Raw genomic sequence first — 144,179 nt, 5'->3', positions numbered from 1 at the left:
ACCACAGCATTATGAACAGTATTGGACAGCACATTGGAATGATTAATCAAAGCATGATTTACTGCAGAATTAACCATCTCTTGAAGTTTACCAAGATTGGAGTCAAAGGTAACCTGCCGAAGCAACGGCAAATCTTGCTTCTGGATGACTTATCCACTCTTGTTCAGGCTAAATGATTTCAGACAAAGCTGCCTATATTCTTCTACAGCCTTTTCCATAGCCTGCCTCTGCTCTTCCTTAAGATCTTCTTCTGATACCGTGATAATGTTCCCTGAATCGATCTCGGGATTGAACATATTGATCGGATTGATTTGTCCCACCAGGCGTGCCAAAAGATGTGTTGATGCAAAAGTGGATCTACAAACACAAAGGGCTAATATCCGAATCGATATCCAAAGCGTGCCAGTCGATTTGACCTGTTAATCGACAAGGATGAAGATATGAGCACTTTGGTCCTAACAACAGCGATACGCCCAGAAGTCACGGCCAAGAGGTACTCATGCGGAACTCAAGAATCACCGAAGGTCGCACTGAAGCGATGCAACTCGCTGAATCAATGAGAACTCATAAAAAGGAAAAATATGCAAATTGACGAAGTCGCCGAAAAGTAAGTAGATGCAAATAGGAGTAAAAATTGGTTTTGATATTGATTGATTTATTTTTTATTACATTGCCCCTCAATCTATATTTATACCCTGATCTAAAGAGACATAACCAAATACGACTAGGACACCAAGTCCATATCTAAGGAAACACGTGACTCTTACATGAATCATACTCTAACAAATATAGAAAAGGAAATCAACTCCTATCTATTTCCCTGTCCGCCTCAATTACGATGGAATTCTCACCAACCTCCTTTCCATCGGCATACTTCCTGTTTCATCGGTAGTAGTTTTCAAGCCTTCCTTCATCGACATCAACAATAACATCTCCAACCTTATCGGCAATGCCCGAGTCCAAATCAACCTTTCCATCGATCACCACCATTCATCGGCAACCATCTTTACAAGCTGATTTTCATTGACTGTCAGCGTATACAGTAACTTTCCTCCTACCGATTAGCCCACTCTGATCATTTTGACACGTGCAAAAAATGGTGTCAACAGTGAGGGGTTCTTGACCTTTCCCCGGTGGAGAGCCAAAAGGTACTCTAGTGAAATTGCTCATGGCTTGTGTGATCCTCATCCTATGCTAGTTGTGCGGCACCCTATTGAGGGTTTGGCATGTGATGCCAATTAGTGCGTGAACCTCCAAGTGAGTGAATCACCACAACGAGGAGTAGCTTGCCGGCAAGCAAGTGAACCTCGGTAAAAAATCATTGTGTTCATCATTTGATTCCGAGGTGATTGGTCTTCATTGGTATTCATTCTTATGATTGATTGGCTCCTTCCTCGATAAGGCGGTATAAACAAATTGCTCACTCTCTTTACATTACCGCAAACTAGTTGTCAAGCTCTTTAGTGTAGCTAGTTGTGAGAGCTTGTTAGTTTGGTTAGTGTGGCTCTTTGGTTAGCCTTTGAGAGCACACTAACTTAGTGTAGTGACATAGCTACTGTGTGGATAGAAACTATATAAACTAGAATTGTGGTAGGTGGCTTGCAATTTTAGTAGGATAGCGCAATACTTGCTTCGCCTCATAATTGTCTAACCGGTTTGTTAAGTGTTGTTATAGAAATTTTTAATAGGCTATTCACCCCCTTTAGCCATTAGGACCTTACAAGTGGGTTCAGAGCCGAGGTCACCGTGATTTGAGGCTTAACAACCTTCGGTGTAAAAATGGCTCAAATCAACAACACTAAGAAGCCACCCCAATTTGATGGCACAAATTATTTGTATTAGAAATCAAAGATGACCACACATATTAAGTCAATCAATAGAAAAGTGTGGAAGGTGGTAGAAACCAAAATTGAGATTAATGGTCCGAAGAATCCCACCGTGACCGAAGAAGTGCTTCTCCAAAACAATGATATTGCTCTAAGTGCCATTCATGATGCAATTGATGAGAGAACATTTGAGCAAATCAAGAATATTGAAATGGCTCATGAGGCTTGGAAGAAGTTGGAAGAATCATTTGAGGGCACTCAAGCCATGAAGGGTGCAAAGGCATACATTCTCAAAGAGAAGTTTGCAAGCTTCAAGATGAAGGAGGATGAGAGTGTGCCAGAGATGTTCCATAGGCTTAAAGTGCTTATCAATGATCTCAAAGCACTTGGAGAAGAGGTGAAGGACAAGGACTTCTCCCACAAGTTCGTGAGATGTTTGCCTTCAAGATTTGGCACATTGGTCACTATTCTAGAGGGGAGTGGTTTGTACACCATGACACCAAACTAAGTGTTGCGAGATATAATGACCGATGATACATATAGAGATGATAATGATAAGGAAGAAAAGAAGGAGAAGAAAGATGAGAAGAAGGATGAGAAGAAGAAGAGCATGGCATTCAAGGCCACTTCATCCAAGGGAAAGGCAAAGCAAGATACATCAAGTGAAGATGATGGCACATGTGATGATGATGATGATGAGAAGATGGCTCTCTTTGTCAAGAAATTTGGCAAGTTCATGATGAAGAAAGGGTATCATGCTAGAAGAAATAAATCTTCATTTAAGAACAAGGAAGAGTCAAGAAGGTGTTTCAAATGTGGAAGTAAAGATCACCTTGTTGCTCAATGTCCATACAATAGCGACAATGATGATGACAACAAGAAGAACAAGAAAGACAAAAAGGAAAAGAAAGAGAAGAAGGACAAGATGACCTTCAAGAAGAAGAAGGGTTGTTCATATGTGGTCACTTAGGATAGTGATGCTTCCTCAAGTGATGATGATGATAGTGATGATGACAAGACCACCAAGAAGAAGGCATTGCAAGCATTGCAATCAATGAGAAGCCTTCTCTCTTCGACACTCCATCATGCTTCATGGCTAAGGCCACTAAGGTACAAATTTGTGATGATGGAAGTGATGAGGAACATGATAATGAAAATGAAAATGAAAATGAAAGTGATAGTGATGATGATGAACCTACTAAGGATGAACTATTTGACATGCTAGAAGATGCTAAAAAACACTTTGACATCAAGAGAAGGGAATGCAAAAGCTTACATAAGGAACTAAAAGCCCTTAAGCAAGCCTTTGATGACCTCAATGCATCTCATGAGAGGCTAGAGGAAGCCAATGAGAAACTTTGCAAAGCTCAAAAAAAGCTTGAAAAGGTTCATTCCTCTTTGCTTGATGAGCAAAATAAAAAGAAGCATGTTGAAACTTGAAATGTAGGCTTGACTATCATTGTTCCTCCCGCTAACCCTTCTTGTAGTACTTCTACTTTCACCTCATCTAGTAGTGATGGTTTCACTTATGATGCCTCACTAATGGTTGAGAATGAGAACCTCAAGAAGGAGGTCAATAAGCTCACTCACACCTTGGCTAAGGCCTATGGTGGTGAGGACCACTTGCTTATGTGCTTGGGTAGCCAAAGAGCTTCTCTCTATAAAGAGGTATTGGGCTATACCCCCAAGAAAGGTAAGGCAGCCTTTACACCTCACAAGACTAGTTTTGTGAAGAACAACGGTCGGTTTTGCACTAGTTGCAAGCAAGTTGGTCATAAAGAGCATGAGTGCAAGAACAAGAGCAAAAATGCTAATGTATCCTCAATTAAGATTAATTATTTCTATATGCTTACTAAGGGTACAAATGGTGTGAAGGCTAAGTTCATTGGTAAACCATGGATGGGCTCAAAGAAGAAAGCCATTTGGGTACCAAAGAGCTTAGTGACTAACCTTCAAGGACCCAAGCAAGTTTGGGTACCTAAAAAGAATTGATCTTCTTTTGTAGGTCAATTACAAAGCCGGAGGAAAGGCATTGGGTTCTTTATAGTGGGTGCACTCAACACATGACCGGTGATGCAAGAATGTTCAACTCAATCAACACCAATGGCAATGATGGTTATGATAGTATCACATTTGGTGACAATGGCAAATGGAAGGTCAAAGGGCTTGGTAAGATTGCAATATCCAATGACATGAGCATTTCCAATATGTTGCTAGTAGAGAGCTTAAACTTCAATTTGCTAACCATGGCTCAATTATGTGATCTTGGATTCAAATGCATATTTGGGGTAGATAATGTAGAGATCATAAGTGTAGATGGCTCTAATTTGATCTTCAAAGGCTTTAGATATGAGAATCTATACTTGGTTGATTTCAATGCTAGTGAAGCTAAATTATCTACATGCTTGTTCACTAAGTCTAGCATGGGTTGGTGTGGGGGTATGGCCCCCGATATCCACAAGACAAGGCATGGGCCGCACCATCAGAGGTGACCCAGCCCACAAAATCAAGGCGTGCACGGTGCTGCTCGGCGTGCACCGCAAGATATTGTATAGTACCAAATAGGCTACTTTCCTTGTAACCCTATCCCTCTAGAGTATATAAGGAGAGGCAAGGGTCCCCTAGTGGATAGGATCGATACATCTCATACTCAATACAATACACCAAAGACATAGGACATAGGGTATTACGTCAATCAAACGGCCCGAACCTGTCTAAATCGCTGTCTCTGCGCCTTGTGTCACCATCCGGTTCCTGATCACACGCACCTCCATTGATCAATCTACCATCATGGGATACCCCTCGGTGGACTACCGATCATCATTTGTCGATAGTTGGCGCACCAGGTAGGGGCTCATGCGCGTTGATCCCTAGCAAACTAGATGGTGTAACTCAAGATCAATATCCTTCGTGGCAACCCGACTGATCTTGTCGACATCTTTCAATGATCACCGCACAATCTCCCAGCAGCACGCGTCACCAAGTCAAAGTGCTGCTATCCTTGCAGCAACTGATCGACAATCGATGACCCGCTAGATGGCAAGATCGCCTCGGCATCACGCGATGATTTATAGCAGCATGCTATCGCTCGTGGTGATGGTCGCTGCTATGCCCTAGGTCATGAACAGTGTACAAGCAATGAGCAGTGTCAATCACGATGGCTCCTTGACTCCCTCCGCATACTCATATCAGACTCCTCGTGCTTGTATGGATCTACTACTCAGAGTATATACGGATCTGCATGCATGCAAATATGCAACCATGGATCTGCAAGGACACATGCATGTGCACGTGTATACGTACGTGTGCATCATGTAGCCACAACCAAGCCGAGCGATGTCTATTCATCCCATCTAGTGACAAGCTGTCCAACGTCGACATGACCACCGAGATGATCCTTCAAGGCATCGAACAAGCTATCCGACTCCATCATGCAACTATGCCCGTTCAACTATGACTCCATGCACCCGTTCAACTACGTCAAGCTGCCCGAGCCGTCAAGCGAGCCGTAGAAGGACGACGCCGCCCGAACTACTTACTCTGACCACTCGACACGTCGCAATGATAATAGCCGCCACGACGACAGACCAGAAAGCTCGAGGGCTAGGTAATTTTGTCAACGCCGACCATATAATGCCATACGCCGCCAACCAGACTTTCTTTCTAAAGCTAAGTCACGCATTAATATTTTCCTAAATATTCTCCAATCTCCGTATATCATCATGATGTTTCTCCGAACTGTTTTCTCCATGTTTGCTCTCCAAACGATTTTCGAAACCCCCAAACAGTCGCGTTGATGCTTGAATGCCTCTAGAGATGGCCCTATCTCCAGCTCCTCCCTACACGTGCTATGGGCTCCACGCTCTGCGTTATGGGTGGTCGACAGTGGCTCCTTGGTCACGCATGTTCCTCCTACACGTGCACGGACTCCGCACTCGATGCTATAGACTATGGGCTAGCTAGGGCTAGAGACTCAGCTACACACTAACTGGTCGGGAGGTTTATATTAAATATAAATACATCTTCACACAAACTGATCGCCGAGCTGCATACGCAATTTCATCACTATTGCTGATTTTTCTCCGGAGTTCATATATTTTTACATCATGTACTACTCATTCTATATATTTGTATTGCAAGATCATCGTCCAGGTGATTGGACCACCTGGTGCTCGAACTTCTCCACCGATCAACTGGTCGGACCGCTTGGTTCATCGACTTTGTCACCAACCAGTTGATCGGACTGTTCACCAGTCGTTTCTAGTCAATGCTCACTTCACCGCCGACTAGTTGACTAGACTATTCATTGATCGTGCTTCATCGCCAGCTACGCCGAGGACTCCTCGGCGCTTGGTTTCTTTGTGCTCGAGTACTAAGTGGACACACTTCACCGCACGGACATCGCTAGCTTTGTCGGGAACTCCTCGGTGCTCGGACATCACCAGCTACGCCGGGGACTCCTTGGTTCTCGAACATCACCAGCGATGCCGGGGACTCATCGCTCCTCGGTGCTCGGTCATCGCCAGCGACGCCAGAGACTCCTTGCTCCTCGGTGCTTGGTCGTCACTAGTGACGCTGGAGACTCCTCGCTCCTCGGTGCTCAGACATCACCAGCAATGCCGGGGACTCCTCCCTCCTCGGTGCTCAGACATCGCCAGCGATGTCGGGGACTCCTCTCTCCTCGGTGCTCAGACATCGTCAGCGATGCTAGGGACTCCTCGCTCCTTGGTGCTCGGTCATCGCCAGCGACGCTGGAGACTCCTCACTCCTCGATGCTCAGTCATCACCAGCGACATCGAGGATTCCTCGCTCATCGATGCTCAGAAATCACCAGCGATGCCATGGACTCCTCACTCCTTAGTGCTCGAACATCGCCAGCGATGTCGGTGACTCCTCGCTCCTCGGTGCTCGATCATCGCCAGCGATGTCGGGGCTCCTCACTCCTCGGTGCTTGAACATCACCAGCTACGCCGGGGACTCCTCGGTGCTCGGATCTTGCTATGTCTCATCGATGTGCTATTAAGCTGCTCCATGCTGTTCGAATCAAGGTGCTGATCTTGGGCAACACGTCTAGGGTCTTGATACGCACATGTCAGATAATGTCGGCAAGATTTTAGACTTCTTTTTCTTTGACCTTTCTATAAGATTCATTCTTCATCTTCTAGTAGGCTTGAGGACTAAGTGGGCACACTTCACCTTGCGGTGAATGTGCTTGTTCTCATCTCAAGGCTATGCCCGGGGACTGGCTGCCTGCTCGACTAGTCTTCTACTTTCTGACCCTGGCACCATGTGACTACGTCACCTACTGTCAGGCTCGGGGACTAGCTATGGGGGTATGGCCCTCGGTATCCACAAGACAAGGCATGGGCCGCACCATCAGAGGTGGCCCAGCCCACAAGATCAAGGCGTGCACGGCGCTGCTCGGCGTGCACCGCAAGATATTGTATAGTACCAAATAGGCTATTTTCCATGTAACCCTATCCCTATAGAGTATATAAGGAAAGGCAGGAGTCCCCTAGTGGACATGATCGATACATCTCATACTCAATACAATACACCAAAGACACAGGACGTAGGGTATTACATCGATCAGACGGCCCAATCGCCGTCTCTGCGTCTTGTGTCACCATCCGGTTCCTGATCACACGCACCTCCACCAATCAATCTACCATCATGGGATACCCCTTGGTGGACCACCGAGCATCTTTTGTTGATAGTTGGTTATGGCATAGAAGGCTTGGTCATGTTGGAATGAAACAATTGAATAGATTGGTTAAGCACCGTCTCCCTCACCTACTACTATCGCACTCCTGTGTGGCCACGCCCTTGCAGTATCATCGCCAAGCCCTTGCTCTGCTCGTCCTCCTCACTCTCTCGCTGTTTTCCTCCCACCATAGCGCCGCCACGGCCAGTCATCGACGCCGCTACCCAGCACCCCACGTGTAGGTGCGCCTGAGCCGTGCGTGGCTCCTCGCCCTCCCTCTCCTGCCCCTATGCTACTCCCCGCGCCTCTGCCACCGTTGTCGGGCTACTGTGCCGCATCTTGCCACCCATCGCCTTTCCCTTTTCCTTTTTGCGCATGCACCCCGCCTGGGCCCGTGTTGCCCTACGCTGTTTCCCTTTTGGGACGGCCGTAGCACTTTGCTGCCACTACATCACCGCGAGCGAGCGCGCCCGTGCCCCTCGGCCGCACTAGACCTGCAGCTTCCCCGCGCTGCCCTCCCATGCGTCTGTGCATGGCCATGCTTCAGGGATAACGCCACTACTCCCTGCTGTCTCGTGCGAGCACCTGTGCTGGCGTGCTGCCATCGCCTGCTGTCGGAGCACTGTCGCCCGCCGCGGTCACTGCGCGCATGGCTGGGCCATCACTGGCGGCTCTCGGCCAAGCCTCCACCGTCTTCCCCTGCCTGAGCCATCCTCACCTTCACCCTCGACCGCTACCGTGCCGTTGCCGCCGTCTGTCCGACCGGGCCACCGCTGCCAGCTTGCCGCCGCCATGGCTCGTGTGGGCAGGCTGCCGGGGGTCGGCTTGGGTCTTGCTGTGGCTAGGCGTGGTCGCTCGGGCTCCCCGTGCAGCTCGCCAGTGGGTGGTCCACCGCCGCCGTGCCTTCCCTAGCCCCACCACGCCGTTCCCAACACCGTCTGATGTTCTCCGTCTGCCCTCTGCTTTTGAGGATGGAGAGAAGGGTATGAATCCAAGTAGGAATTTTGTACAGGGTTCTAGATGTAAAATATGTGACTCATTTAAATAGAGCCTATGGATTTTGAGTTGAATAGAGGTAAATGTAGGGTCATTTTTGCAAAACCGCCGGCGTACCCTAGGCTTGCCAGTTGGGCTGGCTGGTTGGGCCGCGCTCGCTGTCCATTTGGGCCACCGGCCTCCTGTGTGGGCCGTGCGCCCTGTCTGGGCCGACCATGCGCCGCTAGGCCGCGCCTGGTTGGAGGGCCACGCCATGCTGCGGGGCCACCGCCACGCCGCATCTGCTAGTCCGAAATGGGTTGCCTCCGGCCCTTTACGTTATCTAAACGCTTTTCTAATATAGGTTTCTGGTTTAATTTGTAAAATCAATATAAAATAGTATAGGGGTCCATAAATGATGAAACCAATTTTGTTAGTCTCCTAAAATCATGATCTACCTATTAGTATATTTTGTTTACATAGTGTGATAATATTCCTAGGAGCTATATAATTAATTTAAGAATATTATAAAAATATAAATTTGTAGAAATTATGGTGATAAACTGGTAATAGTGTTGAATCTAAATTTTTTACAGTAGGCTCCTAACAATATTAGGTACTCACTGTAATTTTTATAGATCCAGAATAATTAGTTTACTAGATTAATAATGATGCCCTATTTTAAATAAAGATTAAATTGATAGAACAGAATAAAGAAACAATTTGGGTTTATATAACTAAAATAATTGTTGGAAAATAACGTCTTTTTCGACAACATGGATATGTAGCCTAAGTACAGTCGCCATTAGAACTAGCTCGTTAACTTGCGTGGCGTAAATCATATTTTTCGAGTCACAGTTGCAGTCGATTAATTATATCTTTGCATTGCATTGCATTGCATATCATATAGGTACGATGATGGATCAACGGATTAATTAAAGGATGATTGGAAATTCAAAGATGGTGTGATGGTATTCTCTCTAGGAGATGATGCAATGGGCTTTCTATTCAGTTGATGGTGGATTATCTGAAGATGCAGATACTAACTTTTTAATATATATCTTACCCAGGCAAGCCCCGATGCATGACCCCTACTTTTCTGCAATTTAAATTATATTTGTGCATTAAGTTTTAAGGAGTTGAATGAAACCCACTTGCATATATATATCCTATGAGTCTTACTAGTATGATAGGATCGTGTAGATTGCTATGCTGCAGGACTTTTGTAGAAGTCGAGTGATTGCTGTCACTCGCGAGATATAGGAAATATATTACTGTATTATTATCACTTAGAAAATATAAATGGTGGAAAGGAAAAATAGTGATCGGGTAGGGATATGGTTTGGGTATTGGTGGGTGTAAGAGGTTGTGTCACCACGGATGCGGGGCATAGCTTAGTTACACTGCTTTCCCTGTCTGTGTCGGTTAAGGACCGACCGTTGCATAAGACGCTAGGCAAGTCATAGACTTATTATCCTGAGCACATACTTGGGTATGGGCACTTGGAAGACTTGTTACTCTCTTGTCATGGGTTTTGGCTCTTTCCGGATCGACTGTCTTGGTGGTTTTGGGGTTAGGAGGTCCTTGCATCGCACTAAGTCCGGGACTCAGGGGAGGGGGCTTGGAGTCCCTGTTTGGACGGGGACCTAAACCCTGTGACAGGAGGGTAGTGGGTTAATCCTACTTATGCCCGGGGTATAAGCGGAGCGTGTGTTTTCAGGGTACCCAGCTGGGGGCATTGATTCGTGAATCACCGGCGTTCCGGTACGATTTGTCTTAACTCTAACGCCGTAGTAAGAACTGAAAGATAAAAGATAAAAAAGGAACTCTGATTGCTTACCATCTGCTTGAAAGTAGCACAGGTGCTTACATAGAATGGTTGGTTAATGAACTAATACGGCTGTTAATGAAAATTGAATATAAGGACGCACTTTTAGTAATGCTCCTGCAGATGCAATAAACCCACAAGCCAGATAACCTTGCATATCCTTGGAGTCTTTTCTTTCCTCCTATCGGGTAAGTTTTACTAAGTATAATTGAGTACTCAGGGTTTTATTTCCCCCTGTTGCAGGTGACAGGTGGATGCTAGAGCTGACCTTATGTGTGGATTCCTCCTGGTGGGCTCAGAGAGGATTTTCTTTACGCTGCGATCATAGTCTTTATTTATAACTCTCACTAAAAGTTTTTATAAATATAAGTTTATAATATGTTGTCATAGTTTACATATCAATGATTTATCATGTCATGATTAGATAATTATTTTTGTTGTAACCCTGTTCACATGTTTATATTCCGCTGTTAAACTAAATTGTTCATAACTCTGATAATATGATTACATTCCGTTGTTATAACAAAAAATATTATACTCTGATGTTGTATTAAAAGTGATGTAAGAAATGGTTAAGAATGATATAAGCTTTATTCTCTCATTTGTGATCCTGATGTAAAAATTTGGATTTTTGGGTTCTCCCTTGGGGTGTGCCCGACGGGACCGGGTAATTTAGTGTCCTCCTTCGAGTGCTTAGTGTCTAATGGAAGACGAGCACTCCTGAAAGGCATTAGATTAGGTGGTTCTGCCACAACTTGGTTGTATCTTTAGTCTTCAAGAATATCCTTTGCGCCATACGCTAATCAACGATCCAAGTCTTCGTGGGTAACACACTTATGGTCATTCAGTTTGTGACTCTTAAATGGTATTTTCGTTGTAAAACACATGTTAGTCACATTTTGTGTTGTTCTTCTCCTATTTTGGATTTGAGTCAAACTATGGTTTGTATTCAACCGTTATGTGGAATGATTTGTTCTTGAAGAGTCAACGTCATCAAAAAGCCATGGAAGCTAATGTCACAATGAGAATGTTGGAGATTTTGCTCTGCTTTTTTGGTTTTTTTGTTCTTATAGCATACATCAGCATCATGGGTTAGTTTATTATGTCTCGACTACACACCCTTAGTGTCTCGTTTGTGATAGTGGGTGGGCAATCTATATCTCTTATAAAGCTAATGATCCTCACTACAAGTCTATCTCAACATGCAAATCGTCTACATCATCTCCCACTAACTATCCGCATTATCTCTCAATAATAGCCATGTTATCCCACTAACTTCTACTCCATCCGTCCCAAAATAGATATCATTCTCACTTTCCAAGAAGTCAGCTACTTTTAACTTTGACCAAATATATATAAAAAATATTAATATTTGTAATACATAATTAGTATCATTACATAGATCATTGAATATACTTTCATAATAAACTTATTTAGAGATACAAATGTTGCACATATTTTCTATAAATCTAATTAAAGTTAAAAAAAATTGACTTGTACGCATCCCATAACGACTTTCGGACGGAAGGAGTAACCTCTAATTGCAGGTTATCCACATATATCTATATATCTCTTAACTTTATTTCAAATATTTTTTTCGTAATCTTCGTTGCAATGTGCGGGGTATCTCTAGTTCATATAATAATTGTACTCCGATGTATTCTCGACATAGAATGGCTGAACTTAAAAATATATTTATCCATCTATATTTAGAGAGAACTAGTTAATCGTTCAATGGTTGTTACTCTTTCCATAAAAAGAAAATACATTTTTTATAAATCAAATAATTTTAAATTTAACCAAATCTATTAAAAATCACATTAACATTTATAATACCCAATAAATATAATTAGATTAATTCTAGAATATATTTTTTAGATTTGTTTGGAGTCACAAAAGTTTACAATATATTTTCTATTTTCTATGAACTTAGTCAATTTTTAAATATATTTGACTTCTTGTCACAAAAAAGTATATTTGATTTCGTCCAAACGTATAATTGAATCTTTTTTTTTGAATTGATTGAGGAAGTATATAAAAAAATTGTTAAAAAACGTTCGCAAGCAAAGCCTCTGCGAGCGGCCCTGTATTTTTGTTAGGGGCTTTTATATGTATGCCATTAAAAAAGTTTGTAATTACACATAAGCTATTAAAAAAATTGACCGCACACGAGTGTCATCGTTCTGAACTTCTTAACTCTCCACGCCATTCCGTCAGTGGTCTGTTTGTTTTTCACCGTTACATGTGGACCCGGTCAGTCAAAAGGTCCAAAATACCCTTAGAGTAGAGAAGGGTAATGAATTTTTGTTTCCCCTGTGCCACTCCCTGACTAAGCGTTTTGACGCCAAACTGCGCCGCTGGACGTGGACATCCCCGGCGGAGGCCGCGTGGTGGTGCTCAACACGGCGAACCTCCCGCTGGTGAAGGACGTCGGGCTGGGCGCCGACCTGGTCCGCATCGACGCGCACTCCATGTGCTCCCCGGGCTTCTCGTGCGACTCAGCGTACCAGGTCACGTACATCGTGCGTGGCAGCGGGAGGGTCCAGGTGGTCGGGCCTGACGGGAAGCGAGTCCTGGAGACCCGCGCTGAGGGTGGGGTGCTCTTCATCGTGGCTCGGTTCCACGTCGTCTCCAAGATCGCCGACGCGTCCGGGATGAAGTGGTTCTCCATCATCACCACCCCGAAGTAAGTGCATTGTTCGTCTTCGATCAGCTTGCCTGCGAATTGTACTGGAAATTGACTGGATGTTTGTTTGGAAACGACATTGCAGCCCGATCTTCAGCCACCTGGCGGGGAAGACGTCGGTGTGGAAGGCCATCTCGGCGGAGGTGCTGCAGGCGTCGTTCAACACCACGCCGGAGATGGAGCAGCTGTTCCGCTTCAAGAGGCTCGACTCGGAGATCTTCTTCGCGCCTCCCAGCTCCCACTGAAGCAGCAGCCGGAAGCCGGACGCCCACGCCCACGCCCACGCCCCACGGGGAGGAGAGTTAGGAGAGTCTCGGTGTCATCGTCGTCAGGTCGTGGTTAATAAAGAGAGTGGTCGTCGTCGTCGGCTTGCTGCTTCTTCAGTCGTTCAGTGCGTCGGTCAGTAGTCTTAGCGTCGTCAAGTCAGGGTATTAGAGAAGGGGTCCCGTCATTGAACGGCAAACTGCTTCGGAGACGAATACGATCTCTCATGCACGCTTTTGTTAATCATTATTATTGTGGTGGTTAATTATCGTCTCTCTCTCTGTGTTTGTCCTATGTTTATTGTTATTATTATTACTGTTTTTTTCTTTTCTTTTCTTTTTTGAGAAACTACTACTTTTTTATTATTTTTGACATTATACTGTTTTTTTTATAATTTACTGTTTTTTTGAAAATTTACTGCTTCCTCGCTGGCATGTACGTCGAGAACGCGGACGTGGGCGTGGCCAGGCGGGTGCTCGAGACGGATGGACGCGTTGGCCGTCGCGTGGAACACCGTTGTCGCCTGCTGTGCGCGGCTCGGCCTCGTTGACGGCACGCTGGACCACGCGGAGCGCATGGCGATGTCGGACCGGCTCGAGCCCAGCCTCGCGACATGGAATGTCGTGCTGTCCGGCTGCTCGCGTCATGGGCGCGACCAGGAAGCGTTCGGCTTTGTTCGGAGCATGCTGGAGCAAGGGATGCGACCGTTCGTCATCAGTCAAACAAGCTATAGCTAGCAAAGCAAGATGATTGGTACACGTATATAGCCTGGTAGCAGCTACGGTGTACATTGGTATACGTATACAGCCTGGTAGTAGGCGCTGCAGCTAGCAGCTAGCTACCATACATGAATGATGAATACCTCATCAGGGGCGGATCTGCCAGGGGCTGTCGGGGCTCAAGCCCTCCTACCCTGGCAGCTCCATTGGGGACCCCTTTAGCCCTCATAAATTTTTCAGCCATTAAAGAAGGTGCTGAAGTGCTCTCGACAGAGGTTGAAGATGAGTTTCGAGTTGAAGATAAGTTCCCAGCCCTCCTAAATTTATTTTCTAGATCCGCCACTGCTCATCAGTCAAACAAGCTATAGCAAAGCAAGAAACAGTATATATTTACGGCATGCATGCAACTTAGCTTGATGGATCGATCAATCGATGTGGCGTGGAGAAAAAACAGCACGTACGTACGCGTGCATCCAGCTGAGACGGCGATATGGCGTCATGAATCGATCCGACGATCCGGATCCTAACGCCAGATGATGCCGGCGAGCGGCGGAGGAGGAGGCGGCGGCGCCGCGGCCACGGCCCAGAAGTCGGAGGCGCCGTTGTCGTCGGCGAGGTGCGACGTGCACGACACCGGCACCAGGCACAGACGTGTACGCAAATCAGTTTGGCGCCAAAACGCTTAGCCAAGGAGTGGCATATGGGAAAACAAAACTTCATTACCCTTCTCTACTCTAAGGGTATTTTGGATCTTTTGATTGACGGAGTCCATATGTAATGGTAAAAAACAAACAGACTACCGACGGAATAACGTGAAGAGCAAAGAAGTTGAGAACGATGGTACTTATGTATAATTAATTTTTTTAATAACTTATATATAATTACAAACTTTTTTTAATGATATACGTTAGAAGGGCCTTTTTGTTATCCCGTCCGCCCAGGCTACTCCAGTGACCAGTTCTTCCCCCGCTCTCCCTCGCTCTCGCGTGCTTCTCCCGTCCCCCCGGCGTGCGCGCGCTCTTTCTCTCGCTCGCTCTCTCGCGGGCTCGTCGCGACGACTGGGCGACAGCCGCCGCCGCCCTAAGCCAGTTGCTCAGGTCTTCTTTGGGCCCTTCGCCGGCGACGAGCACGGAGCACCCACCAGGTATGCCTACCCCTTTTCTTCACCTAACTTAAGCTATTTGTATTCGAATCTGATGTAATTACAAGTGTAGTGTACATGTAGTATTATGCCTACTAACTCTATTTTTTGGCAAAAATTATCGGGTGTACATGTGTATACCCATGCCCTTTACTGGGTTCGCCCCTGATTAGGTAGTAGTTATCAGTAGTATAACCTTTGTTCCTGCATGTTCGCAAATGCAGTTTCACTGTTTTGATATATTTTATGATGCAATACCACAATTTATAGGGTGTATATAGAGTAGAAACCAGAGGTTTGAATTGGTCTTGTGAATTCTAGTTAATCAAAGCACATTCAAGATCACATAGCTGCTCTCACGTGGTATGTGCCTTTTTATGCAATTGCAAAGATGTAACAAAATTTCGTTGTTCCTTGGAAACTTTCCATTTTTTATAAGCAAACCTTTGAATCTGAATATTGATAGGCGTTTGCAGAGAGAATCGATAAATTCATCAGTCTGAAAGAATGGGTTATGGCATGAGTAGGCTAGAAGATGAATACTATAAGCCTGAAGGGCAGAATACTGATGGATCTGGCTCAGTTCAAGTGAACGATGAATTTGCAAAATTGCATAACAATGTTTTTCATATGACCCGAATGAGATCAGGACTTAGTGAAAGCTACAAGTCCATGGGTACCAACAGAGGAATAATATCAACGGCCAAGTTATTATCTCGAAGGGAAATTGATTGTTCTGGAAAGGGGACGTTCTCTTCTGGTGACCGTGCATTTGTTCTAGGTCGCTATGTTCCAATGAACGGCCCTGAATTATTGGATAGGATGGATTCTCGTGCTTACGTTTCACAGTTTTCTGCTGATGGTACTCTTTTTGTTGCTGGTTTTCAGGTATGCTATGCTCAACCAACAATAGTCGAGATTTTTAACAAGTTCAAGTCAGAATTTCCCGGTGTTTAGTTTACCTTTTCTGTCACCATGTTATGCATTTTTTAGAATTAAAATGTATAAACATAATATAATAACGTTTCTTTTCGTTTTCAGGGAAGTCACATAAGAATATATGATGCTGATAGAGGCTGGAGCATACACAAAGACATTCATGCTAGGTGTTTGAGATGGACAATCAGTGATGTATCCTTATCACCTGATCAGCGGTATCTTGTTTCTCCTGGCTTTTCACAAGTTTAGCTTGTCACCCTTATTCACTTTTCATTGGTCATCATTGTAGATAAATCTCTTTCATTATTCTTCTTATTGAGAAGAAATATTCAATATGCAACTCTGTTCAACAGATGTGAATAAACCGAAGAGTATCAGATGTGGTTACATGTTTGACAACAAGGTTTTCCTTTTTCATTATTGTATTTTTTAGAGTAGTTTCCAGTTCTTCTAGTGGAAACATGTTGAAGTTGGTAAATGGATGTTTCATGTGGACAATTATCTAAAGAGACTAGTATCTAAAAACGAATTTTGCAATATGGACCTTACCTGTGTCTGGCACTCTGGCTACCAAGATTAAATGTATCGAAGTTGTTCTAACCATTAAATACACTATAATGACTGCAAGTACCTGTAGGACAATGAAGATTACAGGGACATTTTACTATTTTAGATTAGACTTCGTCTAGTCCATTTGGTCCTTCATTTCTAGTCCATTTGGTCCTTCATGACATAAAGGGCGCACCCAGTGCAGAGAGCTCCCGCTCTGTGCGGGGTCTGGGGAAGGGTGTTAGTGGCAAGCCTTACCCTCGCCTGTGCCATGCGAGGAGACCACGACTCGAACCCGGGACTCCACCTCCAACCACCCTCAAGGGTCGGGGCCTAGCGACCTAAGGAGGAGCTCATGGAAGGCTGAGGTGCCAACCAAACAGCACAGGCTGCTTTCATTAGCCACTGTGAGAAGGAGATTCTGAATGTTTGGTCTAGCACCTTCAAAGACCATGGCATTCTTATGTTTCCAAATCTCCTAGGCGACAAGAATGATTTGAGAGCTAAGGCTTTGCACATCCCCCCCCCCCCCCCATGGGTCTGTGGAGGTAATCCATTGACAAATAACATAAGCATGTGGCATCCACCAACTGTTGTCCCACACTCCCACTCCCTTCTTGCCTTCGGATCCTACCAAGGTTCCAGAGCCACTTCTACTTGTTTGTGGATCTATTTCACAACAGGTTAGTGGTATGGGTCATTTAATTTGGTGTGCTTAAAGAAGACACAGGAGCCCCTGGCTTGATTTATTTTCCTTTGCTGGCATGATGTCTGCCATGCCAAATTTGGGAGCTACTAGCATAGGCATAACTGCATAAGTACAGTTTTGACCTTCCTGTATCGAAATTTTAGGTCCTTTGAGGTTACAGAGCTGGTGGTATCCAAATTTGTGGCACTTCAAGATTATGGAGCTGATTGGGACAGCAGCAAACAAGTTGGAGATGTTCTAAGAAGCCAAGTGCAATATTTGGCATACATGGTTCCCGCCTGGTTGATTTTAAGCTAGACATGAACCACAAGAAATTCTCGTGCACTGAAGAATGTCGGCAATGGTGCCTCAGGTGCAGAGGCGCCAATCAAGAACTGATTAACATCCACCCCTATGAACACTTGTATCTTTCATTGCACAATTTTTTTAAGAGATTTAATTATGCTTGCTTTGGGACAAGTTAGTTCTGGGTAGAGGGAAGATGCCACCGGCTGTAGAGAAGCAGCAGAGAAAGCGTAAGTTGATGGAAGAAATATGAGAGGCTCTGACCAAGGATGGAAACAGGACATGATGGAGAAATGCTTATGAGCTATCAAGTAAGGTCACTGAATTATGAGCTGGAGAAAGGTGTGGAAGGGTGGTTCTGGCCTGTATTTTTAAGTCAAATTGAACGGGTTTATAAAGGTGTCCTCTAGCTAGCTTCTATCTTTAAGAAAGAAAAGGCAGATTTCTAGTGTCGAACACCCCTATCTATTCCCATGACTCATTTCGTGCTGCTGTACCACTAATCCTCTTCAATTTAATCACAATTTGACAGGTTACGCTGCTCATGCTACCTTGGTAAATAGCTAGGAGCCAGGAACTTAACTTTGGTGGTGACGAGTTCCTCTTCTTGTTGTCCACTTCCTCTGCATGTTGATTACCAAGTAAATGGTAGAGCATTTTGAAAGTTGTGGGTGTGAAGTGAACTGTTGTGGAAGTCCACTGGGGTGTAGCTGACTTTTGCTTTGATATAGTAGCCAAAATAAGTTAGGCCATATACATAGGAAAAGTTTCCAATCATGGTAGCCTTTTTCCGTTTATGCTATTTGTTGGACATTGTTGGATGACAAATGCAAACGAATGTAAACTTCTATATGAATGTTTTATGATGCACCCGACAGAGGGGAATAATATGTGTCTTTGTCACAGCTACAGAAACCTCTCTTGCTTGCTCTGTGGCTGCGAATTGTTTACCATCTTGATAGTATTTCTATACTTCATATTTATCTGTTTTGGTATATAGAATGATGTTATCATTCGATTTTGATCTTTCCAGTCTGATGTCAATACAGTAGCATTTGCTGATGAAACCGGCCATCTCATATATTCTGGAAGTGACGACACTTTATGCAAGGTAGGTTGCTGTTCTAAATTATGTAAAATTATTTGTTTTCTCCATTGACATATTTTATCGAATTATTCCTCAGATTTGTTCGTCATACCTGAGTAAACGCATGTTATGGTCGGCCGGACCTATGAACGCAAGAGACGTCTCAGCAGTGGCTGAGTCGCCGGCACCAGGTGGTGGAGCCGGCCCGGCTGATGGCTGAGTCACAAGTAGTTATTTGAGTCAGTTAGTTTGTTAGATCACAGGAATAATTTGTGTGGAGTTTGTTAGCTGCATGTTAGTTTGTTATGCATGTTTAGTTGTTATCCCTAAATTAGTGGCATGCTTGTATCAGCCTATATGGCAAACCATTCGATGAATGAAGGAGATAACCTGGGATTGAGACTCACCGTCTCCCTTGGGTGCCCAGCCAAAAATACTGTTTATCGTCACCCTCTTGTCATCCAGGGTTCAGGCGCCGGTCACGGCGCCGCCAGTTCGCCGCCGAGGGTTCACACCATGGCCAGCCACCACTCACTCCTACTCCCTGCGAAGCCGTGACAACCTGGTATCAGAGACCATGTCGTCTTCGGCCCCCGCTACGCCCACCACCGCCGACCCCGTCGCCCCCATAAACCCATCTGCTTCCGCCATCATCGTCAACCCAGTCACACCCGCTGCCACCAATGCCATCATGACCACTTCGGCCACTCAGCAGTTGTACACGCCGCCGACGTCCCCCGCCGAGGCGTTCAATACCCTCACGGTGGCCATCTACCAGATACAGCACCAGCTGGGCGACCTGTCGCTGCGCATGGCGGCACTCGAGCACCGCTTGCCGCCATTGTCATCGCCGGTCCAGTACGGGCTGCCCGGCTACGGCGGCATCCCTTCGCTGCCGGCCTCTGCGCCAATCCCTTTGGAGGTGCCCCCGGTGTCATCCACGGCATTTGCACCACCGGCCCAGCCCGCCCAACTCACAGCGACCGGATCCCTGCCTCCACAGCCATCGGTGGGGGTTCCCATCACCCAGATATCATTTCCCCCTTCGCCATCCCTAGTGCCATCTATGTCCACCATCCTCCACGGTGGCTGTTACACACCACATAACACCTCCTTGCCGGCTGCCACCATGCACTGTGCGCCGCCGCACCTTCATGTTCCACAAGGACCTCAGGGCCATACCGTGCCACGCTACCACAAACTCTCCTTTCCCACCTTTGACGGCAAGGTAGATCCGCTCGGGTGGCTCAACAAGTGCGAGCAATTCTTTCGCGCCCAGCAGACCACGGACGCAGATCGTGTCTGGCTCGCTTCCTACCACTTGAGCGGCACGGCTCAACAGTGGTACATCACCCTGGAGCGCGACGCTGGCGAGCCTGACTGGGACGAGTTCAAGCGTATCTGTCACCAGCGATTTGGACCACCGATCAGCACGAATCACCTGGCGGACTTGGCCCGATTGCCGTTCCCCTCCACCGTCGAGGCTTACCTGGAGTTGTTCCAGGCGCGGCTCGCACACGCCGGTCGCCTCGCTCCACTACAGCAGGCCCAACTCTTTACCGGGGGACTGCCTGAGGCTCTCCGCGTCGACGTCGAGCTCACGAGCCACAGGACCTCCAGCGGGCCGTGCGGCTGGTGCGTGCCTACGAACGCCGAATGCGACCAACCTCCTCGCTCTTCCGACACCGCCACCACGGCCTCCACGGCGCGTCCCAGGGCCCCAGGCTGCCCTGCCAGCGCCAGCATCCCTCCAAGGCGCACCGACCTCGGCTGCGTCATCAACGACGGCGCCCCCGCGCTCCTTCAAGCGGCTGTCCCCGGACGAGATGGCAGCGCGTCGCAAGCAAGGCCTTTGTTACAACTGTGACGAGGCCTATGTCCGCGGCCACAAGTGCACGCGGCTCTTCTACCTCGAGGCGGAGGACTACATCGTTGAGGAACCGGACGACGACGACGTCACACCAGCGGGTGCAGCAGCTGCAGGCGAGGCGCCGCACGCGTTCGACCCTGATGCGCCCCTGATCTCCCTCTCGGCCATCACGGGCATCCGCACGGAGGACACCATGCAGATCCGTGTCCGCATGGGTGACCAGGAGTTCACGGCGTTGATCGACTCTGGCTTGACGCATAATTTCATCAACTTGCCAACTGGCCACCGAGCCGACCTTCGGTTCCACGACAGCAGGGGCGCTCACGTCACGGTGGCCAACGGCGACCGTGTGCCCTGTAGTGGTCTCGTGCGGGATGTCGCAATCCGGATCGGCGACGAGTTCTTCACTATCGACTGCTACTCCATCGGCCTCGACTGCTATGACATGATCCTCGGTACCACATGGCTGTGCACCCTCGGGCCCATCCTGTGGGACTTCGACGACCTTTGTATGGCGTTCAATCACAATGGTCGCCGGGTGCTTTGGAAGGGGATCGGGTCCACGTGCACCGATATTCCTCCCACTGGCCGCCTCCAAGCTCGTCATCTCTTCACAGCCAAGGTCACGGAACCGGCCCTGCTTGAGCGCTTGCTGGACTCCTACGCCGATGTCTTCGCCATGCCGGCGGGGCTGCCACCAGCCCGCCCGTGTGACCACCGGACCCATCTGAAGCCGGCTACAGAACCCATCGCGGTGCGCCCTTACCGGTACCCCCAACTCCAGAAAGATGAGCTGGAGAAGCAATGTGAAGAGATGCTCCAGCAAGGTATCATACGGCCCAGCACATCACCGTTCTCGGCACCGGTGCTGCTTGTCAAGAAACAGGACGGCTCGTGGCGGTTTTGTGTCGACTACCGCGCTCTGAACGCCGCAACAAAGACAAGTTCCCTATTCCGGTTGTTGAGGAGCTGCTAGATGAGCTCCATGGCGCCAAATTTTTCACAAAGCTCGATCTTCGCTCAGGGTATCACCAAGTGCGGGTTCACCCCGTGGACGTCGCCAAGATGGCGTTCCGCACTCACCATGGCCACTTCAAGTTCCTGGTCATGCCCTTCGGCCTGTCCAACGCGCCGTCAACATTCCAAGCTCTCATGAACTTCACCCTCAGGTCGTTCCTTCGCCGCTGCGTTTTGGTGTTCTTCGACGACATCCTCATCTACAGCGCCACGTGGACCGAGCACCTACAGCAGCTGCGCGCCGTCCTCGACATTCTCCGCACGCACCGGCTGCACATCAAACGCTCCAAGTGCTTCTTCGCCTCGTCTTCGGTCCATTACTTGGGCCATGTGATTTCGCAGGAGGGCGTCGCCATGGACGAGACCAAAGTGGGAGCTGTCCAATCCTTGCCGCGGCCATGCTCAGCCAGGGGTCTGCGGGGATTTCTCGGCTTAGCCGGATATTACCGGCGCTTCATCAAGGAGTACGGCACCATCGCAGCGCCACTGACTCAACTCCTGCGGAAGGACGGTTTCCGGTGGACGGAGGCCGCAACAGCGGCGTTTGACGGCCTGAAAAAGGCGCTATCTACGGCTCCTGTGCTGCACCTGCCGGATTTCACCAAGGAGTTCACCGTCGATTGCGACGCGTCGGGCTCGGGCTTCGGTGCAGTCCTACATCAAGGCGCCGGGCCAGTCGCGTTCTTCAGCAGACCGTTCGCTGCGCGCCATCTCAAGGTCGCGGCGTACGAGCGGGAGCTCATCGGCCTAGTGTAGGCGGTCCGGCACTGGAGGCCGTACCTTTGGGGTCGTGCTTTCGTCGTCCGCACGGACCACTACGCGCTGAAGTTCATGCTCGATCAGCGCTTGTCTACAATACCCCAACACCATTGGATTAGCAAACTCTTTGGGTATGATTTCAGGGTGGAGTACAGGTCTGACAGCCTCAACACCGTGGCTGATGCTCTTTCACGCCGGGACGGTGATGACCCTCTGCTGTCCGCACTTCCGGCCGCGGCTTCGGCGTTGGCATCCATCTCGGTGCCCACGTTCCATCTGTTCGAGGACCTGCGCCGGGAGATCAACTCGTCGGACGAGCTACGTTCCCGCCGGGACGCCGTTGCGGCTGGCGCGCACGGCTCCGAGTGGCGGGTGAAGGACGGCCTCATCCTCTTCAAAGGACGTGTGTTCGTGTCCAACTCGTCGGCCGTCCTCGACGACGTCCTCCAGCTGGCTCATACAGCGGCACATGAGGGCATACAGAAGACGCTACAGCGCCTCCGCACCGAGTTCTTCGTCGAACACGACCGCCGTGTGGTCCGGGACTTCGTCCTCGCCTGCACGACATGCCAGCGTAACAAGACGGAGGCGCTGCACCCTGCGGGACTGCTGCAGCCCCTGCCGGTTCCATCCCGGGTATGGGCGGACATTGCCATGGACTTCGTCGAGGCGCTTCCGAGGGTCCATGGCAAGAGCGTCATCCTCACCGTCGTCGACAGGTTCTCGAAGTACGCCCACTTCATCCCGCTGGGCCACCCGTACACGGCATCCTCCGTCGCGCGCGCATTCTTCCACGACATAGTGCGGCTTCACGGTTTCCCCGACTCCATCATCAGCGACCGTGATCCCGTCTTCACCGGCAACGTCTGGCGCGATCTGTTTCGACTGGCTGGGGTACAACTCCGCATGAGCACGGCTTTCCACCCGCAGACGGATGGTCAGTCAGAGGCGGTGAACAAGACCATCGCAATGTACCTCCGCTGCCTCACTAGAGATCGGCCGCGCGACTGGCTCGACTGGCTACCGTGGGCGGAGTTTTGCTACAACACCGCCTACCACACCGCGCTCCGGACGTCGCCGTTCACGGTGGTCTACGGCCGTCCACCATCGGAGCTCCTGCCCTATGCGCCTGGCCAGGCGCAGACTGACGTCGTAGACGCCTTGCTCGCCAACCGGGACGAGTTCTTAGCCGAGGTGCGTGCTCGGCTTCTTCAGGCACAGGAGTACGCGCGCCGCCACTACGACAACAAACACCGCGCGCTGGAGTTCTCGGTTGGGGACTGGGTGTGGCTTCGTCTTCTCCACCGCCCTACCCAGTCCCTAGTTCTGGGTCGCCGTGGCAAGCTTGGCCCCAAGTATGCATGCCCTTTCAAGGTGCTCGAGCGCATTGGAACGGTGGCGTATCGTCTACAGCTGCCGGAAGGTGCTCGAATTCATGATGTGTTTCATGTTGGTGTGCTCAAGCCACTCCGTGGTCCGCCCCCATCAACAGTCCCAGCACTGCCACCGCTTCGCCATGGTCGTCCTCTTCTGCGGCCAGAACGCGTGCTGCGCGCCAGCCTTCGCCGCGGTGCATGGCACGTGCTAGTCCAGTGGGTGGACTTGCCTGTGTCCGACTCTACATGGGAGCTGGTGGATGAGTTTCGGGCGGCCCACCCTTCATTCCAGCTCGAGGACGAGCTGTTTCAGAAGGAGGGGAGAGATGTTATGGTCGGTCGGACCTATGAATGCAAGAGACGTCTCAGCAGTGGCTGAGTCGCCGGCACCAGGTGGTGGAGCCAGCCCGGCTGATGGCTGAGTCACAAGTAGTTATTTGAGTCAGTTAGTTTGTTAGATCACAGGAATAATTTGTGTGGAGTTTGTTAGCTGCATGTTAGTTTGTTATGCATGTTTAGTTGTTATCCCTAAATTAGTGGCATGCTTGTATCAGCCTATATGGCAAACCATTCGATGAATGAAGGAGATAACCTGGGATTGAGACTCACCGTCTCTCTTGGGTGCCCAGCCGAAAATACTGTTCACCGTCACCCTCTTGTCATCCAGGGTTCAGGTGCCGGTCACGGCGCCGCCAGTTCACCGTCGAGGGTTCACACCACGGCCAGCCACCACTCACTCCTACTCCCTGCGAAGCCGTGACAACGCATGTCTAAGGTTTCTTTAGTGGCAGTCCACATTCTTTTTAGGGGGTGGGGAGTCAATTTGTATTTCGTAGGATGTTTTTAGTTGTCTGGATAACCCCTCAAAACTATTTTTCAGTTCAGAGTAACCCATGATCAATTATGTCGTCCCCCCCCCCCCCCCCCCCCCCCCCCCCCCCCCAAGTTGAAATTTTGTGGGATGATAGATGCCTATGTTATGAAATATTTTCATGACTATTAGTATTAGGTTGGAGCACTTGAAACTGCTTTAATCCCAATGATATTAAAATGTTTGATGATAATAAACAGGATGAAACTAGTTCATAACATACTGGGTGATGTTATCTACCATCACCTAAACTTAAAACGCAACTTTTACAACGAGAAAAAAAAAACAAATGTTATTAGGGATTGAAGTGTCCTAATTTTAGTAATTTGCGAGCTAATGTGAGCCAAAAAATAGTTGACGGGTTATATGTGTTAGAATGAGAGAAGATGTGGAATGAACAATAGTCAGTTATGGATTTTTGGCAGTCCTGTTTCAGTTCTTTAGGGCTGGATATTCTGAGATCTCCCTGGGAACATAAAGGAAAATGTTTAATCTTCTAAATTGCTTTCATTTCAGCAGTGCTGCAGTATGTGACCTTTGTAGTCTGCAGGTCTGGGACAGGCGGTGTTTGTCCACAGGACAAGCTGCCGGAGTTTTGACTGGACATTTGCATGGGGTAACACACATTGATAGTCGTGGAGATGGTCGAAGTTTCATATCCAATGGAAAAGACCAAGCAATCAAACTGTGGGATGTCAGGAAAATGACGTCCAATGCTGATAGGTACTTTTTCTGAATCTAAATATACTAGTATATTGCCCATGCTAATGCTACGGCCCACATTAAGTCCAAAGTTAATTCTACCAAATTTGAAGTACTTAGCTAATTGTGCTTTGTCAAAGCTGTTTCCATAGCACTGAACTTAGCACTGAAAGTTCAGTGTTTTGCTAGGTTAGGACTCCATTTTTTTTAAGAAATGACACTGGCACAAGGCATATTAGACAAATAACATATGGCACCATACCCAAGCCACATTGATCTATCTATGCAGTCCCTACAAAACCAGTGCAATCACTCCATGACTGTCCTTGTCTTCCGAATAATTTCTGCAAAATAGGACCCCAGAGAGGACTCTTAATCCACCCACAACAATATGATGTAAATCAGCGGCAATCCAGATTAAGCAAAAGGACAATATGTTTCTTGAAAATGCTGACCCTTTCATATTCAGTAGTTTTGCAAAAGGATGGCCAGTATTAAGCAAAAGGATAATATGATCTAAGAGTAGTTTTGCACAGAACGTTAGATCCAAATATTTACTTAAGATTTTTTTTCCCTACATAAACATGAGAAAACTACATTTAATGTAGCTCATCATCTATCCTACAATCCTACCCATCAGCCAATGACAGATGAGTGGGAGAAAATAATACTGGCCACAACAATTATACCATTTATCATCTTGCATGTGGATAGCTTATACAAACTAAAGAACCTAAAAATTATTACCATAGATGTTACCTCAAGCTTCTCATTTTCTTTTGACATCACCTTGCAGCTCTCTGCAAAGCCCGCATCTCCTGCACAAATAGCCAAACAAGAACAAACTGTAGTGTGTAGTCAATAGAGTATATAATTTGGCTTCAAAACTTGAGTATATATCCAGTTTTATTTAACCAAACTGTGGGATGTCAGGAAAATGACGTCCAATGCTGATAGGTACTTTCTCTGAATCTAAATACAAGTCCACCACTCCACCTAGCCATCCGCATTCTTCTACCAACATAAATTCATATACAATATGTGGCACATTTTGCCTTCTCTTTTCTGTTTTGCTCCTTTTTGTCATTGTAAATGTGCTTACAATGATTTATGGGCATATGATCATAATACCACCCACATTACTCCATGTGTACGAGGTGGAATGACAGTGTGTTAAGGCACCAATGCCAAATGTGTCTGATGTACACGAGGATTATGTGTTGCCACCCTCAACAGCGGCCAGTTTGCCGACTCCATTTTCTTATCTTAAAGGAGCTGCTCAACCTTAAGATTAAGTGGCCATCTTACAGTATAAAATTACTCTATTCTTCTATGCAGTAGTGCAGATGGAGCCCCAACTTGGGACTACAGATATTCAAGGTATCCGCAGCAGCATAAACAGTTAAAGCATCCGCATGATCAGTCATTAGCGACATACCGTGGACATTCAGTCCTCCGGACATTGATCCGTTGCTACTTTTCTCCTGCTTACAGGTGACCCTTTTACCTCCATTCTGGTATGATTTTATTGACAGTTCTACTAGTTACGTCTCCTTATCATACGAGCAGCCAATAGGATTTTGATTTTACAAGTGCTGGGCCTGTTCGGCAGGACGGAAAAATAAGCCAAAATACTGTTCCGGCTGATTGTTGTGAGAGAAAAATATTGTTCTGCCTGATATCACTGTTCACGTGAACAGTAAACATGTGAGTGCGCTGGCCAGCTGGCCAGCCAGCCACCAGCCAGCCGAACGCGGCCGCTGTTTATCCAGTTATACCGTATATATATCTAGGAGCTCACCTCATTGATGTATAATTTTTGTTTCTGCAGCACTGGGAAAAAGTACATATATACAGGGTCGTATGATTCCTGCGTTCACATCTATGATGTGGTATGTTTCGTCCCGACACGCACTTCATTTATACCACGCATTCCATGGTGGTAATCTGTCTGCTCGATGAATGCATGCCTATGCCATTTTTCACAGCAGTGGATAAAGAACTTCGTTTTACCTGCCGAGAAATTGTGCATGATCTGACGAGAACACAGAACACAAGTTTCTTACTGATAAACAATGCCAGTTGATTCTCAGTTTCGTTTCGTGTTGCAGGTAAGTGGATCGCAAGTTGCGAAGCTGAAATGGCATCAAATGGCCATCCGTGACTGCAGCTGGCACCCCCATTTGAGCCCACGCTTGTGAGCTCATCCTGGGCCGGCCGTGTAGCGAAATGGACCAGTGCACGTGATCAAGAGGCTTCTGATGTCGATTGAGTCGACCGGGCAGCGAGTGATCTTTATTTACTGTTCGTGGTCGTGGGCTACAAAAACATACGCAATCTTACACGAAAAAAAGTAAGCACAGCTCATAAAAAAGAAAGAAGATCATGTGTTGTAGTGGTGAACTGTATAATTTGTAAATATACTGAACTGAAACCTTTGTGAATATGAAGTTGTTTCATAAATATATACGTGTGTTTGGTTTGGTTGTCGATGTTCGTTAACTTTTGATTTGATGAGCAATGAGCTCATCCTTTTTTGTAAATAAAATTACCTTCAAACGGGCCTTATTGCGCTACAGTAAATCGCTTGCAAAGCAAAGTGCCAACGCTGTTTATTTTTTCTGGTTATCTTTGCTATACTTGCATAAATTTTACTGTGAAGCAAAGTGCCAGCGCCATTGTGTTTTGCGATTGTTTTCTACTGCAGAACGCTTGCAAAGCAAAGTGACAACACCAATGAAATCGCATTGCATTCCCAGATCGAAGCAATACAGATCTTCCAAGTTCCAACACGAACATAGCTTTCTCCATCACCATCTTCTAAAACTGCCAAGACAACCCAACCAATTTCGCCAGATCAGGAGAAACCTCCCGCAAATCCGAAGATCCCGGCTGCTACTTCTTGCCGTTGGCGTTCTTGCCGCCCTTGGCGTCGGCGCCTCCTCCTCGCGCGGCCTGCGCCGCCTTCCTGGCAGCCTTCTCCTGCAGCGCCTTGCCGTCCCGCTCCCGCCGCTGCTCCGGGGTGAGCCCGTCGTCGCGCCCCTTGGCCACGGGCCGCCGCGCCTGCGCCCTCTGCCGGTCGCGCTCCCTCTGGTCGCCGCGTGCAGCCCACAGCTCAGGTCAAGGACAAAACAGCAACATCATCCGAAACACACCGGTGCTACAACAGAAAACATCAAAAAGGAAAAAAAAAAATCTGGCAGGACCTAAAGAGAGACGAAAAGAAAAGCCCCTGCAATAATCGACAGAGCAACAGGAACAAAAAAAACAGAGGGGAAGAAGAAAATCATGTGTGGCCAAGGATACGAGTCATTGTGCTGACTTCTCAACTGTGTTGGGAGGAAGGGAAACAGTTGGGTGCAAGCCTCTCGCCACTCACATCGTAACGATGGTAAATAATCCTGGGAGCATGAAAAACGTGAGGCCAACAGCCCAAGAATAGACGGTGCGGGAGAGGCCAAGGGGGGACGGAATTTATACTCAGCTGGAGAGAACGGAATGCCCTATATCCGGAAGCGTCTCGTGCTTCCGCACCTTCTGCGCAGGGAAAAAATAGAGTTATTTGGATGGGTACCATTATAATTTTTAGAATTTTGAGATCTACCATTAAAATTCGTCTATTTTGAGATCTACCATTATAATTCATCGTTTCACTGAGTTTCGCCATTCTCTACGTTTTCCAGCTGCGTGGACCCACTGGCAGTCGTATGCGCACTGTTCTCTTTTCTGTATGGATGATTTTGCCCCTGTCCGAAGATGAAAGAGCCCTGCGCTGCGCCCGTGGCCCCATCTCTCAGTCCCTTCTCCTCCTCGCGCTCACTCTATCTCTCGCTCGTCCTCCCGACACGGCGACGGCGGGGATCCGAACCCTAACCCTAGCCGCCGGCGTCCTGGAGCCCGCGCCTGCGCCCGAGTCAGCTGCCGCCGCTAGTGTCCTGGAGCCCGCGCCCACGCCCGAGCTGTCCTCCCGGATCCCGAACGATTGGAGCATGGCCGGGCAGTGGACTGGAAGCCCGATGAAGGTACCTTCGACGGGCTTGAGCGCGACGGGCAGCGGCAGAAGGGAGTGCCCTTATTGCCATGTTCCTTTGGTCCGGATCCAGAGCAAGCAGCCAGCGACAAAGGGTCAGTGGTTTCTCACGTGCCCGTACAACATTAAGGTTAGGATTCTTGACATTGGTGACCTCACTGTGTCTCTTGATGCTACTCTGATTGATGCTTTTTTGTGTGTAGGGTGATCATACTACCTGTGGCTTCATCTGCTCTGAGATGCAGATTAAGGCCTTGGAAGCAAGGGAACGCCGGTGGCAGACTGGTAAGGAGACATCAGCTGACTGTTATGCCGAGTTGAAGGAAGAATTGCAAGAGTTGAACCAAACTGTGGATAGTGTAGTAGCTGATCTATGGAAACTGAAGGTCGAACCTGCTGAGCCGAAGCCTGAGCTGGACACGAAGAAATGTCATATTGTGCTTGATTGTTCAATTGTATCACCAGTTTTTTTTTTTGCTTTGTAGGTGTCCTGATTGGTGCATTTATTGTTGCTGTCATGTGGAAGTGAACAGCTAGAATGTGTGTTAGTCAGCTAATGTAAGTGTGGGTTGGTTGTGTTGGAGTTGTGGCTCCCTGTTTCTTTTGTGTACTGATGAGGTCCAAACCTTCTTATTAAGTTACAAATCTATGGTTAGCTTCTAGTGAGCTCAACTTGATCTGTGGTAGCTTAACTTGATCTGTGGTCGCCATGTTTGAGCAAAGCTTGTGTTCATCTTTTCAGTGTTCAACAGCTTTAGATGTAACTGTTAACAAAAAATGAATAAATATCAATGTTGGTTACAGACTACATATCAAATTGTTGATGTATGGGTACAGATCTTACATGTAGAGATGTAACAAGTGTAACAATGCATTATGGAGGTTTAGGTGTGGCTTTTGTTTGTTCCTTAGGCTCCTTTGGTTGTCATTGAGATGGCAAGACTGATCTTGCATCCAAGGGCCTTGGAGGTGCTATCAGCTCCTTTAAAGCAAAAGTCTTGCTCTCGTTTCTTGACAATAACTCATCTAAAGGGAAATTTGGCGGCGGTGGCATGTTTTTGGACGATGGCGGCGAAGGCATGGTCTTGGGCGGTGGCGGTGGCATGTTTTTGGGTGGCGGCGGTAGCATGCTCTTCAGGGGTGGTGCTGGCATCTTAGTGGATATAGAGAGATGTGATGACATGTCCGCTTCTTCTAGCAGAAGCATTCCATTTTATCTAGGATGAACTTTCTTTGGAGGTGCAATTGATGAGCTCCCAATGTTACATAAACTATCTAAACCTATCTTAACAAATTTGGACCCAGCTGTGAGTTCTGGAAAGATGAAAGAAAATAAGAAAACTCATCCATCAAATTCACGTGTGTTAGATGCAGATCCAAGGTGGCAAAGATAAACAAAAAACTCAATGCAACAGCTCACTCACTAGCTACTCAAGCATTCCCAGTTCAGGTGCTCAAACAATGATCATGTTTCCAGTTTGAAAGGTCCTAATGGCTAGAGGGGGTGAATAGCCTATTAAAAATTTCTACAACAACACTTAACAAACCGGTTAGACAATTATGAGGCGAAGCAAGTGTTGCGCTAGCCTACTAAAATAGCAAGCCACCTATCTCAATTCTAGTTTATATAGTTTCTAACCACACAATAGCTATGACACTACACTAAGTTAGTGTGCTCTCAAAAGCTAACTAAAGAGCCACACTAACCAAACTAACAAACTCTCACAACTAGCTACACTAAAGAGCTTAACAACTAGTTTGCGGTAAAGTAAAGAGAGTGAGCAATTTATTTATACCGCGGTGTCGAGAAAGGAGCCAATCAATCACAAGAATGAATACCAATGAAGACCAATCACTTCAGAATCAAATGATAAACACAATGATTTTTTACCGAGGTTCACTTGCTTGCTAGCAAGCTACTCCTCGTTGTGGTGATTCACTGACATGGAGGTTCACACACTAATTGGCATCACACGCCAAACCCTCGATAGGGTGCCGCACAACCAACACAAGATAAGGATCACACAAGCCACGAGCAATCCACTAGAGTACCTTTTAGCTCTCCACCGGGGAAAGGTCAAGAACCCCTCACAATCACCACGATCGGAGCCAGAGACAATCACCATCCTCCGCTCGATGATCCTCGCTGCTCCAAGCCGTCTAGGTAGTAGCAACCACCAAGAGTAACAAGCGAATCCCACAGCGAAACACGAACACCAAGTGCCTCTAGATGCAAACACTCAAGCAATGCACTTAGATTCTGTCCCAATCTCACAAAGATGATGAATCAATGATAGAGATGAGTGGGAGGACTTTGGCTAAGCTCACAAGGTTGCTATGTCAATGTAAATGGCCAAGAGAGTGAGCTTGAGCCGGCCATGGGGCTTAAATAGAAGCCCCCACGAAATAGAGTCATTGTGCCTCTTTACTGGGCACAACATGGGGTGACCGGACGCTCTGGTCATATTGATCAGACGCTGGACCTCTGTGTCCAGTCGCACGATGTGTGCCACGTGTCCCCTCTCTTCAAATGTTGATCGCCCGATCTCAACGGTCGAGTGACGACCGGACGCAGCAGCTCAGAGTGACCGGATGCTAAACCCTAGCATCCGGTCATTTCCAGTAAGCATCTAGAGACGACTTTTCATGACCAAACACGTCCGGTCATGCTTGACTGGACTCACCCAGCGTCCGGTCACACGACGACTCCCCTGTGCATGACCATGTCGGTGTGACCAGACGTAGCTGAAAGCTCTAGTTTGGTTTTGGTGAATTGATGAAACCCTAAGTGCTAACCTAGTTTATCAAGTGATCATGAGATAGATAGCACATTCCAAGTGGTGAAGCAAATGAAGATCATGACATGATGATGGTGATGCCATGGTGATGATCAAGTGCTTGGACTTGAAAAGAAGAAAAACAAAAACAAAAGGCTCAAGGCAAAGGTATAAATGGTAGGAGCTATTTTGTTTTGGTGATCGAGACACTTAGTGAGTGTGATCATATTTAGGATCGATAGTCATACTATTAAGAGGGGTGAAACTCGTATCGAAATATGGTTATCAAAATGCCACTAGATGCTCTAACTCATTGCATATGCATTTAGGATCTAGTGGAGTGCTAACACCCTTAAAAATATTTGTGAAAATATGCTAACACATGTGCACAAAGTGATACACTTGGTGGTTGGCACATTTGAGCAAGGGTTAGGAACTTCATCAGAGGAGTGTCTGCCCATAGAGTGTGGACAGTCCGATGGTGCCACCGGCACCCTAGACAGAAAAGACAGAGGTCATTGTAAGTGACCGGACGCTGCTCTCTGAAGGACTGGCGCGTCCGGTTAGTAGCAGCAGAAGAAGCACAGCGTCGGTCGTCGACCGGACGCTGGCGCTGAAATGATCGGATGCTAGCTGGCTGCGTCCGATCACACTGACATGGTCATGCATAGAGGTGTCGCCGAGTGACCAGACACTGGGTGTGTCCGGTCGAGCATGACCGGATGCGTCCGATCGAAAAAATTCGTCCGGTCGAGCATGACCGGATGCGTCCGATCGAAGAAATTCATTTCTGGAACCTTACTGGAAATGATCGGACGCTGAAGGCTCAGCTAAAAGCTCTAGTTTGGTTTTGGTGAATTGATAAAACCCTAAGTGCTAACCTAGTTTATCAAGTGATCATGAGATAGGTAGCACATTCCAAGTGGTGAAGCAAATGAAGATCATAGCATGATGATGATGCCATGGTGATGATCAAGTGCTTGGACTTGGAAAAGAAGAAAGAGAAAAACAAAAGCACAAGGCAAAGGTATAAACCATAGGAGCTATTTTTTTGGTGATCAAGACACTAAGAGAGTGTGATCACATTTAGGTTTAATAGCCATACTATTAAGAAGGGTAAAACTCGTATCAAAATACGGTTATTAAAGTGCCACTAGATGCTCTAACTCATTGCATATGCATTTAGGATCTAATGAAATGCTAACACCCTTGAAAATGTTTGTGAAAATATGCTAACACATGTGCACAAGGTGATACACTTGGTGGTTGGCACATTTGAACAAGGGTGAAGAAGTTAGAAGTGAAAAGGAGTTGGACTCGCTGGTCACAAGGTGACCGAACGCTGGTCTTAGGCAGACCGGCATGTCTAGTCAGTTGTTACAGTAGAGAAGTTGGCGTCGGTCAAACGACCGGACGCTGGGTCCTGAATGACCAGACGCTGGTGAGGTGCGTCTAGTCCTATTGTCGGGCAGCACATAGAAGCTAGGGTTTCTGATCGGATGCTAGCAGGGTCCGGTCATGCTTGACCGGACACGTCTGGTGGGCAAAAGGCATTTCTAGAACCTTACTGGAAATGATCGGACGCTGGTGGCTTAGCGTCCGATCAGTATTGTGCGCAGTGTCCGATCAACTCAAGTGACCGTTGAAGTTAGGACATGTGGCGGTCATCGGGCGACCGGACGCTGAGGTCCAGAGTCCGGTCAACCTGACCGGAGCGTCTGGTCAGCCCGCGTTATGCCTAGTGAAGGGATACAAAGGCTCTATTTCGTGGGGGCGTCTATTTAAGCCCTATGGCTGATTGAAGCTGATACCTTTGGCCATTTTCATTGACATAGCAACCTTGTGAGCTTAGCCAAAGCCCTCCCACTCATCTCCATCATTGATTCATCATCTTTGTGAGATTGGGAGTGAATCCAAGTGCATTGCTTGAGTGATTGCATCTAGAGGCACTTGGTGTTTGTGTTTTGCTGCGGATTTCGCTTGTTACTCTTGGTGGTTGGCGCCACCTAGATGGCTTGGAGCAGCGAGGATCGTTGAGCGGAGGGTGGTGATTGTCTCCGGCTCCGATCGTGGTGATTGTGAGGGGTTCTTGGCCTTTCCCCGGTGGACAGCCAAAAGGTACTCTAGTGGATTGCTCATGCCTTGTGTGATCCTTATCTTGGGTTGGTTGTGCGACGCCCTATTGAGGGTTTAGCGTGTGAAGCCAATTAGCACGTGAACCTCCAAGTGAGTGAATCACCACAACAAGGACTAGCTTGCTGGCAAGCAAGTGAACCTCGGTAAAAATCATTGTGTTCATCATTGATTCTGAGGTGATTGGTCTTCATTGTTATTCATCCTTGTGATTGATTAGTTCCTTCATCTACACGACGGTATAACCTTCTTGATCACTCTTATTATATTACCGCAAACTAGTTGTCAAGCTCTTTAGTATACCTAGTTGTGAGAGCTTGCTTGCTTGGTTGGTGTGGCTCTTTAGTTAGTCTTTGAGAGCACACTAACATAGAGTAACATCATAGCTATTGTGTGAATAGATACTATCTAAACTAGAATTGTGGTAGGTGGCTTGCTTTTTGAGTAGGCTAGCGCAACACTTGCTTCGCCTCATAATTATCTAACTACATTGTTAAGTGTTGTTGTAGAAATTTTATTAGGCTATTTAGCCCCCCCCCTCTAGCCATTAGGACCTTTCAATTAGTATCAGAGCCGAGGTCACTATGATTTGAGGCTTAACAACCTTCGGTGTAAAAATGGCTCAAATCAACAACACCAAGAAGCCACCCCAATTTGATGGCTCAAATTATCCTTATTGGAAGGCTAAGATGACAACATATATCAAGTCAATCAATAGGAAGATTTGGAAGGTGGTAGAAACAAAAATTGAGATTGAAAATGAAGATGCTCCCACTGCCGCCGAAGAAATACTTCTCCAAAATAATGATATTGCTCTTAGTGCCATCCATGATGCTTTGGATGAGAGAACCTTTGAGCAAATCAAGAACATTGAGAGAGCTTATGAGGCTTGGAAAAAATTGGAGGAATCATTTGAGGGCACTCCAGCCGTGAAGGGTGCAAAGGCATATATTCTCAAAGAGAAGTTTGCAAGCTTTAAGATAAAGGAGGATGAAAGTGTGCCAGACATGTTCCATTGGATGGAGGTGATTGTCAATGATCTCAAAGCACTTGGTGAGAAGATAGAGGACAAGGATTTCTCTAATAAGTTCTTGAGATGTTTACCCGCAAGATTTGGCATGTTGGTCACCTTGCTAGTGAGGACCGGTTTGGACACAATGACACCAAACCAAATCTTGGGAGATATTATGACCGATGATGCTTATAGAGATGATGATGAGAAGGAAGAAAAGAGGGAGAAGAAAGATGACAAGAAGGATGACAAGAAGAAGACCATGGCATTCAAGGCCACATCATTCAAGGGCAAAGCCAAACAAGAAACATCAGGTGAAGAAGATGATTCATGGGATGATGATGATGATGAGAAGATGGCTCTCCTTGTCAAGAGATTTGGCAAGTTCATGGTGAAGAAGGGTTATCGTGCTAGAAGAAAGAAGTCTTCATCCAAGAACAAAGAAGAGTCAAGAAGGTGCTTCAAGTGTGGAAGCAAAGATCATCTTGTTGCTCAATGTCCATACAATAGCGACATTGACAATGATGATGACAACAAGAAGAACAAGAAGAAGGACAAGAAGGAAAAGAAAGAGAAGAAGGACAAGATGGCATTCAAGAAGAAGAAGGGTGGTTCATATGTAGTCACTTGGGATAGTGATGCTTCCTCAAGTGATGATGATGATGATGATAGTGATGATAACAAGACCACCAAGAAGAAGGTTTTTGTAAGCATTGCTATCAATGAGAAGCCTTCTCTCTTCGAATCTTCATCATGCTTCATGGCTAAGGCCACTAAGATACAATCTTGTGATGATGAAAGTGATGAAGATCATGATGATGAAAATGAACATGAAAATGATAGTGATAGTGATAGTGATAGTGATAGTGATAATGATGAACCCACTAAAGATGAATTATTTGACATGCTAGAGGATGCTAGAGAACACTTTGACATCAAGAGAAGAGAATGCAAAAGCTTGCATAAGGAACTAAAAGACCTTAAGCAAGCCTTTGATGAGCTCAATGTATCTCATGAGAGGCTAGAGGAAGCCAATGAGAAGCTTGGCAAAGCTCACAAAAAGCTTCAAAAGGCTCATTTCTCTTTGCTTGATGAGCAAAATAAAAGGAAGCATGTTAAAACTTGTAATGTAGGTTTAACTTGTGATATAATTGATGAATCACTATCTATGCCTATCATTATTGCTCCTACTAACCCTTCTTGTAGCACTTCCACTTCTACCTCATCTAGCAGTGATGGTCTCACTTGTGATGCCTCACTAGTAGTTGAGAATGAGAACCTCAAGAAGGAGGCCAATAAACTAACTCACACCTTAGCTAAAGCTTATGGTGGTGAGGACCGCTTGCTTATGTGCTTGGGTAGCTAAAGAGCTTCTTTCTATAAAGAGGGATTGGGCTATACCCCCAAGAAAGGCAAGGTGGCCTTTGCTCCTCACAAGACTAGTTTTGTGAAGAACAATAGTCGATTTTGCACTAGTTGCAAGCAAGTGGGTCATAAGGAGCATGAATACAAAAACAAGAGCAAAAATGCTAATGCATCCTTCATAAAGCTTGATTCATGCTATATGCTCACTAAGGGTACAAATGGTATGAAGGCTAAGTTCATTGGTAAACCATGGATGGGCTCAAAGAAGAAAGCCATTTGGGTACCAAAGAGCTTAGTGACTAACCTTCAAGGACCCAAGCAAGTTTGGGTACCTAAAAAGAATTGATCTTCTTTTGTAGGTCAATTATAAAGCCAAAGGAAGGCATTGGATTCTTGATAGTGGGTGTACTCAACACATGACCGGTGATGCAAGAATGTTCAACTCAATCAACACCAATGGCAATGATGGTTATGATAGTATCACATTTGGTGATAATGGCAAAGGCAAGGTCAAATGGCTTAGTAAGATTGCAATATCCAATGACATGAGCATATCCAATGTGTTGCTAGTAGAGAGCTTGAACTTTAATTTGCTATCCGTGGCTCAATTATGTGATCTTGGATTCAAATACATATTTAGGGTAGATGATGTAGAGATCATTAGTGTAGATAGCTCTAACTTGATCTTCAAAGGCTTTAGATATGAGAATCTATACTTGGTTGATTTCAATGCTAATGAAACTAGATTATCTATATGCTTGTTCACTAAGTCTAGCATGGGGTGGTTATGGCATAGAAGGCTTGGTCATGTTGGAATGAAACAATTGAATAGATTGGTTAAGCATGACTTGGTTAGAGTCTTGAAAGATGTTGTGTTTGAAAAGGATAACCTTTGTAGCTCTTGTCAAGCCAACAAACAAGTTGGAAACACCCATCCTAAGAAAAGCATGATGAGCACTAGTAAAGCATTTGAGTTATTGCATATGGATTTGTTTGGACCAACACAATACACTAGCATCGGTGGTAACAAATATGGCTTTGTGATAGTGGATGACTATACTAGATACACATGGGTATTCTTTCTAGTGGACAAAAGTGACGTGTTTGCAACATTCAAATCATTTGTCAAGGGCATTCACAATGAGTTTGAAACAACCATCAAGAGAGTTAGAAGTGACAATGGTAGTGAGTTCAAGAACACTAGAATTGATGAGTTATGTGATGAATTTGGAATTAGACATCAATTCTCGGCTAAATACACACCTCAATAAAATGGCCTTGTTGAGAGAAAGAATAGAACACTCATTGATATGGCAAGGTCTATGCTTAGTGAGTTCAATGCGAGTCAATCTTTTTGGGCCAAAGCTATCAACATGGCTTGCTATTATAGCAATCGCCTTTATTGTCACCGATTGAAAGAGAAGACACCATATGAGCTCTTGAATGATAGAAAGCCCAACATTGCATATTTTTGGGTATTTGGTTGCAAATGCTATATATTAAAGAAAGGCACTAGATTGGGCAAGTTTGATAAGAAATGTGATGAAGGATTCCTACTTGGTTATTCCACTACAAGCAAAGCATATAGAGTTTAGAATTTGGATAGTGGTACTCTTGAGGAAGTTCATGATGTTGAATTTGATGAAACCAAGGGTTCACATGTAGAGAATGAGAACTTGGAAGATGTTAGAGGCATTCAACTTTCAAATGCCATGAAGAACATGGATGTTGGTGAATTGAGGCCTAAGCAAGTGAATGATGATCAAGATGATCAAGTGCAAGTGCTCTCTAACTTAAATGTGCAAGATGATACAAATCAAGCTAGTGCAAGTAGATCTCATGATAATAAACAAGATCAAGTGGCTAATACATCATCTCAACCCAATAATCAAGCAAGTGCAAGCAATCAAGTTCCAATCCCCCAACTAACCAATATTGCAAGGGATCATCCATTGGACACTATCATTGGTGATATCGCAAGAGGTGTGCAAACTAGATCAAGATTGGCTTTATTTTGTGAGCATTTCTCATTTGTGTCATCCATTGAATCAAAGAAGATAAATGAAGCATTGAAGGATACTGATTGGGTAAATGCTATGCATGAAGAATTAAATAATTTCATAAGAAATCAAGCATGGGAGTTGGTAGAAAGACCAAAGGGGCACAATGTGATTGGAACCAAATGGGTCTTTAGAAACAAGCAAGATCAAGATGGGATAGTAGTAAGGAACAAAGCAAGATTGGTATCACAAGGCTATACACAAGTTGAAGGTCTTGACTTTGGAGAAACATATGCCCCAGTTGCTAGATTAGAAGCAATTAGAATCTTGCTAGCATATGCTTATGCCCACAACATAAAGCTCTATCAAATGGATATTAAGAGTGCATTTCTCAATGGTTACATCAATAAAGAAGTTTATGTTGAGCAACCTCCCAATTTTGAAGATGACAAGAAGCTCAACCATGTATACAAGTTGAAGAAAGCTTTGTATGGCTTGAAGCAAGCACCTAGAGCATGGTATGAGAGATTGAGGGACTTCCTACTCTCTAAAGGGTTCACAATGGGCAAGGTTGACACCACTCTTTTCATCAAAAAGATTGGAAAAGATCTATTTGTATTGCAAATATATGTTGATGACATCATATTTGGATCAACCAATCAAGACTTTTATGATGAGTTTGAAAAGATGATGGCTAATGAGTTTGAGATGTCCATGATTGGAGAGTTGAGTTACTTCCTTGATCGTCAAATCAAGCAATTGAAGAATGGTACATTTGTGAGTCAAGGCAAGTACATCAAGGACATGATCAAGAAGTTTGGAATGATTGATAGCAAATTCATTAGCACACCAATGGGAACCAATGGCAACTTGGCTAGTGATGCAAGTGGAAACATGGTGGATCAAAAGTTATATCGGTCTATGATTGGAAGTCTACTCTATGTGACCGTATCAAGGCCGGATGTCATGTTTAGTGTATGCATGTGTGCAAGATTTCAAGCCTCACCAAGAGAAAGTCATTTAAAGGCCACTAAGAGAATATTGAGGTACTTGAAGCATACACCAAATGTTGGTTTGTGGTATCCCAAAGGAGCAAAATTTGAACTAGTTGGTTACTCCGACTCAGATTATACGAGATGCAAGGTTAAAAGGAAGAGCACCTCGGGCACATGTCAATTATTACGAAGATCACTTGTTTCATGGTCATCAAAGAAGCAAAATAGTGTTGCATTATTAACCGCTGAAGCCGAATACATATCCATCGGTAGTTGTTGTGCACAAGTACTTTGGATGAAGGCTACTTTGAGTGATTTTGGAATCAAGTTCAAGAAAGTGCCATTGTAATATGACAATGAGAGTGCAATCAAGTTGACCAACAATCCGATTCAACATGCAAGAACAAAGCACATTGATGTCCGCCACCATTTCATAAGAGATCACCAACAAAAGGGGGATATTTGCATTGAGAGTGTAGGCACCGAAGATCAACTTGTCGATATATTCATCAAGCCATTGGATGAGAAAAGGTTTTGCAAGCTAAGGAATGAGATGAACATATTGGATTTCTCAAATATGTGTTGATGCACCCCCCACTAATATGACATGCCTCTCCTTCAAGCTATTCAAGGTAAAAGTTGATTGGCATGACATACATCCTTGCTAAGGACATGTTTAGTGCATCTAGTCACATTTCTAATCTCATTAGGACCTTTCAAGTGGCTCTAGTTTATTAGGCTCATTCATGAAAATCAAATGAATTTGATGTTTATATGGTATCACTATTGCTTCTATGCTTGACTTGATCTAGTGATAGCATATGACATGTTTGCGTGCTTGTAAACCTAGTGTTTAATCTAGGAAATGAACTCTAAGTGTTTAACTCAACATGGTACAAGATAACCCTTATTTGGAGGTGTGAAGAAGCTTATCCTTGGATCAAACTAAGTTAAATATCTTTAATAAATAAACTAGATTAGACCAAATTTGGGAAAATGATCCCCACCCCATTGTTTGACATTGATAATCTTGACCCTACACATGGTACTATCTATATTTTAATCCTTTGTGGCCATTGATGACAAAGGAGGAGAAATAGTGCACAAAGATAAGTGAAAAGATAGTGAAAGGGGAGAGAAGCAAAGATATAAGTGAAACAAAGACATAAGTGACAAAGGAGAAGAGAAATAAATATACAAGTTATAAGGGAAAATTTGTCATAGGGGGAGAGCACAAAAGTAGGGGGAGCAAGCTCATAAACTTGTACGGTGCATTTGAATGTGCATTTTATATGTTTGCTTACATGGCATAAGCTTTAAATTTCAAATATCCATGCTTGTGTGGTGTATGCTAGTTGTAGGTTTGAATGATAAAATGAAAAACTAGCATGCATAGGATATCTAATGATTTCATTTCCAAGTATTTCCAAGTGGTATCTTTTTAAAGCATGTGTACAAGTGGTATCAAGCTAACCATGGTGCTAAGGATGGTATAATAGTGCACTTCGATTGGTATCACGCTTCAAAGGTCCATCTTTTATACCTTAGCATCATTTGGTAGACAATGACTCCTATATTTCCTATCTAAGCATATGTGCAAGCTTCAATCTAAACTCTTAGCACATATGTAGGGGGAGCAATTGCTACCATTTGGGATTCATGAAACTTGTCCATACCTTTTACACATGATAAATATGCTTGGGCAAGCAACATGGATTCAATTGAATTTTATTTCATATCTTTGTATAAAGGGTTGTCATCAATTACCAAAAAGGGGGAGATTGAAAGCACTAGTTTGGTTTTGGTGAATTGATGAAACCCTAAGTGCTAACCTAGTTTATCAAGTGATCATGAGATAGGTAGCACATTCCAAGTGGTGAAGCAAATGAAGATCATAGCATGATGATGATGCCATGGTGATGATCAAGAGCTTGGACTTGGAAAAGAAGAAAGAGAAAAACAAAAGCTTAAGGCAAAGGTATAAACCATAGGAGCTATTTTGTTTTGGTGATCAAGACACTTAGAGAGTGTGATCACATTTAGGTTTGATAGCCGTACTATTAAGAGGGGTGAAACTCGTATCAAAATGCAGTTATCAAAGTGCCACTAGATGCTCTAACTCATTGCATATGCATTTAGGATCTAATGGAATGCTAACACCCTTGAAAATGTTTGTGAAAATATGCTAACACATGTGCACAAGGTGATACACTTGGTGGTTGGCACATTTGAACAAGGGTGAAGAAGTTAGAAGTGAAAAGGAGTTGGACTCGCTGGTCATAAGGGGACCGGACGCTGGTCTCAGGCAGACCAGCGCATCTAGTCAGTTGTTACAGCAGAGAAGCTGGCGTCGGTCAAACGACCGGACATTGGGTCCTAAATGACTGGACACTGGTGAGGTGCGTTCAGTCCTATTGTTGGGCAGCACACAGAAGCTAGGGTTTCTGACCGGATGCTGGCAGGGTTCGATCATGCTTGACCGGACGTGTCCAGTGGGCAAAAGGCATTTCTAGAACCTTACTGGAAATGACCGGACGCTGGTGGCTCAGCTTCTGGTCAGTATTGTGCGTAGTGTCCGGTCAACTCAAGTGACCGTTGAAGTTGGGACACGTGGCGGTCATCGAGCGACCGGACACTGAGGTCCAGCGTCCGATCAACTTGACCGGAGCGTCCGGTCAACCTGATCAGAGCGTCTGGTCAGCCCGTGTTGTACCCAGTGAAGGGGTACAATGACTCTATTTCATGGGGGCATCTATTTAAGCCCCATGGCTGGTTGAAGCTAATACCTTTGGCCATTTTCATTGACATAGCAACCTTGTGAGCTTAGCCAAAGCTCTTCCACTCATCTCCATCATTGATTCATCATCTTTGTGAAATTGAGAGTGAATCCAAGTGCATTGCTTGAGTGATTGCATCTAGAGGCACTTGCTGTTCGTGTTTCGCTGTGGATTTTGCTTGTTACTCTTGGTGGTTTCTGCCACCTAGATGGATTGGAGTAGCGAGGATTGTTGAGCGGAGGGTGGTGATTGTCTCCGGCTCCGATCGTGGTGATTGTGAGGGGTTCTTGGCCTTTCCCCAGTGGAGAGCCAAAAGGTACTCTAGTGGATTGCTCGTGGCTTGTGTGATCCTCATCTTGGGTTGGTTGTGCGGCACCCTATTGAGGGTTTGGCATGTGAAGCCAATTATCGCATAAACCTCCAAGTGAGTGAATCACCACAACAAGGACTAGCTTGCCGGCAAACAAGTGAACCTCGGTAACAATCATTGTGTTCATCATTGATTCCAAGGTGATTGATCTTCATTGTTATTCATCCTTGTGATTGATTGGTTCCTTCATCTACACGATGGTATAACCTTCTTGATCACTCTTATTATATTACCGCAAACTAGTTGTCAAGCTCTTTAGTGTACCTAGTTGTGAGAGCATGCTTGCTTGGTTGGTGTGGCTCTTTAGTTAGCCTTTGAGAGCACACTAACATAGAGTAACATCATAGCTATTGTGTGAATAGATACTATCTAAACTAGAATTGTGGTAGGTGGCTTGCTTTTTGAGTAGGCTAGTGCAACACTTGCTTCGCCTCATAATTGTCTAACTACTTTGTTAAGTGTTGTTGTAGAAATTTTATTAGGCTATTCACCCCCTCTAGCCATTAGGACCTTTCATCAGCGTCCGGTCACTTATACCACAGCGTTCGGTCAACTATTGACCGTTGAGATCGGGCAAACAGTATTCAAAGAGAGGGGACACGTGGCACGCATCACGTGATCGGACGCTGAGGTCTAGCGTCTGGTTGGTATGACCGGAGCATCCGGTCACCCCGTGTTGTGCCTAGTGAAGGGGTACAATGGCTGTATTTCATGGGGGCTTTTATTTAAGCCCCATGGCTAGTTCAAGCTCACTCTCTTGGCCATTTGCATTGACATAGCAACCTTGTGAGCTTAGTCAAAGCCCTCTCACTCATCTTTGTCATTGATTCATCATCTTTGTGAGATTGGGAGAGAATCCAAGTGCATTGCTTGAGTGTTTGCATCTAGAGACGATTGGTGTTCGTGTTTCACTATGGAATTCGCTTGTTACTCTTGGTGGTTGTCGCCACCTAGATGGCTTGGAGCAGTAGGATCGTCGAGCGAAGGTTGGTGATTGTCTTCGGCTCCGATCGTGGTGATTGTGAGGGGTTCTTGATCTTTCCCCGGTAGAGAGTCAAAAGGTACTCTAGTGGATTACTCATGGCTTGTATGATCCTCATCTTGTATTGGTTGTGCGGCACCATATTGAGGGTTTGGCGTGTGATGCCAATTAGCTTGTGAATGTCCAAGTGAGTGAATTGCCACAACGAGGACTAGCTACCGGCAAGCAAGTGAACCTCGGTAAAAAATCATTGTGTCATCATTTGATTTTGAGGTGATTAGTTTTCATTGTTATTCATTCTTGTGATTGATTGGCTCCTTCCTCGACACGGCGGTATAACCTTCTTGTTCACTCTCTTTAGTGTAGCTAGTTGTGAGAGCTTGTTAGTTTGGTTAGTGTGACTCTTTAGTTAGCTTTTGAGAGCACACTAACTTAGTGTAGTGTCATAGCTATTGTGTGGATAGAAACTATATAAACTAGAATTGTGGTAGGTGGCTTGCCTTTTTAGTAGGCTAGCGCAACACTTGCTTCACCTCATAATTGTCTAACTGGTTTGTTAAGTGTTGTTGTAGAAATTTTTAATAGTCTATTCACCCCCCTCTAGCCATTAGGACCTTTCAAGTGGTATCAGAGCTGAGGTCACCGTGATTTGAGGCTTAACAACTTTTGGTGTAAAAATGGCTCAAATCAACAACACTAAGAAGCCACCCCAATTTGATGGCATAAATTATCCGTATTGGAAATCAAAGATGACCACACATATCAAGTCAATCAATAGAAAAGTGTGGAAGGTGGTAGAAACCAAAATTAAGATTGGTGATCCAGATAATCCCACCACGACCAAAGAAGTGCTTCTCCAAAACAATGGCATTGCTCTAAGTGCCATTCATGATGCAATTGATGAGAGAACATTTGAGCAAATCAAGAATATTGAGATGGCTCATGAGGCTTGGAAGAAGTTGGAAGAATCATTTGAAGGCACTCAAGCCGTGAAGGGTGCAAAGGCATACATTCTCAAAGAGAAGTTTGCAAGCTTCAAGATGAAGGGGGATGGGAGTGTGCCAGAGATGTTTCATAGGCTTCAAGTGCTTGTCAATGATCTCAAAGCACTTCGAGAAGAGGTGAAGGACAAGGACTTCTCCCACAAGTTCTTGAGATGTTTACCTTTAAGATTTGGCACATTGGTCACTATTCTAGTGAGAAGTGGTTTGGACACCATGACACCAAACCAAGTGTTGGGAGATATAATGACCGATGATACATATAGAGATGATGATAAGAAGAAAGAAAAGAAGGAGAAGAAAGATAAGAAGAAGAAGAGTGTGGCATTCAAGGCCACATCATCCAAGGGCAAGGCTAAGCAAGAAACATCAAGTGAAGATGATGGCTCATGGGATGATGATGATGATGAGAAGATGGCTCTCTTTGTCAAGAAATTTGGCAAGTTCATAATGAAGAAAGGTTACTATGCTAGAAGAAAGAAATCTTCATCCAAGAACAAGAAAGAGTCAAGAAGGTGCTTCAAATGTGGAAGCAAAGATCATCTTATTGCTCAATGTCCATACAATAGCGACAATGATGATGACAACAAGAAGAACAAGAAGAAGGACAAGAAGGAAAAGAAAGAGAAGAAGGACAAGATGACCTTCAAGAAGAAGAAGGGTGGTTCATATGTGGTCACTTGGGATAGTGATGCCTCCTCAAGTGATGATGATGATAGTGATGATAACAAGACCACCAAGAAGAAGGCACTTGCAAGCATTGCTATCAATGAGAAACCTTCTCTCTTCGACACTCCATCATGCTTCATGGCTAAGGCCACTAAGGTACAAACTTGTGATGATGATGGAAGTGATGATGAACATGATAATGAAAATGATAGTGATAGTGATGATGATGAACCTACTAAAGATGAATTATTTGACATGCTAGAAGATGCCACAGAATACTTTGACATTAAGAGAAGGGAATGCAAGAGCTTGAATAAGGAGGTAAAAGCCCTTAAGCAAGCCCTTGATGAGCTCAAAGCAACTCGTGAGAGGCTAGAGGAAGCCCATGAGAAGCTTGGCAAGTCTCACAAAAAGCTTAAAAAGGCTCATTCCTCTTTGCTTAATGAGCAAGATAAAAAGAAGCATGTTGAGACTTATGATGTAGGTTTAACTTGTGATATAATTAATGAATCATTATCTATGCCTATCATTGTTGGTCCAACTAACTCTTCTTGTAGTACTTCTACTTCCACCTCATCTAGTAGTAATGGTCTCACTTGTGATGCCTCACTAATGGTTGAGAATGAGAACCTCAAGAAGAAGGTCGATAAGCTCACTCACACCTTGGCTAAGGCCTATGGTGGTGAGGACCGCTTGCTTATGTGCTTGGGTAGCCAAAGAGCTTCTCTCTATAAAGAGGGACTAGGCTATACCCCCAAGAAAGGCAAAGTGGCCTTTGCTCCTCACAAGACTAGTTTTGTGAAGAATAATAGTCGGTTTTGCATTAGTTGCAAGCAAGTTGGTCATAAAGAGCATGAATGCAAAAATAAGAGCAAAAATGCTAATGTATCCTCAATTAAGATTAATTCTTTCTATGTGCTTACTAAGGGTACAAATAGTGTGAAGGCTAAGTTCATTGGTAAACCATGGATGGGTTCAAAGAAGAAAGCCATTTAGGTACCAAAAAGCTTAGTAACTAACCTTTAAGGACCCAAGCAAGTTTGGGTACCTAAAAAGAATTGATCTTCTTTTGTAGGTTAATTACAAAGCTGGAGGAAGGTATTGGGTTCTTGATAGTGGGTGCACTCAACACATGACCGGTGATGCAAGAATGTTCAACTCAATCAACACCAATGGCAATGATGATTATGATAGTATTACATTTGGTGATAATGGCAAAGACAAGGTCAAAGGGCTTGGTAAGATTGCAATATCCAATGAGATGAGCATATCCAATGTGTTGCTAGTAGAGAGCTTGAACTTCAATTTGCTATCTATGGCTCAATTGTGTGATCTTGGATTCAAATGCATATTTGGGGTAGATGATGTAGAGATCATAAGTGTAGATGGCTCTAACTTAATCTTCAAAGGCTTTAGATATGAGAATCTATACTTGGCTGATTTCAATGCTAGTGAAGCTAGATTATCTACATGCATGTTCTCTAAGTCTAGTATGGGTTGGTTATGGCATAGAAGGCTTGGTCATGTTGGAATGAAAAATTGAATAGATTGGTTAAGCATGACTTGGTTAGAGGCTTGAAAAATGTTGTGTTTGAAAAGGATAAGCTTTGTAGCTCTTGTCAAGCCAGAAAATAAGTTGGAAACACCCATTCCAAGAAAAGCATGATGAGCACTAGTAAAACATTTAAGTTATTGCACATGGATTTGTTTGGACCAACACAATACACTAGCATCGGTGGTAACAAATATGGCTTTGTGATAATGGATGATTATACTAGATACACATGGGTATTCTTTCTAGTGGACAAAACTGATGTGTTTGCAACATTCAAATCATTTGTCAAGGATATTCACAATGAGTTTGAAACAACCATCTAGAGAGTTAGAAGTGACAATGGTAGTGAGTTCAAGAACAATAGAATTGATGAGTTGTGTGATGAATTTGGAATTAGACATCAATTCTTGGCTAAGTATACTCTACAATCAAATGGCCTTGTTGAGAGGAAAAATAGAATACTCATTGATATGGCAAGGTCTATGCTTAGTGAGTATAATGTTAGTCAATCTTTTTGGGCCGAAGCTATCAACATGGCTTGCTATTGTAGCAACCACCTCTATTGGCACCCATTGAAAGATAAGACACCATATGAGCTCTTGAATGGTAGAAAGCCCAACATTGCATATTTTTGAGTTTTTGGTTGCAAATGCTATATATTAAAGAAAGACACTAGATTGGTCAAGTTTGATAAGAAATGTGATGAAGGATTCCTACTTGGTTATTCCACTATAAGCAAAGCATATAGAGTTTGGAATTTAGATAGTGGCACTCTTGAGGAAGTTCATGATGTTGAATTTGATGAAACCAAGGGTTCACAAGAAGAGAATAATAACTTAGAAGATGTTATAGGCATTGAACTTTCAAATGCCATAAAGAACATGGATATTGGTGAATTGAGGCCTAGGCAAGTGAATGACGATGAAGATGATCAAGTGCAAGTGCTCTCCAACTCAATTGTGCAAGATGATACAAATCAAGGTAGTACAAGTGGATCTCATGATAATGAACAAGATCAAGTGGCTAGTACATCAACTCAACCCAATGATCATGCAAGTGCAATCAATCAAGTTCCAATCCCCCAACCAACCAATGTTGCAAGGGATCATCTATTGGATACTATCATTGGTGATATTTCTAGAGGTGTGCAAACTAGATCAAGATTGGTTTTATTTTGTGAGCATTTCTTATTTGTGTCATCCATTGAACCAAAGAAGATAGTGAAGCATTGAAGGATGTTGATTAGGTAAATGCTATGCATGAAGAATTAAATAACTTCATAAGAAATCAAGTATGGGAGTTGGTAGAAAGACTAAAGGGACACAATGTGATTGGAACCAAATGGGTCTTTAGAAACAAGCAAGATCAAGATGGGATAGTAGTAAGGAACAAAGCAAGATTGGTAGCACAAGGATATATGTAAGTTGAAGGTCTTGACTTTGGAGAAACATATACCCCGGTTGCTAGATTGGAAGCAATTAGAATCTTGCTAGCCTATGCTTGTGCCTACAACATCAAGCTCTATCAAATGGATATCAAGAGTGCATTTCTCAATGGTTACATCAATGAAGAAGTATATGTTGAGCAACCTCCTAGTTTTGAAGATGACAAGAAGCCCAACCATGTGTACAATTTGAAGAAGGCATTGTATGGCTTGAAGCAAGCACCTAGAGCATGGTATGAGAGATTAAGGGACTTCCTACTCTCTAAAGGGTTCATGATGGGCAAGGTTGACACCACTCTTTTCATCAAGAAGATTAGAAAAGACTTGTTTGTGTTGCAAATCTATGTTGATGATATCATATTTGGATCAACCAATCAAGATTTTTGTGATGAGTTTGGAAAGATGATGGCTAATGAGTTTGAGATGTCCATAATTGGAGAGTTGAGTTACTTCCTTGGTCTTCAAATCAAGCAATTGAAGAATGGTACTTTTCTGAGTCAAGGCAAGTATATCAAGGACATGATCAAGAAGTTTGGCATGAGTGGTAGCAAAGTCATTAGCACACCAATGGAAATAAATGGTAACTTGGATAGTGATGCAAGTGGCAACATGGTGGATCAAAAATTATATCGGTCTATGATTGGAAGCCTACTCTATGTGACCACATCAAGGCCGGAGGTCATGTTTAGTGTATGCATGTGTGCAAGATTTCAAGCCTCACCAAGAGAAAGTCATTTGAAGGCGACAAAGAGAATATTGAGGTACTTGAAACATACACTAAATGTTGGTTTGTGGTATCACAAAGGAGCAAAGTTTGAGCTAGTTGGTTACTCCGACTCGAATTATGCGGGATGTAAGGTTGAAAGGAAGAGCACCTCGGGCACATATCAATTATTAGGAAGATCACTTGTTTCATGGTCATTAAAGAAGTAAAATAGTATTACATTATCAACCACCGAAGCCAAATACATATCCACCGGTAGTTGTTGTGCACAAGTACTTTGAATGATGGCCACTTTGAGTGACTTTGGAATCAAGTTCAAAAAGGTGCCATTGCTATGTGATAATGAGAGTGCAATCAAGTTGACCAACAATCCGGTTCAACATGCAAGAACAAAGCACATTGATGTCCGCCACCATTTCATAAGAGATCACCAACAAAAAGGGGACATTTGCATTGAGAGTGTAGGCACCGAAGATCAACTTGCCGATATATTCACCAGGCCATTGGATGAGAAAAGGTTTTGCAAGCTAAGGAATGAGTTGAACATATTGGATTTCTCAAATATGTGTTGATGCAACCCCCCCCCCCTCATATGACAAGCCTCTCCTTCGAGCAATCCAAGGTAAAAGTTGATTAGCATGGCATACATCCTTGCTAAGGACATGTTTAGTGCATCTAGACATATTTCACATTTAATAGGCTCATTCATGAAAATCAAATGAACTTGATGATTGTATGGTACCACTATTGCTTCTATGCTTATTTTGATCTAGTGGTAGCATATGACATGTTTGTGGGCTTGTAAACCTAGTGTTTGATCTAGAAAATGAGCTCTAAGTGTTTAACTCAACATGGTACAAGGTAACCCTTATTTAGAGGTGTGAAGAAGCTTGTCCTTGGATCAAACCGGGTTAAATATCTTTGGCACATGATCTAGATTGGACCAAAATTGGGAATATGATCCTCACCCAATTGATTGACATTGATAATCTCAACCTATCTACATTTTGAATCTTTGTGGTCATTGATGACAAAGGGGGAGAGAAACAAAGATATAAGTGATAGGAAAAGTATTTGACATAGGGGGAGAGATATGACAAAGGAAAGAGATCAATTAAAATTTTGAGCACACAAGTAGGGGGAGCAAGCTCATGAACTTGTATGGTGCATTTGAATGTGCATTTTATATGTTTGCTTGCATGGCACAAGTTTTAAATTTCAATATACATGCTTGTGTGGTGTATGCTAGTTGTAGGTTTGAATGATAAAATGAAAAACTAGCATGCATAGGATATCTAATGATTTCATTTCCAAGTATTTCCAAGTGGTATCAAGCTAACCATGGTGCTAAGGATGGTATAATGGTGCACTCCGATTGGTATCACACTTCAAAGGTCCATCTTTTACACATTAGCATCATTTGGTAGACATTGTCTCCTATATCTCCTATCTAAGCATATGTGCAAGCTACAATCCAAACTCTTAGCACATATATAGGAGGAGTAATTGCTACCATATGGAGTTCATGAAACTTGTCCATATCCTTTTATACATGGTAAATATGCTTGGGCAAGCAATATGGATTCAATAGAATTTCAATTCATATCTTTGTGAAAGGGTTGTCATCAATTACCAAAAAGGGGAGATTGAAAGCTCTAGTTTGGTTTTGGTGAATTGATGAAACCCTAAGTGCTAACCTAGTTTATCAAGTGATCATGAGATAGGTAGCACATTCCAAGTGGTGAAGCAAATAAAGATCATGACATGATGATGGTGATGCCATGGTGATGATCAAGTGCTTGGACTTGAAAAGAAGAAAAAGAAAAAGAAAAAGAAAAGGCTCAAGGCAAAGGTATAAATGGTAGGAGCTATTTTGTTTTGGTGATCGAGACACTTAGTGAGTGTGATCACATTTAGGATCAATAGCCGTACTATTAAGAGGGCTGAAACTCATATCAAAATACGGTTATCAAAGTACCACTAGATGCTCTACTCATTGCATATGCATTTAGGATCTAGTGGAGTGCTAACACCCTTGAAAACGTTTGTGAAAATATGCTAACACATGTGCACAAGGTGATACACTTGGTGGTTGGCATATTTGAGCAAGGGTTATGAATTTCACCGGCGGAGTGTCTGCCCGTAGAGTGCGGATAGCCCGACGGTGCCACCGGCACCCTAGACAGAAAAGACAAAGGTCACTGTAAGTGACCGGACGCTGGTTTCTAAAGGACCGACGCATCCGATCAGTAGTAGCAGAAGAAGCGCAGCGTCAGTCGTCGACTAGACGCTGGCGTTAAAATGATCGAATGCTAGCTGGCTGCGTCCGATCACACTGACATGGTCATGCACAGAGGTGTCGCCGAGTGACCGGACGCTGGGTGTGTTCGGTCGAGCATGACCGAACGCGTCTGGTCGAAGAAAGTCATTTCTGGAACCTTACTGGAAATGACCGGACGCTGAAGGCTCAGCATCCGGTCACTTATACCGTAGCGTCCGGTCGACTGTTGATCATTGAGATTGGGTGAACAGTATTCAAAGAGAGGGGACACGTGGCACGCATCGCGTGACTAGATGCTGAGGTCCAGCGTCCGATCGATATGATCGGAGCGTCCGATCACCCTATGTTGTGCCCAGTGAAGAGGTACAATGGCTCTATTTTGTGGGGGCTTCTATTTAAGCCCTATGGCCGGTTCAAGCTCTCTCTCTTGGCCATTTGCATTGACATAGCAACCTTGTGAGCTTAGCCAAAGCTCTCCCACTCATCTCCATTATTGATTCATTATCTTTGTGAGATTGAGAGAGAATCCAAGTGCATTGCTTGAGTGTTTGCATCAAGAGGTGCTTGGTGTTCGTGTTTCGCTGTGGGATTTGCTTGTTACTCTTAGTGGTTGCCACCACCTAGATGGCTTGGAGCAGTGAGGATCATCGAGCGGAGGTTGGTGATTGTCTCTGGCTCCGATCGTGGTGATTGTGAGGGGTTCTTGACCTTTCCACGGCGGAGAACCAAAAGGTACTCTAGTGGATTGCTCGTGGCTTGTGTGATCCTCATCTTGTCTTGGTTGTGCAGCACCCTATTGAGGGTTTGGCATGTGATGCCAATTAGCTCGTGAACCTCTAAGTGAGTGAATCACCACAACGAGGACTAGCTTACCGGCAAGCAAGTGAACCTCGGTAAAAAATCATTGTGTCATCATTTGATTTCGAGGTGATTGGTTTTCATTGTTATTCATTCTTGTGATTGATTGGCTCCTTCCTCGACACGGCGGTATAACCTTCTTGCTCACTCTCTTTACATTACCGCAAACTAGTTGTCAAGCTATTTAGTGTAGCTAGTTGTGAGAGCTTGTTAGTTTGGTTAGTGTGACTCTTTAGTTAGCTTTTGAGAGCACACTAACTTAGTGTAGTGTCATAACTATTGTGTGGATAGAAACTATATAAACTAGAATTATGGTAGGTGGCTTGCCTTTTTAGTATGCTAGCGCAACACTTGTTTTGCCTCATAATTGTTTAACCAGTTTGTTAAGTGTTGTTATAGAAATTTTTAATAGGCTATTCACCCCCCTCTAGCCATTAGGACCTTTCAGCAGCCAGCCAGCGTTCGATCATTTTAACGCCAGCGTCTAGTCGACGACTGACGCTGCGCTTCTTCTGCTACTACTGATCGGACGCGTCGGTCCTTTAGAAACCAGCGTCCGGTCACTTACAGTGACCTTTGTCTTTTCTGTCTAGGGTGCCGGTGGCACCGTCGGACTATCCGCACTCTACGGGCAGACACTCCGCCGGTGAAATTCATAACCCTTGCTCAAATATGCCAACCACCAAGTGTATCACCTTGTGCACATGTGTTAGCATATTTTCACAAACGTTTTCAAGGGTGTTAGCACTCCCCTAGATCCTAAATGCATATACAATGAGTTAGAGTATCTAGTGTTACTTTGATAACCGCATTTCAATATGAGTTTTACCCCTCTTAATAGTACAGCTATCAAACCTAAATGTGATCACACTCTCTAAGTGTCTTGATCACCAAAACAAAATAGCTCCTACCATTTATACCGTTGCCTTGACCCTTTTGTTTTTCTCTTTCTTCTTTTCAAGTTCAAGCACTTGATCATCACCATGGCATCACCATCATCATGTCATGATCTTCATTTGCTTCACCACTTGGAATGTGCTACCTATCTCATGATCACTTGATAAACTAGGTTAGCACTTAGGGTTTCATCAATTTACCAAAACCAAACTAGAGCTTTCACAATTGCCCCACTAGGGAGGCATTGCAGTTGTTTCCTAGTTCAGCAGATAATGATATGCTTGAACCTTACTGCTGCAAGTGACCTATGGCAAAGAGGAATGCCAACACTTAAACCAGTAGCACAGGACTCGGCACCAAGACCAGTTCAACACTTAAACCCAACTACAAGGTTCTAGGATTCTAACACTTAAATCAAGGTTCAACACTTAAATGAACATAACAGCATACTAGTAGCAGCATACCAGGTTCAACTGCTGATCTTACAACCATACAAGGTTCCAGCATACTAGGTTCACAGCCATACATGGTTCCAGCATTCTAACTACAAGGTTCTAGGAATCCAACTACAATGTTACACAAAAGCACATCATAAACTAGGGTACCCCATAAACTACAACAAGGTTCAACTGCTGATATTACAAAAGCATATCATAAGCTGCTGACAAGCTCTAGTCTTCATAGACTAGCCTCCTAAGGCTACTAACAACAGTAGTAGGTGGGTCGGCTGTTGCCTTCTTGAGCTTCTTCTTGATGGGTGTCTTCTTCTTCTTTGTTGTGCCCTTCTTCTGCTTCTTCTGAACTTTCTGTTTCTTGCCTTGGGAGGGACCAGCTGCATTTATTGGAGCTTGTTTCCTACATTTTAAAGGCGACATTACATATTGTGAAGTGAAAAACAAGACAGATTTAGTGCACAGAAACATACCTTTTGTTAGCCTTGTTCCTTGGTGGAGCTCTCTCACCATCTTCTCCAATCTCTGCCTCTTTGCAAGTTTTTGAAAAGTGGCCAAAATCTCCACATCTCCTACATTTGACCTTCTTTTTGAATGCCCTTTTCTCCAAGCAACCTCTATGCCTTTGAACCTTTGGTCTTCCTACTCCTCTGCCTAGCAGTGGTGGAAACACTTTGAATCCAAGTTCCACAACAGGCCATTGTGACCTATCTGGGATAGGTTCAATTCTATCCTCATAGGTTGCCTTGAACCTAGCCACTGAGTAATACTCATGGATAAAATCTTCAATTTTCACCCCTCTATTGGACAGAATCCATGCCAAAGCATGTTTGTAGGGCTTCCCTGTCAACTGCCACTGCTTGCAGGAACATTTATGGTTCTACAAGTCAACTGTTTGTCTTTCTGATTGTTCCACTCATCCAAGATGGTCACTTCTGCAATATCAACATCACTAATTGATACCTTGACCACTTTGAGGTTATTACTGATCAAGTTGAGCTCCTTCATCACATTTGGGAGTATTCCATCTGTCCACTACCTAGCAAGCATCTTCCTAGTGTATCTCTTCTCCATGATTAGCTCTTTGATTCTGTTAACTAATTCATGCAGTAGCAGACCTTTGAACTTCTTTACTTGTGCATTGAAGCTCTCTGAAACATTATTTGTCAAGTAGTCACACTTGCTGTTTTCTAAAAATACACACCTATACCAGATCCTATTGTGGTGCTCCTCAAGGTACTCAATGGCTTCAGGTGCAAACTCAAAAAATTTCTTCATGTGCCACTAAAACAACCCTGTGTGTAGCTTCTAGCTGCAGGGTACAAGTGATCAGTGAACACCTCACCAGAATACTTCTTCAAAAAAATTATGATACAAATGCCTCATGCACTCCCTGTTTTAGCTTGTGGGAACATAGACCCCACTATAGTCTCTAGTCCTTTACATGCATTTGTATATATAACCAGATTTAGAACATCTCCTACAACCTTATGCAGCTGCTGCAGAAACCATTTCCAATTATCTTCAGTTTTGACTCAAAAATTGCATAAGCGATATGGTACAACCAATTATGTCCATCCACACCAGTAGCTGAAGCTAACTGACCCCTGTATTTACCATGCAAACAGGAAGCATCTACCCCAATAAAAGGTCTACAACCAGATAAGAATACATCCACACATGGTCTAAGAGCAACAAACATCCTCTTAAATCTGTTTTTGGTGTCAATCTTCTCTAACTCTATCTCTATTAAGCTACTAGGGGATACTTTCTCAATTTGAGCTTTCCAATTGAAAAGCAACTAAAAACTCTCCTCATATTTACCATGGATCTGCTCTAAAGCTACCTTCATACCTGACCATGCCTTGGAGTATTTCAACTTAATGCCATAGTCACCCTCCAATTTGTCCCTGCACTTAGTTGCACCTTTGGTTGGATTCTTCTTCAGCCAGTCTGCCAACCTATCTGCACACCAACCTTGGGTGGCCATCTTCCCTTCTCTGAGTTTTGTGGTAGGACAGATGTGTTCAAAAGATAGCCTTTTGATCTACACAAACAAATGCAATAGGACATTAGTTGCATAAATAACAAATTTAATAAACAACTCCAACAGTAATGACAAATTTACCTCTATTGTCTTGCTATAAGAATTTCTAGAAGCATGTATACACCAAGGACATCCCTCTGCTTTACACTTGGCAATAAATCTAGTAGGGTCAGTTTGCACACCAGCAAACTCAAAGTCTATCTTCACTGCATAATGCCTAATTGCCTTCCTAAATGCAACAATATTAGGAAAGAGCCCTCCTTTCACAATCTTGGGGTTTTCTGGATCATGAATCACATGGACCTCCTATGGATCTACATCATCAATCTCTGCCTCAAGAGGAACACCTCCTTCAGCAGCACCAAAATCATTTGCATCAGCATTAGCACATGGTTGTGGGTGAGAACTGTTAGCAGCCTATGCATTGTTAGTGTACTGATGAGGAGGTACTGGCATGTACATTCCCTCATCATCGACACCCACATACTCCTCATTATCAAACATGTCTAGCTCCCTGTCAGGCTCTAGTTCAGGCTCTAAAGGATACTCTGGTCCTTTATCTGGCTCAGCAGTAGGCTTGGTAGCAGGGCTAACAGGAGGATTAGGCTGCTCAGTAGGATCTGGAATAGGATTCTCATGCCTATTGGGATCTGGACTAGGATTCTCATGCTCAACAGGAGGAATCACACAAAGAGGCTCTAGGGTAGCAAACTCATCAACATCTGCAACTTTTCTTTCAAAAACTCCTACAACAAGTTGGCAATGCATTTGATCCTTATACATTTCAAACACATCATTCAGCTAGAAGTCATTAACTAGTCTGACGTCTTCACACATCCTTTTGTCAAAGAACCACATACAAGGACTCTGGGTAGGGGACCATTTGAACTGATTGGTCAAGCTTTGCATCAGCAACTCAAAAGTGAACGATCCTACCTCCACATCCCATTTAATCACACTACCCTTCGTGTAAGCTTTCCTACCATTACTGTCTGTAGTACAGAAACCTTCAACTTAATCTCTAAGGAGAACAACCGAACCCTAGCAGCAAACAAACAATTTGCAAATAAATACACTAGGGACAACGCAATTCCTCGACCTACTCGCATCGCTACTCAGACTCAAGAGATTGAAGGTTGGAGATCCATACCTCTCCTCGCCGTGCTCCATGTCCGCGGGGTCAGCCATTGCGCTCAATGGAACACCATCGTGAGGTCGCTGGAGAGGCTCCAATCGTCCAGGATCCGGGAGGACAGCTCGGGCGTGGGCGCGGGCTCCAGGATGCCTGCGGCAGTAGCTGACTCGGGCATGGGTGTGGGCTCCAAGACGCCGGCGGCTAGGGTTAGGGTCCCCGCCGTCGCCGCGTCGGGAGGACGAGTGAGAGATAGAGTGAGCGCAAGGAGGAGAAGGGACTGAGAGATGGGGCCACGGGCGCAGCGCAGGGCTCTTTCATCTTTGGATGGGGGCAAAATCGTCCATACAGAAAAGAGAACAGTGCGCATACGACTGTCAGTGGGCCCACGCAGCTGGAAGACGTAGAGAATGGCGAAACTCAGTGAAACGATGAATTATAATGGTAGATCTCAAAATAGACGAATTTTAATGGTACATCTTAAAGTTCTGAGAATTGTAATGGTACCAATCCAAATAACCCAAAAAAATAATAATTTGGAGCACTGACCAGCCGTTTCTGGCTTTCCTGCTGTAGTGTTGCGTGCGCTCGATGCAATCACGCCAGCGACGGGGGCGGGGAGAGCCGGGGAGGGGCTGTTCCGGGGAGGGGCCCGTGTTGGCGAGGCCAGGTCAGGCCGCCGGGCTGCTGGAGCGAGCGAGCGCTTTGTAGCAAAATGGGCCTAGATTAATTAATCGTTTCTATCTGCACTACTTTAGAAGTATTTTTTCCCCTCACGATATTTCAACAAAAGTCAAATTTCAGCGAAACGAACGGTGCCATTGTGTTAGAATAGAATCATTCTCTAAACAAGACCTTTTGTACTCTCTCACCTCTCAAAATCATTTAGATTTAGCTTCCTGCTTGGTTAGAATTTGTTTTCAATGCGGTTTCATCATTTTTTATATTTAAAATAAATCGGTGGATACAAACTTGATGCACGGTACTTGGTAACAACCAAATCAAGGTATGATTTTCCAGATTGCAGGTGCACCTGTCGACGACCTTAACCCCTATGGCCTGCGGCGACAACCACCGCCAACAACGAGTTTGGCATCCCCACCATTGTACAGTACAGGGTACTACTACCGGCGCTTTTGACCGGCACAAGATGCTACACTGACGCCTCGACGACTCCAGATGGTACAGACCTTCCTCAGCAGATCAGGTCTCCAGAGTTGCTCGTCGACACTCAGCAGCAGCCCACTTCTTCCATCTACAACAAAGCAATCATGCACGGCACCTCTTCAGTGCTAATAGCTTAGCGGCTTCGGTGGTCTTTGCAATGGACATTCCAAGTCCAATCTTCCTAACAGACAGCCAACAATTGGTGACCTTCTTCAATGGCTCCAATCACTCATTGCCTCCATTCTGAGACATCAAACATTATATTCAGAAGTTCATCAACTTCAATGCAGCAAACAACTACAAGGTCTTCAAAATAGCAAGAAATCTCAACTCCACGGCACACCTACTAGCTACTCGTTCTACATCTCTGTATCCTCATGCTATGTCCATTACCAACCAGGCTCATGTATTTATTAGATGCCCCTTAAGGGAAGCTCTGACATCTGTATCTTCAGAGTATCTTTCCCTCACAGCAGCTTCTTGCTGTTTTTTTTTTCTTTTTTCCAAACGAGGCCATACCCCATTTCCATTACCGATGAGCGGAAATACATCCAGAGTTTTTAGAAGGTATCAGACAGAGTAAAGAATAACTAGATGAGTGATCCCACGCAGGAGACCTTGAGATAGAGCAGCTAGAGTTTCAGCCACATAACGGTACCATAAACAACCAGACAGAAGCTAGAACAACAGAAAAGCGCCAGATATAAGCCAGAACACAGCTGAACATCAGATTGCCGGGTCTTGCGCCTCATCTTCATCATCCTCAACGTCCTGGAGCAGCATTGGTTTGGTTGCATCACCAAAAGGCTTGGCCAGCAGTTGAACAGCTATCTTTAGCATGGTATTGACCCCATTGACCAACATCTCCTTGTCTCCATCAGCTTGAAGGCCTGCCCAGAATTTCATAAGAGCACATATGTGTAGGGCTGGATATCGAGCCCGGCTCGTTAATATTACGAGTCTGAGAGGCAGCTCGGCTCGGCTCGGCTCGTTACCAAGCTCGAGCTGGCTCGTTTAGCTCGCGAGCTACTTAAAAAAATATACGACATACATGTTTATAATGTTTATGCTACATTAATTCCAGAAGGTGACGTCCACCATTATGCAACCATACGTGCATAATACATATCAGGTTCATCAAAAGTATCAACCATGCAATATAGCTGGTCCATCCAGGATCATGTCGTTCCAGCATACTAACTAGTTGCTTGCCACCACAAACTTAGAAAAGTCCACAGATTCAATGTCAGCATCATCATCTTCTCCCTGACAAATAATCCATAAAATCAACATTTAAGTACCACAACAATTATAAAATTAAAATTCATATGAAACAGTTGAAAATAAGGATTACATAACAATAGAATAGGTGTACACTTCTAGGTCAGCATCATCATCTTCTGGATTTATGGTCGTGGGCTGATAGGCCTCGGCTCGTTTCAGCTCGTGAGCAGCTCGCGAGCTGGCTCGAGCTGGCTCGTTAAAATAGCGAGCTAGACTTCCAGCTCAACTCGTGAAAAAGTTAAAATGAGCCGAGTCGAGCCGACCACGAGTCGAGCGAGTTGACGAGCCGCGAGTATTTTGTCCAGCCCTACATATGTGACAAATGATCTCAATGGGGATTACGAAGAAGTTTCCCATCAAAGCACACTTTGTTATGAGTTTTCCAAATAAACCAGTAAATGGCAGCAATGCCCACGGCATAAAAGTTTCTACCACGAGCAATCCATTTTTCACACCATTTCCAACTTAGCTGGGTATTAGAAGGTATATCACTGGCACCCAAGCAAGATGCAATAGTTGCCCAAACAATCTTGGCAATGCAGCAGGAAAACAGTAAATGATTAACATTTTCATCTTGATCACAAAAATAGCATGTGGGACTGCCCACCTACTTTCTATTAATCATATTGTCTTTTGTAAGGATAGCATTGTTTTCCACTAACCACGGAAAGAATTTAAGCTTGGCTGGAACTTTACTTTTCCAAATGTATTTAAAGGCAGGCCCACGCTCATTACTGGTAAGAGCATTATAAGTAGATTTAACCAAGAATTTGCCGTTGTTACCCAATCGCCAACCCACTTTATCTTGACCATGACTCAGGGAAAGAAAGGGAATCATGAACAATTTTTTCCCAATCTGATTTCAGGTCATCAACTAACCATCAAGCAAAGGTGATTTGGATTTCATCAGAGATCACTTGGTCAACATAAACATTTTTCTGTTCTTGCGGTTAATAAAGTTTTCCAGTTACAAAAACTGAATGATTCAGTGCTTGCTTTTGGTATTCCTCGGACAAGCACAGTAAAGGCTAGGATTGCTTGTTACTCGAGAAATGTGACATAAAACCTTAGCCTGGCAATGTGCTTGTACTCCTAAAGAAACGTCATCTAATAATATAAGTTCCTTATCATAAGGTAACATAACACTACTTAATAAATTTTAATGGCTATACTACTCGATCTTACCAAGTACTATAGAGGAATGCGAGCCACAGCAGAGATGACGTACAGTACAATGCAATGGACCCATAGCCTGTCGTTACAACTAGCATGTTAGAAAAAAATCCAAGGGAATGTATATTTTTTCTAAAAACGTTTGCATTGACAATTCAGCGGTCAACACAATCAGGTAGGACGTGAAAGTCGCATTTTCTGAGGTTTAGCTATGTCCTTCACCTCCTACCAAGGCTAAAAGTTTCCTTCCCTTTCAGTTTGAACATAAATGTTTTAAAATGCAGTTATAAGGGAAATAACCCACAGATTCACCAATAAAGATGCAAAGAGTGCCTGCAACATAGAAGTGAAACTGCATCAAATATACTTGAATAATAGCTAAGTTTATCAAATCTACCATGTGACAGGAATTTTTTAATTCTTTCAACTTCCAGTTCATCTAATACGATATTGAATCATGACAAGAATACAAGGTATAGCCCTGGATGACACATTAACCAAACATAAAACATACCATGTGACATTAGTTATGATTTTTAATGCGTTTGTTAGATTTGCTTATTATTATAGTTTTTCTCTGTCTTGTTTGTTTTATTTTTGAAGGGCAGGCCTGGTGCAGTGGTGAGAGCTGTCTCACTGAGTCACCAGGTCACGGGTTCAAAGCAGCCTCTCAGCAAATTTTGCGGGGGGAAGGCTTGCCTCGGTTTTTCCCTTTCCCAGACCCCACTCATGTGGGAGCCTCCGGCACTGGGTCTGCCTTTTTGTTTGTTTTATTTAATTTCTCACAGTAACATCAATTCTTGATTTTTCTCTATATAACTTTATTCACAAGTAGTGTCAAAAGGCAATGCAGTTTGAAAGCCACAATTAAGGTGCTTGTCATTATCAAAGTAACATCCTAGATGCATACGTTGGACACATTGTACTAACCTTGTCCAGAATCAAGATCTGGAAAAGGCAATTCCCCTCTTTCCTTTGCACTTCTCCCTTCTTTTTTTTTGAGAGAGAGGATTTCTCACTTCTTCTTAATGATGAAATGACACGCGGTTCTCATACATAGTTCGAGGAAAATCAATCTGAACTTAGACGGCTATAACAAAGAAAATAGAGAAGAGTAGGATATAAAAGGATGAACATAGAAGAATAGGATATGAACCACAATGAACATAATTCTATTCTTTGCTTTGAAAAAAACATAATTCACTATGTAACAAGTTCAACTCTCAGCATACCCCTCCGGCCTCTGCCCCCGCGTCGCCCCCCACGCTCCTTCCCTTCTCCCGCCATGCCGCCATTGGAGTAGGCCGCCGGCAAGGCCAACGCGGCTCGCCGGGATGGCGGCAGTGGGGCCATCTTCTCGCGCGACGGCGGCGTGGTGGCCGCGGTTCGGCGAGGTGCGGCCGAGCTAGGGCAGCGTGAGGCTCGGCTGCGCCGCCCCCTGCGGCTGCGGTGGCGCCGGCCAGGGCCCGAGCAGGCGTTTGAGGTGGCGGAGCTCTTCTCGTCCCTCCCACACCTCCTTCCTCACCGGCGGCGTTGTGCCGGCCTAGGCTGCCCGAGCAGCCGGATCCGAAGCCCCGGTGGCTGGATCCAACTCGCCCTGGCTGGGAGGCGTGGTGGCTGGAGCTCGTGCAGGCGCGGAGGGTGGCGGCAAGGCTCTCTCCTTCTTCTCCTCCGCGTGCCCTCCTCCCTCACGACAAAGACTGCTGCTGTGGCCGGCCAGACGGCCCGGGCAGCTGAGGACGGAGGCCGTGCGTCAGCATGGGCGCCGGGTTCGTGGCTGGATCTGGCGCCCCAGGGCTAGGGGCGGCGCCCGAAATGGCGGGGCATGCACCTCGTGGCTGCTGGCGACGAAGGTCGGCAGCGACGGCGGCGGGTGCCGGTGCCGGCGACGGCCTCGACGTGCAGCGGTGGAGTCAGGTCCGGCTCTACGGGTTGCCCGGACAGAGGAGGTGGCGGTTGACGCAGCTGTGCAGCTGCTGCGAGCAGCCGACCGTCGATACCCCTCTGTAGGGGCTTCTGTGGGGGCGGCGGGACAACGGTGAGGGAGGTGCTGGCGGGTATGGGGTCCGGCTTCTTGGCCCGACGTTCATGCTAGAGGGTTCCTCAGGCGAAAACCTTGACGACGGCGATGCCGGTGGACGCTGCTTTCCCTGTTGGGGGCGTCGTGTCTTCCCATCTAGCATTGTCATCCAAGGGTGAAAACCCGGTCCGCTGTGGACGTGCGATGGTGGCGCCATTGGCGTCGCTCCCTTCTTGAAGGCGTTGCATTTGGATCGTCGATGCTGCTTTGATGTCTCCTTCGACGTTTGCGCTTCTCGGGGCCTGGTGGATCTGGGGCTCTGCGGAGGGTTTGCATCCGCTGGGAGCGAGGTGTGGGTTCGTGACCGAAAGTCGGAGCTGCTCTTGTTTGAGCTTGGCAACAATGACCGGTTGCGGTCTTGTGCTTTGGACCCGTCAGTAGGTGGCTTGTGGGTGGCCTGCCATCGGAAGTCGGAGCTGCTGGTAGCTTTCGCTCCCATGCTCGGCAACGACGACCTATGGCAGTGTGTCGTTGTGGGGGTACGGCCCCCCGGTATCCTCAAGACAAGACATGGGCCGCACCATCAGAGGTGGCCTGGCCCACAAGATCAAGGCGTGCACGGCGCTGCTCGATGTGCACCGCAAGCTATTGTATAATACCAAATAGGATACTTTACTTGTAACCCTGTCCCTCCAGACTATATAAGAAGAGATAGGGGTCCCCTAGTGGACACAACGATCCATCTAGATCTATCTACTATATCTCAATATAATACACCAAAGACACAGGATGTAGGGTATTACGTCGATCAGACGGCCCGAACCTGTCTAAATTGCTCCCTGCGCCTTGTGTTACCATCCGGTTCCTGATTACGCTCACCCCCACTGACAAATCTACCATCGCGAGATACCCCTCGGTGGACTGCCGACGATGTTCTGTCGACAGTTGGCGCGTCAGGTAGGGGTGTGCGCTTGATCCATGGCGAGCCAGATGGACCTCAAATCAACAGCGTGTTCTCGTTATCAATCTCGTGGAGATCCATGCCGGTCGACGACGACGATTCATCGTTGGCTACATCAGCCCTCGCGACGTTAGATCCGATCTCGGAACCACCTCCGAGGTCGTCTTCACCAACAACTCACCGCCCGCCAGGTGCTCGCCGTCAACGCCTACCAGACAACGCCATACGCCGTCGACCAGACGCTCCGTCCAAAGCTAAGTCACGCTTTAATATTCTTCGATCTTCGTATATCGCCATAATGTTTTTCCGAACTGTTTTCTCCATATTTGCTCTCCAAACGATTTTCTGAACCCCCGAACAGTCCTGTTGATGCTCAGACGCCTCTAGAGATGGCCCTGTCTTCGGCTCCTCCCTACATGTGCTACGGGCTCCGCGCTCTGCGTTATGGGTGATCGACAGCGGCTCCTTGGTTACGCCTGTTCCTCCTACACGTGCACGAGCTCCGCGCTCCACGTTATGGTTAATGGGCTAGGTAGGGCTGAAGACTCAACTACACACTAACTGTTCGGGCGGTTTATATTAAACATAAATATATTTTTACGCCAACTGATCGCCGAACTGCATGCGTCGTTTCATCACCATTGCTGATTTTTCTCCAAAGTTCATTTATTTTTATATCATGTACTACTCGTTCTACATATTTGTATTGCAGGATCATCGTCCAGGTGATCGAATCACCTGGTGCTCGGGCTTCCCCACCGATCAACTGGTCGGACCGCTCGGTTCATGGACTCCATTGCCGACCAGTTGATCGGACTGTTCGCCGGTCGCTTCTACTTAATGCTCACTTCGCCGCCGACCAGTTGACCAGACTGTTCGTCGCTCGTGCTTCGTTGCCAGCGACGCCGGGGACTCCTCGGCGCTCGGTTTCTTTGTGCTCGAGGAGTAAGTGGGCACACTTCACCGCACGGACGTCGCCAGCTACGCCGGGGACTCCTCGGTGTTCAGACCTCGCCAGCTTCGCCTGGGACTCCTCGGTGCTCGAACATCGCCGCCTACGCCGGGGACTCCTCGGTGCTCGGTCATCGCCAGCGACACCGAGGACTCCTCGCTCCTCGGTGCTCGGACCTCGCCAGCTTTGCCGAGGACTCCTCGGCGCACGGACATCGCCAGCTTCATCGGGGACTCCTCGGTGCTCGGACATCGCCGCCTACGCCAGGGACTCCTCGGTGCTCGGTCATCGCCAGCGACGCCGGGGACTCCTCGCTCCTCGGTGCTCGGATATCACCAGCGACGCCGGGGACTCCTCGCTCCTCGGTGCTCAATAATCACCAGCGCCGCCTACGACTCCTCGCTCTTCGGTGCTCGGTCATCGCCAGCGACGCCGGGGACTCCTCGCTCTTCGGTGCTCGGACATCGCCAGCGACGTCGGGACTCCTCGTTCCTCGGTGCTCGGTCATCGCCAGCGACGCCAGGGACTCCTCGCTCCTCGGTGCTCGATCATCGCCAGCAATGCCGGGGACTCCTCGCTCCTCGGTGCTCGGTCATCGCCAGCGACGCCGAGGACTCCTCGCTCCTCGATGCTCGGTCATCGCCAGCGACGCCGAGGACTCCTCACTCCTCGGTGCTCGGACATCGCCGCCTACGCCGGGGACTCCTCGGTGCTCGGTCATCGCTAGCGACGCCGAGGACTCCTCGCTCATCGGTGCTCAGACATCGCCAGCGACGCCGGGGACTCCTCGCTCCTCGGTGCTCGATCATCGCCAGCGACGCCGGGGACTCCTCGCTACTTGTTGCTCGGTCATCGCCAGCGACGCCGGGGACTCCTCGCTCCTTGGTGCTCGGTCATCGCCAGCGACGTCGAGGACTCCTCGCTCCTCGGTGCTCGGTCATCGCCAGCGACGTCGGGGACTCCTCACTCGGTGCTCGGACATTACCAGCGACGCTGGGGACTCCTCGCTCCTCGGTGCTCGGTCATCACCAGCGACGCCGGGGACTCCTCGCTCCTCGATGCTCGGTCATCGCCAGCGACGCCGGGGACTCCTCACTCCTCGGTGCTCAGTCATCGCCAGCGACGCCGAGGACTCCTCGCTCCTCGGTCATCGCCAGCGATGCCGGGGACTCGTCGCTCCTCGGTGCTCGGTCGTCGCCAGCGACGCCGAGGACTCCTCGCTCCTTGGTGCTCGGACATCGCCCGCAACGCCGGGGACTCCTCGCTCCTCGGTGCTCGGTCATCACCAGCGACGCCGGGGGCTCCTCGCTCCTTGGTGCTCGGTCATCGCCAGCGACGCCAGGGACTCCTCGCTCCTCGGTGCTCGGTCGCAGCCAGCGACGCCGGGGACTCCTCGGTGCTCCCTTGCTGCTTGAATCTTGCTACGTCTCGTCGGTGTGCTATCAGCTGCTCCATGTTGTTCGGATCAGGGTGCTGATCTTGGGCAGCACGTCTGGGGTCTTGATACGTGCATGTCCGACAACGTCGGCAAGCTTTCAGACTTTTTTTTCTTTGACCCTGCTACAAGATTCATTCTTCATCTTCCAGCAGGCTCGGGGACTAAGTGGGCACACTTCACCTTGCGGTGAATGTGCGCTTTTCATCTCGAGGCTACACCCTGGGACTGGCTGCCTGCTCGGCTGGTTTTCTACTTTATGACCCTGGCATCACGTGACTACGTCACCTACTGTCAGGCTCGAAGACTAGCTGTGGGGGTACAGCCCCCCGGTATCCTCAAGACAAGACATGGGCCGCACCATCAGAGGTGGCTCGGCCCACAAGATCAAGGCGTGCACGACGCTGCTCGGCGTGCACCGCAAGCTATTATATAGTACTAAATATGATACTTTACTTGTAACCCTGTCCCTCCAGACTATATAAGAAGAGACAGGGGTCCCCTAGTGGACACAACGATCCATCTAGATTTATCTACTACATCTCAATACAATACACCAAAGACATAGGACGTAGGGTATTACGTCGATCAGACGGCCCAAACCTGTCTAAATCATTGTCTCTGCGTCTTGTGTCACCATCCGGTTCCTAATTACGCGCACCCCCACCGACAAATCTACCATCGCGGGATACCCCTCGGTGGACTGTCGACGATGCTCAACCGCGTCGCGTGGGTTGGTTAGCCAATCAGATGCTCTGTGGGCATCTCGTTTGACTAACATTCTTGTACATAAATTCATTCGTCTTAATTGAGCGGCGGCAGAGCTCCTGCCTTTGTTTCAAAAAGAACATAATTCTATTCTAAGATTTGTGCATGGCCAAAAATTAATATTCCCAACTTGGTATATTGATTGTGCAGATCAACTTTGCCATTTACAGACCACATCACTAACTGTTCTATTCCTGCATTCACCATTTTTATAAATAATAAACCTTTAAAAGAATTCAATATGGCTCAGCTAGAAAATATGAGGCCAGCTGGATTAAGCTTTTTATAAATCTTGGGTTCTCATACTGTCCAACGCTATCAATTCATTGCAGTGACTACACTACATCTACTACCATTCCAACTGCAGGCCAGACAGAATCGAGAAGAAAAAAAAGTTGCAATCAGAATTAATCCTGTACTGCAACCTGACAAAGATGAGTAGGACAGATGTACCCTACAAGGCTTCGGAAGCACTTTTTTTTTTAAAAAAAAAGAGAGATATAATAGGTTATAAGCTGAAGAATAACAGCGCTGTCATTGACAATCAAGTTTTATGGTAGAGAGACCTACCAGGAGGATTTCTCCTTACCTGCCTGGTCATTCTTGGTCTTTATCCTTGATGCGACATCAGAAGAATGTAGGGGAAGCTCACAGCTCATCTTGCACATCTACTTTGAGCACTTTTTCCTCCACAATCTTCTTCCTCTTTTCTGGAATTTCTCATCACGATTGCTAACCTTGTAAGGGTTTACCTTATCTCCTTCAACTGAGATTTTGTTGTCTTTCTTCCATTTAGGAAAGTGTGGTTCTTGAGCTTTCCACAATTCCTGATGTGGTTCAAGGGAGTCGCATGGCCTTCCAAGTTCCAACACCTACCATCTGTCTTTAAACTCTTAGCTATGTGGCTCAACATTTATCCACCTATCTGAGTTTCTTACCAACACTTCAACTTCAGGGTTGTGGTCTTGCCATTTCAAATTTTCAGCTCTGTCCTGGTGAACGCGTTAATTAGCAAGCTAAGGCAGAATCGGTAGAAGCTGCTCAGGTAGCCACACCATCAGAAGCAGACACTGGTGACTGGTGAGGCAAGACTTAACATCAATGGTCTAGACCTGCGTATCTGTGCATATTACAGCAGAACTGAACACCAAAGCATAAACATTCAGTAGAGAGAACACAACGATATCATAATCAATCAATTATTTTTTTATAATGGTTTGGTGATGACGAAATGACTAACCTAAGGATGACCTCCTTAATATAGAGATGAACATTCAAGAGGTAAGGTATTGCCTCTTCCTGCACTCAGCCTTGATATGAAATGTACAAAACACCAGTCAGTCATATGATAACAGGAATTACAGGATTAACTACACTATCAGACTATCAAAATGCAATCCAGGCAAAAACATCAACAATGATAAGAAACACATCATATAAGGAATCTTGCTTTGCTCTGCATTCAATTCAAACTTTATGTGGACAGGCGTTAATTTTCTAGTGTACAAACCCATCTTTATGCCTAATTTTGTGTATACCCATCGAGAATACCACGTAGTAAAATCCTCTTTGATCAATTGGGATAACATGAAAAAGGATTTAGATACACATAGAAACTAAAGGGAAACTAAAACATGGGTGAAGAAATTAGGCAACCTGTGTTTGAGGGGATAGTGTGAAGAAAACCTGCTGGTGCTCGGATAATTTATCACCAAAAATCACCACATGCACAGCTTCCATTCCTGAAATGATGGAATCGATTCCCATCCCTAACGTCAATTTCTCTCTTGGTGACATAGGATACAAATTTGATGAAAGTGTGACAGTCACCACATATTCTAAGGTTCTTCATTATCTGTATGGGCATGCCCTTGGGTGTAGCAAGAAGCCCATAAGCAACAGCAAGCTTCTCACTGTGGTACAGAAGCGAGCTTTCCTTCTGCTCTTCATCTATGTCATGGAGAACAAAGTCCGTGTCAGGTACATAACCTGTGGCCTTTAGAAAAGTGTATAACTCCCGAAGGGTAGCATATATATCTTGAATTTGCTCATGTTCCTCATCTCCAGTGACAAATGAGTGCATTTTGTTCTTTATCTGCATCCAGCTACAACCAGGATCCTTGTTCACACCTTGTTCTTTCATAAGTTTTCGTACCTTCGCAACTTCATCCCACATCCCTTGAGAGGAGTATATATTTGACAACATGACATAATTCCCAGCATTTGATGGATCGATAGAGAAAAGTTTCTCAGCTGCTCTGGTACCAATTTCTACATTCTTGTGAATCTTGCATGCCCCAAGAAGCGCACTCCAGATCACTGAATCTGGCTCAATAGGCATATCATAAATAAACTGTTCAGCTCCTTGCACATCACCAGCTCGCCCAAGTAGGTCGACCATGCAAGCATAGTGCTCCAGCAGAGGAGTTAGTCCATAATCAATGCTCATAGACTTGAAAAACTGGCGCCCTTCATTAACCAAACCAGAATGACTACATGCATGTAAAAGCCCCACAAAAGTGACCTCGTTAGGCAACACTCCAGCAGATACCATTAGTTGATACATCCTGATGGCTTCTCTTCCAAGACCATGTTGAGCATAGCCTGTAATGACGGTATTCCATGTAAAAATGTCCCGCTCCTCCATTGAATCAAAAACCTTACGGGAATCTGCAGAACTGCACTTGAAATACATCGAGACAAGAGCATTAGCCACTACAAGTCCTGAATCCATTCCAAGTTTAATAGCGACTGTGTGAATTTGCTGTCCAAGTTTGGGAGCCCCAAGACTTCCACCGAGGCCAAGAACTATAGTTAATATAGGTGGATTGGGTAACTCACGCTCATGCAGCATACTTCTGAAAATCTCTACAGCCTCATTCCCCTGATCAGCTTGTGCATATGCAGATATTATCGTAGTCCAAGAGACAACATCTCGACTCAGCATATTGTCAAATATATCTCTTGCTTCATCAAGCAGATTATTTTGTACAAGTGCAGTCATAAAAGAGTTATAAGACACTGTATCTTTAACTGTCATCCGATCAAAGATTTGTCTCACAAAACCTATGTTTCTGCACTTAGCGTACAGAGTAATCAGTGCATTACATACATAGCTATTAAACTGACAGCCGGCCTTTACTGCAAGTGACTGAACTTGTTTTCCTGTCTCAAGAGCTTCAATATTTGAACAAGCAAAGAAACTACTAGTCAAGCTAGACAGGCTAGGTAACATTCCCTTCCTATGGAGAGCTTGGAGCAAAACCAAAGCTTGTTCACTCCTCCCATTATGTGCATACCCTGCAATCATCCCAGCCCAAGATATTGTGTTTCTAAAAGGCATCCTGTTAAAAAGCTCTTCTGCTTCATCAACCATTTCGTTCTGCATGTACCCAGTAATCATGGCATTCCAGGATACAACATTAGGCTCAGGAATCTGGTCAAATAAAATCTTTGCATCATTAATCCTTCCATATCGAGCAAGGCCTGTGAGCATTGCAGTCCGACTAGGAACAGACTGTAGAGGATCTCTTTGGTAAACAGCAAAAGCATCATCTATTCGTCCAGCCTGAGATAGTGCAGCGATCATGGTTGACCATGTGTACTCATTCCTAACTGCCATACCTTCAAAGAATTTTACTGCAGTGTCAAGCATATTCACATCCTTAGTGTAAACATTAAGTAAGGCAGTGCTGACGATAACATCCCTCTCAAAACCAGTCTTATGCACAAGAACGTGGATACTCTCTAGAATGCCAGGTTTACCAAGATGACGTGCAGCTGAAAGCACAGAAACGAGGTTTGGTTGCTCTGGTGGCATTCCTTCACATAACATTGTGCGGAACATGTCCCAAGCCTTGCCATGCTGCTCAATCAGAACATACCCAGAAATCATCACTGTCCAAGAAACCAAGTTTCGTTCTGGCATTCGTTCAAACAGATTCCTTGCATCCACCATGAGTTGGCTATGGCAGTACCCAGTAAGCATTGTGTTCCATGACGAGACATTCCTGCTCGGCATTGCATCGAACATCTTGCGCGCCAGGGCGATGTCCCCGTTCTGGACATAGCAGGTAACCATGGCATTCCACGCCACGGTGTTCCGCACGCCCATTTCATCGAACACCCTCCGAGCGTCACGCACGCGCCCGGCGCGCGCGTAGCCCGACAGCAGGATGGTGCCCGTGCGCAGGTTCCCGCCGGAGATCGCGTCAGCGAGCGACCTCGCGGCGTCGGGCATCCGGTTGTTGCAGTAGGCGAAGATCATGGAGTTCCAGGCGATGATGTCGCGGAAGGGCATCGCGTCGAACACCTCCCTGGCCTCGCGCAAGCGGCCGAGGCGACCGAGCTCCAGAATGCGGGCGCTTTGCGCGGACGTGCCGGGCGACCGGGGCACGTGCCGGGCAGGGATCGGGGCTGTGGCTCTGGCGGCGGCAGACGAGAGGAAACGGTGGAGGCGCCGGCAGTGCGCCATTGGAGGCTTGCTCCATTTGATCAGAAACACCATAGGAGTGGCGCGTCTCGGGGGATGAGCAGTGGCTCGGCGGATACGCCGCCTAGGGTCAACTGAAAACTCACTCAGAACTCGTGAGGCCCAGTTCAACCGTCCCCTGCCACGCCATGATTGATTTTTCATACTTGATTTGACTGGTGTGTTTGCTGAGCAAGTTCATCCCGGCTGTGTCTCACGACTCGAGCAAGGTGGTGCTCGTGTTGATGCTGGGTTGCTGGTGCAGTGGCAGCTCGCGATCAGCCAGCCTGCGGGGGCATTCTCCTACAACTACAAGGCTCTTGCTGCCCTGCATCTTGTTTTGTTGTGGAAAGTTCTCGAAACAATGTTTAGACGTTGATTGTTGGCCCCGTTTGCCTGTCCTTAAACTCGACTTATCTGCTTCTTTTTTTTTTAATCTGTACCAGCGTTTTCCTCTCATAAATTCCTCCAGATTCATCTAGATTCCTCCAGATTCCTTCAAAATTCCTCCAAACGAACGGGGCCGTAATGCTTTGGGATTTTGTTTTTCATTTTTCTAGATATTTTTTATTTTCCTAGAGCGAAACCTAATTTTGAAAGCTTTTAGAGATATTTTCATGAGCTCTAAATATTTTTTTATGTTTTTCATGTCTCAATATATCTCAGATTTTTCTCGAAACTTTGAAAACCTTAAAAACATTTTTTGTGGTTTAAAAACCTTATCAATAATTTACTTGATGTTTAACTATAAAAAAGTGATGAAACTACCTCAAAAATTACTTCTACCCCGATAAGGTGGTAATTTAAACAGTTTTGAAAGTTGAGAAGGTAAGATATCTGGTTTTGAGTTCAAAGAGAAAAATAAGACCACAACTATAGTTTAGGAGGTAAAAATGATTTTCCGTTGTGGGGTCAGGACGAGCACGCCCATTGGCTTGCTAGCAGTTGTCGCTGCTGGGCTGCACGTCCGTTGTGTTCTACAGTATGTTTTGGTGAACGTAATTTCAAACTTTTGATCTCTCACTGTCAATAAGTTGTACAAACAGCTTGTCACGTACTCCCTCCGTATCTAAGTAACTGTCGTTCTCGTTTTCCGAGAAAAAACTTTGACTAATTTTATATAAAAATATTAATATTTATGATACATAATTAATATCATTAGATAGATCGTTGAATCTATTTGCATATTAAATTTATTTGGAGATACAAATGTTGCATGCATTTTATTATATATATATAATCAAACTTACAGCACGGAAAAAAAATGATAGTTATGACGGAGGAAGTACGGAACTATACAACAACAATTCCTTTTTTTTCTGAATATACCCATAGGCATATTCATAGCTACTTTCTTTAGGATGCGGCCACCTTCCTTAAAAAACAATGCAAATGGTACATCAAAGTTATCATTATTGTAATTCCCTTTGCTATTTGCATCAATTTCAAGGGATGCAACCTTAACGTACACTGTTGAACAAGTGGTGGTGGTTACATTTAGGAAAAAAAACATTATGCTTCCAGATGCCAAAATAAATGGGATGAATCTTGAAAAGATGTATGCAACTACTGTTATAAGCTAGAGGCATAACTCCGTAACGGAGCTCAATTATGGTTGTGCTTCACCAACATTACTAGATACTTTTCTCAAAAAAAAAAAACAACTAGATACTACATAAAAAATTGGTTCATTTATGTTCATGTCTCCAATTTCAAAGGGGTCTGCTCCAGACTGCGGTCTGTTCTTCAAAGCTACCAATAACTGCAGATTGCTCTTTGTTGCCTAAAGAATTGACAATTCGACTGTAATAATCTTCAGTACTAAAATCACTTAATACTTCCACTGAACTTGCACTCTGCATGTCAATAACAATCTGACCGTCCATGTCTGTTGTGTTGTTGGCAACAACACTTACTGGCTTCAGCAGCAAAGATGGTTTTATATTCAATCCTTCCACCAGGTAAACAGCACCAAGAATTTCTCCCAGAAATATATCCTGTTATTATGATAACACAAATCCCCAAAAAAATCAGTATTGAATGAACTTATTTCATGATGTTCGGCTGGTGCTTTGCACAGTAAATTTCGGATGGTTTTGGATGATTCAATAGTGTTATGTGAGAGAGAATAAGCTGAAAAAAGCTGAAACAAGCCACCACCTGACCAGCCGAACGCGTTCTTTCTCTTCTATCTCAAAGTAAGGTGGATGATGTTCGCCAGACTTGCTTCTCAGTGCTCGATCAAAGAAAGAGAAATCGAACAAGAGCTGTGCTCGATCAAGGAAAGAGAAATTGGACAAGAGCTGTGCTCGACCAAGAACATGAACATATTTTTTTCTTAAGTATACTTTTAGGCTCTGTTCCAAAAGGCACAAGCACAACATAACTATTGGGGCAAGGGACCAAAATCCCAGCAGAGCTTATTATTGCCTACTTTTTACTGTAGGAAACCCTTGTGGGCACCCGGTGACAGCTATAAGTCTTGTCCTTATCTACTTAGGATAATTATCTAGAGTAATTGGTGGCTGTGTCAGCCCTTATCTTTATCCCTAGCATCTACTTTAGCATCTCTAGAATATGTTGTAGTTTTCTTAAGGCTCAAGCAAGCTATCATGTATGTATCCCTAACCTGCCATAGTTGTAGCATGGCTAATGAAATCTGAAATTCAGCCCCAAACCTGTGTTTTGGTTCTACCAAATGGTATCTAGAGCCTAAGTTCATCTGGGTTCTACCCTTACCCCATCCCAATCCGTCGCCATGTCTCTCCACTACTCATCCTCTTCCTCCAACCGTTCCACCACCTCCAGCATACGTGCTGCAGCAGCTGCAGCAGCTAGGCGCGAGGAGGCGGCGGCCGAGCGTGCAGCAGCAGCGGAGCGGGCGGCTCGCATTGCCCAGGCGGAGCTTGCTGCGGCGCGTGCGGCTGAAGCCGCCCACCAGGCAGCAGCGGAGGCGCGGGAGGCTGCAGCAGCAGCGGCTGCGCTCCGTGCAGAGGCGGACGCGGGCGAGTAGGAGGACTACGGCGCCCGGGCGGGCGCGTTGGATGCAGGAGCGGCGGCTGCTGCGGCTCTGCGCCGCGGAGCGGACGCCGAGCGGGCCTGGGCGGACGCGGGTGGCCTGGGCGGACGCGGTGGACGTGAGGCTGGCGACCGCGACGGCTTCGACAACCGACGCGGGCCGTTTCGACGGACGCCGCCGCGACTTCGACTGGGACAAGCAGGCGGCACGCGACGCCAACGCCTGGCTGGAGCGGGAGGAGCGGCGCGAGGCGCGGGACCTGGGCGGACGGGACGCTGGCACGCGGAGCCCTCACAGGCAGCGCGCCTCCCCTTCCCCGGACTGGCACCGTGGTCGCCGTGGCCGGCCCGGCTCCCCTCCCGTCGTGCAGATCGTCGTCAAGGACGCCGGCGGCGGATGGCTCATGCTCACCAAGACCAACTACGCCAAGTGGTCCATGGTGATGAAGGTGAAGATGCAGGCGCGGCGCATGTGGGATGCGGTACGGTACGGCGACGCCGACTTCGACGAGGATCGGCGGGCACTGGAGGCGCTTATTGCTACTGTTCCGACGGAGATGCACTCCTCCCTCGCGAACAAGCGGACCGCCAAGGACGCCTGGGACGCCATCGCCGCGGCACGCATCGGCAGCGACCGCGCCCGCAGGTCCACGCTTCAAAAGCTGCGTCAGGAGTGGGAGAACCTGGCTTTCAAGCCAGGTGAGGACGTCGATGACTTCGCTCTCCACCTCAACACCCTGATGCAGCAGTTGGCGCGGTACGGCGACAACGACATCGACGAGGAGAGAGCTGTCGAGAAGTTCCTCCGCGTCGTCCCCAAGTACTCGCAGGTCGCCATCGCGATCGAGATGTTGCTGGACTTCTCCGAGCTGTCGATCGAGGAGGTGATGGGTCACCTCAAGGCCATCGACAACTGCGAACAGCTATCTCCCTCAGAGCTGGTCACCATCGGTGGCAAGCTTCTCTTCACCGAGGAGCAGTGGCTCGCCCGCCAGCGGGAGCGGAAAAAGGGGGAGGCCTCGGGTTCTTCAGCTTCGGGTTCGTTGAGCAGCCGCAAGCATCGGCCGCGCAAGCGGGATAAGGCGTGTGGTGGCGCTCCTGGCGGCGCCGACAGCGAGCGCAAGGCTACCCGCAACGACACCTGCAACAACTACGGGAGATCCGGCCACTGGGCCAAGGACTGCCGACAGGCGAAGCGCTGCGGTTAGGCACACGTCGCGTAAGCGCGGGAGGGTGACGAGCCGGCTCTGTTCTTCGTACACGGGAGCATCGAGCCGCACTCCTCTCCCGCGCCGACCGCCGCTGCGCTCCTCCACTTCGACGAGCCGCGGGCTCACGTCTTCCTCGGCAACGGGTCCGGCGTCGACAAGATCAACGGGTGGTACCTCGACACCGGCGCCACCCACCACATGACCGGGCGGCGGGAGTTCTTCTCCGAGCTCGACTCCGGCGTTCGAGGCTCCGTCAAGTTCGGGGACGCCTCTGCCGTGGAGATCAAGGGCGTCGGCTCCGTCATCTTCACCGCCAAAACCGGCGAGCACCGACTGCTCACTGGTGTCTACTACATCCCCGCGCTGAGGAACTCTATCATCAGCCTGGGACAGCTGGATGAGAACGGCTCGCGCGTGGAGATCGAGCACGGGGTCTTGCGTATCTAGGATCGCCATCGTCGCCTTCTCGTCAAGGTGAACAGAGGCCCCAACCGCCTTTACGTCCTCCACGTGCAGGTGGAGCAACCCGTGTGTCTTGCAGCCCGCCGCGACGACGACTCCTGGCGGTGGCACGAGCACTTTGGGCACCTCAACTTCAAGGCCCTAAAGCAGCTCAGCAACAAGGAGATGGTGCAGGGCATGCCGCGAGTCGAGCACGTGGAGCAGTTTTGCGACACCTGCGTCCTCACCAAGCAGCGGCGGCTCCCCTTCCCCCGCCAGGCGAGCTTCCGCGCCAAGGAGAAGCTGGAGCTCGTGCACGGTGACCTCTACGGCCCTGTGACACCGACCACACCTGGAGGCCGACGCTTCTTCCTGCTCCTCGTCGACGACGTGTCCCGCTACATGTGGGAGGTCCTGCTCGACACCAAGGCGGTGGCTGCGAACGCCATCAAGCGCCATCAAGCTGCTGCAGAGAAGGAGTGCGGCCGCAAGCTTCGGGTGCTATGCACCGACAACGGCGGCGAGTTCACGGCGGCTGAGTTCACGGCGTACTGCGCCGATGAGGGGATCTAGCGCCACTTCACCGCGCCGTACACCCCGCAGCAGACGGTGGTGGCCACCGCCCGCGCCCTCCTCAAGCAGAGAGGGATGCCGGCCATCTACTGCGGGGAGGCAGTGATGACTGCTGTCCATCTCCTCAACCGCTCGTCCACCAAGGCCCTTGACGGCAAAACGTCATACGAGGCCTGGCACGGGTGTAAGCCGGTGGTGAGCCACCTCCGCGTCTTCGGCTATCTCGCCTTCGCCAAGGAGCTCAACCACGTCGGCAAGCTCGACGACCGGAGCATGCCAAGGGTCTTCATCGGCTACGCGGGGGACGTCAAGGCCTACCGCATCCTCGACCCTACAACATAGCGTGTCCGCATCTCCCGGGACATCGTGTTCGACGAAGGGCGAGGCTGGGCCTGGGACAAGGCGGTGGACGACGGCTCGACTTCGACTCTCAGAGACATCGTCGTCGACTACGTCCACTTCGAGGGAGCCGGGGGAGCTAGCAGCTCATCTTCACCGAGCTCGTCTACCTCAGTACCCGGCTCGCCATCAGCTCCGACAAGTACTCCACCACCTACACCACCAGCAAGTCCACCACTTGTACCACCGGCTACGCCCCGCTCTCCTACACCGGCTCCCCAATCTCCTGCATCGGCGCCCACACCTCCGAGATCGGCACCAACAGCCTTGGTCCGTGACGAGCAGCGCATGGTGGAGTTCGCCACTCCGCTGTCCGACGACGAGGATCGCGTCGATGCCTACCACGACGACGAGCCTCTGCGCTACCGCACCTTGGACAACATCTTCGGTGATCAGCCCGTTCCTGGACTGGCGGTGTACGACTTCGAGGCGGAGCTGCACCTGGCGCACGAGGACGGCGAGCCCCGCTCCTTCGCTGAGGCGGAGGGAGACGCGGCATGGCGCGCCGCGATGCAGCAGGAGATGGACGCGGTCGAGCGGAACCGGACATGGGAGCTGGCGGATCTTCCTGCCGGCCACCGCGCCATCAAACTTAAGTGGGTCTACATGCTCAAGAAGGATGAGGCCGGAGCGGTGATCAAGCACAAGGCGCGTCTGGTGGCGCGCGGGTTCGTCCAGCAGGAGGGAGTCGACTTCGACGACGCCTTCGCGCCCGTTGCGCGGATGGAGTCCGTCCATCACCTCGCACTAGCGGCCCAGGAGGGTTGGCGTGTGCACCACATGGACGTCAAGTCCGCCTTCCTCAACGGTGACCTGAAGGAGGAGGTCTACATCCACCAGCCGCCGGGATTCGTCATCCTTGGCAAGGAGGACAAGGTTCTTCGCCTACGCAAGGCCCTCTACGGCTTGCAGCAGGTACCCCGAGCTTGGAACGCCAAGCTGGACTCCACTCTCAAGCAAATGGGGTTCCAGCAAAGTCCTCACGAGGCTGCAGTCTACCGGCGGGGCAAGGGAGGCAATGCCCTGTTGGTAGGCGTCTACGTCGACGATTTGGTGATCACCGGCACCAAGGAGGCCGAGGTGGAGTCATTCAAGGAGGAGATGAAGGCAACCTTCCAGATAAGCGACTTGGGCCTTCTCTCCTTCTACCTGGGGATCGAGGTCCACCAGGACAGCTCCGGCATCTCCCTTCGCCAGACCGTCTACGCCAAGCGCATTGTCGAGTTGGGCGGGCTCATGGGCTGCAACCCAGCACACACTCCCATGGAGGAGAGGCTGAAGCTGAGCCGCGACAGCACGGCGAAGGAGGTCGACACCACGCGGTATCGGCGCATTGTGGGCAGCCTTCGCTACCTCGTCCACACACGGCCGGACCTGACGTTCGCCGTTGGCTACGTCAGTCGGTTCATGCAGCGACCGACGACGGAGCACGAGCAGGCCGTCAAGAGGATCCTCCGCTACGTCGCAGGCACTTCCGACTATGGCTTGCACTACCCGAGGTGTCCCAGTGCGGAGCACTTCATCGGGTACAGCGACAGCGACCTCGCCGGCGACATCGACACAAGCAAGAGCACTAACGGGATGCTATTCTTCCTCGGCAAGTGTCTAATCAGCTGGCAGTCGGTCAAGCAGCAAGTGATGGCTTTGTCCAGTTGCGAGGCGGAGTACATCACTGCCACAACCGCTTCGACTCAAGCTCTCTGGTTGGCTCGGTTGCTAGGCGATCTCCTGGGCAGAGACGCAGAAGCAGTGGAGCTCAGGGTGGACAGCAAGTCTGCCTTGGCCTTGGCGAAGAACCCCGTCTTCCATGAGCGCAGCAAGCATATCCGAATCAAGTACCACTTCATTAGGAGCTGCTTGGATGAGGGGAGCATCAAGGCCGGCTACATCAACACCCAGGATCAGCTCGCCGACCTTCTCACCAAGTCCCTTGGGCGGGTTAAGTTCCAAGAGCTTCGCGCCAGGATTGGGATGGTTCAAATTCCCCAGAAGGCGCCACACAAAACTTAGGGGGAGAATGATAGCTATAAGTCTTGTCCTTATCTACTTAGGATAATTATCTAGAGTAGTTGGTGGCTATGTCAGCCCTCATCTTTATCCCTAGCATCTACTTTAGCATCTCTAGAATATGTTGTAGTTTTCTTAAGGCTCAAGCAAGCTATCCTATATGTATTCCCAACCTGCCATAGTTGTGGCATGGTTAATGAAATCTGAAATTCAGCCCCAAACCTGTGTTTTGGTTCTAACACCCAGAACACTCTAGTTCTAGGTGGAACTATGTTATTTCGAGCCTGCTTTTTGTTCACTGTAACCTAGATGCTATTAAACCTTGTTCAAAGTCAATAGCTGTTGAATGTTTGAAAGAAAAATCTGAGGAAAATAAAAAAAAAATTAGGTTGATTCGGATGAATCTAGACAAAAAAGGAAAGAAGCTTGGTTTGTCTTTTGACAGAGACTGAGTATCCCCTTCTTTCATTTGAATAATTGGCAGTCATCCGGATTCTCTAGGACTCCCAGTAGGCAAGTTCAGTTTGAAACATGATGCAACATGGATTTGTGAACCATTATGGAGTTATATATATATACTATGATGTGAAAAAAATGCTCAGCATTCGCTTGTTTGGCAAGATTAGTTGTAGCAGAGGAATATAAGGAATTAAAGACATTTACCATATGGTGGTAAAGCCCATGCTTCTGCTGAAGATCATGTAGTGAGAGCAGCAATCGGTGCACAAAACTTGATTCTGGAGTATGATCAGTATGCTTTAGAGCTTGAAGGATACATTCAAAGGAGGCTGCTTTTCTTTGAGAGCTAAGAGGAATAAGTGTGATATCCAGAGATGACTCCAGGACTGTTTTCGCAGCTAGTGGATCAAGAAACATATTAAACTCTGAATATCTATTTGATGGAACAGTAAACAAATTTCCCTTCGAATCATTTTCATCTCTGATATGGCCTCCAACAGCGTAGACCTTCTGCATAGTGCATACCTTACATTTGCATTAAATACTTGAGTGAAAAAAATTGAAATTAGCACCAAAAGGTATCAAACAGCTGACCTCTATTACAGAACTCGAATTCCTGTCAGAAAGCATGATATTGGCTAAATTTGTAAGAGGTCCATTGGTAAGAATAGTGATCTTCTCACTTGGATCAAGCTGCTCTTTGATAGACTGCCAAACTTCAAAAGCCAATGGCTGCCGAAGTTCTGGATGGTCAGTGTTTCTAGGAGCACCATATTTTACTGAATTTTCAGCAGTATACCTAAGAATGGAAAGCAGAAAATCGTAAGTATCTAGGCCATGGGCGCTAACTTATATGCTGATTAATATGGTGCCTACAAAAAGATAACCTTCTAGGGCTTCTTGGCAATGATCGAGCTAGTCCATAGAGAGTGTCTGAGTCAATAAGTCCTCCACTGCCTTGGGGAATAATACTGACATATTCGCAACCAAGACTTGGAGTTCCTATTGCAGTGGTATTACCACGTCCAACAGGAATGTCATCATGGCCCATCATATGTAAAATGTCATAAATGATATCAATGCTTGCAACATTGGCCCACCCATTGCCACTGACCAAAATCCCCTGTAACCATTATAGTTTAATTGCATTCATCAAAATAAATACAAAACCAAATATTTAATTGCATTGAAGCATAACATTGTGCCATTCCCCATAATTGTACCTTCAAATCTATTACTTCGGTAGGTGCCTTTAAGAGGTATATAAGGGAGACAAAATCGCCGGGACTCATGTCCATGTCAATAATAACAGGTCTCCCCGTTTTCTTGCTTTTCAATGCTGGCTTATTAAGAACCTCTCTGTAGAATGGAAATTGTGCCTTAATGTCGAAACGGCCAGAGTTTTCCTGAAGGTTTAGTGCCTGCAGGTCATAGCCTAGTTATAAGAGTAGGCTGACATCACATAAAATGATTGCTGACAAATGCTTGGAGCAACTTTTTTGGTTTCATAGATAACACTGCATTTGCATTAGGGCCTTCATATAAAACTTTGTGTGACAGAATATCAGTTACTAAAGAGCAGCTGATCACCAAAGGCCAATTTGCATGCAGAATTGCAGCGCAAATTGACGTTTCACATAATGTTCCATTATTAGGAGACTACTGATCACGAGACTTAAGTTTAGTATCTATTATTGAATGAATCAATGAAAATAAACGTTCAGCACTGTGTTGCAAAAATACAAGCTGATGGTGTAAATTCTGCTAATGGTAAGATGATGTTAAGTAGTTAGGGAAGTAATTCCTGATCTGTTGGCAAAGTGGTAATTATTATCTTAAAGTGCTAAGTGCTGATTTAGGTACCTTTGGACTGAAAAGTGAAAAAAAAAATCAAAACTCTGTCAATGATTTACAAATTACAACTAATGATATATACATGTAAAAATAATAAAGGGATGCAAGTGGCATGTTGTGATACATAAACAATTGAGCTTATTAGATCATTTCAGCTTTACATACTAGAAACGAAATTGATCAGAAAGAACGGGTATAATGCAAAAAACATGAGTTGTGAATCTTGTGACATGAGCGAACAGGCAGAATAGCTTACCTCTAGGAAGCTCACGAAAAACTCCCTGTCCAGAGGGCTATTCTTATCCACGTTTGGCTTAGCTTCTGTAGCAACACGAATGCAGGCTGCTTCTGGGCTGGAAACTTCCTTAGTGTATCCATCCTAAGAAAAACAATTAATCAGTGTATCCTTAGACAGTAGGATTTATTCATACATCTTATTTACTTGCAAAATGGAAGAGTAACTTGTCCAATACAAAATAGTAACATTCGTACCATTCTCATAATGCATTCTTCATAAAAGTTATGTATATTCAAATCAAAGAATTATAATATAATTATGTTTTACTTTTACATGTTATCTCTGCCTGTCTGGCGACATCATAACAAAATAACAGATGTATGTACTGAGGGAAGTTGACAGAATTTCTATGAAGTTAACGGATATCAGCAATAATTTTTCATCAGGAAAAGAACTATGCAGCTGTCCATAATAACTATTTGGTAGCCATATAGTACCTCGCATCTTCCTTTATTACTGCCCTTGACACGACAGAAGCTATCTGTAATCCCAGTTTGAACATGACCACTATGAACTCCAACCTTTTGAAGACCAAACTTGGGAGTAGTACGACCGTCGAATAATGGGTTTGAGCCATCATGCACACCATATGGTTTGTTTGAAGTTACTACTGTAATGTTCATATATTCAAGCTGAGCAAAATCGTTTCCATATTTACCATTCTTATCATTGCGCATGCTGGAAATGGCAACACCAGAGGTAAAAGAATCCCACATAAAATAGCTCTGAACAAGGAAATACAAGAAGCATGAATAAAGAAAAACAAGTAACAGTGAAAAAGAAATATGTACCAAATGAGATGGAACAAATTACAAGAACCTACTGTATAGAATTCGTCATTGAACCATGTGTCACGAGCCATCTTTAAAGACTTGAAGCAGTATTGCGCCTCATAAGTACTTTGACGACGCTCAAATTCATCGAAGAATTCTTTGTTGATTGGAATTGTATTTGTCGCATCAAGAGGAACAAGAGTAATTGGTATGCCAGAGTGAAACACCTGATGAGGTTCATATGTTAGCTTCTTTGAAAAAAAAAATCCTTTCATGCCACTGATAAACTCCTCAGTCCACAATCTACCACAAAATAAGTCATGCTCCCTTATTGGCCATCATTTCACAAAATACATATCCTCCATACAATCATTTTGTTAATTTAATGGTCAATGAAAGCAAGCAAAGATCATTTATTCATTTTGCCACTCATCATACTTCCTGGGGAAATATAAGAAGGCTATATTACTGATAGGGTCCTAATGATACATTTCTCTAATAGGTCCAAGTGTAGGTGTGAGAGCAAGAAGAATGACATTGTGGCATCATAGTGAGGCCCATCTTATTTTTTTGTTCTGATTTCTGGGAAATGATGAGGGAGGTAAAAATGACCTGTATGTATTACTTAATAGCTAAACTAACAGTGAAGTGATGGCAATAACATGGAAGGGATGCAATTTTTGCAAAGTAATGGGCTGATGGTATAGAGGGGAGAACAAGTTATCATGTGGCAGAATAAGCGGTTATCCCAATGGCGTAGAAGCAATTTTCACTAGCTGATTAGCTGATCCATTAATTGATATGGAATAATGATGAGCTAAATACAGATTCATGCAAAAACGGGTGAATGGCCCGATCGCGAAAAAAAAATACAGATTCATGCATTGTTTGTAATTAAGCATGCAAGCTGAAGCATACATGGTATGTGAGAGTTTACAGCGCACTAAAGCATAAGACAAGTAACAAACTAACAAGTGACAATAATCCACACAAACATTGAGAGAATTAGAGTAGACAAAGAAAAAGATAAACGAGGCATGATTTTGCCTTTGCTCCAAAGAGAACGTGCTACAAATGCCATAGTGGATTCAAAGAAAAGGGGGCAAAGCTAAGAAATGCATATATTCAAATGAAAAAAGAAAATCCACTTTCAAGCATCAATAAAAAGGGTAAAACAGGTCATATCTTCCAAATCTAAGGTTTATACCTGGTATGCGGCGAAAGGATCTCCGAATATGTTGAATTCTGCATTTGGGTTGGTAGAGTAACTAGTAAACATGTTACCATGGTCACCACACTGCTGTGGCGTACAACCTGTAGAATTTTTTGGACAGCAACCTGTAGGGTTCTTTGATCTCACTCCACCACCCATAATGTATATGTGCTCCACATTTCTCTTCAGGTGTGGATATGTCATGAGAAAAATGGCGAAGTTTGTGTGTGATCCTATGAGAAAGACTGTTGTAGGGCCAGCAGAAATTGTGTCTATCAATACTTGTTGTGCTGTAGGTTGCTGAAGTGGCACATATCTTCTGTGACCCTGTTAGTAAAAACTATTAATCTAAGTAGAGTGCATGTCTTCCACAAAGCAAGTTATCACTAAATATTGCAAGTAATATGCCTAAAAATGGTTTTCATTCCACCTCATGCCTAGTTAGTGCAGACTGCAAATATAATTGTTCAGCTGCTTTTGACATTTAGATGCACTGTAGATAAATTCCCACTGCTCAGCTTATCTTCAAATTTAAAACGAATCAGACTCCAGCTGAAATATAACTAATTTCGAGACATTTAGACGCATTGGTAGGTTCTAGTGGACACCCTTCGATCTTTTTAGTTTTTATTACAATGTGCTTTTAGTTAAGTATATTAAAGGATCATGGAAAGGTCAACATACAAGGAATCAACAAAGAAGATAACAAAAGTGATACACTACCTGTGGAAGGAAGCCCTTTCTGATTCCATAGTTTGTGTCCACATCCAACCGTCCACCACCTTCTAGTGGAATAGCTTGCCTGTACCGGCAGCCTCCAACCGTTGTCATGCCCTAAATATTAACATAAATATTAGTATCTAGTATCTACTCCTAGTAATTAAACTAGAGAATCACAGCCACAGGAGAACTGATTAATTCTCTAGATATCAAAGTTAACTAGCCCTCTCTACACTGCATTGTTACAGTGGAAATTAATGTAAAAGGTTGGTACCTGATCAATCAGTGGTAAATAACCACCGACATTTGGATATATGGTGCCTGAGTCTGATATTCCACCATCACCACCGACACCAACTGGGATGTCATCACGACCCATCATATAGAGCAGATCATACATATGATTCACAGCATGTCCAGCATCACTCCACACATTTGCATCGATGGTAACTGCCTGATTATGTTAGCAAGGAAAAATATGGGTATGTTTTATGTATAATGCATTTTAGAACAATTGGACTACACACAAAGTTGCCCCAGCTCTAAAGTTTATCTTGGAACAAGACTGAAGCAGAGATAGCGATATAAAACAGTGTCTAGGGTCCGATAATAGCAGCACAACCTTTAACGAGGGTAGCAGAGCAAACAAGTGAAACAAAACAAAAACACTCAACTCACATTGGCACCCCTTACCCTTAGCAAACCCATCCAGACTACAGCCAGGTCTGATATCAACACGGCACATAAAACATGAAAGCGACATTCCTGACTACTGCAATTGAGATGCAACACGCTTGCATTGCCTCGAATCAATAGCCATTCTCTTCCCAAACTTGAAGGTTCTAATGGCATCAGTACCCTGAGCTCGCGATTAACTGCTCTTCCAGGAACACAATGCACCTGTATTGTTGTTCTTAGGCCGAACTACAAAGGGATAATCATTGGAGCTCTATCGCCATCTCATCAGAAATATGCAGAATCCATCAGTGCAGTGGATGCATTGTCCTAGTATGGCTGGATCCCATTCTGATTAACTCTGAGACTCAAAAGCACAAGCACTAAACTTGATATTTCAGCTGACATTTTCTAATCTGTCCTGTGGAGCTCGGTGAAGGCTAGAAGTGACCTTGGTTTCTTACCATTCTGCCTCTTCACCCACCGGCCACTGCCGCGTCCCACCTCGGCGGTCGTCCATCCGCGGCCGCTCATGGTTTCCGCGGAGGAAACGCAGAGGGGACGGCATCATCGCTACCCCTATTCGCCTACCACCAAGGCCGCGCCACTACATATGGCGGAGGAAACGCAGACGTCTTCTACAGTTCTACCTCCGTTCGAGGACTAGCTTTGCCCTAGCTAGGTCTCGTCCCCCACGGCGGCCCGAAAGCGCGGCCACTGGCCGCTGGCCGCTGGGTATCGGCGGCGCCACGCCCCCCACCTTGCCGGATCATCAACGAGCAGGCCATCGGAGACCAAAGTAGGTGCCTGGGCCGGTTCGGGAAGCCCAAACTAAAGCCACTGTTTAGATTCAGGTTTCAATGGGAAAAAAAAGTCCATGTGACTATGTGAGGCCTCAACTATCGTGGATTCGTGGTAGTCGTCAGTTTTTTTCCCTACATAGTTTGCTTCTTAAGACAAAGCTTTGAGTTATAATAACTAATTAGAGGTTTGCCAAAATAACTGTGGACCATCCATTTAGGTAAATGTGTATGGCCATGATGACCAATTACCTCCTAGACCAGAAAGTAATTGAAGAAAAATATATTTATATATTTTTTATCTTAGAAAATAGGAAATTTTAGGAAAAATATACTGTGATCATATCCAACATGCATGTGATTTGTGATCTAGGATCCCAACGTGATTAATAGAGAGTAATGGTCCATGAAAATCTTTAGAAATGAAATATGCTTTGTATAAATAAAGACAAACAGAGGAAGTGCCATTTATGGAGCCTCTCCGCTCGAAATACCGAACTTTTCCCTTGCACTCTACTCTCAAGTGTGGTTTTATTTTTTTCTTGAACGTGCATTAGCATGTTTTTTCTACCCTACTCATTCTATAAATTATTGGGGGAGTTCTATTTGTGCTCCACTCTATAAGATGTTCTTAATATGAATGTAATTTGGTTGTGAAAAAATGCAAAGAAGAAATTTCCCTATTCTTACAAATTTTGAATATTTTTCATAAAAAATGTTTACATTCTACAAAGGACATGCAATCTAGGTCACCTAGCGTAGTTGCAGGATTAGCTAAGTCATTGATGTGTATTTGGCATTATTAAAAACAGGCTGAAGTCGATATACAAGCTAGGACATGATGCAAGCTAGGTCACCTAGCAGGGGTAGTTGCAGGAGTAGCTGTTAATGGGGACTGATGAAACAGACAAACTATCACTATATTTATTTTCTCTTATATATATATTATCGTGTTAGTCGTGTGGTCAACCATTGGATCACTTATTCGCTTGTATGGTCTCCTCGCGTCTCGCGACACGAAACCATCTCTTGCGATTTTGCAAAGGTGGGGCGTGCGATTTAATTTGCAATCTCCTTGCTCTCGGAAACTTCCTGTCGTTGCAATTAGACCCTGTTTGTCGTTGGAATTAGGTCCTGTTTTGGAGCCCTCTAGTTTTTACCAGTTTTTAAAAACTAGATGGGATCTAAATAGGTCAGTTTTTGCTAGATTTTTAAAAATCAGGAAGCTGTTATACTCAGCTTTTGCTAATTTTTTATGACCCATAGAGTAAAAAATGAAGTCAGATTCTTAAAAACTGAGAGATCCAAACACTACACCAGTTTTTGCTCAAAATCTAGATTTTAGAAGCTAGGGACGAAAACTAGGTTTTAATCCAAAACTGATCAAACAGGACCTTAGTGCCGTTTCGAACTACCAAATTAACCAACAGCTAGCTAGTTATATCTATATTATATCTATATCTTGCTCTCAGAAACGTTAACTACTATATCTGATGCATGTCCTTTTCCTATTTGCTTTGATTTCTAATTTCAGATAGTTTTCTTAATTTCCTAATTTTAGAGGGAAATCAAAGTTAATTTTTCATTACTAAAAAAAGTTCCCATTGCTATTGCTATCTCTTAATACGATTCGGGCACCAAAAGCGGGCACCCGATACTGCCACGTCACCTGTTAACCCGCCAGCCATTCGATCGACCCGTCACGGAATACTGACCGTCCGATGTGGGTCTGATCGGGCCTCTCACCCATCAACCCGCAAACCTGGTCACCCACGAATCGTCGTGAACCCGGGCCGACGCTGGCTTCCTTTGGCTCCTGCCTCCGCCGCCGCCACCGGTCCCGTCCCCTGCCGAGCGCCGTTCCCGTCCCAGGCCGCACCGCCGAGCTCCACCTCGGCGGGAGGCCCCGACGTCCTCTTCCCGCAGGCCCGGGCCCGACCGTGCCTCCGCCACGGCCGCCACTGCCACCCCGCCGAGCACCGCCCCCGTCCCAGCCGCCGCCCAGGCCGCGCTGCCGACCGTCACCTCGGCCCCCGCGCGAGGTCGCACCACTGCCACGCTCGCTACGAGGGCGCCGCACCAGCCCCGTCCCCTCCTAGCCCGGAGAGCAGTTTCCAGCCGAGCGCCGCCTCCGCACCCGTCGAGGCATCTTTCATGGTGGGGAGCACGATCAGGTGGGAGGAAGGCCTGGCGGCTACGGATCTGGTGGGATCGGATCGAGGCTATAATTCATCACTAAGGACTGGCTCCTCAAGCATTGCACTCATGTCCCGGCCACTGTCGCCGCGCTCCGTAGTTCGCCTACCGCCATCGGTCATCGACCCCGACACGCAACCAATCGCACAACTTGAGGCAACGACGATGGAAGCAAAGCGCGGGACGACGCCTAGCCTGAGTCCGTGTAGGTGCTGCGCTCCACGCCTTTGTCGCCAAGAATCTCGCCAACTCATACGTCTACTACAGCCGGCGGAGGTACATCCTCGGGGTGTTTGATGAAATGGCCGTTCGCAATGCCGTGAGTTCAAATTCCTTACTTGCCTCCGTCTCCTCCATTTGCTTGAATAGGTGGCCAGCCAGCTAACTATCACGACAATGCTCCCTGGACGGCGCGAGCCACCGGCGATGGCGTCGGCAACTGGCGTGGCAGATCACTTCCTCATGTCCTTCTCCTTCCACGCCCCCCATGCCGAGGAGCGCCATCAGGGACCATCTGCTCTGAGCCAACGCAAACAACCAGGAGATTGAACAAGCGCTCAAGGTGAAGCCCTACCCCACTAATCCTTGTTTTTCAGTAAAAATGAGATGCTATTATTTCAAGTGCATAATCAAATTTTTACCTGAAAATGTCCCTGAGCGAGTAGTTATCTGTGATTCTATTTTCTTTCACGCTTTTAATTTAATGGATGGTCGCAGTCTACACTTCTTTTCTTTGTGCCTTTTGGATGATGTAGGTATTCAACTGGAGAAACGTATTAGCATATGTTTTTGAAGTGTACATTAATTCACTGTTTGACAATGTTTCCGGGAAAGTAGCATTCGGAAGTGTTCAAATAAAGATTTGATTTTTGTTCACTTTGGACTTCCACATTGTATTTGTGTGCGTAGAACTAGAGAAACGATGTAGAATCAATTCTCTGCTCGACAATGTTGTGCCTGTTGGCCCTGGTGAGCCAAGTCAAGCTTGCGGCTGATAAAGAGTAAGTGAACCATTCTTCTGTGCTTCAGAACGTTGTGCTATTCTACTGCTGCCTGATTAATCTCTCAATTAGACACCATAATATCCAAACTGTCGTAACATACAAAATCTCTTATAGTTGTATTAGTTGTTGTTTTGTGAAACCATCCAAATATGCTGAATAAACGTAAACCCGTGATATGATATGGAGTCATGGTAGCGATTGTTTTAATTGTGTCAAATATTGTATGGTTTACTGCTTGGTACTGCATTTCAACCATGCTTTTTGTGACTAGACTAGATTAAAAAAATGCTCTTCCTTAACCTTTCGTTGCTAACAGGCAACACAATTAGCTGTGGGTCACAACAACCACATCAACTGGCTATTAGATTTGTTTACTGCAATTTCTATTCTTTCTCTGGTACTTATCCAGATCATGCTCAGGGTGTCTGCCTCCATGGAACAACGCCACCTCAAATTGCGTGCAATCCTCAGGAGTGGGGAAAGAAATCATTTCCATTTTTCTCTGAATACCAGGAGGGGGGCACACACCTAAAAAACAAAAAAAAACTAAAGCTCCTTGCTCCAATCTTTCTTGCGTGCGTTCATAGAGAGGTTCTTTCTTTCTTTTGTGCCGTGGTCGTTGGCTAATTGATTTCCATTCTACATATGGAACAGGATGCGAACAAAATGTGTTGGAGATTAATTGTTGTTTTATGGATTTCAGTGTGCTGATTATGTTTAAGTTTTTTTGCACGTGGATTTCATCCCCGTATCCTAATTTAGGCATATGATATTTCTTCTGTTTGATAGATTTTCCATGCCCTACTTGCTTGTAGCAGGGAATTGTTGATGAGTGGTTTGATTATGAGAAATCGGTTTTGTGCTCCATGCCATGACTCCATCCAGGGGCCAGCGGTGGAGTCAGCAAAGGGGTGGCTAATGATGTAGAGCATCGGCAAGCAACTCACCTTCAGCTCATTACCTATGCCAAAGAGATAGTAACAAGCGTTAAGTGGTGACCGTGATTTCTAAAGATTGACATCTGATCTCATACTAAAATTGAATTTTTGTCCAATACATACCAGCATCTCTAGAGGAGTACCGTCAAGTGTCTCATATAGGTTGTAAAGTATCTGCAGCCTTTCCTGCTTTTTTATATTTCTCAAAGAGCACAAACTCACTATAGAGTTCAGAAAAAGATACAATATATCTACGTACAACCACATTTTATACGTGGATCCTACTTTTTTCATGTAGTAATTTTTAAGGATTCATCCTACCAAGATTTAATGCGATTCTAATTATCTATAGGAAGGAGGAATACTCCATCTCTTTACCTTCTTTGAAATGCCTCCATTTTTGGAATATCATTATGATTGATATATTAATGAGAAGGTGATGTAACAAAGGAAAATGCATTTTGTTGTATATAAACCTTCATCAACCATAGTCCTTTTCTCTGAGAGTGATATATAAATGGTGTTCCCATTTCCTCCTTTTCAAAAATAAAAGATATGTGTTAAAAATTTATTAGTCTTGCAATTAACAATGCTTCTTTTATATTTTGCGCCACTAGATAAGTAAATAGATACATTAATGTGAATGCAGTCCTTTCTATTCCACGTTGACATCGCGCGCGCGGGGGGTAGCCTAACACTGGCAGCTGCACGGCAACGCCACGCTTAGTTTGTATTTTCTACTAAGACCAACATTTTGGTTTGACACTGATGACTATATATCGTGATCGTGACTATGGGTAGGAGGCCACTCATGTGGTGATGTGAAAACACTACTCGTGGCATGTCCTATCACTATGCCATAAACGTGCAAACAAGACAGTAATCAGAGACAGGACAATAGCACGCATCTGTAAATAATAATTAAAGACGGGGCTCAACCATACGCGAGTGACGTCGCCAATATTATTGGCTCTTGTGGGTTCGGGTCTGAGCTCGCCAATTATCACAAGCGTGCCTTCACTGAAGCTGGTGGAAACACACCTATAGTATACATGTAGATAATACTCCCTCTGGGCCCATTTCATAGGCGCAATAGAGAAAATTCTTGATACCAAGATGAGTAGGAGGAGGTTGTGCACGCGATTAACTGCAGCAACAATTGTGATTAATTGCAGCTCTCGCACCCCCATGATGTGATTCACCATTGGCTGTTTCTTGTAATGCATGCATGCATGCCCAATGGTAGAAGAAAAACTAGTAAATGCGAATAGCACGAAGCGCCGCATGCAACAATTTGGTGCTCGGAACGGCTGCGGCGCCTTGCATGCTGGCCTTTCTGAAAAACGCTGGACCGCCTTAGAAATCGGTCCGGAGGGAGTAGTATGATAGACAAACGACACCATTGGCCAAATACTCCCTCTGTCTCTGAAAGAATCAATTTCTGGAGTTGCCTTAAGTCAAAATTTTTAAACTTTGACCGAATTTCTTTAAAAAACATTAAAATTCATGATATCAAATTAGTATCATTAGATTTATCATAGAATATATTTCTATAAGGTGTTCATTTTATGATATAGATGTTGTTACTTTTATCTATAAAGTTAGTCAAACTTGGTACTGATTTGAGGAATTAATTTATTTAGGGACGAAGGGAGTATTCTAAATCGAGATAGCATTTATTTGGTCAAAAGCTCAAAGGGTCGATGCTCCATCACTGTCTTATCTGCATCTATCGAGTATTAAATTATATTTGCTTTTGAATAATGACACAGTGCCATGCGTCAAACAAATAAAATCATGATTTGTTTTATTTCATACCCATACACACAGATTTAATTATTCATTTAGAAGATTCCCCCTCTCTTGATGATCGTACTATAGAAAGGGTACGGTTTGATTTTTCACTTAAAAAAGGGGAAGGAGAAGGCATTGGGAGTATAACCCAGGCCAGATCGTGATCGATCGTCGCTCCCATTTGGGAAATGGATATTTCTCTCGTTGACTCTCTGATCGACTCTCTGTCGGGAACTGGGAACGGAAGTGCTCTGTGCCTTTATGCACACGGAAGTGCTTTGTAGCTATCCAAAAGTTTCTGTAGTGAAAACTAAGCACGGAACGGTTCATTGAGAGATCGATGGACAATGGTACACGCAAACATCAAAGAATCTCTAGCAAAAAAGGTCACAAATTCACAATGATAGACCTGAAACACTCATCTCTGCCGATGATCGATCGGATGATGTGATCTCGCCACTCGCCAGCGTCCAATCATATCATCCTGCGGTCGTGGTCCCTCTACGTCGTCTAGTCGATCGTCTACTATACTAGTCTATAGGCAACGACAAACGCGGCTTATTTGTTCCGACGTGCACCGATAGAGATATGGATGGAATCCAATCAATTGCCACTTGCCACATGCCGGGTCTAAGCTAGCGCGCACAGTCGAGTCGCTTAACGCACGCATCATGTACTATTAAATAAGAATCAAAGCGTGCTTATCATTTTCTTGCTCTCTTGGAGAAAATTGCATCGTCGTCGTCCTCGCTGCTCCGGATGCAAATTAAAGCTACAAGGACGGACGACGACGGACGAGAAGCCCAGGCGCTAGAGGGACGTACGTACCTTGAGGTCGAACTCGGAGCGGTTCTGCTTGAGGATGTAGAGCAGCGCGAGCAAGTCGTCGGTGTCCATGTCCGTGTCCACCAGAATCCGATGCGGCGCTGCCGCCTCTGCCGCCGCGCCACCGGAGATGGCAAAGACAGTCGTGGTCACCAAGGCCACCGCCAGAAACGCCACGGACGTCGTCGTCCTCGACGGAAGCAACAACACTTTCTTCATCCTCCTGACTAGCTACCGTACCGGGGCGGTAGTGTCGTCGTCCGTACGCCGACGAGCGACGAGAGAGGCTGGCTGTGGCGTATGAGCGGTTGATCGAGCGCACATATAGAGAGGGAGGCCGGGGAAGGGGAGGACGGAGGAGGACAGCCTAGGGCAGGAGCGGGGCTGCGGGGCGACAAGAGTACACACGACGGGGGCCGGGCCACGTTATCTATCGGGCGCGTGCTTTGTCCTTTCAGTCTCGTGAGTCACTGCTACTGACTACTGTGCTACAAAATCATGGACCATCAATCTTTTGCCGGTACGGATATACTAAGAGCCGGTTTGCTTACTGTAAAGTGTACAGTTAATAGCTGTTAAAAAATAACTGAGATTGTATTTGAATCCTCAGCTAATAAACTAGCTAATATATTTTAATTACCTACCACCTGATTAACAATTAGCTATTAGAGCATGTTTCGATGAGTTATTAGGGCTAACTATTAGCTGGGCTAAAAATTTATTAGCTCAAATTTACTGAGGTTAGCCAATTAGTTGGCTAACAACGTACTAGTTGAAAGCTTGGTTAATAAATTAGCCCACCTATTAGCCACCTCTATTTGAATGGACTAAGACAAATTTTCAGTTAGCTAGCAATCAACCTTTAGTATCCAAACAGGCTCTTAACTGATTTCTCATATAACTAACATGGTTAATAGTCAGTTGGATAGATCCAAACAAGATCTAATCCACATACACGAGCGAGCAGATTAAAACACCAACCAAAATACTGGTGCAAACCAATACTCCCTCCGTCCATAAGTCTCCATCGTCTAAGCAAAAAAAAAAAATTCTCCATCATATTAGACCGGGACCATGGGTTTGGCTTCTCGTACGTGTTGCGCATTTTGTGTTCATTGGCTGCTCCTTGTCTGCATTTATTGCTCCTTGGCTGCTTATTGGCTACGACTCCTTGGCTGCTCCTTGCCTTAAATACAAATCGGCGTTGTTTGCTGCTTCTTGGTCATTGTGCCGAAGACTAATACAATGAAGACTTATGGACAGAAGGAGTACATAATAAACAAAAGGTATAGATGGCACTCCCTCCATCCAGAAATGATAAGTATATTTAACGGGAAACCATTTAGAGTAGATTTTAACCTTTAATCTATACATAACTTGTTGAGTGTCTGTCTATTGTTATGGGTAAAACATATGTATAATCTCATAATATATGACGACACATGCAAAAAATAAAATCTCATAACATATAATATAACCAATATTGAAATTGAATCAATATCTGGCAATCCCCCGTTTAGTTCACCAAAAATCCAAACTTTGACACTATGCAAAAAGAAGATTTCCTGTCACATCAAACTTATGGTACATGCATGGAGTACTAAATGTTGACGAAATCAAAAACTAATTGCATAGTTTGGTTGTACTTTGCGAAACGAAATACGGCGCCTATTCGGTGCAACTAAACATGGCCCTAAGTGCACTGACGGAACCTGACTTGCCCAGGACAACGACTGCTGCAGGTGCTTGTGAGCCCGCATGTTACTTGGGAGAGCTGATTGTGCTCCTTTGTCCAGAGTGCACAGTTTTTTTTTTTTTTTTTTTTTTTTTTGCGAAAGACAAAGTTTATTTTTTTTAACTTTAGAAAAAAATCCAAAATATAAGCTATGTCCATATACCCACTAAACTATCGTTTGGTTTGGTTGTTTACCCTTCTCAATTATTTCAGTCGATCCAATTTACTTGTAAACAAGATTTGCCTTTTCTTTTTGTTTCTCCACATTCAAGTTTATTTCTAATTTCTAATTTTATGAGGGGATAGCTAGCACCATAGTTTATATTTTAAAATATGTCATAAATTTATATCATTATTTTGGTTGGTTAGGACGTATAATAATAAATTAAAACTAGAAATACAAATTGTATTAAACATAATGATATAAAATTCATAATGTATATTTAAAAAATATTTTATGTTGTCCACTATCGCCTTATAAATTAAGAAAGTAAAATTCAACTTATACGTATAGAAATGAAAAAGACAAAACTTGTTAAAGGGTAAATTGAAGATTGGAATAGTTAAAGGGAGTAAATCGAACTAAAAATTAGTTTATGGGGTTATTTGAACATAAACGACACTTGGAGGTATTACTTTGAACTTTTTTCTTTACTTCTCATATTCTCATTTTTATCTTAGTAGAAACACATACTCTCTTATATGCACAAACACTCATTTATAAACTTAGGCACACAACTCTATCCTTAAGAGCACCCACCAGAACACTAAGCTGATATATTTTAGGCAAAACTTGTTCTTGCATTATGATTGGTTGGCTTTCAAAATTTGCCAAACCAAAAATTTGGAAGCCATAATTTTGGCTATTATTTGATTGGCTACCAAAATTTGTCAACCTCTCACATTTGGCTTGCCAAATCCATGGCAACTTTTTTTTTACCTAGCTTTGGTTTGCCAAATCTTTGGTACGGCAAATTTTGGTCGCAAACCAATCAAGCTCTGAAAGTGAACTCCATTTGCTGGTGGACTCTGAAAATGGAGCGATTTACCGATGGACACTTTTATTGTTGTCAAATTCCCTCCTAGACACTACACCATATAAAAATATTCATTTCTTGCCTAGAAGGAGAGAGAACAGAGGTGAAATGTCGTTTTTGCCCCTTTCTTCTTTCCCTCTCCCTTTCTTGTCTTTCTCCTTCGCACCTGATCCAGACCTGGCCCGTGAGCAACGCCAGGCCGTGGAGCAGTTTGGGAATGTTGCTCTGCACCTACTGGTTGCTCTCCCCGACCTTGTCTACAATGTTTACTAGGCCACAGAGAAGGGATTTGTTTACTTTGAGTGATGAAAGTTAGAGAGTTATTTTTCAGCTCCAATACTCTATTCTCTGGAGTACATTATAGGTTATTTGGTCATTACTGTAGTAACAACTATTCATAATTATATGAATAACCACATTGAAATTTCTTATTGATTTCACAGAATGCATTGTTAATTTGTTCGACTGACTCTTTTGCAGCTGCAGCGGCTGCGTGTGTGAGACAACAACAGTAGGTAGAAAAGCAATAGATACAGCTGCAGCACTGCAAATAAGGGCTGCCGAATAGGCAAAAGAGCTAACTGGATGAAGCATCATGTTTATTGTTGCGCCTAACTGAAGATTCTGCCAACATTCAGAGATCACACTAACTCTGATTCTGCAAACACTCAGAGATCACACTAACTCCATGAGAATTTTGTCTTAAGATTTTTTAACAGTTTTATAAATGACTCCTGAAACACTTCGTGGTTGACTAACTGAAAGAGCAATAAAGCAGCTATGATTATTCAAAGATCCCAGTGACTCACTGAATATTCGACTTTGAAAATTTCTGATTAATTTCACAAAATACTCTGTTAATTTGTGATTGACCGAAATATTTCTTTCTTTTGGATGATTTCAGGAAGTGGATTTAAAAAATGCTACCTGTGAAGTTTTCAAATCTTCTGAACAAGGGTAGATCTGAAGTTCTGAACAATTAAAAGATGATAATTTCACTTAGGATCTCTAGCAGTAGATCTAGGGTTCGTTCCTTTGAATACGGGATGAACATAGAAGAAAGAACGGAGAGATGAGGAGAGAGGTGGTGGAGTTTAACCTGAGCCCTCGGAGGGAGTCGTGGAGCTAGCCATCTCAGCTTCGGTGATGGAGGCAGCACACGGGCAGCGACGGGTGAAGTAGAGGTTGCACGGACGTCGATGCAGTGCGGTCGGGCGTAGCAGTGACGACGGCGAGGATCAGCGGAGCTTCCCGTCGCTGGCTGCGCGCCCTCTTAGATCGGAATTAGGGTTTGTCGGTGGGATTTGCGGCTCACGGCGAACCTCGTGCTTTGAGCCGCCGGCCCCCACCTCTTTATATAGCGCAGTGCGACGGGGGCCCACCAACCATGTAGGGTTGGGCGCCCCCGATCAGGGCGCGAGACCAAGGCCCAATAGGCCGTTGGGCTTATTGGTCAGGAGATCAATCTAACACTGCTGTCAACTACATAAAACAGCATGTTTAAAATCTTCTGAACAATCAAAACAAGCGCCTAACTGAAGATTCTGCTAACATTCAGAGATCACACTGACTCCCTCCTAGAATTTTGTCTCCTTAAAAAATTTTCATAGTTCTGTAAGACTGCCAAAATTACAGATTGAAATGACTCCTGAAACACTTCGTGATTGACTGAAAATACACTTGTTTGAAAGAGCGATGAGGCAGCTATTGCTCAAAGATCCCAGCACTAAGAAACCAATTATACAACATTTCCCTTTGAGAATTTCTGAATGATTACACAAAATGCTTTGTTAATTTGCGATTGACTGAACATTTCTTTCTTTCGAATAATTTTACGAAGTGAATTTTAAAAATGCTACTCGTGAGGTTTTCAAAATCTTCTGAACTTTGATCCAAACAATTACAAGAGCTGTTGTCAACTGCATGAAGATGCTGCTAACATTCAATCAGATCACACTGACTCCCTGTGAATTTTGTCACCTAAAGTTTTTCACTTTTGTAAGACTGTCCAAATTACAGATTTGAATGACTCCTGAAACACTTCGTGATTGAAAGGGAGATGAAGCAGCAATTATTCAAAGATCCTGCCAGTGACTCGCTGAGAACCAATTATACAACACTTCACTTTGAAAGTTTCTTATTTGCTTTCATAAAATGCTTTATTAATTTGTGATTGACTGGAACATTTTTTTCTTTCGGATGATTTCACGAAGTGAATTTTAAAAATTCTACCTGTGAGGTTTTCAAATCTTCTGAACTTTGATCTGAACAATTAAAAGAGCTGCTGTCAACTGGATGCAGCAACATGTTTATTGTTGTCTAACTGAAGATTCTGCTAACACTCAGATATCACACTAATTCTGTGAGAATCGACCACAGTTCACAGCACCTACAGTGCTCCTCTTATAAGCACATCCTACCCGGCCCAAGTTGTTGTGATTCATCTGTGTCACTGTGTGCAGCACGCACACTCTGCAAATAAAAAAAAAAATCACAGCACCTACAGGTGCAGCCTAGTTTGTACTGCTGAAGTGACTCCGTTTGAGATTCGGAGATCTCAATGTGAAACGAAGTTGATGAAAGACGTGACATCTTTCCACGAGGATCCACCGTCTTCAGACGCAGCCCGAGCCGCATCCTTCCATAGCGCCGCTCGCTTCCTAATGTCCTGGACCTCGGCCGTGTCAGGGCGCATCAGCCTCTCCATGGCCACGGCGATCTCCTCTTGCAAAAATGGGACTCCAAATATGCGGTGTTTATAGATTTAACACTAGGGGTGGATGATATATGGGTCCATCTGTATCTATGAAATATGGATTGATGTCAAATCTGCAAACACATCATGTTTAGAGTCCCATTTTTGCAATTTTTTCGCCCGGGCCATGTCCCTGAGGCCGACCCTAGTCTTCCACACCTCGGCGACGAGCCGGCTGTGGTCGGCTGGTCGAACGCGATGGGCAGGGTGAGCATGGGCACGCCGGCGTACACCGCCTCGAGCGTCGAGTTCATGCCGCAGTGGGTGAAGAATGTTGGATTGATCTCCCAGTCAATAAGCCCAACGGCCTATTGGGCCTTGGTCACGCACCCTGATCGGGGGCGCCCAACCCTACATGGTTGGTGGGCTCCCGTCGCACTGCACTATATAAAGTGGTGGGGACTGACGGCTCAAGGTACGAGGTTCACCGTGAGCCAATCCGCCCCACCAACAAACCCTAAGTCCGATCTAGCAAGGTTGCACAGCCAGCGACGGGAAGACGCCACCGTCATCACCATCGGCTTCACTGCACCTCACCCCATCGCCGGACTTCACCGACTCTTCCCCGATCGTCGCTGCCTGTGCGCAGCCTACGACAGCGAACCCGATGGAGGCTTCTGGATCTACCCCTTCCGCGGTGTCAGGTCCTAAGATCTCAACTACCCCTCTCTGTTTTTCCTCTGGTAGTACTAGAACTAGTTCTAGGTCTTTGATCTATCATGCACCCCGCCTAGATCCCTACCTAGACGATCCGAATAGTTTAACAATGGTACCAGAGCATGTTTTCTAGGGTTTTGATCTAGAACGGGTGAATCAATTAGAAAAGGGAAAAGATGATTAGAAATCCAGTGTGGTTTTAGAAAGTAGAAAGGGGCTTCGGCCGACAAAGGGTTCGGTTGAACCCTAACTTCGATCCTTTCGGATCTGATAAAAGTTTTTGATTCGGATGAATGAAACTCTAAGCCTAACCCTAGATCGGGTTCGGGAAAAGTGAAGAATAGATACAACCAAACCCTAGATCGGGTTTTGGGACAGAGATGATTACATGGTTTCATCCGGAAACCGAACATCAAACCCGTGAAGAAATCAAATCGGGGAAAAAGAAAAACAGTGGCCATCCCAAACCCTAACCCTAACCCTAATTAGGAAATCGGATGAAATCCGAACAAACGAATCAAAAGAAAGGGGAAGAAAGGGAAGGGGTGGCCTACCTCGCCGTTGCGCGGCACTGCAGTCACGCCGGCGCGCGGGGAAGAGAAAGGCCGGCTCGGGGCACTCCTTGCCAGATGAGGCCACAACGGTGCCACGGTCAGGCCACTCGACGATGGCACGCTCACCCGCTGGGGAGCGCGCACGCCGGCGAGGGGGCCAGCGATGGCACCTAGGCTCGCTGCTCTCTCTCGCCGTCGAAGCTCGTCGCTCGGTGCTACGGTAGGAGAGAAGAGAGAGCAGTGAGGCGAAGAGAGAGAGAGCGAATGTGAATGGCCACTAGGGTTGGCTGACCGCGGCCGGGGGCGGGTTTTGTTCACCCGAAGACGCCACGTAGCCGTCCGATCGGCTCCAACGGCGCTAGATGCTCGGGCCGGCGATGCGGCCCAGGCGGGCGCGCGCGGTCGACCAGCTTTGCCGCCCTAGGCCCAGGTTGTGGCCTGGGTGCGGCCGGGCGTCGCGCGAAAGAAGCGGGCCGAGCCGTTTAGGTTGCTGGGCCGAATGAACAGTGTAGAAGTGAATCAGTTTTATTTTTCTTTTTCCAGTAAAAGTTTTATTTCTGGAAATTGATTAATGGCTAAAAGAAAATAGAAAAAAGGATTTTTCTGTGGGTAAAATTCAAGAAAATGAGTTCATTTTTTTTCGCTGCATATTTAAAGATGTAATTTTTATTATTAAATTCGAACCAATGGGAGAATTTAATTTTGAAATTGGATATGTTTTAAATTGATTATAATATTGTTGTTATTCTGACCAACGTTGATTAATGGCAATATTATGATGTTTTGTCTTGCATTAATTCTATTTCTACCCAACGGTGATGTAGAATTAGTGTAGAGAACAATTGTATGTTTTAATTTTGACCAACGTTGAACTAAGGCATGCAATTGTTGTTGTTATTATTTGTGTTCTCACACTATTTGAATTATGTTTTCAGGCGGATACAACTTAATGAGTTGTATCAAAGAGATCCCCACTCTAAAATGGGATAACTATATTAAATGGAAGAAAAAGATCGACTTGGCCTTCATATTGGTTGAGGTGGACTGGATAGTCACCATACCATGTCCCAAAGAACCTGTGACACTGGTGAGAGAGACAGATGAGATTGATGCTGCATGACAGAACAGAGAGCGGGACTTTGCTCCCGTAAAGATGTCTTTTGACCTTGAAAATAGAAAGTGGGTCACAGCCAATAAGAAATATTTGGCTGTGATAAAGAATACAATTGAGCCTGCAATAGTGGGCTCAATTCCAGACTATGACACGGTCACAGAATACCTAGAAAGAATAAAGAGTCAGTTCACTGGCTCTTCAAAGACATATGCAACCCAGCTGATCAAGCAACTGGTCATAGAAAGGTACTCCGGTGGCGGCAGTGGCATTAGAGAGCACATACTGAGAATGAGCAATTTGGCATCTAGGCTCAAACCAATGGATTTGGCACTCAAGGACGAGTTTCTTATTCATTTGATTTTTGCTTCTTTACCAAAAAATTTGACACCTTTGTTGTTAATTACAACATACAACCCGAGAAATGGGATTTAGAAAAGCTCATAGCCATGTGTGTGCAGGAGAAGGAAAGAATAAAAGTTTCATAGGGTGGTACTGTCAACTACCTAAAAGATAAGAAAAAGAACTATAATAACAGCTCTTCCTCCAAGTCATCTGGAAAGGGTCCCATGCAACAGTCTCAGAACAAGCAATTCCTAGTGGATAAAAACCAATGTCTCTACTGTAAGAAGACGGGACATTATAAGAAGAATTGTCCCGATTTCCAAAAGATGATTATGAAAAATAAAGGTGAGAACATTGTTACGTTCGTAAATGAATCCTTGTATGTCAAGTTTTCAAAATCTACTTGGTGGATTGATTCAGGTGCAACTATTCATGTTGCTAATTTATTACAGTGATTCCGTTCAATGAGAACTTTGCAAAGAAGCGAAAGTTTCATTAAAGTCGTAAATTAAGTACAAGCAGATGTTGAGGCCGTTGGCGATCTTTCGCTAGAGCTTGCTGATGGCTTCATACTTTTTCTTAGAGATGTTCTTTATGTACCTTCTTTGCAAAGAAACTTGATTAGTGTATCAAAATTGGACCATGATGGTTATGATTGCCATTTTGGAAATGGCAAATGTCAGATATTGTTTAATAATAGATGTATTGGTCTTGCCTTCTGACAAGACGAGCTTTATTTATTATCACTTCGTGAAAATGTGAATTCCGTATATGATGTGAATGATAATGTATCCTCATCGAACAATGCAAACAAAAAACGAAAGAGAGCTCACGATGCGTTGTCGAAATTATGGCACTGTCATTTAGGCCATATTTCGAGGGGGGGGGAAAGAAAGACTAGTTAAGAATGATATTCTTCCTCCATTAGAGCTCTCAGATTTAGAACAATGTAGAGATTGCATAAAAGAAAAGTATGTAAAGAAAATTAAAAAGGATGCCAAACGAAGCACATAAATTTTAGAGATAATTCATACAGACATATGTGGTCCTTTTCCTGTGAAAAGTGTGGATGGTTATGATTCATTCATAACATTCATAGACGATTACTCTTGTTTTAGCTATATTTATCCAATTAAAGAAAGAACAGAAGCGTTGGATAAATTCAAAATATTTAAAGCAGAAGTTGAAAATCAGCATGATTTAAAGATTAAGATAGTCAGGTCTGATTATGGGGAGAGTACTACGGTCGGCATACCCCATATGGCCAAGTTTCTGGACCTTTTGTAAGGTTCTTACAGGAGAATAGCATAGTAGCCTAGTATTCCACACCGGGCGAACCTTAGCAGAATGGAGTAGCTGAAAGGCGTAATCGTACCCTAATGGATGTGGTACGTAGTATGATAAGTTACTCTACTTTACCGATAAGTCTGTGGATGGAGGCGTTAAAAACCGCCATTCATATTCTCAATAGAGTACTAAGTAAATCGGTGCCCAAAACACCGTATGAGTTGTGGACAGGAAGAGTACCCCTCACTTAACCACTTGCGTATGTGGGGAGCCCTGCTGAGGCTAAAGTTTTTAACCCAAACATTGGGAAGCTAGATCCCAAAATAGTGAGTTGCTATTTCATTGGCTACCCAGAAAAGTCAAAAGGTTTCTGTTTTTACTGTCTAGATAGACATACAAAGTTTGTGGAAATGAGACACGCTGTCTTCCTAAAGGATGAAATGATGAGGGGGAGCATGGTAGCTCAAGAAATTGACCTTGAAGAGAAGCGGGTGTATGCACCCACTCCGATCATTCATGAGTCATTTTTCTCACTACCTGCTGTTGCTGCACCGATAGTATAAGACACTGTGGTGCCAGCACTTGTTGTTATCCCGCCTATGGCAACAATGAATGATGATGATGAACCTGTCTCTCAGGATCCTATAGAACCTATTGCCACACATGAGGGGGAGCAACAACAGCCTCAAATAAAAAATGTACCAAATGAGGAGGCCCCTAGAAGGTCTCAAAGAGTTAGAAAATCAGCTATTCCTGCTGACTATGAAGTGTACAACACTGAGAAATTTCAAATAAAGGATGATCCCACCTCATTTGAAGAAGCCATGAAAAGTAATCATTCATCAAAGTGGCTTGAGGCCATGGAAGATGAAATGAAATCAATGAATGCAAATAAAGTTTGGGATTTGGAGACAATTCCTAAAGGAGCTAAAACAGTAGGCTGTAAATAGGTCTATAAAATAAAACTTGACTTTTAAGGGAATATAGAGAGATATAAAGCCCGACTTGTGGTAAAAGGCTTTACACAAAGAGAAGAGATTGATTACAATAAGACCTTTTCTCCAGTCTCATGTAAGGATTCCTTTAGAACCATAATAGCATTAGTGGCACATTACGATTTAGAATTACATCAGATGGATGTAAAGACGACATTTCTCAACGGAGACTTAGAGGAAAATGTTTACATGGCACAACCGAAAGATTTTGTCATGGAAGAAAAAGAATGATTGGGATGCCGCCTAAAGAAATTCATTTATGGATTAAAACAAGCTTTAAGACAGTGGTACTTGAAGTTTAATCAGACAATAAAGAATTTTGGGTTTAAAGATAATGTTGAGGACAATTGTGTCTACGCAAAGTTTAAGAATGGGAAGTTTATCTTCCTTGTCCTGTATGTGAATGATATCTTACTTGCTAGTAGTGATGTCAGTCTACTACTAGAGACAAAGAAGTTTTTATCCTCAAAATTTGATATGAAAGATCTTGGTGAAGCTTCGTTCGTACTAGGGATCGAGATTCACCGAGATAGAAGAAAAGGGGTATTAGGACTGTCACAAAAAGCATACATAGAAAAAGTCTTAAAGAAATTAAGTATGCACAAATATAGTCCCTCACCTGCTCCTATAGTCAAGGGCGACAGATATGGAGATTTTCAATGCCCCAGGAACCAATATGAGATCGATCAAATGAAAGCGGTTCCATATGCTTCAGTTGTCGAAAGCTTACAATATGCTCAAGTGTGCACGCGCCCTGACTTGGTATTTGTTACCGGGTTACTTGGCAGATTCCAGAGCAATCCTGGAATAGAACACTGGGAATTAATAAAAAAAGTCTTACGTTATTTGCAAGGAACGAAAGGCCTCATGATGACATATAGAAGATCTGATTCACTCCATATAGTGGGATATTTAGATTCTGATTATACGGGAGATAATAGAAAATCCACGTCTAGATATATATTCACTCTCGCAGGGGGAGCTATTTCTTAGAAAAGCTCAAAGCAAACCGTCACTACATCGTCCACAATGTATGTCGAGTTTGTAGTATGTTATGAGGCAACGGGGCAGGTGAACTGGCTAAAGAAGTTCATACCCGGTTTGAAGGTGGTTGACGACATCAATAGACCACTAAAGTTATATTACAATAATAATCTAGCAGTACAGTATGCTCACAATAATAGATCAAGTGGTGCTGCCAAACACTTTGACATAAAGTATTATGTTGTGAAGGATAAAGTCCGGGATCAAATGATAAGTCTTGAGCATATAAGTACCGAAAAGATACTTGCGGATCCACTTACAAAAGGCTTACCACCCAATGTGTTCAGAGAACATGTAGCCGACATGGGTTTAAAGAAAAGCCTATGATTCCTGAACTATAAAAGGCCCAAAAGTTAAAGTAACTATTTCAGATCAGAGACGTGCATTGTAGCTGTTAAATCTATCGGCGATTGACCGTGACGATAAAACATGCTCTATGCATCATCTGTGAAGAAATGAGTAAGGATAAAATGATTGAAGTTTAAAGTTTAAAGATAAAAGTAATAGTATGAGATCAAGGGGGAGAATGTTGGATTGATCTCCCAGCCAATAAGTCCAACGGTCTTTTGGACCTTGGTCACGCGTTTTGATCGGGGTCATCCAACTCTACATGGTTGATGGGCCCCCGTCACACTGCGCTATATAAAGTGGTGGAGGCCGGCGGCTCAAGGTACGAGGTTCACCGTGGCCAATCCGCCCCACCAACAAACCCTAAGTCCGATCTAGTAAGGGTGCGCAGCCAGCGAGGGGAAAACGCCACCGTCATCACCGTCGGCTTCACTGCACCTCACCCCATCGCCGGACTTCACCGACTCTTCCCCGACCGTCGCTGTCCGTGCGCAGCCTACGACAGCGAACCCGATGGAGGCTTCTGGATCTAATCCTTCCGCGGTGTCAGGTCCTAAGATCTCAACTATCCCTCTCTATTTTTTCTCTGGTAGTACTAGAACTAGTTCTAGATCTTTAATCTATCATGCACCCCGGCTAGATCTCTAGCTCGACGATCCGAATAGTTTAACAAAGAACCCCACGACCGAAGGGTGGCACAGCACCCTCAGGCCTCAGCTGGTCCGTCCACGGCACGATGCGGCCGGAGTCGCCTTCGCGGATCAGGCCTCTCATGCGGGAGCACGCGTCGGCGTCGCGGAGCACCACAGGAACCGGGCCTTGATCTCGTCGAACTGGGCGGCGGACACCGCGAGGAAGCAGCCGAGCGAGACGTACAGCACCGAGCACGCGGGCTGCGCGTCCAGCCACGCCATATAGCCGTCACCGTCTGGACTGGCCTTGTTGTGCTCTTGCAGTGCCATGAAAGGGATGCAGGGGGCCAACTGCGTACACTGGGAAAGGAAGGTTTTGCCTCAGCGCGTCGATGGCGTCGCTCTCGAGCTATTGGAAGGTGGTGAAGATGATACATTGTGCTTTCTTTGCAGAGGAGTGGGCTTCAAGGACTTTGTCCAGCACTATCGAATTGGTGTGTGTGGGTGTGGGCACAACATCAGCGAACCTGATTGATTTCGTGCCAGGAATGTAGTTTTCAATCAAACAAGGATCAGTAACATCTGCATAAGAGCACGAGATCAGCTTGCGGAAATGTTGACATGCCAAAGAAGAACAATGTTAGTATACGAGTTGCACAGCTGCTCGCACCCGGAGACGTCGGCAGCAAGCCGCTCGAACGGCGCCGCCATCTTGGTGTGCACGGCCTCCAGGAAGCCGACCATGTCGTTGGCGCGGCCGTGCTCCGAGGGGATCACGTTTGGGATGGCCTCGAAGCGGACGCGCGGGCCCAGGTCCGGCAGCGCCGCCGGGGCGCCGAGGAGGCCGAGCCACTCCTCGGTGACGACGACAGTGATTGGTGACGCCGTCTCGAGCTGCCAGGAGGTGGCACAGGTTCAGCATCGCGTTGACGTGGCCGCGGCCCGGGTACGGCCCGGTCACGAGGTGGCACGGCGGTGCCGCCGTGGAGCCCATTGCACCACCACCTGGTCGAGGCGCACTCTCACACGAGAAACCTTGAGGTGGTCTTGTGAACCGTGACGAGATCCGCCATTGGGGACGCAGTCATGCTGCGGGGTTGGTTGGTGGTGCTTTTGCCTCGATATCCTCCGGGATCTGGCGAATGCCCATGCCCATGAACTGCACGCCATTTCTGACACCTTCCATTACTTTTCTGAACCCATGATAGTTTCGCTGATCGCGTCCTATGAAAATCAGAAAATAAAAGGAGAACATTTTGGGGTTCGGATCTCGTTTTTATTTTCAAGCACAGCTGCACAAGATCCAAATCAGCCCGATAAGTATTAGCAAGGACCAGGCTTTGCAATTGTGTCGAAGATTGGTGCAAGAAGAGAAAGGGCGTCTCTGAAGAAGACCCTGGGCCAGTTCAATTTTGGGCTCGTTGAGACCCGATTTTTTTGAACAGACATGGCAAAAACAGAAAGAAAGAAGAAGAAAGAAAGAAAAGACTAGCTACGCATCATGGCTATATTTCTTTATTGGGCAGGGCCTAGGGCTATTCCTGATCCGCAATGGCAACCAAAAAAAACATCGGCACGGCAACGGCCAACGAGGTCAATCGTCAGGTTAAAAAAAAAAGGTCAATCGTCAACTGAAACTGAAAATTATAGCTGTTTTCCTCACGCGTGAAGCCGCTTTGCCTTCGCCTTTGCACGGTGGATGATGGCCGTGGAGGATGTGGAGGTGGTTGCCAGGTTGGTGGTGGCTTAGGAGTGGCAAAATATCGCGTGGCGGCTTAGGATGAAGCAGTTTTTTTTTTTTTTTGGAGCAACGGATGAAGCAGATATGATGTGGTAATGAATGGGTGCCAAATTGGTCGATGGGCTATAGTTGGCGCAGATATGGCACTCCGCGTGACGGGCCTTGAATGTCATATCAACGAGGCTCCGCTAGCAGACACCTTCCCTGTTCTCCAGGCTCCTGCACATGCTTGTGGGCTAAAATGTAACTGAGCGACTAGCTTCCCGACGTTCGGCGCAAGGTCCGTGTCTGGACGCAGCTTCCCACGCTCAGCGCCTGCTCTATTCCGTACAAACATCACTCGCCTCACCCACGCCCCCTGTTCTTACGCCCGGGCCCATGTCGTCCAAACATCACCCGCATTGAGACATCACCAGCATTGAGAAGCGGAGGAGATACCGAGACAAGGAAGCAGAAGACGATGAGAAAGATACAACACTCAATCTATTTTTAAAACATCCAAAGAAAACAGTTAAAACACTTATAACATACGTCTAAATACTTGTAAAAACACATAAAAACGCTTGAAAAATCCGTTGCAAAATATATGCAACATTCAGATAAAACACATGCAACATATGTGTGAAACGCGTGCAATATTCAGATAAACACACTTACAACATATGTGTACAACTATTGCAACATATGCAGCATCCCGATCTACTTTTAAAACATCTACATGAAACACTTGCAACATCCAAATAAAACATCTGAAATACGCAATGTCACCTTGCTGCTTGAACGAATCACGGAGCTCGACGCCGCCGCGGTGCATGGAGCGCTCGTCGGTGCGCCTCTGGGCGAGGACCTGCTCAGTGGCCTGGGGGAGCACCTGCTCCACGGCATGGGTCAACGCACCCTGGGCCCAGTGGAGGACGGGCTTGGCGTGGCGGGGGATGGCAGCGGCGATGCGCCGGAGTGGCCTAGCAATGTCGATGCCCAAGCGCTATGCCTCGGAGGTGGTCGCCCGTCACGCCTAGCCATGCCAGCGGCCGAGCGTTGTAGCCTAGAGGTGGCAGACGAGCGGATATGAGCAAGTGAGCAAATAGAAACGAGTACATGGACAAACTGATTTTTTATTTAGAAACAAAGGAGCATGGGGTCTTGGGCTGGCGTCATGCGGCCCACTAGAGGTGCGTCCGCCCGGATGCCCTCTTGCTAGCATTAACGTTTTTTTATTTAGAAACGAGAGAGCCAGGGGTGTTGAGCTGACGTCACGTAGCCCAATAGTATGTCCGCCTGGACGTCCGCTTCGTGGCATTAGCGAAAATATTATAATGCTCGAAAACCCTTCTCTAGCTCATCGTGCTCACGAAGAACAAAACTCAGCCCATCATCCGTATTCCGGATAGGGGAATTGAATGAAGAGTACACATGTGACGATGCGTATGAGTGTGCACGCACGCGCAAGGGCTCAGTTATACCTAGTTGTCGATGTTTCACCACCGATAGCCTGTCACGAGGGTACCCAGGGCAGTTTGTTCGGGCTTCAGCGTATGCAGAACTCGACGGTAAACGCAAGAGACAGTCGATTTATCCTGGTTTGGACCCTCGACCGTGATCGAGTAAAAGCCATACGTCCAGTCAGCGTTAGCCTTTGTGTTGGATTGATTGTAAAGTGTTGTGTTGCGTTATGTGTTCTTCTGCCGGACCTCTCATCTAAGGAGCCCTGCCCTCCTTTATATAGTCAGGAGACTAGAGTCCAGTTGGTTTACAATGTAGAGTCCTAGTAGGATTACATTGTAGTATTACTACTAGGATTACATGGGAGGAATCATAATCAAACTAGATCTCCTCTCTTTCTTACGGTGTATCCTGTGGGTCCCGCATCGACAAGCCCTCGAGCACTTCATGGTTGAACTCCGGAGGCCTTGTTTTGTTCCTCTAGGTCTTGCCGAGCAGGAACAAGCGTCGCCCGAGTGCTTTCTTGAGTGAAACCATGTAGCGCTTCTTAGGATCTTCGAGTGGTGTGTGCTTTTTTGAAGAAAAAATACTCCCGTCGTGTAGCCCCCAAGCCTCTTGCTGTTTGGAACAAGGAGCTGGAGGGTCTTGTCTTGAAATTGCCCTGATTCTTTGTCGAAGGGGGCCCGAGCATATACCCGGGTTCTTTATCAAAAAGAACTCGGATATTAATCGGTCCGGGTTCTTTTTGTCATGAGGCCTTGAAGTGGTCTGTCTTGAAGAAGTCTTCTTGGTGACGTGCGCTTTTTCGAAGAAAAAAGTGTACTCACTGAGTGTAGCCCCCGAGCCTCTTGCTATTTGGAACAAAAAGTTGGAGGGTCTTGAATCTTATGTTGTTTGAAAACTCCTGTCTTGAAGAAGTCTTCTGAGTGATGTGCGCTTTTTGGAAGAAAAAGTGCACTTACTGAGTGTAGCCCCCCGAGCCTCTTGCTATTTGGAACAAAAAGTTGGAGGGTCTTGAATCTGAGTTGTTTAAAGAACTGAAAACCTCTTCTGAGGATGTGTAGGATCTTGTAGACATTCTCAAGGGTGTATCCAAGTAACCCGTGAACTGCAGTAGGCTATCCATATACCGTTGCAAGTCAACAAAGCTGCGCCACCGAGTACTTTCCATAATTAGCTTGCGTGCTTGATGTCTTCTTGCATGCTGCTGTATGTCATGCCTCTTCCTTTGTTTCACTTGAGTAATGAAAGTACATATAAATATGCACGTGCATCCTCATATTCGTGCTCATCTTGCTGACGTAAAATCTTCTCGTTCGACCATGATCCAATGCGAGCAAGACAACCTAGATAATCCATCAAAAGGCTTTGAGTGGGCAGTCCCCTCACCGGAGACCCCGTATCACCGCCACCTTAGAATTTCCAAATCACCGCAACAAGGTCGACCTTAGCTATCGAGTAGTTGATCACCCCAACCGAGTAGTCGATCACCGCGGCCGAGTAGTCGGACGTCCTGGCGACTTGTATAGCAGCAACCGAGTAAGACAGCGCGGGGCATGTGTCTCACCTAATGAAGTAGTGGCCAAGTAAGGCAGCCAACGGTGGGCGAGCTCCTTATTTGATGACGTGGTCCAGAAAATGGTTCCCTTTCCGGCGAGTAGGCTTCACGGATTAAGGCCTCAGCAACCCAAGTAAATCAATTGTAGTAGAGCCACGGAGGCATATGGATAATATCCAGAGATGATGATTAAAGAATATTTGAAAAAATATTAAACCATGACTTAGCTTGATTGATGGTCGTGTGGTAGAATCAGCGCGCGATCCTGACATTTTGCGCTTAGGAGACCCTAGAGGTTGTAGCCCCCGAGCATCAGCTTGCGAGTACTTGGACATGAGCTATCGAGTAGTTGGTCACCACAGCCAAAGTAGTCAGAAACTATGACGAGTAGTCGGACAACTGGCTTATTTCAGCCATTTTGCTTTTTGGTTCGGGTGTTAGCTTATTAGCTACCCTCATCGGCGGGCTCAAGCATCTTTTTCAGCTCTTTTGCTCTCGGCCAATATGCTCAGGCATAATTTCAGCCATTTTGCTTTTTGGTTCGGGTGTTGGCTTATTAGCTACCCTCATCGACGGGCTCAAGCATCTTTTCAGCTCTTTTGCTCTCGGTCGGTATGCTCAGGCATAATTTCAGCCATTTTGCTTTTTAGTTCGGGTGTTAGCTTATTAGCTACCCTCATCGGTGGGCTCAAGCATCTTTTCAGCTCATGTTTCGATGATTTTGCTTATTCGAGTTGTCTTAGTTGTTTCTATCCGGGAACCTTTCTCATGTCTTCTCCTCTACAGTAATCATCTTTTCTAATGTGCGTCTGAATTCTTCATTGTTTCTCAGGTTTTCTCTGCAGAAGTCCTGAAATTGCCACCTTGCCATGATTCCGTGAGAGAAAGCTTCGATTACTTCTCGTTCAGTGATGTCATGTACTTGAGCACGTAGTTCGCCAAATCATCGATAGTAATTTCTAAGACTTTCGCCTCCTTTCTGCTTGAGTCCTTTTAATTCTGCGTGGGTGATGGGGTGCGTAATGGTACCCGCGAAATTTTCACAAAAAACTCTTTGCAAGTCCTCCCAATTTCTAATTGACCCTAGATTTAATTTGTCGAACCATTGGAGGGGCATGGTTTCTAGGGCCATGGGAAAGAACAAGGTCTTGATATCATCGCCTCCTCCGGCTAGTTCAATCGACTGCGAGTAAATCCTAAGCCACTGCCTTGGTTTGGTCTTGCCATCATATTTAGAGTGGTTGGATGGCTTGAACTTGTGAGGTAGTCGTATTAAAGCAAATCTGTTTGCAAAACAGGGGAATCTTTCATGCGTTCCGATTTCTTTGTATTCTGATTCGGCACCTCCTTCCTGCCAACTGTCGTTTTGGTGAGAGTAGTTCTGCGGGAATGTTTGAATGGGTGCTTCGCTTCTGATCTTCCTTGGTTGTTTGATTTGGTAGTTTTGACTATGGTCCCTTCTACTTTCTCTATTGTGACTTCCACTTGGCCTAAGTCTCTCGAAAGCGGACTTCCTTTCATTTTGATCTTCCTTCCTATGAGATGTTGACCTGGCGGGTAGTCTTGAGCGGGTCCTTCCATCATGCGTCCTTAGGGCTGCTGACTGGAGGAGGTTCCGGAGCTGTTCCTGTTTTTCACTAGGAAGTGATGTCGCTCTGAGTTCTTCTAGTGCTTCTCAGATCCTATTGTAGGGCGTATTCGCCGCGCGTCTCTCTTCGACTTCTTGTTCTGATTTTCTTCTGTCGTACTCAGCCAGATCTGGCTCATATTTGATCCAAGCTTCCTTACGCTGCCTAGCACGGCGTTGGCGTCCTTGTTTTAATTTGTTTATTCTTTCTCTGGCTTGCCTCTGATTCTTGGTCTCTCTGATGAATACAGGCCCGATCTTCCGAGAGGTAGCCGGTAAGTTCGATTTGTGGAGATCTCGACGTTGGCGATCCGGCTTCAAATCAGACACGATTCGAACCCTGCAACCGTTACACCACTGCTCCGTTGGTTATCAACCAAGCACAACTTGATTGACCTCGCCAAGAAGGCTTTTCCTGCAAGCGAATCGAAGAGCACAAGCAAGAAGGTAAAACACGCAATCTGAAATTGCAAATATGAATGACGCGAATATCAATAGAGGGTTCAAGAACTCGGTTCCAAAGGACTAATCGACACAGTGGAGGAGATCAAGAACGGGGGCCCTGGATCACTGCAAAAGGATTTGTCACCACAGTTACAATGAACGATTCAGTTTCTCGATGGAAAACTAAACTCTAAACAAAACCCAATTGTGTAGCAGCGGCGGCGGCTGTGTTTATAGTCTAAGACTCGACCTAGGGTTGGGGACGGCCAGGGGTTGGGCGCCCACAACTTGGGCTTAAGGCCCGACACGATACATGGCCAAGTTGGCCCAAATAGGTGACGCAGCACCTTGCCGTGGTCACACAGAATGATCCACGGACCTTCTGGAGCTGGGACCAGATCCAAAACGACGGCGTCGTCGTCCCCTTTCCAACGCATCCAAGAACGGCCCGTTTCGATGTCGTATGAGGAAGTTATGACCGAAACAGTGACGACGTGTCTGCTGAATCCGAGGACGACGTGGCAGCTGAGTTGGAAACGAATTGCAACTTGGGGAAGACCATGGCGTCGATGTGTCCAGCGTGGCGATGTCCTCATCATCCTCCCCTTCTTGAATTGGAGTCGTCCTCGACTCCATCTTGGCGATGTCCTCATTATCCCCTCCTTGTAGAATTGGAGTCGTCCTCGACTCCATCCCATCATCAGCGAACTCCTGCAAAAGGTTAGTGACAGCAGGCAATGCACTAGACATAAAAGGTTGACAAAACATAGTATAACATGGTGCATCAGGATTATCACATAACTCAGCAGTAGCAGGAGTTGTAGCAAGAAAAGCACCTCCTTTTAACTTAATCCCATTATTTTTAGCAATGTCTGTTGGAGGTTTATTTTTTATCTCATTAGCATGTTTAATAATATCCGTAGGAGACAAAGGTAGCAATGTAATTTTCTTGTCCTTATGTATGATAGTGTATGTATTAGTTCTACCATGGTGTAAAGCATCATTATCAAATTCCCATGGGCGACCTAACAAAATAGAACAAGCTTGCATAGGGACAACATCAAAATCAGCAGTATCATGATAAGAGCCTGTGAAAAAGCTAATGCGTGCTGATTTAGATACCTTAGTCTTAGCACTATTATTGAACCATTGAAGTTTATATGGATACGAATGTTGTCGTGTGGTCAAGCCAAGCTTGTCAACCAAATCTGAACTCACCAAGTTGTTGCAACTCCCGCTATCAATGATAGTGAGAACACGACAACCCTGCACAATGAGATACATGTGGAACAAATTGTGGCGTTGGATCTTCATCTCTTCTTCATGTACCACATGTGTACTCAACACACGCTGCACAAGAAGGCTAGGGTAGTCCGCGGCAGCAGCCACGGAGTCAATGGTGATGGCCTCCTTGTCTTGATCGCCCTCGATGGGATCTGCATCAATGTTAGCAGCAAGGGCTAAATCATCTTCAACATCACTAGCACTTACATATCCATCCTCGGTAGCAATGAAAGCGCGACGACTGGGGCATTCCTTCATGACATGTCCCATGCCTTTGCATCGGTGGCAAATGATTTTAGAGCTGGACGAGGAGGAGCTAGTAGAAGCACCCGGAGTGCCACCTTTCTTCAGCTGTGGAAACTGCACATTAGACAATTTACTTACCCCAGAAGAAAATGGAGGTGTAGATGGCTGTGGTGCAACAGGAAGCTTGGGCGGCTCCGGCTCGGAACGCTGCTGAAAATTCCTCCCATTGTTAGACCTGAAAGGCTGGTGTTGTTTGCGTCCCTGTACTTCTCGTTCGGCCTTAATAGCAAGATGATACAATTGGGAAAAATTGCGCCATTCTTTGTAATCAAGTATGTTCTGTATATCATGGTTTAAACCACCAAAAAATCTAGCACTAGCATCATCATCATCTTCATTTATACCACAACGTGCTAAACCAATAAGCAATTGTTGATAGTATGCTTCTACTTCTTTATCACCTTGTTTTAAAGTTTGTAGTTTCAAACGTAAATCACGTTGGTAATAAGGAGGAACAAAACGAGATTTCATACGTTGCTTTAAAACATTCCAAGTTTGAGGCACAGCAGCAGCATTATTAGCATTGCAAAGATCACTCCACCAGAACAAAGCAAAATTAGTAAACTCACTAGTAGCAAGTCTAACTCTATGCTCAGGAGGAACATTATGAGAATCAAATTTTTGTTGAACAGCAAGCTCCCAATCTAAATATGCCTCTGGATCAACATTACCAGCAAAAGGAGGTAGACTAAATTTAATTTTAGCAAAAGGATCATTATTACCATGATTATTACCTCCCATGCCGCGACGATTGAAGTTGAGGCGGCGACGGGCACCACCGTCAGCATACGCATCTTCATCACCAAAAGCATCCGCATCTTCATCATCAGCACGATAAGGCGGAGGGCGTTGCTCAAGCTGTTCAATGCGGGTGACCAGATTATTCACGTTGCGCGTCAGCTCGGTCATAAGATTGCGTTGTTCAGTCATGAACGTTGCAAGCTCGCCCTTGGACACGCACTCATTGAAGTCCGTCGGAGTTCCTGCCATGGTTAGAAGATAGAAAAAGACAACACCAAAGTATTATCCCTATCAACTAAAAGGAAACAAGTGGTGGTGATGGTGGTGAAAGTGGAATGCAAAATCACAAGCGGCTTACCACCGTCTTGCCTGTATTCTTACCAACGCCAAACAGGAGCAAAACCAAAGTGGCGAAGCAATCTGTGCTGGAGCGTGGGTAACAGTTGCAAGATGAACCTGTGCTGACAGAAGAATATGTGGAGCTATGGGTAGGCACACAATATGACAACAAGGATTAGCAATTAACGAGTGCAGAGTAGCGATTGTTCAATCTGGATCCAAAGTACAAATCACAGGTGCTGGCTAAGACGTGTCGAGACGTAGCGCAACAAGGTGAAAACAAAGGACGATCGAAAGAACTCACGGAACAAGCAAATAGCCCGGATTTCGCCTTTTTCCTGAATTTTTCCCCGGATTTTTCCAAAAGGCACTAGTAGGAATCAAAATTTTTTTTTTTTTACTATTTTTTTTATACTTTTCTCTGAACAAGGATCACAAAAGAAGCAACCACAAAAATTGGCACCTACAACTGAGGTGGGATGTGGTCTACAGAAATTCAGCACGTTCTCTGAAAAGCGTGCAAAAACCTTGACAATTTTTTTTCTTTATTTTCCCGAATTTTTTTGGCAATTTTGACGAAACCAAACAGGGCGAAGCCAGTTTGGGTCGGGTCCAAATGGTGGCAAGAAGCTGCACAAAAAATTTCAGATTTTTCTGATAAACGAGCGAAAAGTTATGCCTGTTTTACCGAAGGTATCTCAAGGTATGTTTTCCGTGAGGCACAACACGGCGGCGGCAGTTAGGGCAAAGCGTCCCTAAACTCTAACACCGATCACAGTAGTAGGTATTCGCCTGATGATGTAAGGAGGGCTGCGATGCAGGCAAAATAAGAGCGGCTGGCAACCTATCTAGGGTTTGCGCGGCGGCGAGAAGTTACACAAGGCGGCTAGCGGGGCAAGTCGAGTAATGTGGTGGCTTCGACTTGTTGTGTGGGAACGGTGGATGGGATAGCGGCGGAAAACAAAATCACAGCAACGGGCGATTGAACTACGACCACGAACACAATCCTAAACCAGCAACAAGACTCGACCACGGACACAAACTCAACAACACGAATCTGAAACGAAATTGCAAAGGCACAAAGGGCGATAGGACAGCGGAAATTGAAATATTTTTGGGCTTTTTGTGGACTCTAGGTAATGAACAAATATGAATCTAAGGCAAACGAGATTATACCTCGCGGTAAACCTGAAATATCTGATACCAATTGATGAATACAGGCCCGATCTTCCGAGAGGTAGCCGGTAAGTTCGATTTGTGGAGATCTCGACGTTGGCGATCCGGCTTCAAATCAGACACGATTCGAACCCTGCAACCGTTACACCACTGCTCCGTTGGTTATCAACCAAGCACAACTTGATTGACCTCGCCAAGAAGGCTTTTCCTGCAAGCGAATCGAAGAGCACAAGCAAGAAGGTAAAACACGCAATCTGAAATTGCAAATATGAATGACGCGAATATCAATAGAGGGTTCAAGAACTCGGTTCCAAAGGACTAATCGACACAGTGGAGGAGATCAAGAACGGGGGCCCTGGATCACTGCAAAAGGATTTGTCACCACAGTTACAATGAACGATTCAGTTTCTCGATGGAAAACTAAACTCTAAACAAAACCCAATTGTGTAGCAGCGGCGGCGGCTGTGTTTATAGTCTAAGACTCGACCTAGGGTTGGGGACGGCCAGGGGTTGGGCGCCCACAACTTGGGCTTAAGGCCCGACACGATACATGGCCAAGTTGGCCCAAATAGGTGACGCAGCACCTTGCCGTGGTCACACAGAATGATCCACGGACCTTCTGGAGCTGGGACCAGATCCAAAACGACGGCGTCGTCGTCCCCTTTCCAACGCATCCAAGAACGGCCCGTTTCGATGTCGTATGAGGAAGTTATGACCGAAACAGTGACGACGTGTCTGCTGAATCCGAGGACGACGTGGCAGCTGAGTTGGAAACGAATTGCAACTTGGGGAAGACCATGGCGTCGATGTGTCCAGCGTGGCGATGTCCTCATCACTCTCCATCGTGCCCCTAGATAAAGGGTGATATGTTGGACTCAGATTCATCCGATGACCTGATGTTGGGTGCTTCTGGGGGGACCAATGGTGATCGAGGATGGCGAACCATGAATACTTCTCGCGCGTGAATTGTTCTGTTATTGACGTTGGTTTCCACACTGTCGGAGTTGTTGATAACTTTAGTAGAGGCTTCAAGGTCGCAGATTGAGTCTCCTTCTTGGTAGGGTAGAATTGCTGTCATCGTCGTGCCGACTAGTTGGGTACCGCTGTCCTCAGGAATAAAACCTGGCCAGTGGACGATGCGGTCTTGAGATGTTATAGTTAGTACGAGACCTTCCTGAGCTCCTTTTTAGTGGCATTCTAAGCACCGGATCGAGGGATCCTTCGGGCTGTGCTTGATAAGATTTTGCCATGTTGTGGAGTCCAAACGGAAAAGGATCTGACTTCTTGAAAGAACTCTGAGTTGTATTCGTGATAGGCCGAGGCCGCGTTCTAGAGCCCCGTCGGAAAAGAACTTGGTTTTTCAAAAGAACTCGGTAAGGACTCCATCTTGGATGCGGAGCCTGAGTTTGAGTTGGATGCACAAAGCCACGAAATCTGAGTTGGATCGGACATTATGAGCCACGCGAATCTTCCAGTGAGTTGATCTGTCGTAGTTGCCAAAATAGAAAGGTCTTCATGGTGATCTGAATCTCCGAGGAGACAGCTTTGGAGCTTGCCATCGTCGCCTGCCTGCAGATCCATGAACCGAAGATGAAGGTTGATCCCGTCGAGAAGATCATGTTGTCGAGGTCCATCGAGCTCTCGGATGCAAATTCACCGAAATCCCCTACCTGGCGCGCCAGCTGTCGATGTTTCACCACCGATAGCCTGCCACGGGGGTACCTAGGGCAGTTTGTTTGGGCTTCAGCATATGCAGAACTCGATGGTAAACACAAGAGACAGTTGATTTATCCTGGTTCGGGCCCTTGATCATGATCGAGTAAAAGCCCTACGTCTAGTCGGCATTAGCCTTTGCGTTGGATTGATTGTAAAGTGTTGTGTTGCATTATGCGTTCTTCTACCGGACCTCTCATCTAAGGAGCCCTGCCCTCCTTTATATAGTCAAGAGGCCAGAGTCCTAGTTGGTTTACAATATAGAGTCCCAGTAGGATTACAGGGTAGTATTACTACTAGGATTACATGGGAGGAATCCTAATCAAACTAGATCTCCTATCTTCCTTGCGGTATATCCCGTGGGTCCTACATCGACACTAGCCATGTAGCCCGAGGCCCGGCAGCTCGGCCTTTTGGCCCGACACGAGCACGGCCCGACCCATAGGCCATCGGGCTCAGGCTGGCCCGGCACGTAGCGCCAGGCTGTCCCTGGGCCGGTAGTTGAGCCCGTAGGCTGGCACGGCCCGGCACGGGGTTTTGGAGGTGGCCCGGCAGCGGCCCAAGAGGGAGGCGGCCTAGCTCGCCAATGCCTCCCCCCACGCCGCCACCCCAAACCCCACCTATAAAAGGCGGCCGATGCGGCGCCCCCTCCCGGCCTCCCCTCAGTCCCGCACTCCCGCTCATAACCTAACCCTAATCTCCAATTCCCCATTCGCCCATTCGCTTCCCACCACCACCAGCCGCCGCGCCGCTCTCAAACGCAGTGGCTAGTGATGCCTCGCCGTCTCCGACACCGACTCCGGTGACCACGATCCGCCTCCCGCCGGCGTCCTCCCCTCCATCCCTGCCTCTCCCTTCTCCCTCTCCCTATCTCCCCTCTAGATCTCATTGATTATGTGAGTTGGTTGTCTCTGCTTGTCCCTCCTCCGCTGTCCACCGTTGTTGCTGACTGAGTGTCATCTTCTCTAGACTCTGGGTGCTTGTCGTCTTCTCCAGCACTAGGCTCTGGCTACGCAGGTGAAACCCTAACCCTAACCCCTAATCATGTTCTAATTTCTTCTTTTTCTTTCAATGTATGCTTCTGATTTCTTCTTCTTCCATTGTTTCGTAGGTCGGTAGCCAATGCATCGTCTTCTAGCTGTGGCTTAGAGCGAGCAAGGCGGCCACCCGCACCGTCGAGGAACGGGGCTAGAGAGGTGGCCATGGTCGACGAGGATGGCCTCCTACCGGTTGGCCTAGCCCCAGAGGGCGAGAACGACGACGACACTCGAGCCGACGCTGCTGTGTTGTTTGGTATCGATCTTGGGGATGGCTCTACTGCTCCGATCGATGTGGACGCGGATGGTGGCGAAGGGGCGACGGCGACTACGAACTCCAACGGCTCTGCTCCTTCGGTTGCTAGTACAGGTAACACTAGTAAGCGCAAATCGCCCGTGTGCGCTGATTTTAAGGAGATCTATGAGGTTATTAATGGTTCTAGAATTTGCACCAAGGCTGTTTGTAAGATGTGCAAATCTACCTTGTCTGCTAGATCTGCTGCTGGCACTGGTCACTTAAAAAGGCACCAAAAATCATGTAGGATTAAAACTGATCAATGTGCTAGGGTTCAATCTAGGCTTTCATACAATCCTGATGGTTCTGTTTATAACTGGGATTATAAACATGAAGTTGCTAGATCTGAATTATGTCGTTTGATTGCTAAGCTTGATCTGCCTTTAGGAATTGGTGAGACTGATGCTTGGGAAGAATACATTGTTAGAGCTCATAATCCTAGGTTTGTTAAGGTCTCTAGACAGACCACCACTAGAGATCTTAGCAAACTTTTTAATGAACGACGTAATATAATTAAGAACTGTGTGTTGTCTGGTGCTTCTTCTGTTGGTCTGACATCAGACATTTGGTCTGATAATGCAAAGGAAGACTACATTAGTGTTGTTGCTCATTATGTGACTGTTGACTAGGAGTTGCAGAAAAAGGTAATTGGTCTCCGCTTGATTGAGGTAAAACATACTGGTGAGAATATTGTAGAAAAAGTTGCTTGTATGATTGAAGAATTCGGTTTGCTTGACAAGGTGTTCTCTGTTACTCTTGACAATGCTTCTTCTAATGCTAAGGCTATGGAAACATTGACACCTATATTTGCTGGTTATTTGGGTTCTAAACCTACACCTACACCTTCAGATCCTAATAAGGTTAAGTATCATCTTGTGCATCAACATTGTGCTTGCCATATTTTTAATCTGATAGTAAAATCTGGCTTAAAAAGGTTCAAACCTTACACTGAGGATTTCAGAACTGCTATTAACTTTTTGAATTCATCTAATCAAAGGATTGCTTTGTTCAAGAACTTTTGCATTGCTAAGGGTGTTAGACCTAGAAAGTTTGGTTTGGATATGGATGTTAGATGAAATGCTACATATCTTATGCTTAAACACCTGCTTCCATATAAGGATGTTTTTTCTATGTTCATTAATTCCAACTATGGCTCAACGTTGTTAACTTCAAGTCATTGGTATATTGCTAATAAAATACTTGAATTCCTGGAAGTTTTTTATGACTCCACAGTCACTCTTTCTGGTGTTTACTATCCAACTAGTCCACTTATTGTGCACCATCTGCTAGATATTATAACTCATTTACATAAAAGTTCAAAGGATCAGAATCTGTTTTCTATTGTTTATCCTATGAAGCTTAAATACCTAAAATACTGAAAGGACATACCTCTGTTGTATTCATTTGCATTCATTCTTGATCCTAGAGGTAAAATGAGAGGTTTATTTAATGTTCTTACCATAATGCAATAAAAAACTGGTTTTGACTACAGTCCTTATTATGATATTGTGAAAACTGAAATTTTTAAGTTGTTTAACAAGTATGAATAAAAGTTTGGTGTAGCTAGATCTCAAAGGAGGGCTGCACATCCTACAAACATCACAGGTAAGAGGAAGCAGGCATGGGAAAGAATTTTTGAAGGCCCTGGAGCATCTGGTGTTGTTGGACCTTCCCCTGCCTCTGCTCCTAGTCTTTCTTTATCTACTTCTACTACTGCTTGCGACCTATCTGCTTATCTGGATAGTGACAATGTCACTGCATATGAGGATAACTTTGATCTACTTCTCTGGTGGCGTGACCATAAGCTAACATATACAGTGCTTTCTATCATGGCTAGAGATATTATGTCAGTTCCTGTTCCAACAGTGTCTTCAGAATCTTATTTCAGCTTGACAGGAAGAATACTTGAGGAGCGGCGCCGTCGACTATTGTCTGAACATGTGGAGATGCTTGCTTGCATAAAAGATTGGGAGCTGGGTGAAAGAAGATTGCAGCATGATGTTGACAACCAAGAACTGGTAGACTTCTTCGAGCATCTCTATCTTGATGAAGATGCATCTACTTCTAGGGCTCCTTCTGCTAGCATATCTGCATCTGTGGCTTGTGCATCTGGTGGTTCTTGAGTTGAGAGTTGAGATTGGGACAGTGAGAGTGTGAGACTTGAGAGGTGAGCTGAGAGCCTGAGACTTGATTATGATCTGTATCTGTGATGTATCATGTAAACCTTTGAACATGTTTAAGACTTATAACTAGAGCTGTGCTGCACTCTTTTTTTTCTTTCTGGGGTTTCTACCCAGAAAGATTTTTAATGAGGCAGCATTGCACACAGCTTAGTTATCCTTTTAATTTCCTCTTTTTCTTTGTGTGTATGGTTTTGGTTTTGGTTTGAAGCTCTTCTGGGAAAAAAATACTTCAAATTTAAATACTTCTTGTTAAGATGAATTTTTTGATGTGTTTTGAACTCTACGGGCTTCGGGCTGGCACGGCCTGGTGATTTGGCCACGGATTTAAGCCCACAGGCCCGTGCTTGGATTGATGGCAAGGCACGAGGCCCGCAGCGGCACGGCACGGGAGGCACGGCGTGCCGTGCCGGCCCGACATCCTCCAGGCCATGCCTGGCCTGTGCCCGGACCGTGCCGAGCCGGACCGGCCCGATGGCCAAGTATAGGCTCAGTTTCGCCAATTGCCAGGGCGATGACGGCCACCGCGGCTTCCGTGTGGGCTGGTCGGCCCTGGCCAGCCAGCCGGCCGGGACGACCTCGACCCAGAGAGGTGTGGAGGCAACCGGTCGACCACCGCATCTGGTGGCAGATGCGCGGACCGCCGGTGCCTGGGTATGCGTAAGAAATTTGTCTGTCTATTTACGGTTGTTAGTGTAGACTTGTTGTGTTTGGCTTAAGGGACACTTCTCTGTAGTGCGATGCACGTAATAACGTACGGTGTACCAAAAGTTCGCAACGAACGGGGCAGGTGTGAGGAAACAGTGTACCGATATGGCGATATGTACGAATGGAACAGCTAGAGCAAGCGATGCCACTGCCAGCGAGGATGCGATCGGGTAAGAATTGAAGGTATTCACTCACTGGGAGTTCAGACGATAGTAATAAAACCGTTACGGACATGGAAATTTGGAGATATTAACACTGGGACGTACAAGTACTGGAACCATAGATCATCCTTGTGAGTTTGCGACGGTGCAGAAAGTAATTGCAGCTATCCAGCCTTTAATCCTCATAATACTCATGAAATATACGAATATAATCCGTATGATGACCCGTCCTGTATACCTTCTCTTTCCTTATTGCCTTTGTGTATAATGGCTCGTCCTAATTATATATAGATGGCTCGGCATGAGATCATTTAAACACAGTTCATTTAGGTCTAGATCTACGAAGAACACAAGCATTGCCCGCATGATGGTCATAAATAGGGACAATTTATTCGACAACTAGTGATCATCGAACTTGTTTGACTGTGTCATTTCTTTTTTTTTAAAGTCGGGAGGGAGGCCCCTACCTAATTTGTATTAAAATTGCAAACCGTACGAATGCAGGTGCAAAACCAAGAGGCTCATTGAGGAAACAAGAGAAAATACAATGGGAATAAGGTACAGAAACGCAGAAGAAAAAGCTACAAAGTACGAGAGAAAGAACTTGCAGAACTAAAATAAATTGGACTGAGTTGACAACATCCAAAGTATGTGTGAATTCTCAATTTGATGGCCTTCTTGTTCGATTGTATCATCTTGGTTCTTAAATTCGCAAATCGATCGTATAGATCCTCAGACTTGTTCATCTATGTTATCCCGATCCCTAAACTTGCAAATTGTTCGCTTATATGCTCGAACTTGTTTGGTTGTATGATTTAGGTCCCTAAACTTGCAAATCACCCGTTTAGATCCTCAAACTTGTTCAGTTGTGTTATCCTGGTATTGCAAATCATCCGTTTATGACCTCAAACTTGTTCAGTTGTGTTATCCCGGTCCATAAATATTGTAAATACTGTAAACTTGTAAATTCAATATATATTTATAGAACTATGCAAAAAATCTAATTTTGTTAGACTCCCGTAAACATGTACTTTAAATTAGAATAAAGGAGACCACCATGTACTTTCTATTTTTAACTCTGTAGTTAAATAACTAAATAGGCACGTATATTTTTAGACACGTGCCTATTTAGTTATTTAACTATAAAGTTAAAAATAGAAAGTATATGTTGATTTCTTTTATTCTAATTTAAAGTACATGTTAGCAGGAGTCTAACAGAATTATATTTATAATTTTTGGATAGTTCTAAAAATATATATTGAGTTTGTAAGTTTATAATATTTAGTGACCGAGATGACATAACTGAACAAGTTTAAGCACCTAAACGGAGGATTCACAAGTTTAGGGACCTAGATGATATAGTCGAACAAGTTCGAGGACCTAAGTGAGTGATTTGAGAGTTTAGGGACCGAGATGACACAGATTAACAAGTTTGAGGACTTAAACGGTCGATTTGTGAGAGACCGGAATGACACAGATGAATAAGTATGATGACTTAAACGATCGATTTGCGAGTTTAGAGACCAGAACGACACATGTTCGAGGACCGTCGGTAGACTTTACTCGTATTTTTATTAAAAATCTTTTAGTTTCTTTAGCCGTTGGATGAGAAATCAACAACCCAGTTTATTTTACAATCATATCTCTAATTCCACCTTCTTTCTTCCAAGGGGGCACCATACCTTCATATCATGTTGCGTTCTTTTTCCTTCTTTCTTGACTCTAGTGGTGTCAACACTACTAACCATCAGGGCCGGCTCTATAATTTTAAGGGTCTTTGGGCAAGCAAAAAGATAAGGACCCATTAAACTAATAAATTTTCATATAAAGATTAAAGCATATAGTATAAATAATAAAATTACTTTGCAGTATATATATTTAACTCATAAAACATAACGATAGTGTAACAAAAAACCTAAAAAAACAATAACCATCATGATTACCTCAAATAAAAAAAGTTTTAGTTCCTTGTAAAAAAATGTCTTCGGGCATTTCTTGATCATAAACCCTACCACTATACAAGCAAAACGCATACACAAAAAAAATTAGAGAAAAAAAGGCTTCATTTGCTTCAACATGTGTTGCTTACCGTGATGCCTGTAGAGTCGCAGCTTGTGCTGCTGCCATCGCGGCGGTGTGCTGGACTGCCGGTGTGCCGGCAAGGCGGCGACCAGCGTCCGAGCACGAGCGACGAGATCACGAGAATAGCAAGTGTGGTCGAGGGTCTGGGCGAGAACAGAATAGGAAGCGACGCGCCGCCGGCGGAAACGAAACAAATCGTTGCTGTACAGGAGACACACGGCTGATATAGGGCCAAATATATCTACTAATTATAATTACCTATACGATCTTGGGCCCCCCAGCTCCATGGCCCCCCGGCGGTCGCACTGTTTGCCCCTCTCCTAGAGCCGGGCCTGCTAACCATATCACTCCAATCACAATGCCCTTGATGCCATCCTCGCAAATCGCCAACAATCTCAATGGCTGCGACTGACGCTCCCACTGCTCAGTTACACCATCGGGCCAAGGACGTCCGTGCCCATCTCCTCTATAGCCAGAAACTACAAAAACCCAAACATTCAGTCCCTGGCCTCCTCTAATCCTCCTCTGGGCAGGTCAATCAGCGCGCTTGTTGCTCCATTGCAACTCACACCCTCAGAGTCACAGGCAGAAACCGGAAAAATAACGGAGCATGCGGAGACGAGACTGTTAGTTTCTGTGGATCGACTAGGGTAAATCTAGGCGGATGACACTTGGATCCGTAATAGCATATGCATATCTAAACCTAGAACACTACACCGAGAGGGAGATAGGGTAAGGGTGCTGGTGTTGAACCTAAGCCCTCGGAGGGAGTCGCGGTTGAGCTGGCCATCTCAGCTTCGGTGATGGAGGCAGCACACGGGCAGCGACGGGTGGAGTAGAGGTTGCACGGACGTCGATGCAGTGCAGACGGACGGCGTAGCAGTGACGACGGCGAAGTCAGCGGAGCTTCCCGTCGCTGGCTGCGCCCCTCTTAGATCGGTCTAGGGTTTGTCGGTGGGGTTTGCGGCTCACGGCGAACCTCGTACCTCGAGCCGCCGACCCCCACCTCTTTATATAGCGCAGTGCAACGGGGGCCCACCAACCATGTAGGGTTGGGCACCCCCGATCAGGACGCATGACCAAGGCCTAATAGACCGTTGGACTTATTGGTTGGGAGATCAATCTAACATTCTCCCCCTTGATCTCACTATTACTTTCATCTTTAAACTTTAAACTTCAATCCTTTTATCCTTACTCATTTCTTCACAGATGATGCATAGAACATGTTTCATCGTCACGGTCAATCGCCGATAGATTTAACAGCTACAATGCACGTCTCTGATCTGAAATAGTTACTTTAACTTTTGGGCCCTTTATAGTCCAGGAATCATAGGCTTTCCTTTAAACCCATGCCGGCTACATGTTCTCTGAACACGTTGGGTGGTAAGCCTTTTGTAAGCGGATCCGCGAGTATCTTTTCGGTACTTATATGCTCAAGACTTATCATTTGATCCTGGACTTTATCCTTCACAACATAATACTTTATGTCAATGTGTTTGGCAGCACCACTTGACCTATTGTTGTGAGCATACTGTGCTGCTGAATTATTATCGTAGTATAACTTCAGTGGTCTATTGATGTCGTCAACCACCTTCAAACCGGGTATGAACTTCTTTAACCAGTTCACCTGCCCCGTTGCCTCATAACACGTTACAAACTCGGCATACATTGTGGACGATGTAGTGACGGTTTGCTTTGAGCTTTTCCATGAAATAGCTCCCCCTGCGAGAGTGAACACATATCCAGACGTGGATTTTCTATTATCTCCCGCATAATCAGAATCTGAATATCCCACTATATGGAGTGAATCAGATCTTCTATACGTCATCATGAGGCCTTTCGTTCCTTGCAAATAACGCAAGACTTTCTTTACCAATTTCCAGTGTTCTATTCCAGGATTGCTCTGGAATCTGCCAAGTAACCCGGTAACAAATGCCAAGTCAGGGTGCGTATACACTTGAGCATATTGCAAGCTTCCGACAGCTGAAGCATATGGAACCACTTTCATTTGATCGATCTCATATTGGTTCCTGGGGCATTGAAAATCCCCATATTTGTCGCCCTTGACTATAGAACCAGGTGAGGGACTACATTTGTGCATACTGAATTTCTTTAAGACTTTTTCTATGTATGCCTTTTGTAACAGTCCTAATACCCCTTTACTTCTATCTTGGTGAATCTCGATCCCTAGAACGAACGAAGCTTCACCAAGATCTTTCATATCAAATTTTGAGGACAAAAACTTCTTTGTTTCCAGTAGTAGACTAACATCACTACTAACAAGTAAGATATCATCCACATATAGGACAAGGAAGATAAACTTCCCATTCTTAAACTTTGCATAGACACAATTGTCCTCAACATTATCTTTAAATCCAAAATTCTTTATTGTCTGATCAAACTTCAAGTACCACTGTCTTGAAGCTTGTTTTAATCCATAAATGGATTTCTTTAAGCGGCATCCCAAACGTTCTTTTCCTTCCATGACAAAACCTTTCGGTTGTATCATGTAAATATTTTCCTCTAAGTCTCCGTTGAGAAATGCTGTCTTTACATCCATCTGATGTAATTCCAAATCGTAATATGCCACTAATGCCATTATGATTCTGAAGGAATCCTTATATGAGACTGGAGAAAAGGTCTTATTGTAATTAATCCCTTATATCTCTCTATATTCCCTTGAGAGTCAAGTTTTGTTTTGTAGACCCATTTACAGCCTACTGTTTTGGCTCCTTTAGGAATTATCTCCAAATCCCAAACTTTATTTGCATTCATTGATCTCATCTCATCTTCCATGGCCTCAAGCCACTTTGATGAATGATCACTTTTCATGGCTTCTTCAAATCAGGGGGGATCATCCTCCATTTGAAATTCTTCATGTTGTACATTTCATAATCAGCAGGAATAGCTGATTTTCTAACTCTTTGAGACCTTCTAGGGGCCTCCTCATTTGGCATATTTTCTATTTGAGGCTATTGTTGCTCCCCCTCATGTGTGGCAATAGTTTCTATAGGATCATGAGGAACAAGTTCCTCATCATCATTCATTGTTGCCACAGCCGGGATAACAACAGGTGCTGGCACCACAGTGTCTTATACTATCGGTGCAGTAACAACAGGTAGTGAGAAAAATGGCTCATAAATGATCGGAGTGGGTGCATACACCCGCTTCCCTTCAAGGTCAATTTCTCGAGCTACCATGCTCCCCCTAATCATTTCATCCTCTAGGAAGACAGCGTGTCTCGTTTCCACAAATTTTGTATGTCTATTAGGACAGTAGAAACGAAAACCTTTTGACTTTTCTGGGTAGCCAATGAAATGACAACTCACTGTTTTGGGATCTAGCTTCCCAATGTTTGGGTTAAAAACTTTAGCCTCAGCAGGGCTCCCCCACACATGCAAGTGGTTAAGTGAGGGTACTCTTCCTGTCCACAACTCATACGGTGTTTTGGGCACTGACTTACTTGGTACTCTATTTAGAATATGAATGGCGGTTTTTAACGCCTCCATCCACAGACTCATCGGTAAAGTGGAGTAACTTATCATACTACGCACCATATTCATCAGGGTATGGTTACGCCTTTCAGCTACTCCATTCTGCTGAGGTTCGCCCGGTGTTGAATATTGAGCGACTATACCATTCTCCTGTAAGAACCTTGCAAAAGGTCCAGGAACTTGTCCATATGGGGTATGCCGACCGTAGTACTCTCCCCCATAGTCAGACCTGACTATCTTAATCTTTAAATCATGCTGATTTTCAACTTCTGCTTTAAATATTTTGAATTTACCCAACGCTTCTGTTCTTTCTTTAATAGAATAAATGTAGCCAAACCGAGAGTAATCGTCTATGAATGTTATGAATGAATCATAACCATTCACACTTTTCACAGGAAAAGGACCACATATGTCTGTGTGAATAATCTGTAGAATTCCTGCGCTTTGTTTGGTATCTTTCTTAATTTTCTTTACATACTTTTCTTTTATGCAATCTCTACATTGTTCTAAATCTGAGAGCTCTAATGGAGGAAGAATATCATTCTTAACTATTCTTTCTATTCCCCCCCTCGAAATATGGCCTAAACGACAGTGCCATAATTTCGACAACGCATCGTGAGCTCTCTTTCGTTTTCTGTTTGCATTGTTCGATGAGGATACATTCTCATTCACATCACATACGGAATTCACATTTTCACGAAGTGATAACAAATAAAGCTCGTGTTGTCGGAAGGCAAGACCAACACATTTATTATTAAACAATATCTGACATTTGCTATTTCCAAAATGGCAATCATAACCATCATGGTCCAACTTTAATACACTAATCAAGTTTCTTTGCAAAGAAGGTACATAAAGAACATCTCTAAGAAAAAGTATGAAGCCATCAGCAAGCTCTAGCGGAAGATCGCCAACGGCCTCAACATCTGCTTGTACTCAATTTGCGACTTTAATGAAACTTTCGCTTCTTTGCAAAGTTCTCATCGAACGGAATCCCTATAATGAATTAGCAACATGAATAGTTGCACCTGAATCAATCCACCAAGTAGATTTTGAAAACTTTACATACAAGGATTTATTTTCGAATGTAATAATGTTCTCACCTTTATTTTTTATTATCATCTTTAGGAAATCAGGACAATTCTTCTTATAATGTCCCGTCTTCTTATAGTAGAGACACTGATCTTTATCCACTGGAAATTGCTTGTTCTGAGACTGTTGCATGGGACCCTTTCCAGATGACTTGGAGGAAGAACTGTTATTATAGTTCTTTTTCTTATCTTTTAGGTAGTTGATAGTACCATCTTGTGAAACTTTTATTCTTTCCTCCTTCTGCACACACATGACTATGAGCTTTTCTAAATCCCATTTTTAGGCTGTATGTTGTAATTAACAACAAAGGTGTCAAATTCTTTGGACAAAGAAGCAAAAATCAAATAAATAAGAAACTCATCCTTGAGTGTCAAATCCATTGGTTTGAGCTTAGATGCTAGATTGCTCATTCTCAGTATGTGCTCTCTAATGCCACTGTCGCCACCAGAGTACCTTTCTGTTACCAGCTGCTTGATTAGCTAGGTTGCATATGTCTTTGAAGAGCCAGCGAACTGACTCTTTATTCTTTCTAGGTACTCTGTGACCGTGTCACAGTCTGGAATTGAGCCCACAATAGCAGGCTCAATCGTGTTCTTTATCACTGCCAAACACTTCTTGTTGGCAGTGACCCATTTCCTATGCTCAAGGTCATAGGACATCTTTACGGGAGCAAAATCCCACTCTCTGTTCTACCATGCAGCATCAGTCTCATCTGTCTCCCTCACCGGTGCCACAGGTTCTCTGGGGCACGGTGTGGTGACAACCCAGTCCACCTCAGTGAGGATGAAAGCCAGGTCTATCATTTTCTTCCACTCAATATAGTTATCACCTTTTAGAGTGGGGATCTCTTTGATACAACTCATCAAGTTGTATCCTCCTGAAAACACAATTCAAATAGTATGAGAACACAAATAATAACAACAATAATTGCATGCCTTAGTTTAACGTTGGTCAAAAATAAAACATATAATTATTTTATACATTAAATCTACATCACCGTTGGGCAGAAATAGAAATAACGCATAACAAAAACCATAATAACATCAATATTATAATATTACTATTAATCAACGTTGGTCAGAATAACAACAATATTATAATCAATTTAAAACATATCCATTTTTAAAATTAAATTCTCCCGTTGGTTCGAATTTAATAATGAAAATTACATCTTTAAATACGCAGCGGAAACTTTGAATAAAATTCTCATGATAATATTTTCCAGAAGCAACTTTACTATTTACTGAACAAAAATATCATTGGATAAATTTTGTACAGAAATTAACATCAAAACTTAGTTCAAATCATTCGAATATGCATCAAAATTTGCTTCTGGAAAATAAAATTGAATTTTTTCGCTCTGTTCAGCGGCGGCCCAGCGAAAAGCGGCCCATGGCCTGCTTCACGCGCGCGTGCCAGCGCTCCCGGCCCAGCTGATTTCCCGCGGCCCAGTAGAGCCCACGGCCGGCTCGCGCGGACGCGCGCGACGCCTCCTCCGCGCCCAGGCCGCAACCTGGGCCTAGGCCGCGAGTTCCTTTCCCCGCCTGGGCTGAATGTGGCCCGATGCGCTAGTGGCCGTTGATCTCCGATCGACGGTTCTCCTCGCTTTTCGGCCGGATAAAACTCGCCCCGGCCGCACCCCTCCAGAAACCCTAGGTTCATTCTCTCCCTCCCCTTCTCTCTCATCGCGCAGCGCAGCTCGGAGAGACCCGCAGCAGTAGCCGTCCTCAGTGGCCGAGGGAGAAGAAGAGTGGCTCCGTCTAGCGCCCTCTCGCCGGCGTGCGTGCTCGCCCGAGGCTGAGCACGCCGCTGTCGAGGGGCCGCATGGTGGTGCCCTTTTGCCGTGACCGCTTGGCGAGGTGCAGTGCGGATCTCGGCTCTGTCCCGCGCGCCGTTCGGGAGCGACGCCGCGGTCTCCTTTCCGCGCGGTGGCGATGCCGCCGGCGGTGGGTAAAAGCCCAGGTAGGCTTTCTTTTTAGGGTTAGGGTTTGCTTCTATTTAATCCGAATCAAGTTCGAATTCACTTTTCTTTTCATTCATTTTTCGTTGCTTTTGATTCGGAAAACCGAGATCTACACCCTAGGCTGACTAACTGCTAGGGTTAGGGTTTCTTTTTTTTTGTTGAAACCGTGTCCACTTTTCCCGTACCCGATCTGATTTAGGGTTAGGGTTCGATGTTGAGACCATGTCTCAATCTGTTCGCACTTTTCCCGTACCCGATTGAGGGTTAGGGTTCGATTTCTTTCTTTCCCCAATCCAGATCTACCGCTAGAAAGGCTCCGGTACTATTGTTAGTTTCTGTGGATCGACTAGGGTAGATCTAGGCGGATGACACTTGGATCTGTAATAGCACATGCATATCTAAACCTAAAACACTACACCGAGAGGGAGATAGGGTAAGGGTGCTGGTGTTGAACCTGAGCCCTCGGAGGGAGTCGCGGTTGAGCTGGCCATCTCAGCTTCGGTGATGGAGGCAGCACACGGGCAGCGACGGGTGGAGTAGAGGTTGCACGGACGTCGATGCAGTGCAGATGGACGACGTAGCAGTGACGACGGCGAAGTCAGCGGAGCTTCCCGTCGCTGGCTGCGCGCCCTCTTAGATCGGTTTAGGGTTTGTCGGTGGGGTTTGCGGCTCACGGCGAACCTCGTACCTCGAGCCGCCGGCCCCCACCTCTTTATATAGCGCAGTGCGACGGGGGCCCACCAACCATGTAGGGTTGGACGCCCCCGATCAGAGCGCGTGACCAAGGTCCAATAGACCGTTGGGCTTATTGGTTGGGAGATCAATCTAACAGAGACCACCACCAAATCCAACTATCTTTTTTCTGATTCTCAGTCTTACAACTAGCCCTGTTTGCATGTTTGCTAGCCACGGCATGTTAACCCCGGTTGACTGCAAGTTAAGCACAGCTGCACAGGTTTGACAGAGAAGCTGTGGCCGTGGTCTCTTGTAAGATCGAAGGAAACCCCATGGTGAGATGGCGGCGCTTCTGGGCCCGGCAGGGAGGCAGAGCCAACAGCGAGTCGGGAAGAAGATGACGTCGTCTCCTTGACGCCCGCGCGTTGTCGAATCGAGCCCGACGCCACCGCCCACGCTGCCTGTGCGCTGTGCCACGGCGCGCTGTTCTGTTCCGCCGGAGCTCCGCCGAGTTCAAAAGCCGAGGAAGCCAAACCAAAAAGCACATTTGTCGCCGGCGTTTGTAGCGTACTAGTCCAGTGTCAACTGACCATCTGGTTACCAAGCGAGACCGAAAGAACCTGAGCTCTGCTCTTCTTTAACGAACCGCGTCGTGTGCTTTGACGAGAAACCGTGCTTTTACTCTGCACTGCACATCCCTCGAAAATTCTCTCGGCGACGAGGATGGAAGAAGAAGATGGACGCCAAAAGGGCGACGCCGTCACGCGGGGGTAGTCAAAAGAGCCAGCAACGGGGACGACCAGTCGGCGTCAGGCTTTCCGGAACCGAAACAACCACCGAACACATGCCAAAGCTGTGGATCTCTCGGAAGTCTGCTTTGTTTGCAGCAGCCACTGCCCACAGCCAGCAGGTACCTGCTTGCTGAAGCAACAGCAAACGACCCAGCAGCACGCTTTTTTGGCCAATTCGGTGTGCCGCGTCCCTGTCGTGCGGGCCTGCGGCTGCGGGACCATACTACGGAACCGTGAGACACCCATCCTTTATCCTCCCCTGTTGCGTTGAGCTGAGAGAACAGATGCAAGGGCGAAAGGAACGTAAGTAAATGGCCATCATGCTCGTCACACCGGTGGCAGTAAAACGGCGCACCCAACCCTGCACGGGCGCTGTGATCACTGCTCGCCATGACGGGCTGTACAATTAATGCTCGTCAAGCGAACGGGGCTTCTGTCCCTGATACGAATACCCGATCAAGCTGGGACTGGGATGCTATGCCATGCCATGACGAGACAGTACTGCGGGTACGGGTATCGTCCTGTGCAATTTTGCTTATAAAAGCAGCCGGGGCAGGGCGTGTTTATGTGGGATCACGCTGGATTAGGGCTGTGATTTGGAAGCCGTGGAGACAACTGAATCACACCGAAACGTACTGTACGGTTCTAGAGGGTTAGTGTGTTTTAACTTACTATCGATGGTTTCAAGCCTCTAGGATTATCGCTAGCATTCCTGATGATAACACTCAAGTGGCAACATCATTTTTCTTTTTTTCGGTGGAACGAACCACAACATCCAAATTCAGAGAAGGGTAGATTCAAATTGTCGTCACTGAATTGCAGTAGGGAGATCCTGAAATGCTCGTCTTGAGTCCACAGGTGGCTCTCTATAACTATAGTAGTAGGAGTAGGGCGCAGCAGAGCTTCGGGTTGTTTACACTGACAGAGAGTAACAGAGTATTCGAAAAAGCGAAAACAGAGCATAATTATAACCTGGCATTCACTACAAGAGGGAGGTAGGGAACCATTAAACCGAGGTCCCTGAATCCCAAATGATTGAGAACCTGTGATGTCAAGTAGTAATTAAATTGCAGCAAGCAATTCAGTGGTCTCGTATCAGATATTTATATATATATTCAGATTGCCAAGCCAGATCTGTTAGAATGATTGACTTTATATATATATTCAGATAGTCCTATCCAATCGAGATGAAGCGAGGAGCAGCGGGGGCCTTTTCGACACCACACCACGAACCATCCAATCATCTCACGGATAAAAGATCACAGCACGACACCACCAGAAACAGCATACTTGCAGACGACGCTAACAGTCAACAAACAGGGATTCACTATAACGTGGCAAACAAAATCAAGCACAGTGCATGCTTGTTGGTTCACATTGATTTGTTCAGTGACATGATTTGATAAATAACATCACTGGCTCCTTAACACCATCCATCATCTGATCTAACAGCATCAAGCGCCAGTGTGTGTGATAGAAAAGAAGCTACGAAGGAAGTACTGCTCACTATACAGCAGAGAGATACATAATGCACATACACCAACTAAACAAAAAAACCTACACCTGTAAATCCCGATTATTAAGGTACTTGTCTGTAACTATCCTCCTTCCCCCCAAACCGAAAAAAGAATAAGAACACTAGTAACAGCTGGACAAAACAATCAAAGAATCAGAGACCGCCGTTTCGCAATCTCCATCCACTGTTCTTCTTCCTCAGTTCTTCTGCCACCCCGCTATTCCAACCGGTGATCCGAGGTGATCCGGCATTGGCATTGGCAGTGGCGTTGCTGAGACACGATCAGCCAGCCTGACATCATCTCAGCTCAGCCCCTCCACTCCGGGCACTGGTCGGCCGGCCTCGTGTTCTGCGACCCTGCCTTGATCGGGCATGGCGCGTACACCGGCGGCACCATGCAGTTGTACATCAGGCAGAGCGAGACGGTGGAGGGGAGCGACGACGACGGCGATATCTCGATTCCCGTCAGGAAGTTGTGCTGCAGGTACAGCACCTGCAGGCCGCCGGAGCCCACCAGCTCCTGCACCAGCCGCGCGGGGACCTCGCCGGTGAACCGGTTGTTATTCAGGTACAGCTGCCCGACGCCCGCCAGCAGCGGCGAGAGCTGGCCCCAGAACCGGTTGTAGCTCAGGTCCACCATCGGGATCGTCACGTCGTTGGACGGCTGCACGAGCCCCGCGAAGAAGTTGCGCTGCAGCTGCAGCACGGACAGTGGCAGCGAGAACACCGACGCCGGGATCGGGCCCTCCAGCTGGTTCATGCTGAGGTCGAGGAAGTTGAGCCGGGTCAGCCGGGACAGCACCTGATCGACCGTGCCGGTGAGCTTGTTCGCGGACAGCGACAGGTACTGCAGCCCGGCCGGCAGGGTGGGCACGCCGCCGGAGAGTGCATTGTGCTTGAGGTCCAGCCGGAGTAGCGGGGACGAGTCCGGGAACGACGGGACGCCGCCGGTAAGCTGGTTGTGGCAGAGGATGAGGTTGGTGATCGACGGCAGCGCGGCGATGGACGGCGGGATGGTGCCGGAGATCTGATTGAAGCTGACGTCGAGCGTCCGGAGGTTGGACAGCGCGCCGAAGCCGTCCGATATCTTGCCGGAGAGGAGGTTCTTGCTCACCGCCAGGAACCGGAGATTCGAGCACGACGCGAGCGACGCCGGGAGCTCCCCCTCGACGCGCCCGGGCACCAGCGACAGCTCGGTAAGCGCGGACAGCCGGCCCAGCGCTGGGTCCAGCCTCCCCGTCAGGCCCGGAGACCCCGCCCGGGGGTCGCCGAGCGCGAGCGCCGCCACCCGGTCCCCGTCGCAGAACACGCCTGGGAACCCGCACGGATCGGCGGTGAAGTCCCACCGGTCGAAGAACTCGGAGCCGGGCATGTCGTCCAGCGACCGCCGCACCGCCTGCAGCGCCAGGAAGTCGACAGGGTCGAGGATCCCCGCCGCCGGCCGCGGCGCCACCGACACGACCGCCAAGACGACGCACGCCACGACGGCGCCGAGCCGCGCGGTCACAGCCATTGCCGCTCCTCCTCTGCTTTCGCGCGCGCGCGACGGCTCTGGCCTCTGTCACTCACCTCTGCAACCGCAAACAAAAGCACTGATCAACCGCGTCGGGCCGTGGCGCAAAGAGCAGCGTGAGCGGCGGCGTGGGAGCCTTTAAGCTTGTCGCGCGCTGTCTTTAAAGGCGCACGGCGTGGAGGTGGTGCGGCGAGAGGGTGCTGGCCTTTGTACGTGGCTGCCCCCGTGAGGGGAGGAAGTGTGGAAGAGAGAGATGGCCTTGACGACGGTAGTCAGGCAGCTGAGGTCGCGTACGACGCCCTCACTCCCTCTCGCCTCGCTTTCTCGTGGAGGCGGAGGCGGCGCGTTAGCGCCTTTAATGGAGGTGGTGGTGGGTGGTGGCTTCCCCACAGCACAGCAACGCACACGTACCGCGGCGCTGCTCTCCCTCTCCGCACTCCAGTACCCGCAAACCGCTACACTTCGCCGAGAAGCCAAGAGAGAAACAGTAGTTAAGAGTGTGCAGCTGAGCTGGGCTCCCGCGGGCGGGCGGGCGGCGCGGTGGCGGCAATGATGGTGGCTTGGTGAGGTCGGAGGTGGAGAAGACGTGGTGGTGGGCGCAATCAATTCCGCTTCGCCGCGAGCTCGCCTACTACTGCACTACTACGGTACTACCACGCTACTCCCCTCCTCCACTGCTCTGATTGGCTTCTTCTCTGCTTTTCCGATGGGCTTCCGAATTCTTTAGTGGCTCCGGGCTGCGCGGCAGGCTCGGAGGCGCAAACGGCTGTCCGAGCCTGAGGCTCGGGTAGGGCCGGGGCACCCGGGCCTGAGCATGACAGGTGGGGTCTCTCGGCTCACGTGGCAGTTGGCCGCCATCAATGCGACCGCCTCGGGGGAGAGCCGGTCCGAGCCTTTTTGGCACTAGTAGAAACCGAGCAGTGGTAGGCGATATACTTTGCAAGCTGCGATCCGCGGCCGTGGTCACGCTGCTCGTGGGCCTGGACTCCGTCGGTCCCACCTGGCATTGCCGGGGGCCGATGGGCTCGTGGATCTACCCCTGTGGCGGTGGGGTTTTGCGACGGGGCCGGAACACGACGCGACTGTAACGGGCCGGTCACCTAGCTCGGTCCCATCGCGCCTCTGCGGTTCTGTTCGCCACGCTGGCGCCCGGGCCTCCGGGGCTAGAAAAGGCTTCACATGGTCGTTTAGGCGTATTTGGTTTATAAGTTACGGTATCAGTTAATGAACAGTATTTTTCTCTTACACCAAATTAGTTTATAGTATTTTTAGTCATAACTTATCAGCTAAATAAGTCCAAACAAACCAGGTGCAGAGCAGCTGGGCCATATGTGGCCTTATGGAGATTTTGTCGCCTGTGATGGGAACTGATGAAGCGCCGGAATGGAAAGCTTGGATTATTATTAGCTTCCTCATCCAAAAAGGATAAGCGTATTTTAACCAAGAAAAATCATACTCCTACAGAGCAAATTTTCACCCTTAATTTCTGTCACAATATATTCTCAAATTCATCTCAAAGATATACTTTAAATACAAATTTATTGATGCAAGTTTGATTTCCTAGATTATATTTAAGTTGACTAATTACTATTAAAAAAATAAAGCTTATCATCCGTGGGCGAAGGGAATAATACGCCGTGCCAGAAGCAAAACGTACACGCGGTACTGGCTGGGTCTGTCTTTTGAATGTGAGGCGGAGTTTTGTCGTGTGCAATCGTGTCCAAAAGCGTTGGCATGAGCATGCTGGCATCAGCGAGGCTGTGACAAAATATTTGTAAGGGAAGGACCACGTACATGGCGACTAGTGAGTGAAAATTTGGCTACTGATTATCGATCTCACCTGAATCACTGGATGCTGGAACGTGGCTATACATGATCTACGAGGCTCGGACAAGGAGGTGACGAGAGGTCAAGAGCCTCAATAGTTCCCGGAATGTGCATGGTGGCTACCTGCCTTAAACTATTCGTTTGGCTATGGCTTATCATCAATAATTATAAACTTTTAGTTAGAATAGTATTTTTCTCTCACACAAACCAGTTAATAATACCTCTTTATAAATCAGCAACGATACGAACCCGCCAGATCCAACAGGCTGCTAGTACATAAGCATTGGTGGACCAAAGGTACCCGGTTGACGGCTCCGCTGGGCCTCTAGCAGAGCCTCGCTTCGATTACCTCTCTCCTCCGTCGACAGGGACCAGCATGTCAGAACCCGTTTCCGGTCCCACATTCCAGCGACAAAATAAAGTGGCGCGCTGTAACAGTAAGTGAAGCTAGTTGTAGATTTGGTGGCGGTCTCTCCATTATTTTTCCAGTTTCCCCCTGTGATGGAGGCAGCAACGAGTGGGCTGATTGACCTGGCCAGAGGAGGTGTGGGGGAGGGAGTCGTGTCGTCAGGCCGTCGGGCCGGGAAGGCAACGGTAAGATTCACAGGTGGAACGGAGGTGCCAGGGCGCATCCACACGTGTGGGCAGTGGGCACGATCACTGTAGACTTGGCTTGGCGTGGCTGATGGGAGTGCACTTGGGTTAAAAAACGAGCTCCAGACGTGGCGACCATTCTTACCGCACTAGGTAATAAGCTAGCACGATTTCTCCAACTCTTTGCTGCTTTTTCATAAAAAAAAAACTCTTTGCTGCTTCAGGCTCTGTTCGGCTGGTATTAAATCGGCCTCTGCTGATTTATATGGCTAATTTGTTGTGAGAGAGAAACAATGTTCCACGACTAATTTGTACGAATTAAAGACGACTGAATAGCATAAGCGAACAGAGCCTCGGTTCATGCCAAAGATATGGGCTATATAATTTGCTGAGACTGAGAGAGGGGGAGGGGAAGAAGTGGGCTCTTGGTTTGACTGACACATTATTTTCCGTTTTTGCCACGACAAGGCCACTGCTCTGTCGCCTTAAAAACACGAGTAATCCAGCACAATCTCTCTAACCCGACGCGAAGCAGCAGCAGTGCTTCGGTTTCCCTTCAAATGAGCAGCAGTGAATAATAAAAAAAATGCTAATCACCGCTCATTGTCCTCGGTCCTTCACGCCCGAATACACCACTCATGGTCATGGGGTGCATATCAACTGAAGCACTGGTAAGTTTCTGAAGATTTTGTGAATTGCTAGGAAACCATAGCGAGAAAGGCAGATATTTTCTTTAAAATATATAAACTATATATCCGCATTTATAGGCGAGGCAATGAACTACACGTGCACAAGAGTTCAAGTGCAAATTCGATCTCATTTGAGAGAAACGGAAATGGCAAAAATACTTGTTATAATTTCAATTTTATCCACTATTGCAAAATATGTCTGAAATTAGTCATTTTTGTTTAGGTCAATTAGCACTTTATTATTATTTTTTGTTTAGATGTGGATCATAGTATTACTAATAGCTGTGTGAAGTTTCAAAATTCGTTAGAACTAAATTGAAGGTGCGGTTTGAATGCTTGCACAATTATCTACTAGTAGATACATGCACCCCTGCTTAGTCTATGAGAATTGCATTTGCAGCCCTGCCCCTGGCCAAACAAACAACCAGTATGTTCGCTGGTTGGTTTCAGCCAGGGCTTATCAGTCAGCCAACAGTATTTTTCTCTCACAACAAACCAGCATCAATCCGACTTATCAGTCCAAAAACCAATCAGCGAACCGACCGAATGTCTTGCAGTTGCAGGACATCATAATACGCGTGCTACCGAAATCATATCTTTGAAGGCAAGAATATCGTACTCCTGCTGAACTGGGGGGATCAGAGTTGATCATGAATGTGAAAAGGTACGGTGGACACACAGACGGCGCAGTGCCATCATTAGTTAAAGGGGCTTGTGTATCTGAGTCCCCTTCTCGCACAGTAGCTGGCAGTGTAGCACGCAGGCAGGAGCTAACACTTTTTAATTTCCATCAGAAAACTTCGGACGTACTACAGGACATAATACTGTGAGGCTGTGGCTGCCGGCTACGGCTAGCCACACCGCGCCCCCGTCAATGCGGCGTTAAAAATGGGCGCCTAAGCTGTGGTGCAAAAATGACCTGAAAATACTATGGCTGCCATATCTATGCTACAAACCAAACAACACCATTGATTAATGGATCCGTCTATTGATGACTGGAGTGATCTGTAAGCTTTGATCACTCGAGTAATTGATACGGTCAAATCACACAAATAAATGTCTGAGAAAGCAAATCCGATTTGACTCGTCCTGTTCACTCGGATGACAGAAACTACAAAATCACACGATTTAATAATGCCAAGTATTCATGTGATAAAACCATATGTATGTATTGGTGGATACATAAGCTGGGATATTAATAAATTTTCTTTTCTAAAAAAAGATTTATACAAGACCAAATCATGACAGGAAGTACACATTTTAGCCTTCGAACGAGAAGAAAATAGGAAAAATCATCTGCTTTGTTATTTGAAAATAGGAAAAACAATAATTCTCAAAAAAGGAAAAGATTTAAAGAACAAATAAAATTGAGAAAAAACAAATATTTTCACATAATCGTAAGCTACACTTAACCTTACCCTGGGAATAACACCAAAATAATCACCATGACTTCTTGTGTAAATCTAATATAAATTCATAGTAACTTAAATCAGATTCTGGGAGAGAAGAACCTGAACCAAATCTTAGTTCCTTTCATGAATGCTAATTAGGAAAAATAGGAAAATTTCAAATAACAAAAAATTGTGAAAAAAACAAAGAAACACATATTATTTATGAATTGCAAATTAACAAAGATAGAGGGCCTTAAATTTTAAGTATTATACCAAAGAATATGCAAAAGAACAAATAATCAAAGTTACAAAATACAAAAAATTATTATGGAGTGCAAAATAACAAAATATTTGAGCTTCAGTTAACCAGACATATCAAAATATGAAAAATTTAAATATTAAATAAAATTGAGAAAAAACACAAATTTTCACATTAATATTAAGTTACACTAATCCTACCTAGGAATTACACCAAAATAATCACCATATCTTCTTGTGTAAATCTAGTATAAATTAGTAACTAAAATTAGATTCCAGGAGAGAAGAATTTGACCTGAACTTTAGTTCCTTTCATGAATGCTAATTAGGAAAAGTAAATGGAAAGGAGATGAAAGCAAAGATTAGGTAACAGAAACATTTCCAACCGAGCAATATAGTAAGACTAAATAATTTTCAAGTTTTGGAACTTGCATATGTAGATGAACAAATAATCAAAGTTACGGAATCCAAAATTTTATTAGGAATTGCAAAATAACAAAATATTTGAGCCTTCAATTAATCAAACATAGAAAAATAGAAAAATTCATATGATAAAAAATTAGAAAAAACAAAGAAACACATATTATTCTATGAATTGCAAATTAACAAAGATAGAGGGACTTCAATTTTAAGTATTATACCAAAGCATATGCAAAAGAACAAATAATCAAAGTTACAAAATACAAAAGTTTATTATGGATGCAAAATAACAAAATATTTGAGCCTTCAATTGACCAAACATATCAAAATAGGAAAATTTCAAATAACAAGTACAATTGAGAAAAACACAAATCTTCACATTAATTTTAAGTTACACTAATACTACCTAAGAATTATACCAAAATAATCACCATAACATGAACCCCAAGTAAAGTGTAAATCTAGTATAAATTTATAGTAACTAAAATCAAATTCTAGGAGAGACTAATTTGACTCAGATCTTAGTTCCTTTCATGAATGCTAATGAGGAAAAAGAAATGGAAAGGTGATGAAATAAAAAAATCTAGGTAACAAAAAAAGATTTACAACCGAGCATGATATATGTAGTGAAACTAAATAAATTTTAAGAATTGGGACAATGCATATCGAGATCAACAAATAATCTAAGTTTAAAAAATTGTAAAAAATATTTGAGCCTTCAATTTCAAACATATAAAAGGTATAGGGAAATCTCAAGTTACAAAGGAAAAAAGGTGAGAAATAACAAATAATGGTAGTATTTGATGAATGCAAATTAACAATATTAGAAGGCCAGCCATCTAAGTAAAAAACAAGAGTTGTTGTCAATATAAACAACATTGACAAACACAAAAATATTAAAAAACATAATTAAAATCTCAACACATGAACTAAAAGCAAAAGGCAAAGTCCACGGTAACAATGAGTGAACTAGAAATAATAATTATTGTCACTTGACAAAGCAAAACTGTCCAGTACATGTCTTTTTTGCAGGGGCGAAGCCAAGATAAATGGTCGTCGGGGTCGATACTCTCACAGGACTACCTTTAAGGCTTATGATAATATAATATCAATATATAACATTAAATTGATAAAATAACAAGTTGACAAAATAAACTTTCACGGCAGTAATTACCTACTACAATTTTTCTCTACAACTACGACTCTCCATCTTGTGAAAGCGAATAAAATGGTGGCTAGAAATCCTTACTTTATAAAGCATATATATGCGCATATTATCAAATGTATATTAAGCTCACGATCATCCTTTAGTTGTGTTGAACGATACTAAATTACTAATGTGAAAGTATAGCCATGTGTATACTGTTAAAAGTCAGTAAGTCACTACTGAAATACATCTATATGCAAGCTGTACTAAAGTAGATAGATACCTGGCATCTTGCCGAAATGAAAGAGCACGTTCTTTGCTGGAAGGCATATGTCCTATCTGCCTTTTGAGTTTGAATTGTATAGCTGAAAAAACCTAAGACCTCACGGTTCAGACTTGATTGCTAGGTACCAATTCAGGTATTGGGTATTTGGGGTACCTAGACTACAGATGGGAAGAGAGCTTAGGGCTTCTCCAATGGTGTTTCTAAAGTGACTCATGGGATTATTTATTTGGCATGAGTCAAAGCATGCACCATTGGAGCAAATCGATGCATGGAGTGTGCCGGGAGTCAACCACCAAACATGAGTCGATTCATTCCAATTAAAATAATATTCACGTGGAAAGAAGAGTAAGAGTAAAGGGACGGAAAGCACCAGGTCACTCATGCAAGTGTCCGGCTTTGGAGAACAAAACGTATTTTTATTTGAATGGCCCACAGGAAGAGTCGACCTACCAGTGGAGATTGAAGGAATCGACTCAATTGCATCTTTTTGTATGCCTACAAAGCCTCGGTGAGTCGACCCACCGCTACACATGCCCTTAAGCTTATAGCCGGCGGCACTGGCAAGTTGCGGTTGGGGTTTGTCAGTTTGTGTCTTTGAGAAACGAGATCGAGAATGAATGAAGGAGCGGCGGCACCACCTCTAGGATTTGCGAATTGATACGAGAACAAAGAAGATGGGAAGATGAAACAGTGACCAGGCTATGGACTATGGGCTTATTACCTTCCGGGCTATGGGCTTACCTGTACATATATACGTAATCACGTTTCATCAAACGGGAGCCAGGCCATTGGGTGGGCTACCGGGCTTATCTTTGCTCCTTGCTAATCAATCGATGGATGGGCTAAGAACCTAAGGTGATGCCACGATGGACTGCTCGGCCGCAAGTCTGTCGGGGTCGCACAACCATCGGTGTCGGCCGACCCCGATGCCTGAACGTAGCTTCGCCCCTGCTTTTTTGTATTGGTGTACGTGTAGGCTGGAAGCATACGGCATCATGTACAAACTACCAAATGGAATGAAGTGTCATTGTGGGATGACGTGTAAATTTGTATGTCAGAGCATAATTCTAGGTGACACTACCGTTTGAACGGTTAAAGGTAAAATAATGGCACTATGACCAGGGGCGGATTTGCCAGGGGGGCTTGCCCCCCCTACCCTGGCTGCGCCATTGGAGCCCCCCTTAGCCCCCCATGAATTTTTCAGCCATTAACAACAGGAAAGAAGGTGCTGGAGTGCTCCCGACGGAGGTTGAAGATGAGTTTCGTGTTGAAGATGAGTTCTCAGCCCCGCCTAAATGTATTTTCTAGATCCGCCACTGACTATGACCATTGTGTAACACCCCAGACCCGGTACACGGCACAGGTCTATTCTACCGAGTGGGCCCCACCTACGTAGCAACCCGCTTGCGTTTTCGTCCTCGCTTCGCGCAAAACGGTTAATCAAAGGTTACTACGTGTCCTTGGCCTGGCTATTTAAGTCGGTCTGGTCGTCCTACGATTCACAATTTTGAACTAAAGGCTGGCTGCACAGTGTTTCGCGATGCTACAGTACTCGCACGAATAGTGACTGAGCACCAGTATTCTTAAAAAAAGCTCATAGTATGATTAGGTCCACATGACAATCTTAAATGATCTTGAACCTTCATGGTATCATGAGTTTAGGGTTTGAGATCCTAGGCCAATCCTTTCGCTGCCTCTCACCTCGCTCCTGCGTCCCGCGCGACGCCGGTCATCTCCAACGGCGCGCCTCCAGCGCGCCTTGTCAACGACCTCCTAGCGCGCCCCTGGGGAGATCACCCATGTTGATCTCCGCGGGGGGCAGCGCACTCGATCTCCGTGGCTGATCCCATTAATCCATCACCCGGCGTCAAGCAGCAGCAGATCGAAGCGAGTACCTTGCCATCCGCCATGGAAGCCATCGATGACAACCCCGTCCCACGCTACCGTGGTGGCAGCCGCAGTATCCCTGCGCTGTCTGCGCTCTACCCCATGCTGTCGTGGTGGCAGCAAGGGCCTCTGCACGGTGCGCCTGCTCCATCACTGGTGGATTGCGTGGCGGCGCCTCCCCTTCACCCCGTACCTCCCCGCCCTGAATCCTACGTCGGGCGGGGCCCTCCACCACCGGCCACGTCGTCCTGTTCCGACGGGTAGCGCGCCCGTCCCGCCGAGGAGCCACCCACCCCAGCGAGATCCGCCACTGTTCCTGGCGGGAGAGCCGCTCGCCCTAGCGGAGATCCGTTCGCCCAGCACCTTCGGCGTCCCCAGCAGGATCCGCCCACCCCTCCTCATCGCCGTCGCCCGGGCTGCCTCGACCCTGTCTCCTCCTCTCTTGCATAGCTGTTGACCATGGTGAGAGACGGGAAGAGATAAGAGGATGAGGGGCTGTGCTACGCGCACCCAGAGGTACTACATGAGATGCTGTTGTGTCTTCTTTTGCTCGATCAGAGATCAGGATTGCATTGCCCACCACCCATCAACCTCACGCCTCTACCTCGACGTCGGCGTCGACTTCACCGGCTCCTTCTTCGTCTTCGACTATGCAGCATGGCAACATGGACGACGCTCTAGGGGATGCCCATCTGCACCGCCCTCCTGGCCGCTTCGTCCGCACATCGTCCTTCGCTGTCTTGTTGTCGCCTCCACCGATCGGGATGCCTCCGCCGACTTCACCCACCGTCGTCTCGCCTAGCGCATACCCGGTCTGATCAGCCGATGTGCGTGATCCACCCGGCTCCCGTGACGTCCATCCTCGTACTGCATGCCTCTTCATACCATATCTGTAGGAGAGGCTCCTTGCCCTCCAAGTCATGTAGCCCTATATATTCAGCCCCAAGGCTCAGGCTAATACATCCACCAATTATACACATTCTATTCTCCTTCAATCCATCCCCTCAATGCCATTGTGTTATGACACCACTGTTAGTTTAGCTGCTGCCCAGACATAAAGGACA

The 144,179-nt window shown here is 45.8% G+C and overlaps 5 protein-coding genes and 3 pseudogenes across 14 annotated transcripts; 3 read left to right on the top strand and 5 right to left on the bottom strand.

The window, feature by feature from the left end:
• Positions 1-12,676: 12,676 nt before the first annotated feature.
• On the top strand, positions 12,677-13,526 carry LOC136514232 (13S globulin basic chain-like). Its single transcript, XM_066508217.1, has 2 exons — positions 12,677-13,019; positions 13,105-13,526. The coding sequence occupies exons 1-2, from the start codon at positions 12,805-12,807 to the stop codon at positions 13,262-13,264; spliced, it is 375 nt and encodes a 124-aa protein (XP_066364314.1). The 5' UTR covers positions 12,677-12,804; the 3' UTR covers positions 13,265-13,526.
• Positions 13,527-14,926: 1,400 nt separating this feature from the next.
• LOC136510861 (LEC14B protein-like) lies at positions 14,927-27,791 on the top strand. The gene is made up of 9 exons (XM_066505173.1): positions 14,927-15,146; positions 15,610-16,031; positions 16,185-16,325; positions 18,189-18,266; positions 18,659-18,736; positions 25,156-25,328; positions 26,646-26,801; positions 27,139-27,199; positions 27,419-27,791. Exons 2-9 carry the CDS (start codon positions 15,651-15,653, stop codon positions 27,506-27,508), a joined length of 1,158 nt encoding a protein of 385 aa, XP_066361270.1. The 5' UTR covers positions 14,927-15,146; positions 15,610-15,650; the 3' UTR covers positions 27,509-27,791.
• A 2,420-nt stretch (positions 27,792-30,211) lies between these two features.
• LOC136510860 (protein RIK-like) lies at positions 30,212-30,687 on the bottom strand (annotated as a pseudogene).
• A 27,118-nt stretch (positions 30,688-57,805) lies between these two features.
• On the bottom strand, positions 57,806-71,296 carry LOC136513892 (pentatricopeptide repeat-containing protein At1g09410, mitochondrial-like). 7 transcript variants are annotated; one of them, XM_066507870.1, is made up of 6 exons: positions 68,225-71,296; positions 67,809-67,878; positions 67,158-67,708; positions 60,445-60,511; positions 59,330-59,566; positions 57,806-59,241 (listed from the first exon to the last, which is right to left on the bottom strand). In XM_066507870.1, the coding sequence occupies exon 1, from the start codon at positions 71,202-71,204 to the stop codon at positions 68,277-68,279; it is 2,928 nt and encodes a 975-aa protein (XP_066363967.1). In that variant the 5' UTR covers positions 71,205-71,296; the 3' UTR covers positions 57,806-59,241; positions 59,330-59,566; positions 60,445-60,511; positions 67,158-67,708; positions 67,809-67,878; positions 68,225-68,276. The 7 variants fall into 7 exon arrangements, with proteins under 7 accessions (XP_066363967.1, XP_066363971.1, XP_066363965.1 ...); XM_066507874.1 differs by lacking the exon at positions 60,445-60,511 and having other exon boundaries at positions 57,806-58,865; positions 59,027-59,241; XM_066507868.1 differs by lacking the exon at positions 60,445-60,511.
• A 1,155-nt stretch (positions 71,297-72,451) lies between these two features.
• LOC136511796 (nucleoside hydrolase 3-like) lies at positions 72,452-92,648 on the bottom strand. 4 transcript variants are annotated; one of them, XR_010772854.1, is made up of 13 exons: positions 92,241-92,648; positions 84,280-84,459; positions 84,009-84,119; positions 83,280-83,612; positions 82,123-82,299; positions 81,737-82,024; positions 81,258-81,380; positions 80,371-80,568; positions 80,035-80,270; positions 79,742-79,946; positions 79,465-79,657; positions 73,200-73,306; positions 72,934-73,036 (listed from the first exon to the last, which is right to left on the bottom strand). XR_010772854.1 is itself a non-coding variant. In XM_066505818.1 (12 exons), the coding sequence occupies exons 1-12, from the start codon at positions 92,454-92,456 to the stop codon at positions 72,752-72,754; spliced, it is 2,658 nt and encodes an 885-aa protein (XP_066361915.1). In that variant the 5' UTR covers positions 92,457-92,648; the 3' UTR covers positions 72,452-72,751. The 4 variants fall into 4 exon arrangements, 3 of the variants coding, with proteins under 3 accessions (XP_066361915.1, XP_066361916.1, XP_066361917.1); XM_066505818.1 differs by lacking the exon at positions 73,200-73,306 and having other exon boundaries at positions 72,452-73,036; positions 79,352-79,657; XM_066505819.1 differs by lacking the exons at positions 73,200-73,306; positions 92,241-92,648 and adding an exon at positions 85,145-85,434 and having other exon boundaries at positions 72,452-73,036; positions 79,352-79,657.
• Positions 92,649-97,566: 4,918 nt separating this feature from the next.
• On the bottom strand, positions 97,567-105,731 carry LOC136510859 (UDP-glycosyltransferase 87A2-like; annotated as a pseudogene).
• Positions 105,732-132,940: 27,209 nt separating this feature from the next.
• LOC136513804 (DNA damage-repair/toleration protein DRT100-like) lies at positions 132,941-135,257 on the bottom strand. The gene has a single exon (XM_066507783.1). The coding sequence runs from the start codon at positions 134,614-134,616 to the stop codon at positions 133,411-133,413; it is 1,206 nt and encodes a 401-aa protein (XP_066363880.1). The 5' UTR covers positions 134,617-135,257; the 3' UTR covers positions 132,941-133,410.
• A 2,424-nt stretch (positions 135,258-137,681) lies between these two features.
• LOC136510858 (nucleoside hydrolase 3-like) overlaps positions 137,682-144,179 on the top strand; it is a 12,724-nt pseudogene continuing 6,226 nt past the window's right edge.

The sequence above is a fragment of the Miscanthus floridulus genome, chromosome 16 (genome assembly GCF_019320115.1).
Source record: "Miscanthus floridulus cultivar M001 chromosome 16, ASM1932011v1, whole genome shotgun sequence".
NCBI lineage: Eukaryota > Viridiplantae > Streptophyta > Magnoliopsida > Poales > Poaceae > Miscanthus > Miscanthus floridulus.
This window is presented reverse-complemented; position numbering and strand designations above follow the sequence as displayed.

Bases quoted from the DNA above. Each gene is read 5' to 3' on its own strand.
- LOC136514232 (XM_066508217.1), top strand. From the start codon at position 12,805: ATGTGCTCCCCGGGCTTCTCGTGCGACTCAGCGTACCAGGTCACGTAC. The intron at 13,020-13,104 runs GTAAGTGCATTG...ACGACATTGCAG, and splicing joins TCCATCATCACCACCCCGAA to CCCGATCTTCAGCCACCTGG.
- LOC136510861 (XM_066505173.1), top strand. From the start codon at position 15,651: ATGGGTTATGGCATGAGTAGGCTAGAAGATGAATACTATAAGCCTGAA. The intron at 26,802-27,138 runs GTGACCCTTTTA...TTGTTTCTGCAG, and splicing joins TACTTTTCTCCTGCTTACAG to CACTGGGAAAAAGTACATAT. The intron at 27,200-27,418 runs GTATGTTTCGTC...TTCGTGTTGCAG, and splicing joins GCGTTCACATCTATGATGTG to GTAAGTGGATCGCAAGTTGC.
- LOC136513892 (XM_066507870.1), bottom strand. From the start codon at position 71,204: ATGAAAAATCAATCATGGCGTGGCAGGGGACGGTTGAACTGGGCCTCA.
- LOC136511796 (XM_066505818.1), bottom strand. From the start codon at position 92,456: ATGAAGAAAGTGTTGTTGCTTCCGTCGAGGACGACGACGTCCGTGGCG. The intron at 81,381-81,736 runs GTACTATATGGC...TGTTTTTCTTAG, and splicing joins GTAATAAAGGAAGATGCGAG to GATGGATACACTAAGGAAGT. The intron at 79,947-80,034 runs GTTATCTTTTTG...TTCCATTCTTAG, and splicing joins TTGCCAAGAAGCCCTAGAAG to GTATACTGCTGAAAATTCAG.
- LOC136513804 (XM_066507783.1), bottom strand. From the start codon at position 134,616: ATGGCTGTGACCGCGCGGCTCGGCGCCGTCGTGGCGTGCGTCGTCTTG.